A 144,179-nucleotide genomic window follows, 5' to 3' on the forward strand; every position below is an offset into this window, starting at 1 on the left:
CTTCTTTTTCACTCCAAAAACATATTATTTCTTTCACAAGTGCAATCAGAGCATTGACAGATAATATAGCTATTTATGAACTGTGGACAAAAATGAAAGCATACAGCACAATCATATTAGGATTCCAGCTATGCTTATCTCATTATCTCAGTCAGAGCTGAAGAGATTTTAAGATGTTTATGTACAGAGAATGTTAACTGTTTTTAAAAGATCATTTTTAAATATTTCAAAATGGGGACTTAATAGTGCATGCACTTAGAATACAGGTGCAATTCTGGCAAAAGACTCAGTACTTTCCCAAACATTTTCATGAATATCTCTAATCTAATTCTTTTTTCTTTATGTTTCTCAATTGCTGATTTTGTTTTAAATCTACCTTTTCTGATCATCTTCTAGAAAGTAATAGGTAAAATTTGCCAGGAAAAAAAAATGTGGCTTCTGAAAGTGTCAAATCCTAAAAAGAATAATTTTGAAAATAGAAAATATTTATTTGGTTATTTTGATTACAGATATCTGAATAGCTTTATTTATACTGAGTTTATTTGCTGCTTCTGGATTTTGGGTTTGCTTGTTTTGTTTTCAACAAGGCTAGCTCTCAATCAAGGCCACCTTTCTTGTAATTAAAATAAGATCCTTTTGAAAGAGCTATTTAGTTAAAGGAGAGGGTGAGATCAAACACAGAAATGGCAAAATTCATATTTCCTCCTTGCCCTCCCAGGAAAGGGCAGAATTTATTTTTTTTTAAATAGAGGAAATATGGTAAATCTGCTAAAAGAATGTGAAAATAGTTAAGTAAATTATGAAATATATGATCCAAATTATCCCATGCTAAAATTATAAATCATAAATCTTATGAAATTTCTATTACCATGTATGGGTGCTTTGATTGTCCAACCAGTATTAGTCATGACACACCTCTGTATATTTCATGTGCCAAAAAAAGACATCTGTGCAAAGAAAAACAATAATTATAATCAGTGCAAAATTATTTAGATATGTTAAAATATCCATATTTTAAAAGTATCCTTAAAAAAGCCTGGTGAAAATTTGAGGGAGACATGACACAACAAGGTATCCAAAGGTGGTCTTGGTACAGGCTTAAAGTCCTAATGTCTCAGGCCAATAGAACAACAATAATGTAGTCCTACATCCTGGGCTGTACTTGATATTATCAATGGAATTAGCAGGTAAGGATTTTAAAGGAGCTATTGTAATTATGCTGAAGAATGTAAAGAAAGATACATAGTTTAGTTATGGTTAAAGGAATAGCAGGAAAATGGAGAAGCTAGAGAAGGGGATTTGGGTCATAGATAACATCCTGCAAGTAAGGACTGATTGGCAACTCTTGTTGCACTAACATGGTGTGATATCTTACGGTGCTAATCAATGAAGCAAAAATGATCTAACATGCAGTTAAACTGACATTTATTTTTTACCTTGTAAACCCATACATCACCTATTCCACTCCCTGAAAGTTCTGTAACACATTTTTCCTTAACTAGATGGCAATTCTATGATGCAAAAACTGATGTGGTACGTATTTATGAGTCATAATCTGAAACATGATGTCAGTAAGGTTTTCTCTACCATGTCCTCACTTCCTCTGAGTCTTCACCAGCAGAATGGTTAACATTCTTATGTCTGCTCACCTGTTCAAGGCTGTCTCGGCCTTGTTCTTTAATATTCATAGCCTTTGCTCACTGCCCGACTTCAAAGCTACCTCCACATTTTCAGGTATTTGGTATAGGAGCATTCCACTTTGAAGTTCGGAAATCTGCGGTGGTTTTCTAAGACTGCTGTAATAAGTTCCAAAAATTTAGTGGCTTAAAAGAAAACTAATTATTTTATAGATTTGAGGTCACAAGTCCAAAATAGGTCTCACTGAGCTAAAATCAAGAGCTGTATTCACTACACGAAGTTCTACAGGAAATTTCATGTTCTCCTCCTTTTCAGCTTCTAGTAGTTATACACTTTCCCGGCTCACCGGCCCTTCCCATGTTCAAAGCCAGCACCAGATGGTTGAGTCCCTCTTAGACCACATCACCCTGGGTCTTCTGCCTCCCTCTTCCACATCTAAGGACCATTGTGATTACATTGGGTCCACTTGGATAATCCAGTATAATCTCCCTAATTTAACATCAGCTGCTTAGCAACCTTAATTGTATCTGCCACCTTAATTCTCCTCTGCCACATAACAGAACATATTTACAGGCTCCAGGCATTAGGATATGAGCGTTTTGGGGTGGCCATTATTTTTTCTACCATTCATGTCAATATTGTGGACAAAATAATGCAAAAAATCTCAAATACATGAATTTATAAATACGTTCTCACTCTTATCAACTTCCTAGAAAATACTCTGAGTAGTCAGCATATACTAAATCTTATTCTAAAAGCTATCAATCTGTAAATCACATGTCATAAGTGGCGGATCTTAGATGCAAAACCAGGCAATTAGGCTCTTTGTTCTCAATTACAATGTTAGACTGTTGTATTATACCCCGTATTCACACACATGCATATATATATCTATACACATTTTATATAAACTATGTAATATAAATATTCATATAAATATGACTTACTTTCGTTTACTCCAGAAACATATGGAAAGTGTTTGAGGCTGAATTGTACCCCTTCAAAATTCATATGTTGTAGTCCTAACTGGGTATGGCCTGATCCAATCAATTAAAGTCCATAATACTCTTTCAAGGAAGAGGGAATTTTGCCAGCAGACTGCCTTGGTGTGGAGCTGCCACATCAGCTTTTCCGTGGGTCTCCAGTTTGCATCCTCCACAGTCAGATAAGCCAATTCCTTAAAAACTCTCCAGACAGATAGATGTTATATATGTAAATATTTACCTTTCTTTTTCTCCTTCTGCTTCTCAGAAGAACCCTAAAACAGAAAGTATAACAGATTAAAGGGAAAAAATATGTAAAACATCTCATTAAGAATAAATGCATGATAAAAGTCAGCATCTACTCAATTGTAAAATGCCTTTGTATATTAGGAATGGAAGTTAATTTTATTCCTCAAATGATACAATTTAAAGAATAAGGAGGGAAATTTATAAACTAAGACAAAGAAATTATAACACTTCTAATTGACAAAGGAATACTATCCAGGATATATAACTTCTGTATACAAAAAATTTAAGGTTCAAATTAATATAAAGTGATCAAGAGATACAAAGATGAATTTAATAGAAGAAATAAATATAGCCCCAAAACATTAGAAAGGATGTTCTATCTCATAATAATCAGGGGAGCAGAAAACCACAGTGAGATATTATTTTAAGATCTACCAGATAGATAAAAATGAAGGCATAGATAGATTTGAAGAACATAATACTTAAACCTTTGGGCACTGTTGGTGTTAATTGAAATTGATATAAGAACTTTGGAAGACAATTTACCTTTTTTGTTTGAGATTTGTCTATCCTCTTGAGCCATCAATTCTATTTCAAGGTATATAACTAGCAAAATTCTGTACATGCATGTCTGCAAACATGTATAAATACATACAGATGAGCACTGAACATTTTACTATTTGTTTATGGTAAAACACTGAACAGAATCCTCGTATACACTGACAAGTAAATGTACCTTGTGGTATAGGGGAGTCCTACAGTTGCCTTAATGAGCATGGATGAATATTAGAATAATTGTTGAACATAAATTATGAGGCACAGAAAATTACACACAGCAAAATGTAAGACTATAAAGAAAATAAGAAAAAGTTAATATATTATCTAAGGATATTACATATTTCATGAAAGCATAACTGAAAAGATAGCAATAAACACAAAATCAGAATTTTATATAACTTTTTCTTTTCTTTTCTTTTCTTTTTTAAGATTTTATTTATTTGACAGAGATCACAAGCAGGCAGAGAGGCAGGCAGAGAGAGGAAGGGATGCAGGCTCCCTGATGAGCAGAGAGCCCGATGCGGGGCTCGATCCCAGGACCCTGGGACCGTGACCTGAGCCGAAGGCAGAGGCTTTAACCCACAGAGCCACCCAGGCATCCCTATTATAACTTTTTCTAACAAAAATTTCTAAGCATGGACACTCTGTCATACAACAAAAATTCTTCATTGTTCCACCTAAAGATTTTAATAACAAATTTATAATTAATATTTCATGTAGTATTAGAATAACCTATAGTTGATTTAAAGTTTTCATAATGTTCTTAGTATATTATTAAAAGCCAAATTAATATTGTATAATACTGACTCAGTTAAAACTGAAATTGGTTAGATTCTGTGGATTTAATGTAAATTGTTCTGTTAATATATTTGGACAAAAACAATCTAAATAATGAGTGTGAATATAGCATTTAGAATCAGAACTATGAAAAGTTTATAAAGAATAATTTATTCTTTTTCAAATAAACAGTAATTAAAATATAGTAAGCCACTTCAGGTAGAAAGATTAAAATGGCTGTGTGAGTGAAAATCATGAATGGCTATTAGATATTTTTGAGAGTTTTTTTTAAAGATAAAAATATATATATTATTGTAAGAAAAAAGATATATATATTTCTTGGAGTTTACAAAACCATGTATTGAACTTAACACATTTTAAACAGTATTGAAGAGAATAGATTCTTATAAAATATCTTATACAAAAAACATGGTTACAAAACAAATAACATAGACTGATTTGAACAGTTTTGTTGAGACATGTATTTTGTACAATAGAGTATAATAATACAGTACAGAAAATTATTAAGGTATTTTGCTTACCTGTAAAGGATTTGTACAAAATCAATGAATTTTAAGTTATTTTTAGCCATGGGTTTCATTCTTTTTTTTTTTTTTTTTTAGGATTTTATTCATTTATTTGACAGGCAGAGATTACAAGCAGGCAGAGAGGCAGGCAGAGAGTAAGGAAGGGAAGCAGGCTCCCCGCCAAGCAGAGCGCCCGATTCAGGGCTCGATCCCAGGACCCTGGGATCATGACCTGAGCCCAAGGCAGAGGCTTTAACTGACTGAGCCACCCAGGCGCCCCTCCATGGGTTTCATTCTTAAAGTGAAATCTAATGTAAGAATGAAATACATGTATTATATAAAATTGGAGATTAACTGAGTGCTTTGTGGATGGAGATGAGAGAGCCATTCCAGACCCACTAACCATCTTACATTCCCAACTGCATCATCAAATCACCTTGGAGGAAAAATTTCAACATCACTAGACCATAGTGATCGCCTAGTTGTCTCCTAATCAAAGAATCTACGACTTACATAAAATAGAATCTCTTTAAATTTTGAAAATTAAGTTATTCATAGTATCCTCATCTCCCCATTCAATTAAGGAAATGGTTATAAAATGCAATTTAATAATTCTATGCATCGGGTATTATTATTATGTCCAAATTTTTTCCAAAGAAAATTGAGGCTCAAAAATATAAAGTAAGCTTCCCCTATTCCTCCAATGAATGAGTTTGAAGTCAGAGTTAGAAATAAACTATATTTCTAAAACTTAGTCTCTTTTCATCATACTCCATAGGAGGCAATAAATCAAGGACACAACAAAGATTCTCTTGACCCTGAGTCTTTTTTTTTTTTTTTTTTTTTAATAAGCAGTTACTGAAGGGTGAATTTCTAACACTACAATTTTAAATTTTTGGCTTATAACATTGTCCCTTTGATAAAAATCAAATATCTCCAGAAAGACAATACATTGTTACCATGATTCATCTTTCCTTAGGGTGAGTTAGTTAATAAAAGTACTTTTGAAAGTTAGTTTTGGGTGAACCTTACAGGAAAGTGAAATATCTGGATCCAGGAGATAGAGAAATGTAAGCACACAGAATTTTACTGGAGTAATTTCCAGCTGTGCTTAAAGCCTTTGGCTTCAAGTCATATAGGTATATGTTTCTTTTCTTGATAACATCACTTACTGCACAACTTTAGGAAAGTCACTTAAACGTTCCAGACTGTATTATCTATAAAAAGGGGTAAATAATTGTACCTATTCCACTGGCCGTTTTAAAGATGAAAAATAGAAAAAGCACTAAGCACAATTCATATAGCATAAATTCATAGAGATTAAACATTTAAGTCTAGTAACTATTAATACTATGGAGTCATAATGCAAGGAAAGAAAGAATGAAGTTAGAGAAGAAAACAGAAATGCAAACCTAATTAACTCCAAGTCAGGAGACATGATAGGTAGTTCCATCAGCAGATCTCGGAACCATTGGGTAGATAATTTTAAACTTTTAACATCTTGTTTTTAGAATGAAGGAGAAATATAGTGAGTGGATAATAATTTCTAAATGTCCTTTCATTTCAAATGTTCAGTGATTTTCATAATAGTGCCCTGTACTAGCCTTAACTAAAACAACCTGGAAACAACTTTTCTACACAGTGGATTTCAATGCCTAGGAAGTAGGAATTACCTTTCTCTGGAAGGTATTTTAATATTAAAATGGTTGACAGGCTAAGTGATGGGATATAGAACAAGAAGGTCTTATAGAGTGTAGATTATGAAATATCACACAAGTACACTGAAGAAAATCAAGATTGTTATGGCTACATTTACTTTTTAATTCTTATGTTAGCAAACTTCAAAACACATTCATAAGGAGAAAAACTTACTTTAGGAACATTTTGTAGTGGTGGAATCAGATAAGGCAATAATTTCTCACTCAGTCTGATTGGTGGAAGTAGTTGCAATAAAGGAAAAATAAATGAAGAAGAAAGAAAAAAAAAAAACCACCCTTCCTGGAGGTTTCCACTGCCTTAAAATTACAGCACAATCTCATTAAGCAGTAATAGAAATGGAAATTAGTTGCTCTTGTAGTTCTGATTGTATTCCTGTTAGGTCATTTGCATAGTGTTCAGTGATTGGATTACTGGTGAGGCTGAGAGGTCTCCGAACGCGTTCCTATGCATTTCATCTAATTGTACTGCTGTGACTTTGAGGAGAAATCATTTCCTGAACTTAATAATATGATCCTCGTGGAAGCATACAAGCCTTCTTTAGATTTTAGATGAGTATGAGAAGTGTAAACTCTTCTGATGTTGGCCCAAAGCAGCAAATTTTAAAAAGCTTCAAATATACTTCCCCATGTTATGTCATAGAATGTTAATAACTTTCTTAATAGTTCCAAATGTAATGAGCCAATACTTACTTTCACAACAGTGGCTGGTATGGAATGAACTAAGTGAAAATCAGAAATAGCAGAACAATTTCTGGTTAACACATACCACTTTTTTGTTCTCTGCTTTCTCTTCTTTTGTGTAATACGAGGATACATAATTCTCTCCCACTGCAAGTCCCCATGAAAGAGAAAAGAGTGTTTTATTTTTTTCTCACCTCCAGGAATTAACCTCTCATAAGTCACTTCGTACATAGCAAGCCCTAAACAAATTAATATATATTTCTAAGAATTTCTTTCCTATTTCTTCAAATAGATCCACAAAGGTGTAAAGTTAAAAAAAAATAAAAACATAATAGAAATTAATTTGTACAAAAAATATTCCTGTCCAAGTCTTCTCAGCAGTTTTAAACAATTATCTACGCTATTTACTTCATTGGACATACTTCTTTTACCTCTACTAAGGAAATATGAATGATAGTCTCACAAAAATATCAGGAATAAACTAAATACTTTAAATAAGATCAGACATTGTTGTTGGTAAGTGTTGATAGCTCAGTTCCATTTGTCAGCACTATCTTCAAGAGCACATCTAAGGAATGAGCTTTTTGAGAGACCCGTACCTAAAAACCATTGAAATTCATAAAGTGAACATGGATATTGATTTTTAAATGAAGCACTAATGTCATTTGTTGGTTCTCCAGAAAGGTCCAGCCTTAGCAGAATGCTTCAATGGTAGGGGGAAAAAAATGTGTGTTTTCAAAATGTTCTAAGCAATTTTCCTTAGTTTAGGTTTATTGATGCCATTTCTTCCTTTTACCAATTCAATCTTATGTTTTTTTTTTTTTTTAAGGAATTTTGAAACTTGGATCATTTGGAATCATAATAATGTTAGCAGAGACATATGTAACATTGTATCTATCAATTTAGGGCTGATATTTTATTGAGCTGTCAGAGGCCCAGCCTCTTGAGAAGTAGCACTGTACTAATATGTAGGTCTGAATTCTTAGGATGTAGGACAGTGCCAAGTAGGAAATGAAAATGAACAAAGATGTTCTAATAAATTATTAGATAATGAAAATGAAGACATTATCACAAAATGAGACTAGGTACAGACCCTCATAAATGACATTTAACACCAAGTTAAGGACACGTAGTTAATTGAAAGGAAATTTAAATTTAGTGCATAGTAAAAGAAGATGAGGCCTAAATTCAGTGACCCAGGCTTATGTCTCAGTGCAAACATATATTCTCAGAATAATTTTAAATAGTTTAATCTCTGATTCTCCACATCCTCATTAGTTAAAAACAAACACACACACACATTGCCTATGACTTACATGGTTCATATAAAAATTAGATGTGTCCTATAAAATTCTGGATAATCGTACAATTAGTATGTTATTCTATAATATTCTTCACATTGTTTTTATATTATTTAAAAAGGTCTTATTAAAAAAATAAAGAACTTAAAATGCACAGAGTTAAAAATTCAAGTTCACTTTTATCCATAGCACTGTTTTCCTGCTGAGAAGAAGCTACAGTTTAACAGTTTGATTTTTAAAATTGTATCCACTGACTGACAAAACATACATATATAAACAAACATGAAAATGGAATAGTAATTTTACTACAGGAAAAGCTACACTTCTGTAATGAGAAGATCCCAAAATACACTGCAGGTCAATGTACATGGTCACCTCTGGTACATTAGCTCTTTCGTGACCAGTTTCCCTCCGTCATGTTGCTCTGTCACTCCCTCCACGTTGTCCGTATGTTTATGGGTAAAGCTGGCGTAGCTCTACATAGGATTTGCAAAACATTAATAAGTGTGAAATATTTTACATATATTAACTTATTTAATATTAATATCAACATATGAGAGCTTCCTCTCATTAATATTTATATTAACTCATCTTTCAGAAAAGAAAACTGGGATTTAAACAGGTTAAGTGCTTGTTCAAGTTTACATAGCTAGTAATTGGCAGAAATTAGTATGTATTAAATCATTCTTCCTGAAAGTACACTTATCTTGGGTATATTTTTTTCTGTTAGTATGAGCAACAAATGTTTCTTTTCTTTTCTTTTCTATTTTCTTTTCTTTCTTTCTTTTCTTTCTTTCTTTTCTTTCTTTCCTTCTTTCTTTTTAAGCAACAGCTATTTCTTTTGCTTTGTCTTTTTTTTTTTTTTTGAGACTTTATTTATCTGACAGAGCTAGTGAGGGCACAAGCAGGGGGAGCAGCAGAGGGAGAGGGAGAAGCAGGCTCTCCGCTGAGCAGGGAGCCTGATGCAGGGCTGGATCCCAGCACCCTGGGATCAGGACTTGAGCTGAAGGCAGATGCTTACCTCACGGAGCCACCCAGGCATCTGCAACAACTATTTCTATTGGACACATTCCTAGAAGTAGAAGAGCTGGAAGAAAATAAGTACAGCTTTTAATTCTGACAGAATCTGACATCATTTTCCAAATAGCATCCTCCAAATTATACTCTAATGGGGTATGAGAATAGAAGTCTTCTGACATCCTCACTCACACTGGGTATTATAAATCTTAAAACATATGAGAACAATAAACAACACTACATCCAGTTGTCTTATTTTGAACTATCCTATTTACTTCTGCAGATCAATGTTTTATATATATATTAGTGTACTTTCATTTTTTGGCCTATGACCCCTCCTACCTCAATTCTCTATCAAGTTACATTTCTTAAGAACACGAGGATTAAAAATTTTAGGTAAAATTTCTGTCTGCCTCGGGGCTAACATTTTTTTTTTTACATAGAAGATATTAAAAAAATAAACTCAGGATGCCTGGGTAGCTTAGTCATGTAAGTGTCTGCCTTTGGCTCAGGTCATGATCCCAAAGTCCTGGGATCCAGTCCTGCATCAGGCTCCCTGCTCAGGAGGGAGCCTGCTTCTCCCTCTGCCTGCCTCTTCCTCTGCTTGTGAGCTCGCTCTCTCTCTCTCTCTCTGTCTGACACACACACACACACACACACACAAAAAAAAAAAAAAACCCACAAATGAATAAATAAAATAAAAAATGAACTCAAAACTATAAATTTCTAAGAATCTATTTATATTCACAAAAAGTAAGTAAAGATAATGAGTGTACCTTTTAAAGAAATGAAAATACTTAGTGAATTTATGCAGCTATCCCTCCTTTATCCCCTCATTTTTGTAATATAGTGGTAATGTTTTTTCCAAATTATTACCCATTTATTTCATATTCCCCTATGTCATCATACAGAAATTCGGAATTGTTTAATACATTGAAGCTTGAATCTTTTTATGTTCATTGACTTAAGAACTTTGATCCTTTCTTAGATAAACTTTTTCTACTTCATACATTTTATACCTTTCATAATTATTTAATATTTTGTCTTGTTCTTCATCTGAGTTTATATTGTTTTGTGTACTCTTCTAGTTCAGTTGTACTTTATTATAATTAAACCCTTTAATCAATCTGTAATAAGACTTCTTTCTCTTTTTCTCTGTACTTTCTGGACTTTTTATTCTTTTTCTTTTCCTTGTTTCATTACCAGACTTTTTTTTTTTCATTAATTTATTTAGACATGGTTTTTTTTTATTTTCTAAGATTGAATATAGTTGACACATACTGTTATATTAGCTTCACATGTACAAATTAGTAATTTGACAAGTTTTTTAATGCTGTGTTCACAAGTGTAGCTACAATTTTTATCCCATTACATTGTTAATACAATATCACTGACTGTATTTCTTATATCCTGCTTTGTATTCCCATGACTTATGTATGGGAATAAAGTGGAGGTCTATATCTCCCTCTACCTTTTAATGCATTTTATCCAAACCCCTGCCCCTTCCCTTCTGGCAAAAATCAATCCTGTTTTATAGTTCTGATTCATTCATCCATCCTTCCTTCCTTCCTTCCTTCCTTCCTTCCTTCCTTCCTTCGTTCCTTCTTTCTTCTTTGGATTCCACTTATGAGTAGAATCATAAGGCATTTGTCTTTCCCTTTCTGACTTTTTTTTCTTAACACTGTCTAGGTCCATCCATGTTGTATCAGATGACACAATCTCATCCTTTTATTTGGTTGTATAATATTCCTCTGTGTGTCTGTGTATACATTTTCTTTATCCATTCATCTCTCAGTGGACACTTTAGGTTGCTTCCATTTCTTGGCCTGTAAACAATACTACAATGAACATAGGGGTGAATATATCTTTTTAAATTAGTGTTTTTGTTTTCCCTTAGTAAATACTCAATAGTGGGATTATGGGAACATATATTTTTAGTTGTAGTTTTTTGAGGAACCTCCAAACTGTTTCCTACTGTATCTCTTTATATTCCTGTCAACAGTGCACAAGGGTTTCTTTTTCTCTACAGGATCTTCACCAATACTTGTTGTTTCTTGTGTTTTTTTATTTGTCATTCCAACAGGTGTGGGGTGATATCCATTGTAGTTTTTATTTGAATTTCCTTGATGCTCAGTGATGTTGAGCATCTTTTCATGTGTCTGTTTGCCATCTGTATGTATATTGGAAAAATGTCTGTTCAGGGTCCTCTGCCCATTTTTAAATCAGATTGTTTGGGATTTTTGGTGATGAGTTTTATATATAAAGTTCTTTATATATTTTGGAGATTAACCTTTTATTGGCTATATCATTTGTAGATATCTTCTCCCATTCAGTAGATTGTCTTTTTGTTCTGTTGTTTACTTTGTCATGCAAACATTTTATTTTGATATAGTCACAGTAATTTTTTTAAAACTTTTATTTCCCTTGACTTAGGAGACATTCTAGAAAAACTTTGCTGTGGCCAATGTCAGGGAATTGCCTGTGCTCTCTTTTAGGACTTTTATGGTTTCAGGTCTCATATTTAGGTCTTCAATCCATTTTGAGTTTATTCTTGTGTATGGTATTAGAAAGTATTCCAATTTCATTCTTTTACATGTAGCTGTCCTGTTTTCCCAGCACTGTTTATTGAAAAGATACTCTTTTCCTCCTCTATAAAAGATTGACCATATGCCAGGTTCTTTTAATTCATTTTTATATCCATATATCAAATACTCTTTTTTTCCCCAAAAATATCTTTTGTACATGATAACCTTTAGGTTTATTTTGTCTAGCTTGTAACAAAATAAAAACTTTCATTTTTTTACATGAAAACTATGCACTTCACAGGTTTCACTCTGATATACTTAAAATGATTTTTATGTAAACTTAGAATTTAAGTATATGTAATTTTACTGTAAAAAATTAATAGGAAAGTATGAAGATTTTTGTTGTGGTATCTTTTTGTTTATCTTCACTATATGGATGATCACCTTTTTAAAAATTGAGCTAAAACATTCATTTGTTTTAAAGCTTCAAAAATTCAAAATTATAAAAACCTTCCTGCTATTGAGCCTTTAGAGGTCAAGACTAAAGGCCTATAGGATGGAGAGGAAGTGGAGTGAGACCAGGCCATTTGACCATGAAGTAGCCCTTCCTGTCCCCCCATCTAAAGATGGCCAAAGCCAGGACAGGGCAGGAACAGGAGGAAAAGGGACCTTGGAGGTGTTAGGTCCTCCTCACTTTCATTTCAGGGCTTAGTAGTCAAACAGGATGGTATCCCTGGGTTTGAGGGAGGGAATCCAAGGAGACCCAAGTCCTGTTGAGGAGTGTGGCCCTCCTCAGCTGCACACCATTTCAACTGGAGGTTCTGAAAGCTGCTCACAAAGCTGTAAAAGCAAACTGCCCACCCCCACTAAGCAGCAGTGATGAAAAGGGCATTAAAGGTGTACCGCACCTGGGCCATGACCCCATCATTCTGATGCCAACGTTCAGCATTTAATCAATTCTCCTTATATGCTTTTTAAAACTTTATTGAGATACACTTAATACAATATAAATTTCACCATTTAAAGTTCAGTTGTTTTTAATATATTCATGACCATGACCACAATTTTAGGACATTTTCACCCCAGAAAAAAACCCATAAGCATTCATTCTCTCTCCATCCTTTGCCCATCCACTCCCAGCCCCAGATAAAACCAGTGTATTTTTTGTTGCCTATAGACTTGCCAATTCTGGAATTTCATATCCTTTTTATGTACTTTTATTTTTTAGTTATATTAATATGTGTATGGTGACCAGTGACCATAAATTCAAAGATTCTATAAACTTGTATCATTAAATGGTGGGGTTTAAACATATATTTGAGCCTTTATAAAATATCGATATTTTTTATTTACAAAAAAGATTTTGTCACCTGCTGTTAATTATAGTAAAAGGCTAAATACTAAATAAGGTTACAGATAACATATCAGGTATTTATGGATTTCCCAGGGCTTTATTCATGGAGAATGTGTAATACTGTACTCTCTTTCATTAACTCCTAAGTGTTCGTGGAATATGTCTTTTTATTAGTCTGTGTGTGCTAGCATATGCAAAAGAGCTTTAAGGTTAGGCAAAGGAAAATATAATTACAAATATAAATCTTCCTCCAAAGAACTCAACACACCCTACACACAGACATGCTTTGATTTCTCTAAAAGTCGTATCAATTAAAACCGTCACTCTTAAGCATATTCACTGTTATTCCAGCAATAAAGGCTGAGCCTATTTACTTCACAATGTTTAAATGAGTTTTGCTTCTGAAGCAGCCAGGAGAGACATGTCAAGTGAGAAAAATAGAAATTGTGCTCTTAGTTGTGATTTGTAGATCTGGAGAAAAGTTCCCTTCTCCAACATCTTCCGCAGTGTCCCTTCTTTAACTGTGGTTCTTTAGATGGTCCCTAAGATGATATACAAGGTATTTATTCACTCCTTCAGTATTATCAGAAGGTCAACAATGGCATGTTGGCTGATTTTTTTTTATTGTGTAACTCTGTCCTGCGCACTGCGAAACAGCTAGCGTCACTGGCTTCAAGTCAGTAAATGCCCTTTGATCTCTTCCCTTCATGGTAATAGCCAAAAACATGGTTTTACTTATTTCAACATTTTTCATTACACTTGCCCCTGCCACCTTAGTTGAGAATCAGTGCTAGAGTGAAACTTCAGTAACATTCTTACTAGTTACTGTTTCGGTTCAAATTCCCTTATTACATGCACTAAACAGATAATTAGTAGGGCTGGACCTCTATTATTTTTTTTTAATCTGAAGTACAGTTGACATGCAGTGTTACATTAGTTTCAGGTAGAGGACATAGTGACTTGACAAGTCCCTGCATCATGCTATGTATGCTCACCACAAGTGTAGCTACCATCTGTCGTCATACAACACAATTAAATACTGTTGACGATATTCCTTTTGCTGTAAATTTTATCCCATGGTTTATTTATTCCATAACCAAAAGCCTGTATCTCCCACTCCCCTTTACCCAATTTGTCCATCTCCCCTCCCCCCTGGCAACCATTAGTTTGTTCTCTGAATTAATGGGTCTATTTCTGCTTTTTGTTTATTTGTACATTTGTCATCTAGATTCCACATATAAGTGAAATAATACAGTATTTTTTTAAAGATTTTATTTATTTATTTGACAGACAGAGATCACAAGTAGGCAGAGAGGCAGGCAGAGAGAGAGGAGGAAGCAGGCTCCCCACTGAGCAGAGAGCCCGATGCTGGGCTCGATCCCAGGATCCTGGGATCATGACCTGAGCCAAAGACAGAGGCTTTAAACCGCTGAGCCACCCAGGCACCCCCAGTATTTGTCTTTGTCTGACTTATTTTATTTAGCATGATACCTTCTAGGTCTATGTGTGTAGTTGCAAATGGCAAGATTTCATCTATTTTACGACTAATATTCCATTATGTTTACATATCATATCTTATTTATCCATTCATTTGTCAGTGGACACTTGGGTTGCTTGCATATCTTGGCTATTTTGAATAATGTTGCAATAAACATAAGGATGTATACAACTTATTGAATTAGTGTTTTTGTTTTCTTTGGGTGAATACCCAGTAGTGGAGTTACAGAATCGAATGGTATTTCTATTTTTAATTTTTTGAGGAAACTCCATTCTGTTTTCCAAATTGGTTGAAACATTTTACACTCCCAATAGTGCATGTGAGTTCCTTTTGTTCTCTACATCCTTGCCAACATTTGTTATTTCTTGTCTTTCTCATTTTAGTCATTCTGACAGGTGTAAGGTGATATCCTATTGCGATTTTGATTTACATTTCCTGATGATTAGTGATGTAAAACATCCTTCATGTGCCTATTTGCTACCCATATATCTTTGGAAAATTGTCTATTTGGGTCTTTTGCCCATTTTTAATTTTTTTTTTTTTGGTGTTGAGTTATATAAGTACTTTCTATATTATGGATATTAACCCCTTCTGAGATGTATCTTTGGGAATATCTTCTCCCATTCAGTAAGTTACTTTTTCATTTTATTGATGGTTTCCTTCACTGTGCAAAAGTCTGGACTTTTATTCTTCTTTTATTAAGACTTTATTTATTCATTTTAGAGAGAGTGAGAGAGAGCATAAGAGGGAAGAAGGTCAGAGGGAGAAGCAGACTCCCTGTGGAGCCAGGAGCCCTACGCGGGACTGGATCCTGGGACTCGGGGATCATGACCTGAGCCGAAAGCAGTCGCTTAACCAACTGAGCCACCCAGGCACCCTGGACTTTTTTCCCTAACACTCAAGTTTTATTTCTCATTGTGTGCCCTTGGCGTATGCCGCTTTTCACTAAAATTTGTTGAGAATTTTTCTAGCCCATATCCTGTCTACTTCATAACACTGGCTGAAGTGTAACACTAGCAATACCTAATAATCATTGTCTCAGTGTCCATCCATTTGCAGTTTCTATACAATTGCTTCCTTCTATTGTTTGTTGATATCTTCTTACTCTTTTCCACCCCCCCCCACCTGCCTCCTGCCATGGCTAGAAGCTATACTCTGTCAAAAGGCAGCTGTTTTCATTTTAGCTAAAAACAGACCCCCTACCCATTAAATGCAAAAGTGATTAATGGAAAACTCTATCTCCTAGAAGCTTCTGTGTTCTTACCATTCTAGTTCTCAGATAAATTGAATGAATGAACGGCGTATTAAAACTGAGATCTGTACAAACTAAGGGGTGTCGATTGCCATTGTCAAAAGCTTTGTTAATAATTCTTATAGTCATGGGTGAACTCCAAAAGGAATTTATAGCCTATTTCTGTATGAGCTGGTCAACATATGGCCTATGTGTCTGTCTTGACTCTGTTCTTTTACAGATTGATGTGACTAATTACTATAAAGGTTTAATGTAGCATATCCAGGTTGGTATATACCAGATATACCCAATAGGTACAAGTGGCTTTTCCCATAAATAAACCACAGAGATCTCTGCATGAGCTTAAATCAAGAGACCTGCTTTACTGGAGACAATACCAACTGGTTTGAACCTTGGTGGAAAGGAGCTTATCAAGTACTATTAAATACTGACAAAGCAGTTAAGAAACAAGGCATAGATCCCTGGATGCATATTTCCACAGTCGGTCAATACATCATGTATTTACTCTTTGGGGATCTAAAACTGAAGTTTTCTCAGGATTCTTAGAAGCAGACATCATCATAAAGGAAAGAAAATCAGATCAAGAAATAGGCTTTCTGAACTGATAGTACCCCCCTAAGATTCCTAGACAAAGATCCACAAATGCTACTAACCACTAAAGGTCCCATGATTTTGTCTTTGAACTCCTATTTACTGAGGCCTAATTTACATACAGTAAAATTCACGGTTCTAATATATAGTTCTAAGCATTTTGACAAACACAGTTTTCTAACTGCTGCCATAGTCAAAATATAGAAGATTCCCATTACCCCCCCAAATTATACCTCTTTATAGTCAAACCCTCTCCTCCTATACGGCCACTAGCATATCGGCTCTCTGTTCTTACAGATTTTCCTTTTACAGAATGTCGCACAAATAGAACCATGTAGTATCTAATCTTTTGAGTCTGACTTCTTTAATTTTGTATAATAGATATGAGATTATCAGCATCTTTAATTGTTGGACAGTATTTTATAGCACGAGTTTAACATCATTTATTCATTTTATTTACCAGTTGAAGGATGTTTTGTTTGCAGGTAGGCACAACTCTGAGTAATGCTGCTATGAATATTTGCCTACATGTTTTTAGAAACAGAAGTTTAAAAACAGTTCCCTTGGGCAAACTCTTAAGAGTGAGATTAATATACTATATGGTAAATGTAGGCTTAACATTATAACTGTCAAAACAGTTTCCTGAAGTTGTTGCCAATGTTATTTCGCATTCTCACTTCAGTGTTTGAGGACACAGGCATTGCTGTGTGTACCTCCTAACACTTGACACAGCCAGGTTTGTTGTGTTTGCTTTTCTAATAGGTGTGTATTACAATCATGCTATGTTTTTTTTTTTTCTTCTTTGAACTTCATGGACCTGAATATATAGTTTGATGTCTCTCATAATTTTTGGAATATTCTTGGCAGTTATATCCTCAAATACTTTTTTTGCACAGTTTTCCATTTCTTCTGTTTCTAAACTTCTAATTGTTCATATTTCATAGTGTTTAATATTGTGTACAACTCCTGGATGCTTTTCAGTTTGGTTAATGTCTATCAATTCCAAGTTCACGGGTTCTTTTCTTGGCTCTGTCAACTCTACTGTCAAACTTGTAAACAACATTCATTTCAGGTGCAGTGTTTTTTATTTTTTGCATTTCTATTTGATTCTTCTTGTAATCTTCATCTTTCTGCTGATTAGGCAAACTGTCCACTTGCTCTATTAGACCCTTTAACATAGAAATCATAATCATTTAAAGTTTTTTGCCTGGAAAAATAAATAAATAAATAAAGACAAGATCAAAGTATCTGCCTGTGAGTTCCAACACCTGAATCATCTGAGTCTGGTTCTATTAATTACATTTAATTTGGAAAGCAGTTGAGGGGTACTTGGGTGGCTCAGTGGGTTACACACCAACTCTGGATTTTCAGGTCAGGTCAGGATCTCAGGGTCATGGGATTGAACCCCACATCAAGCTCTTTGCTAGGGATGAGTCCGCTAGAGATTCTCTCTCTCCCTTTGCCCCTCCCCCTCAAATAAATAAATTAATCTTTAAAAAAAAGGCAAGAAAAGCAATTGATTTTTTGGTGCCTCTTAATTTTTCACTGAAAGCTGGACAACATGTTTAGGATAGTAGTGACTAAGGTAAACATTGTGTAAATAGGTATGCCTCTTACTCTGCTAAGTCATTAATGTACTGGGGGGTAGTTGCGCTGTTCGAGTAGTTGTCATCATGGTTACCTTCTTCACACTGCCAGCTTTAAATTCCTCTAGAATTACCTCTCCTTCAGACGGAGCAAGTTTGCTGACGGATTTTTCTCAGTGTTTGAGCTCATTCTTCAGCTTTAAGCCTCACCTGTATCCCTTTCCCCAGAGACTCTCTCTTCATATTTTGCCCCTCCTTCAGTTGGGAACAGTTTTCATACATGGGACTCAGTTCTTGCTAGCCTCTTTCTGTAGGGAAGAGGGGACGAGTTCCCTTTTGTTCATTTTCTAATGGGCTCGGCGTCACTGTGTCTCAGGAATTGCATTTTCTCAGTGGTACCTCCTCTTGTCCATTGCTAAGAGATCTCTAATAATACTGAAACGGGATCTGAACCCAGGACGACTTTTTTTAATATCCCTTCTCTTGGGCTGAAGGCTTTTCTTGCGTCCTTCTTTTAGCTTCCGTTGGTCTTCACCTGTGTCCTGGAGGGTCATAAGGGTGGTTACCATTCCTCTGGTGCTTAAATGCTTTCATTCCTTAGAGAAGTATCTGAGTGAGACTTGATTCCTCATTTCTATTGGCAGCTGCTTTCCTCTGCTTTTTCTGATCTCCTGTTCTGTCCCAGACTTTCTTACAAGCTCTTGTTGAAGACATGTTTGCCCTTGCCTTGTATCAGGGTTCTCAGGATTTTATATTTCCACTCAGCCTTTAGTAATTCATTAAATAGGTTATCTAAATTTGTCTTCATGTCATGTGTTTCTTCCCTCCATGCTCTTTCTCTGATGAGCCAGTACTTATATCCTGTGTCTCTTTGGAGGCACACGTCTTTCCTTCGGTAGCAGTTTAGTTGTTTGCCCTGTGGCTTCAACTCTTTGATGTGGCTTCAACTCTTTGATGGGTTCCATAAAATGCATGCTTTTTGTGATTATCCATCTTGTTATTAAAGTGAGTTTGGCTGTCTATATCCTAAGTGGGAGCCAGATTTTTTTTTTTTTCTTTTCACAGCTATTTTTTTTCCCTCTTAATTTTCAAATTCTAGGTTCTTAATTATCAGGGATTAAATCTACAAGGTTTTTCTCTTCAATTCTTTATTTTTGGCTTCCAAAGGCTAACCCTTAGTATTTTCACAGTTCTTCAAAGAAAAGATAAAGAGAGGGACAGAAAAGATGAGAAACTTGGAGACCTGACTGTTGTTCCACTTTCCAGGTTATTCTAGAGCTGTTCTCTAGTCTCATATTGAAATGTGTGAATACGTTTTTGAACTAACATAACAGTTTTTGTTGTTGGTTTCTTTTTTTCCGAAGTTTGAGGTCCATATTGTCCGTGTTAATTTTTCAAACTACTTGGTATGTAAATTATTTTATTTAGGCTTAAAAGTCTTTATTGACCACCTACATTTTGGGTTAATAAATATAAAGAATATGTTAGATAATGTGCCAAATGTTGGCATTTTAAAGACAATATTTAAGAGCATTCCAGGAATTTAAAGTCTGGTGTTTCTGGGCTTTTTATGATCTCCTATATCATATTTATCTCAGCTTGGGGACATATAGTTTTAGTAAACTTTCAAACCTCTAAGCTCAGAGTGTGCATTTCAAAAACCAGCTTTATAACACAATACCCTGGATAAATTACATTTCTTTTTTTTTAATTAACATATAATGCATTATTAGCCCCAGGGGTACAGGTCTGTGAATCGCCAGGTTTACACACTTCACAGCACTCACCATGACACATACCCTCCCCAATGTCCATAACCCCACCACCCTCTCCCTACCCCCTCCCCCTGGCAACCCTCAGTTTGTTTTGTTAGATTAAGAGTCTCTTATGGTTTGTCCCCCTCCTGATCCCATCTTGCTTCATTTATTCTTTCCTACCCCCCCAAACCCGCCACATTGCTTCTTGACTTCCTCATATCAGGGAGATCATATGATAGTTGTCTTTCTCTGATTGACTTATTTCGCTAAGCATAATACCCTCTAGTTCCATCCACGTCATCGCAAATGGCAAGATTTCATTTCTTTTGATGGCTGCATAGTATTCCATTGTATATACATATACCACATCTTCTTTATCCATTCGTCTGTTGATGGACATCTAGGTTCTTTCCATAGTTTGGCTATTGTGGACATTGCTGCTATAAGCATTCAGGTGTACATGCCCCTTTGGATCACTACAATACATTACATTTCTAAACACAATTCTCAGTACAAATTCTGGATAACTGTTGTACTTGGTATATAAGACCGTTAGTAGTATTAAATGAGATAATGCAAATTAAATTCTTTGCCAATAATGGAAACACAAAAGTGTTAAATAAACATTAAATTCTGAAATAAGATACTGCCATTTATACTACCATCTCTTAAAATTCCATAAAAATTGAGCTGTAGTACTTTTATGCACTCATGGTATTCTCACCTTCAGGGAGATGCAATGTAACATATAATAATTAGCATAATAGGAAACATCCAGTAGCTTCATATTAATTTTTCTTAACTGCAGTGAATACATATTTTAAGGATATAGCTGTTAGGCAGTATTACCAAGACAGCATTAATTAATGAGAAGAGAGAAGATGTAGAAAAATATTATGGTAAAGTTCTTGAGAAATTGTGATGAGGCTGGTTTAAATACCTCTAAAGAAATGGGGGATAGAGAGAATAGCAAAAGGAAAGATTTCTGTTTAATATAACAAGTTTTGGGGCACCTGGGTAGCTCCATTGTTAAATGTCTACCTTTAGCTTAGGTAATGATCCCAGAGTCCCAGGATTGAGTCCCAAGTCTGGTTCCCTGCTCAGTGGGGAGTCTGCTTCTCCCTCTGGTCTTAACCTGCACTCTCATCCTCTCCCTCACTCTCTCTCAAATAAATAAAATCTTAAAAAAATACATATATGACAAATTTGCCTAGAGCCCATTCTAGAAGCAAAGGCAACCACCAAAATATATTTTGCTTTAATTAAAATTCAGTACACAAATTAGCCTATGTAGTATATTTGTGTTTCTATGTATGGGCATTATTGTTTATAATCATGGCTTTATCTTCCAAATCTCTCTCAAGCTGTTTTTGATACTAGTAAAGACTTTAGTCTAATGGTTATATATATGTTTTGTATGTACTGTTCAATCATAAACTCTTTTTAGAATATAGTGTGTATTTATAAATTTAAGAAATTTCTTTTTTAAGTAAACTCTTTCATGTAATTTTCAAATAATGTAAAATATAATTATATTCTAGATTTGACTTGATTATTACACAGCAATCTTCTGTGCATCCTATGATTCCCCCAACTCCAAAATACTTACCTTATATTTTCTATTCATATATATCTTTGTATAATTTGGATTGTATCAATCTTCTTACTTAAATTTCTATTGGATTTATATATTCTTCATGAATTTATTTTGTTTATATCAAAATTTTACCCCTATTGATTGAAATTTTGAAATTTATATTTTTGAAATTTCATTACCCATAGATTGAAATTTTGAAAAATTGAAATTTGAAATTTTGAAATTCCAAATTTTACCACATATATGATCACATATATGTAATCATTTCATATATCAAAATTTTACCCATATTAGTCATTTCATAGATCATGTGATATATGATCATTTCACATATATTTTCATATATGTGAAAATAAGAAAATAACATATTTCTTATTTTCACTAAAGTCATTTAGGTATTCAACTGTTATATTAAATATACAACTTTTTCACTGTCTTTTTGTAAAATGTTAATTTGGCATTCTATTATCATACATTTATAGTGTTCTTGTTATCTTTATGCTTGGCTTGTTGGTTCCCTTATAATCTTAGCAAAATATTGTTTACTAGTTAAATCATTTTATTTGTCATATCAGAATTTTTTAAAGGTGAATTTCATAAGAGTATCTTCTTTAGGAGGACATATTGGATATCTCTGGGTCTTCAGCACCAAAAACAATTATGTTTCTTTTGTGTAATTGTTTCCTTTATTTTGGTATACTAATTTATGTATGTGACCATGTTTGTTTTTATATTGGTGGTAGGAAGGGCATTATAGGACAAGATTTTCGACCTGTCTGGTTAATATAGTTGACTTTTAAAGATGTATATATGATATTCCTATGAAAATCTGACTATATGAGACATGATCCTGTTTTTTTATTTATCAACTTTTGACATAAACTTTCAAATTACTGACTAGAGAAAGCTATATTTTCTCTTTTGACTAATTTTGTTAAGAAATTGATGAGATTAAAAAAGAAATTGATGGGCTTTTTAATATTTGCTTAGTACCTAATACAATAATCAAAAGCAGTATATGTTTCATTTTATACTTGTAGTATCAGAATATTTAAAAATCCCTCCACTAAGTTTTTAATTATAAAATGTTTATAAATCTTAATCATTTAGAGTAGGATAAATTCCAGAAAGAATAAATTTCATTTCTTCATAAACAAGGCACAGTTTAAGACTGTATAGATATATTATCAATGTTTAATAAAACAATACCTGGGATGTCTAGTTGTCAAATATAAATGAATAACCCTCATTTGTCCTAATATATGAAATTAAATTACATAACAGGAAATAAGTTTATTTTGCTTTTCTTATATAGACACTAGTTTTTTCCTCAATTTCATTTTAGTATACTTAAAATTTTTTTTTAAATAATTTTTTATTACCGACCTTCAATCACCTAGGGTTAAACTGACGAAATTGATTTTTGCATAATTAATTAAGCTTTTCCGTTTTGTCATTTATTGCATATGCATTTTGACTTTGAAATTATGATCTTAAATCTAGAAACTGTTGTGTTGACATCATCGCCTCAGTGCCTAGCATAATGTGGCCGTGGCAGTTATTCAATCAATATTTAATTAATGAACACATGGTAACACACACTTCCGAGGTAGAAAACAATTCAAAATTGGTCTAGATTGATATTCTATCAGATGCTGATTTTTGTCTATTTATTATTATTTAGGCTCAATTCTGCCTTAGGCTTATTCCACTGATTTGCCAAGCTAAGATCAGGAACCATCTGAGGATCTCTAAGTTAATACTATGGGAATTCATGATCCCAATCTGTTGTTGTTGTGCTTTCTATTAATATTAACATATAGCCTGCTTAGTCCATAAAATTACACCAGTTTGAATAAGTAGTTAAATTTTGGTAACCAATTATATTTTTTTATTTAGATGTTCTCAAGAGTAATTTCTACTTTCTGTTCTAAAATCACTTAACATACTAAAACAACTTAACATACTAAAACAAACAAACAAATGGACCCATTTCAATGTTGTTTTAGATGTAATAAAGTCTGGACAAATCAGTTCTTCTATGTCTTCAATGTCCCTAGGTGACTTTTTTCCCCCCCCCCAGGGTGAACTTACCTTTCAATTAATAACAAATGTGTTTCTTACCCTAAGATCTTCAGCCTAGCTGTTTCTGTGGCTATATTCACTATTAGATAGTGTCTCACATTGGAAGACCTATTCAGGGACACTCCGAAAAACTGGATTTCTAGGCTGTAAATATCTAGAGTTTATTTCTTTTATTGATATAATCAAGAAATGTCCTGGAAGTTATAAATCCCTTTCACATTGCTTACTTTTTCATCTGGGAGTTTAAGAGACTTGCTCAGGCAGTAAGGGAAAACAACACATTATATTAAAAGGGCATGAAGAATATGATTTGATTATATGATTATTCTATGATTTTTCTTCTCTAAAATAACCATCCTTTTTTCCCAATCACATAATTTTTATAGTACATAATCATAGCTGCATAATTTTTAAGGCTTTTTACTGTTGTTTTATAGCAACTTTGGTTTAGTGTAGGGAAAAAAAATAGTTTTGAAAAGAGTTTTATAAATAACTCATCCCAATGAGTAACATTTATACTTTAAGTTCTTCTTTGATACTAATGTTATGTGATAAACTGCTCTTTCTAAAAACTTGAAGAAATTCATAAAAAAAACACTTTTTAGGAGAAAGAAAAATCACTCCTAAAACTGAATTCTATGATCTTGTGGTTTCAAACCCTTAAATGTAAGGTCTAAAAAATTCTCTGACCTAATTTTATTGACAGACCAATTTTGTTTGGTGCTACACAGTGTTTTCTCTCATACACTTGGAATTTTATGCCTTAATGACATTTGCCTATTCCCCATGATTGCCTAGTATCATGTGCCTCCATTCTTTCTTCATTTATGTTAATGGTTCTGCCTTTTTCTATTTAAATGTAAACCTCTATTCTAAGTTGGAACATGAATTAGGGTATATATGAGCAAGAATACTTTTAATGAATGCTCAAGTAAAATTTGATGCAAATATAGCCTAATGATTCCATGAGTTATCCTTTCTAAATTTATCATTAGGAATATAGAAAAATATGATACACATGTGTTTTAAAAAACCCACCTCCCGGTGGAAAAAAAATCTGTAAAGTATTAAAATCTGGGGTCCCAATTTTTTATTATTTTCATTTATCATAATATCTTCATTCATTATTTGTCATTTATTACTCTAAAAACAATGCTTAAGAACTTTTTACCAAGGAAATAAACTAAACACAACAAATAGCAAAATCCAATAACAGAACCCACAACAATTTTTCACATGTTTTATATAAGAAAGTATAATGGCAAATTAACATTCAAAAACCTGTCATCAAAACAGAAAATTTATGATAGACAGATATGGCAAATTTATATCTCAAAAAAGAACTCTTGTTGAGTATGGTACTATGGAGTTTATGAGGAAAATGTGTTTTATGTGAGAATTAAATATTTAATGACATAAAAGTAAGCATTAGACAACATAGCTACATAGAATTCTAAATGCAATTAAAAATTTATTCTTTTATATACAAAATTTCTCCAAATGACAGTAGTGCAGAAGATTTCCATATGGGCATTATATATTATTTAAATCAGATTTTTATTCTTTTCACTAGAGCTATAGATAATGGTGTTATTAGAGTTCTTATAATTTTGTTTTTGATCCGAGCCTAGTATTATAATCTGAATGCTATGAAATTATCTTAATGAATATTGCCCAGATAAACATCACAAATATAATTCAAAGAGATCAAAGAGGTTATACACCTATGAACCAATGGAGTTGAAATTATAGAAATTATAGTCCATTGTATGGTATAGAATTTTCAGATTTAATTTGGGGTTAATAGGTAGTTAAATGTCCCTGTCAAAATTTAATTAATGAATATTGCCAAGGCAAATTAAGACATTTCATAGGATAAATGTTGTAATACTAGGTTCATACTAAAGACAAAATTATAAGGGCTCTGACAGCAAGGACATGTTTTAGACCTATTAGTAATACCTCTATAAAATGTGATTTTTGATAACTCAGTTCATTCAGAAAAAAGTTAGAGTGATCTTCAAAAAAGTAGTTAAATGAATCATGCTTTCTTTTTTACATGTATTTGTAATCCCATAAAGGATCACATTCATGAAATGGGATTTTTTTAATGTTCGAATAATCATATATTACAAGGTTGTGTAATCCTAATTAATATACCTTTTAAAAATTAATTTTATTTTTTTGTGTGTGTGTTCCAACATTCATTGTTTATGTATCACACCCAGTGTTCCATGCAATATGTGCCCTCCTTAATACCCACCACCAGACTCAACAAAACTCTTACCCCCTACCCTCCGAAACACTCAGTTTGTTTTTCAGAGTCCACAGTCTCTCATGGTATATATTTTTTGGTGAAATCTCCCTCTCCCTTTTCCATAAAAGAGATCATTTTGATCTCTTTCCCTTAATTTCAAATTAGGTAAAATCTCCATCACAAAGTTGTCCACAGATCTATCCCATTTGCTCCATCCTCCCTGCAATTATGTGCCTACGACCTCATTCTTGCATGAATTATTGACCCAGACTGTTTGTTTCAGTCTGTTCTCTACCTTGCCGTGAAAGTGATCTATTTAAAACACATTTGATTATGTAACTCTCTGCTGCAAAGCTTGTTGTGGCTGAATATTTGTTATAGTTCCTAGTTTAAGGTTCTTAGCATGGTATTAAAAATTCTGGGTCATCTTGCCATTATTTCTCACTCCCATCATTTGCCAGATAACTTCTTCTGTCCATGTTATATCAACCTGAAATGTTCTTTCACTTCATCCAGCATATTTCTCTCGATCCTTCAAAAATCTTCTCTGACCCATCTCTTTAGAAATCTTTTCTTGATTTTAACACTTAGTCTGTGTTATATAGCTCTCTTCTATGTTTCAGTTGTGATTTTGTTAGCCTGCCAAATATAACTTATTTAAAACCCTCTATTAATATTTTGTGTATCATTAAATGTAGGTATTATGTATAAATCCTAAAAATCAGCATGATGCCTATAATATGGGAAGTGAATCAAAACTGTTAAAATTTAAATGAGTTTTTCTTTTGGTGCATAATACCACAATAGCACAGACATAATTAGGAAAGGGAAACAATTACATAATCAAATCTGGACCGATGTGATGATTTTTATGAGTTTTATCCTTTTACTTTTGAAGAATGTGAATTGTAGTATATGACAATAAACTACAGCTGTGAATTTCAACTCCATTGGTTCCTGGATGCATGATCCATCTGAATGACAAGTTCTTCATCTGTAAAAATGATTTTTCAAAAGTACTTATTATAGAGGTTTATTATAGTAGGGATTAATTTAATGTACATGAGATGCCTGGCAGAGATTTTAACACATAATGAAGATATACTAAATATGTTTTAAAAAATGGGTATTGGAGTGTGACTTTGAATTTAGATCGATTAACCTTTAACCAATCTGGTAAATTACTTAATCTCTAAAGTCTCAGATTCACCAATGGCAAAAGGATAAGACTATTGTGAATATTAAATAAACCCATCCATTCAGTGTCCCTGGAACATTGCAAATAACATTTAGTACTTGTTAATTATTGTTATTAGAATAGATACTTAGCGAAAGATTGTTCTTTGAGTCCTTCTTCCTACTCGTGCCTCAGCTTAAGCATTAAAAAAATAGGTATTTTGACAATGGCTGCAATAACAAACTATTAAGAATTTTAGTATGCGAATTTTAGGACAAAGAAACCATTAAAAACATTTTTAAATACTGAAGATAAAGATAAAATTTTTTCATCCTTCATGGGACTTTTTTCCTTTGCATCACTTATTCTTTTCCAGCTTTATTGAGATATGATTATATTACATTATATACATTACATTATAATTATATATACAACTGTTTAATTATATATAGCATTGTGAAAGTATAAGGTTATACAAAGTGATGATTTGGTATAGGGATATATTGAGGAATGTCTACCACAATAAGGTTAGTTAATATAGCCTTTAACTCACATAATTATGATTTTTATTGTTGCTATAATGAAAACATTTAAGCCCTACTCACTAGGGATCTTTGAAGGATACAAAACAGTATTGTTAACTATAGTCTTCATGTTGTATTTTAAATTTCCAGAAGTTATCATCTTTTAATTGGTAGTTTGTACCATTTGAACATCTATCTCATTTACCCCTCTCTCCCCAATTTCTGGTAACCACCAGCTTTTTTAGATTCTACATGTATGTGAAATCATACAGTATTTCTTATTCTGACTTATATTATCATTTGGTATAATGCCCTACAGTTTCATCTATGTTGTCACAAGTGGCAAGATTTCCTTCTTTTTTTGGCTGCATAATACATTGTTAAATGTATTTACTACATTTTCTCTATCCATTCATCCATCAATGGACAGATTGTTTCCATATGCTGACTGTGTGAATAATACTGTAGTAACCATGGAAGTACAGCTATCTCTTGGAGAAACTGATTTTATTTCATTTGGATACATAACCAGAAGTGACCCTACTGGATCATATGGTAGTTCTGTTTTTTTTTTTTTCTCCCATGAAATCTCCATACTCTTTTTAATGACTTATCAATTTACATTTTAACAGTGTACAAAGTTTCCCTTTTCTCAGCATTCTCACTAACACTAATCTTTGGACTTTTTGATAATAGCTATCCTAATATGAAATGGTACTTCTTCTTTGATTTGTATTTCCTTGATAGAGGTGTTGAATATCTACTCATAGACCCTTTTTTTATTGGCCATTTGTATGTCTTTGAGGATGTGTATTCATGTCATTTGCCCATTTTAAAATCATTTTTTCTGTTGAGTTATATGAGTTATATGAGATTTTGGTTATGAACCCTTTATCAAATATATGGTTTGCAAATATTTTCTCCCATTCCATAGGTTAGCTTTTTATTTTGTTGATGGTTTTCTTTGCTGTGAAGAAGCTTTAGTTTGAGATAGTCCCATTTATTTATTTTTGCTTTTGTTACCTGTATTTTTGGCAACATATTTAAAAAAAGACATCATCCAGTCCAATGTTAGGGAGTTTTTACATAGGTCTTCTTTTAAAAGTTTTATAGTTTCAGGTCTTACATTTAAGTCTTTAATCCATTTCACAACATAGGTCTTCTTTTAAAAGTTTTATAGTTTCAGGTCTTACATTTAAGTCTTTAATCCATTTCACAACTGGTATTTGTTGTTGGGAATAATGTAAGATAGGGCTCCAGCTTAATTTTTTTCATGTATATCCAGATTCTCAACAGTATTTATTGAAGAGACTATCCCTTCTTCATTACAGGCTCTTGGCACCCTGTCAGACTAGTTGAGTGTATATGTGTGGATTTATTTCTTGTCTTTCTATTCTGTCCTTGGTCTCTGTGCCTGTTTTTGTGCCAGAACAGTTTTATAATGTTCTGATTACAGTAGTTTTGCAATATGTTAGAAATCAGTAAGCATAGTGTCTCTAGCTTTCCTTTTCTTACTCAATATCACTTTGGCTATTTGGGATCTTTTGTGGTTTCAGATGAAGTTTAGAATGTTTTTCTATTTCTGTGAAAAATGCCATTGGAATTTTAATAGGGTTTGCATTAAATATATAGATCACTTTGTGTCATAAAGACTTTAAAAATATTTCTTCCTGTCTAAGGCATGGGATATCTTTCCATTTACTTGTGTCCTCAATATTTTTTTAATCAAAATATTGTATTCAATGTACATATATTTAACCTCCTTGCTTAATTAATTCCTAAATTTTCTATTGTTCTTGATCCTATTGAGTGGTTCTCTTGATTCCTCTTTCAGATAGCTCACTGTTATTGTATAGAATACAATATGTACATATAAAACCTTACAGAATCCACAAAAAATGTTAAACAAATTCAGTAAGGTTTTAGGATACAAAAATCAATATACCAAAATAAGCTGTATTCTATACAATAACAGTGAGCTATCTGATATATATATATATAGAGAGAGAGAGAGTCATAAATCATGTCATTTATAAACAAATAATTTTCTCTCTGACTTGGATGCCACTTTTTTTCTTTTTTTCTGACTCATAGCTCTGCCTAAAACTATGCTTAGTAAAAGTGGTGTAAGTGGGCATCCTTGTCTTGTTCCTGATCTTTGAGGAAAATCTTTTAGCTATGGGCTTGTCATATACAGCCTTTAGCATGTTGTGATACGTTCTACGTTATATGTTGCAAAGTTTTATCATGAAAGAATGTTGAACTTTGTCAAATGCTTATTTTGCATCTATTGAAGTGATAAGATTTTTCTGCATTTGGTTAATGTGGCATATCACATTTGCTGTTTTGTATATATTGAATCTTCCTTTTATCCCAGTGATGAATCCCATTTGATCAGGGCACATGATCCTTGTAATGTGCTCTAGGATTCAGTTGGCTAGTATTTTGTTGAATATATATATACCTAAGATAATTAAGAATATTGGTCTGTAATTTTCTTAAACTGTCTTTTACTGGCTTTTATATGAGGGCAATACTAGCCTTATAAATCAATTTAGAAAAGAGTGTGTTCTTCTCAACTTTTTGAGACAGTTTTCTAAAGATTGGTATTAATTCTTCCTTAAATGTTGCTAGAATTCACCAGTAAAGCCATCTTGTTCTGGGTTCCATGTTATCAAATTTTTGGCATATAGATATTCATAGTCTTTTGATACTACTTGTGTTTCTGTGGTATCTGTTGTAATGTCTTCTCTTTCATTTCTAATTTTTTTTTAAGATTTATGTTAGAGAAAGAGCAAGCAAGTAGGGAGAGGGGCAGAGGGGAGGGAGAGGGACAAGCTCACTCTGTGCAGAATGCAAAGCCCAACAGAGGGCTCAATCTCAGGACCCTGAGATCATGACCTGAGTCAAAATCAAGAATCAAATGCCCAGTGAACTGAGCCATCTGGGCACCCCTAATTTCTGATTTTATTGGACTCTTCACTACTTTTTCTTCATCTAGCTGAGGGCTTGTCAATTTTATTTTAAAAAAAACTACTTTTAATTTCATTGATCTTTTCTGTTGTCTTTCTTATCTCTTATTTATGCTCTAGTCTTTATTGACTTCCTTATTTTTTTTCCCTTCCTTATTCTTAAATTTGGATTAGTTTGTTCACCTTCTTAGAATTCCTTGTATATGAAGTTAGATCATTTGTGATTTTTTTTTTTTTTATGTATAACCAACATGCAGTGTGATATTAGTTTCAGGGTACAGCATAATGATTCAACAATTCTATGCTAATGTAAGTATTTATTACCATGGATTTTCCACTGAAAACTGTCCTTGGTTCATCCCATAGGTTTTATTAGGTTGTGTGTCTATTTCTTTGTGTTAAGATATATTTTAGATTTCTCTTTTGATTTACTCTTTGATCCACTGGTTATTTAGAAATGGCTTTAATTTCCACATATTTAATTTTTCATCTTTTCTAATGTTACTGAGATTTCTCATTTTATACCATTGTGATCAAATAAGACACTTGATATGATTTCAGCTTTGAATTTGGTAAGACTTGTTTTTGTGATAACATATGATCTCTCCTGGAGAACATTTTCTGTACACATGACAAAAATAAGTATTTTGGTGCTATAGGATATTCTATATATGTCTGTCAGCTCCATTTGGTCTAATATATAGTTTGATTCCATTATTTTTTTACTGATTTCATCTCTACATCATCTCTGCAATGTTGAAAGGGGCGTGTTGAAGTCTCTTGCTATCTATTTCTGTCTTTGGGTCTGTTAATTGCTTACTATATTTAGATGTTCCAATGTTGGGCATATATACATATTTATAATGGTTATATTCTCTTAATGAATCGACCCCATTTTCCTGATATAATGGCCTCCTTTATTTCTTGTTATAGGTTTTGATTCAGTCTGTATTCTCTGATTTAAATATAACTACTCTTGCTCTTTTATTGTTATTTGAAGGGAATATCTTTCATTATTCTTTCATTTTCACTGAGTGTCCTTTACATGAGTTCCTTATAGACAGCATACCATTGGATCTTTTTTTTTTCTTTAAATTTATTCAGCCATTCTGTGTCTTTTCACTGGATAATTTAATCCATTTACATTTGGAGTAATTTTTGATGGATAAAGACTTATACCAATTTAATTTTTTTCAGATTGTACTGTAGTTACTTTGTATCTTTTTCTGTCAATGTGAAGTGATTTTTTTTATAGTGGTATGCTTTTTTTTTTTGTCTTTTGTGTAACTACTATAGGTTTTGCTCTGTAATTTTCATAAGGCTTAAAGACATAACAGTTCATTTCAAGCTGAAAATCATATATAAAAGCTCTATACATTTATTTGCCTCCGTTTTGTTTTGTTTTGTTTTTTAAGATTTATTTATTTATTTTGAAAGGGAGAGGGAGAGAGAATTTCCAGCAGATTCCCTGCTGAGCACAGAGCCTGATGCAAGGCTCCATCTCACAACCCTGAGATCATGACCTGAACTGAAACCAAGAGCCAGATGCTTAACCAACTGAGCCACCCAGGCACCCCATCCTGTTTCATTTTTCATGTCATAACTTAGATCTTTTTTTCATTATTGAAATATATTGATTTAGAACACCACATTAGGTTCAGGTATACAAAATTATAATTTAAAAAAAACTCTATATATTATGCTGTATTTAACACAAGTATAGCTACAATCACCCTACAAAATTATTACATGATTGACTTCTCTATTCTGTCCCTTTCATCCTCATAACTTGTAACTAAAAGCCTGTACCTTCCACTCCTATTCACCATTTTTTACATATCCACCAACTTCCCTCCCATCTGGCAATGAATATTTTTTCTGTATTTATGGGGCTGTCTCTGCCTTTTTTTTGTTTGTTCATTTGTTTTATTTTTTAAATTCCACATATAAATGAAATCATATGGTCTTTGTCTTTTTTTGTCTGACTTATTTTACTTAACATGATACCCTGTAGGTCCATCCACCTTGTTGCAAATGACAAGATCTCATTTTTTTTTTTAAACAACTGAGTAATATTCCATTTGTGTGTGTGTGTATACCTATCAATGGACACTTGATTGCTTCCATATCTTGGCTATTGTAGATAATTCTGTAATAAACATAAGGGTGCATATATCTTTTTGAATTAGTATTTTTGTTTCTTTGTGTAAATAACCAGTAGTAAAGGACAACTTTGCTGGATAAACTATTCTTAGTTGGCAGTTTATTTTTCTTTCATCACTCTGAATACATTATCCTATTCTCTCCTGTGCTGGCAAGGTTTCTGCTGAGAAATCCTCTGGTAGCCTTATTGGTATTTCCTTGTATGTGATTTATTTTTGCCCTTCCTGCTTTCAAAATACTTTCTTGAGTTTTGATATTAAAAGGTTTGATTGTAAGGTACCTTGGTGAAAATCTCTGGTTCAGCCTGGGGATTTTTGAGTTTCATGAACTTGGATGTCCATAATTCTCCTCAGAATTAACAAGTTTTTAGCCATTATTTTTTTGAACTGGATTTCTGCCCTTTGTTTTTTCTCCTCTTTCTTTATACTCCCATAATGTGTGTATATGCATTCCTGGTAGTGTTCCACAGATCCCCTAAGTGTTAATTTTTTTTTTTCATTATTTCATTAACTTCTAGTTAATTTTAGGAGATTTGTTTTCAAGTTTGCAGATTCTTATTTCTGCTTCATGAAATATGTTGTTAAAGCTCTTTAACACAACAAATGAAATGAAAAGATGTAGTATTCTTCTCTAAAGTTTCCTTTTGGTTCTATTTTATGATTCCCAACTCTTTGTTGGACTTCTCATTTTGTTCATGTATCGTTTTACTGAGTTCATTGAGTTGTCTATATTCTCCTGAATCTCTCTGAGCTTCCTTAAAATTGTTTTGAATTCTTTTTCATGTAAACTTGTATCTTTTTTATTCTTTGAGGTCAGTTTTCTAAAAATTATTTTATTTCTTTGGTAGTGTCATATTTTTTCATGTTCCCAGTGGCTTAGAGTTGATATGGCTGATACTGAGGAAGTAGTCCCATCTTCTACCCTTTTTGAACTTGTAGATTGATTTTCACCTACAGAGGCACTGTCTGGATGGGATGTACATCATGGGGAAGGTAAATGGTGTAGTCACTCAGTTCCTTCATTTGTGGTCACTACTGGTGTTCTTGGTGACCAAGGATGCAGGTGTCTGTAGTAGTATGATGGCATGGCCTTTTGGGGATCATTGTTGGTAAAGGCTGCTTGGGTCCATCGAGTCTCTATTTTGCCTGGGGAGGGGTTTTCTTGCTCAGAGGATTCCTCTAGATGTGTGGTTGGTGCACTAGTATTCAGCAATAGCAGAACCAGGATCCTGGGATCAGGACTATGCAGAACTTCTAAGGCACCAGGGGCACAGGCACAGTTGCTGAATCAGTGGTGTAAGTGTCTCAGGAGTAGGCATGAGCAGATAGCCCATGGAAACAAGGTCTATGTCTTTCAGGTCCCCTGCTGTGACTTGGGCCCAGATAGTGTAGAGGCAGCAAAAATGATACAGTAGAATGAGTCCAGAAGAACAGGGTGTAGCAAAGTCCTGTTCTCATATTACTGTCTAATTGTATGATTGTTGTGGCCAAGTTAAGTTTTAATATACAGGCCTTCTTTATTTGAAGAACAAAGAATGCTATAATTTTAATATGCCTACAATGACACACCACATTAAACATTAAATAGTGGAAATTAAAACTATCTTCAGTAAAACATTACTGTCATAGCCCCACTGTTTTTGTTTTAACCTAAACTTTCTATTTATCCTAAAATAGTTGAAACTTCAGAGCAATTATAGTGAAGATTTTTAAAAATTCCTTTAAGATAGTCTCTATATTTCTGGGAAATGTAAGGGTGTGATCAAGGGTGCCTTCAGTGGCAGAGGCAAATTGATGAATCTTATTTCAATCATGAATAAAGGAACAAAGTAATAACAATCTAAAGAAATACTCTCTTTGGAGAAGTGGTAAAGTACTTCAAAATTCTAAAATCAAGTTTTACCTTACCACTAACAGACTTAAGATCTTATAAACACTTTCTTCTCTAGCTTTTGTGCTATCTTTGTTGCAGCTTTAGACTATCCAAACTCTTTCATTACTTGTGATTCCAATACAGTAGAAATTGTAACAGTTTCTGTGGAAACCATATTTTAAAACCAATAAGCAATAATATACTTTAACCATACATAAGAAAAGTAGTAAATTTTTTATTAGTAAATCTTTTTGAACTCTCATAATTTACTTCTTCCTGCTGGTTCTTAGTTGTGTGTGTGTTTTTTTTTTTTTTTTTTTTTTTTTTTTTTTTTTTTTTACTTTGGCATAAAAAACTTGTTTCCCTCTTTTTATATTGCCCTTTAACTTTCAGTGAATAATATTCTCTTAGCTTTATTATCTACTCCTAGATCTCCCCTCTGATTTAGCTCCAATATCTAACATTTATTCTGTTAAATGGCTCTAAACTACCTAAGTGAGGGAACACAGTAGTTCTTTGGGTCCATAACACATCTTTTATGCTAAAATGGGGCTAAACCCTTTACCCAGATAGCGTTACAACTTGGTTTTAAAAGCACTTAAATCTGGTCCCTTTCAAACACTTTTTAAGAAATTCTGCCTTGGATTATGTGCTTATAACAAAGAGGCATGATTTCAAGTGCACCCTGTGGAAAGATGCTTAGCTCAAAACTGTTTAATCATTGAGCTTTCAGTAAGTTTTTGTTTGTTTTGTTTTGCTACTGAAGGGCACTGTCTCCTTGTGGGTGGCTGCTGACTGATCAGGGTGTTAGTTGCTGAAGGTGCTGGGGTGGCTGTTCAATTTCCTAAAATAAGACAGCGATGAAGTTAGCCACATCAATTGATTCTTTCATGAATGTTTTCTCTGTAGTGTGTGATGTTATTTGATAGCATTTTAGCCACATTAGAACTTCTTCCAAAATTGGAGTCCATCCTCTCAAACCCTGCTGCTGCTTTGTCAACTAAGTTTATGTAATATTCAACAATCTTCACAGTATCTTCACCATGAATAGATTTCCTCTCAAAAAAACCCACTTTGCTCATCTGGAAGAAGCAACTCCTCATCTGTTAAAGTTTTATCCTGAGATTGTAGGAACTCAGTCACATTTTTAGGATCCACTTCTAATTCTACTTCTCTTGTTATTTCCACATCTATAGTTACTTCCCCCACTGGAGTCTTGAACCCCTCAACATCATCCATGAAGGTTAAAATTAACCTTCTCCTAGGTCCTGTTTATATTCATATTTTGACTACTTTCCATGAATCATGAATGCTCTTAATGGCATCCAGAATAGTGACTCTTTTCCAGAAGACTTACAATTTATTTTTCTCAGATCCATCAGAGGAATCATTCTCTATGGAAGCTATAGCCTTATGAAATGTACTCCTTAAACAGACTTGAAAGTCAAAATTACTCTTTGATCCATGGGCTGCGGCTGGATGTTCTTTTAGCAGACATGAAAACATTAATCTCATTGGTCATCTCAATCAGAGCTCTTGGCGACCAGGTGCATTGTCAATGAGCGCAAGTATTTTGAAAGGAATCTTATTCTCATGAGCAATAGGACTCAACATTGGGCTTAAAATAGTCAGTCATGTTGTAAACATATGTATTGCCATCCAGGTTTTGTTTTTCTACTTGTAGGACACAGAGTAGATTTAACACAATTCTTAAGGGCTCTGGGATTTTCAAGGTGGTACATGAGCATTAGCTTCAACTTAGAGTCACCAGCTATTTAGACCCTAACAAGAGAGTCAGCCTGTCCTTTGAAGCCAGGCATTCACTTCTCTCTAGCTAAGGTCCTAGATGACATCATTTTTCAATATATGGTGGTTTCATGTACATTGAAAGTTTGTCTAGCCTTGCCACCTTCATTAATCTTAGCTAGATGATCTTCTCAACAACTTGCTGCAGCACCTTGAACTATTATGTTATGGAGACAGTTTTTTATTTTTTATTATTTTATTATTTTTTTGACAGAGCATAAGCAGGGACAACAGCAGGCAGAGGGAGAAGCAGGCTCCCCTCAAACAGGGAGCCCAGTGCAGAACTCGATCCAAGGACTCTGGACTCATGACCTGAGCTGAGGGCAGATGCTTAACTGACTGAGCCACCCAGGCACCCTTCTTTCCTTAACCCTCATGAACTCAACTTTACTTCTGCAGTTTTCTCACCTTTCTCAACCTGCATAGAACTGAAGAGAGTTAGGGCCTTGCTAAGGATGAATTTGGCTTAAGGGAATGTTGTGCCTAGTTTGATCTTCTATTCAGACCACTTCAACTTTTTCTATACTAGCCATAAGGTTGCATTATTTTCTCATCATTTGTTTGTTCACTGGAGTAGCACTTTTAATTCCCCTCAAGAACTTTTCCTTTTGCAACTTGGCAAACTGGGGCAAGAGGCCTACCTTTCAGCCTATCTCAGCTTTTGACAAACCTTCTTCACCAAATTTAATCATTGTAGCTTTTGTTTTAAATTAGAGAGGGGTGCCTTGGTGGCTCAGTCAGTGTCTTTGGCTCAGGTCATGATCCGAAGGTCATGGGATAGAGCCCTGAGATGGGGCTCCTGCTCAGTGGGGAGCCCCTGCTTATTATTTAAGATAAATAAAATCTCAGATAAAGTGAGATATGTCTGACTTTTGTTTACTTGAACACTGAGAGCCCATTATAGAGTTATTAATTAATATTATTGTGTCTCCGAGAATAGGGAGAACTGAGGGGTGAGAGAGAGAAGCAGGAAAATGGCAAGTCAGTGGAGGAATTAGAACACACACATTTTTTAGTTCACCATCTTATATGGGCATGCTTGGTGGTACCCTAAAATAATCACAACAGTAACATCACTGGCCACAGTTCATCATGACAAATAGAATGATGAAAAAGTGTTAAATATTCCAAGAATTACCAAAATGTGACAAAGTGAGGAAAATGGTATCAGTAGACTTGCTTGATAGAGGATTGCCACAAATTTCTGATTTGTATAAAAAAATGCAGTATCTACAAAGCTCAATGAAGTGAGATATGTCTATCTTTTCCTAAATATCACCTCTTCTGTCAAATGTTTCTTACATCTCAAGACACCTGAGGTCTCTGGATGAAACTTCATAGCCATTAGTACCTTTCTTATAGGACTTAGAATGAACTCTCATTGAAGAGAGTAATTTCATTTAACTATTCAAGCCCAAGAATCTATTGCTAAAAAAACTGGAAAATTGCTTGCTAAAATGAATTAAAATTATTAAAGTCAATGCTTGCTTTCAGTTATAGCTTGCAAATGATACTAAAATTAACATATGAGTTATTCTAAGTTTATAATCAGTCTCAAGCTGATAGAAGATCTGGGAAAAAATTTTAAATAGAATCCTTGCTCTAAACATACAGAAGTGCTTCCAGGATACTAGAAAAAGCATGTTGAAATATACATGACCAGTTTTGCTGTTTTTGCCTCATGTAATCAACTACCACAGGTGTTTCCTTGTGCTGTATGAATTGCTTAACTTAAACACATAACAATGACAGTTATTCTTGTGCTTTGTGATATATTTATAAAAAGGTATAAAGTACAGTCAGAATATTAAAATTATACTTTCTAATGGATTTTGTTAGCCTGGATTGCAAATGTCATAGCATTCAACAAAAATGTAATGTATATACCACATAACTTAGTTGTTTTATATGTGCAATGCCATTAACTAGTTTCGATCCATTTTTTCATGACCTTGATGTGTCAGCTGAAGAGGTGAGCTCATCTCAAACATCTTATCAAGGAGATACTGACTAGTTAGCTTAAAGAACTGCACATTCCTGACAGCCTATTGATGATTTCAAGGGCCACCCCTAATGTCCCTGTTAGCTTTCTGCCTGATTGCTTTCAACAAAACCAAGAAAATTAATATTTCCAACTTATCAAAAGGCGTAATATATACCCACTTTCTTCATGGTTTTCCATCTGAAATGATGCCCTTCCCTGGCAATCCCAGCCAATGATTAAGCATATCAGGGATACTAGAACTCTCCGTCTACCATGCAGCTTCTTTACCAGTTAATCTTCAATTTAAAGCTCTCCAATAGGGTTGTCCAGGACTTATTTGTATTGTTATCCTAGGTTCTCCCTAACCAATTCCACTTTATCCTCCCTTTGTGTTTCACAGGCATAATCCTGCAGTAGACCTCTTGCATTCATAATTGTGTCAGCATTTACTGTTGTGGAGGATAGAACACAACAGTCTCAGAAGTGGGATTTGAGGACCGCATCACTTACCACTTTGCCGACAAAACCCTCATTACAGGGAGTTTGTGAGACACGGGTAATCCTTAGCACAAAGTGGTGCCTCAGTTGCTTTAATTCTCACTGATGGTGACTTAGCAACTTGAGAGAATGTTTTGGTAAAGGGTAGTACCCTGGTCATTGCAGCGTTTTAGTAATTTGAGAGATTTAAGGGAAATCATACATGCTAAGACAATGAAATTGACTAGTTATTAATAGTGTGGATGCCTGATGAAGTGGTAATGAAAAGCAGAGGGAAATTTTTTTTTAAGATTTTTATTTATTTATTTAACAGAGAGAGATCACAAGGAGGCAGAGAGACAGGCAGAGAGACATTGGAAGAAGCAGGCTCCCCACTGAGCAGAGAGCCCGATGCGGGGCTCAATCCCAGAACCCTGGGATCATGACCTGAGCCGAAGGCAGAGGCTTTAACCCACTGAGCTACCCAGGTGCCCCAGAGGGAAATATTTAAAGAATGGAAAACTAAGAGTAAAGACTCCCTAGCAACTTATAAAGTAGCCATTATTAATTCCCAAAGAAGAGTGGACAAACCAAAGACAATTACATGCTCAACTGAGGCAAATCTGCTCTATCAATATTTTTTGGAAAAACTGACTCTAAAGCATGGGGCAGGGAATCTAGTGCACATCCCTTAGGATTTAGGCTCCCCAGACTCTTCTGAAACTTCAGAGTCTGAACAGCTGACCTCCCTTTTAAAAGATAGCATTCTCCTGAGCCTAAGAAAACATCACAACTCAAGGGACACTCCAGAAGCCTCTCCCCTGAAAGTCAGTAGGAGACCCATCAGGACTTGCCTTATCACCTCTCTGGCTGCCAGACAGATAACAAAGTTAAGTGCCAGTATAATTCAAGCAACAACACCCGGATCTGATTAAGAAGGTAGCTATGTACCTCAGAAATTGAGACTAGTTTTTGAGGGTGCTTAACCAAAAAAGCTGGAACATAGGACCAGATAAGGAAGAGATTATTCACATGAGCTCACATACTTAACACAAAGCTCAACATCCCGACAAGTGTCTTAGAGCATGACTCAGACTCTCTAATAGAGTGGCTTCTAGAAACCTGGAGAAAGTGTGGCTCATTTTGAGTGGAGCTGAAAGGTCAGATTTGCCAACACAAATGGTAGAGAAAGAGATTAGAATGCTCAGAGAATTGGACATGCTGGGATGGATGTATTTTATAAGGCCAGAGATGTCACCAGAGGATCATGTTACCTAAGATAGAGATAACATACTCTTCACAGAGACTATCCACAGAGGTGGATACTGATGAGAGGAACACCGAGAAGTTCCATGGTGGCTTTCCTCTGCAAGCCGGGCTCATAGTAGGAAAGACTGTTAATGAGTTTGGCTCACTGGTAACAATGGGGATGATAGGGCCCCAAAGCAATGTTTGTTTGGTAGGTGGAAACAAACGCCAGAAGCCAAGAGCTCTTCATGTCAAAATGGCAGCAAAAAGGGCTTGACATATAGATCCTACCTAGTAGGCCTATCCAGGAACTTACATAAACCAAGTATCTGATCAGGAAGCCCACTTTATAACAAAGAAACCATAGGAGTAGGCCCATGACCGTGGAATCCACTGGTTTTACTACATATCATACTATCCAGAAGCAACTGACCTGAGAAAGCTGTGGATGGCTTAGTGCATGTGCAGCTGTTGCAGTACCTTATTAGGGACAGTATCTTCCAAGATGAGGTGTCCACACTGAATACAGAACTCAATAAGGCCTTGTGTCCTTAGTAGGAAGATGCATGTGTCTGAGACCAAGATGTGGAAAAATGAGTGTCCTGGTTATTTTCTGTGACCCACTGGAACGTTTAGGCTTCCCATCCTCATGCCTCTGAGATTACAAGGGTAGTGGTCCTACTTCCAAAATTGAATGAACCTTCTCTAGCCAAGCAATGTACAAAGATTCATTGAGTGTTAAGATACAGGTGTTTCCTGGGCATTTTTTTCTTTCTAGGTATCTAGAGACATGAGGAGTCACCATGTAAGTAGGGATGATTCACCCTGATCTGCAGAAGGAGCAATTGTTTACTTGCTCTTAAACAATGGAGGTAAGAAGGATTATGTGTGGAACTCAAGCAGCCCCCTGGGAACCTATTGTTATCTTTCTTTCTCACCTGTGTATACCAAGTGTAAGTGCAGAAACTCCAGTGTGACAAGAGAATAATTTCTAGGAGCCCAGATCCCCTTAGGAATGGGGATTTGAATTACTTCACCAGGGAAGCCACTGAAACAGTATGAATGACCACCTAAGGGAAAAGGAAATTTAGAATGTTAGTGAAGGGGAGGTCTGGTTAGAAGTACTTGTGACAGCCCAGGCTTCCCTGCAGTGGTGTTAGAGCTTATCCCACTACCTACCTTCATAAATTCCCCCTCAGGAATTTGGAGTAGTTGCTGTCAAAACAGGTTACCAGGGAAGGGTTTTGCTAAGCATGGAGGTATGCTGGTGCAGATATCATCAGTTGCTGGACAGATCAGCTAGTTACTTAGCCTGTTAGATATACTGGAGTCTGGACACTTTGCCTAATGCAGGGCTCCTCTACTAGGCGATCTTTGCTCTGAAACTCCCATTAAGTCACTGAGAATATGTCATGTCTGCATCATGATCTTTGCCTCAATAGACATGTTACACTTCTAACTCCATCTCAGTGTCTATTTCCCAGAGGACCCAGTGAACACAATTGCTGTGTTAATGATAGTCTCAATAGATTTTAATTTTATAAATTCCCAGGACCTTTCATAAACTTGTCTCACACACAGTCCTCACTTAGTATCTAGAGCTAATATAGATATAATTACTTTATCCACCTCCACTACATCTTGTCAGGAAGGAGATTTAATAGATACCTAATTTTGATAAACCTTACATCTCTGTGGTCTTGAACTTATAAGACTAAAATTCTCTTTTTTAGTCAGTGTGCTACAAAAACAAGTAGCTTTTATGCTTCACAGAACACACAATTTATTCCAACGTATTATTCAGTAAGACTATGAAATGTAATTCTTCACCACCATTCATAACTAGTATTAATGACTACAGAACAATGTTAGTGAAAAGCAGGAGTAGGCGTTTCAAGGATATGGGAATATGATTTATATAAAAAGTGCTTTAAAAACTGGCTGAATACAATTTCTTATTCTGGGTAATTAAAGTGGGTGATTTTTCTTTCTAATCCTTCTATTGTATTGCTTCATTTTGTTAATTCAGAAAAGACTCATTATTTTTGTTGAACTAAGGAAAAAAATAAACCCCTTGAACCCCCTTCCCTCCAACAAAACAAAACAAAACAAAACACAGTTCTTGGAATCCTTTGAGGTCAGTTAATATGTGATCCTAAGAGTTATATTTAGCCATTATATACATACACACATGCAGCCTTAAAATTATAAAATATACTCTTCCTTAAAGATAAATTAAAAAAAATTGGCAGGGTAGAAATTGGCTACTGAGAGAAAAGATGCTGTAGGTTGTTAAATGCAATAGAGTGATGAAAGCTCATATGAACAAATTCGAATGTATAAGTTAAAGAAGTTACTGTTAAAAAAAAGCTACTGTTAAAAAAAAAATGGTTAAAATACCTACTTACATATGAGTTTCCTAAAATAAAATATTGAATCTTTGTCAGAATTTATTGTAGAAATTGGAATACAATATGTGTTTAAAATACATTGTAGGTTTAAGGAAAAGATTACCTCTACTTGAATGCAATGTAGGCACTAAACAGTATAAACTGCTTCTTAAATAATAGGATTGAATTAACTACTGTAATAACACTGTTTTGCCCACAAACATATATGGACTGAGGGTTTTGGAGGAGAATGCCATGACTATGGAAAGAGGAGAAAATAAGTTTAAAAAAAATCAAATATTCTAAGAAAAGTAGAAATCAGAGGTATGCATATTAATGTGAATATAGAGAAATCAATTCAATTCAACATACAATTAGAATATCAGCAAAAGTACTCTACTGAATCTGTTCTAGAAATACTCATTAGAAAGAAAAAATCAAGAATAGCTTCTTCTGGGGTTCCTGGGTGGCTCAGTGGATTAAAGACTCTGCCTTCAGCTCAGGTCATGATCCTGGGGTCCTGGGATCGAGCCCCACATCGGGCTCTCTGCTCAACAGGGAGCCTGCTTCCTCCTCCTCTCTCTCTCTGCCTGCCTCTCTGCCTACTTGTGATCTCTGTCAAATAAATAAATAAAATCTTTAAAAAAAAAAAAAAAAGAATAGCTTCTTCTGAAAGAAATACAACATCAGACCTCTTTGCCCTGAGGTATCTGCCTTTAATTATTTCCTCGGTACATTCTTCTAGTTTAACTTTAGTATTTATTTTCTTTCATTTTTCTTCCCATTTCAAATACATTTCTTCTTACTTATTATGTAATATATAGTCTTATATTTTCATATCCTTTCAGACAAACTTTCTCTGTCACTAGATTCTTGTCAATAGGTACTTTGAAGTTTGAGTGGCTCTGTTCATTGAGTGGGTCTGTTATTGTGGTTTCTTAAAAAGGTCATTCCAAGTTCACCAGAATTACATTTTTGGCATTTACAATTTTTCTTGGCATGAACGTGAGGATGACTAAAAAGTCAATATTAGAACTTAATATTTTTAAAAAGCTGAGCATTTTAGTACATATATTCAGATGTCCATCTTAATCCTGAAAATAATGTCTTATGATCATGCTATTGAGTTAGAGAAACTTAAAAGGTTAAGATTTAATATATTTTCCAAAAGCATATAGATGGTATAATAGCAAAATTTTGTTTTAAATTGATGACTTTTTTATTGAAAATGTTAAATTTTCTACTATGAAACATAACATAACAACAACAAAAATATATACTCCCAAACCTGCAAATCAGTTGGGCAAATCAGCATAGATATTTACTCTATAGGTAGACAAAATATAAATCTCTTGTTCTATAAATCCAACTATCTTTGTATTACGTTTTATTTCATTGATTCTGCCTGTTACAGTGTCATTATATTAAAAAAAGTGTTTAGATTTTTGCACCTAAATCCCAAAACAATTTTGTGTATATATGTACTTGTCGCTAAAGGCAAAATTATTTCTATAACAAATATGTGTGCTCCGTTTAGGACATTGTGTACATAGATTGTTTTATAGCACAAGGATCAAATATATGTTGTTTTCTGTGTAATCATGTCTTAATTTTCTTTTTTTTATTTGCTCTCTGTCTCCTTCTCAGAAATCAATACTGAGATGGAAAGGTATAAAATATTCACAAAGGTGTCAGAATTTGAATCGGATGAAATAATTCTTTTCACTATTATATAGGATTTTTCATTTATTTTTCAAAATGAAAAGAATTTTACTCTTTGCCTGATTTTAAAAACAAAATATATTCCTTGAAAGAATCTACAAAAAAATTGAAAATAAGATTCAAAACAAAAACCAACAATAGAACCATGCAAATATAATATGTAGAGAAAAACTTAGAATTTTGAAAGATAACCTTTAGCATAGCTATATTTCCCTTTTACTCTGACATGTTTATTTCAGTGAAAGAAAGAAAACTTTCAACCTTTCCATTTTTGTACTTCTTGGTGTCTGAAATTCATTTTTTTTTTAAGGGTTTCCTTTCTCCTTACAGATATTCCTGTAGCTATTTTTTTAGGGTAAGTTAGGTGAAGACCAATTCTCTTAGTTTTCAGAGACATTTTCAGGTGAAAATGTCTTTTTTCAGCTTCATTTCTTTCTTCTTCTTCTTCTTCTTTTTTTTTTTTTAAGATTTTATTTATTCATTTGACAGACAGAGATCACAAGTAGGCAGAGAGGCAGGCAGAGAGAGAGGAAGGGAAGTAGGATCCCCGCCAAGCAGAGAGTCCAATGCTGGGCTCAATTCCAGGACCCTGGGATCATGACCTGAGGGGAAGGCAAAGGCTTTAACCCACTGAGCCACCCAGGCACCCCTTCACCTTCATTTCTTAAGGATATGACATGACAGATCTTTTCTTTTAGGGCTTAAAAAGTATTCTGTCACCATTTTCTGGCCTCTATGGTTTCTGATGAGAAATCTGATGTCATTAAAATTGTTTTTCCTCATAGGTGAAATTTCTCTCTCACTGCTTTCAAGTTTTTTTTTTCCTTTTTCTTTCATTTTTGGAACTTTAATTATCATGTGTCTTACTGGGATTTTGGGGGGTTCATTTTGTTGTTTGCTTTAATATTTGAATCTCTAGATTTCTAGTTTGACAAATACAAAAATTTCCAGCTATTATTTATCAGAATACCTTTTTTTTTTTTTTAAAGCTTTGTCATCTGTATTCTCTACTGGGATGCTAATGACATAAATGTTAGAAATGTTAAATAATTTTTCAGATCCCTGAAGCTTTAATTTTTTTTAAGGATTTTCTTGCTGTTGTTTAGTTCATTTCTATTGTTCAGTTTTACAGTACCCAAATCCTTTCCTCAGTCCCCTTCATATGCTGCTGTGGAGTCCTTTCATTCAAGTTTTTATTCAGGTGCTATATTTTTCATTTCTAACATGTCCATTTTGTTCTTTATGATCTTCTAGTGTTAAACCTAAAACAATTATTTCCAAGACCAAAATCAAGGAGCTTACCTGGTATGTTTTTTTCTAGATGTTTTACAGTTTCAGGGCTTACGTTAAAGTCTTCAATCCATTTTGAGTTGATTTTTGAATATAGGGTTAGCTGGGAGTACAGTTTCATTATTGGGCACATGGCTATCTAGTCTTCCCAGCACCATTTATTGAAGAGACTGTCTTTTCCCTGTTGTATACCCTTGGCTTCTTTACTGTAAATTGATTGGCCATAGGTGTGGTTTTACTTCTGAGCTCTGTTCTATTGATCTATGTGTCTGTTTTTACCCAACATCATATTTTTATTACTATAGCTTTGTAAAACAGTTTGAAATAAGGTCTCTAGCTTTGTTTTTTTCTCAAAATTATTTTGAATATTCAGATTTTGTTTGTTTCATATAAATTTCAGGATTTTTCTATTTTCTGTGAAAAATGCCATTGTAATTTCAATTAGGGATTGCATGGATTTATATGTTACTGTGGATATAATGGACATTTTAACAATATTCTTCCAATCTATAAACATAAGATGTCTCTCCATTTATGTCTTATTTTCAGTGTACAGGTTTTTTTACCTCCTTGGTTCTTTTTTCTATGTGTTCCGTTGTTTTGATGCTATTTTATTTTAAAGATTTATTTGGGAGAGCTAGAACAGAAGCAGGCGGTGAGGCAGAAAGAGAGGGAGAGGCAGATGCCCCTCCCATTGGGCAGGGATCCCAATGCTGGACTCAGTCCCAGGACCCTGAGCTCATGACCTGGGTTGAAGGCAGATGCTTAACCAACTATGCCACTTAGGTGGTCCTTGATGCTATTTTAAATGGGATTGTTACCTTAATTTTTCTTCCTGATAATTAGTTGTATATAGACAAGTGATTTTTGTACAAATATTGGAACTAATAAATTCTGGCTTTAAGGTGTTTATATATATATATATATATATATATCATTTGCAAAGAGAGCTTTTATTTTGTCTTTTGAATTTCAATGTATTTCCTGATTAATTGCTTTGGCTAGGATTTCCATTAATATTTTGAATAAAACTAGGGAGAATGGGCATCCTTATCTGTTCCTTATTTTATTATATTTTTTAAAGATTTTATTTATTTATTTGACAGAGATCACAAGTAGGCAGAGAGGCAGGCAGAGAGAGAGGAGGAAGCAGGCTCCCTGCAGAGCAGAGAGCCCGATGTGGGGCTCGATCCCAGGACCCTAGGATCATGACCTGAGCCAAAGGCAGAGGCTTTAACCCACTGAGCCACCCAGGTGCTCCGGTTCCTTATTTTAGATGAAAAAATTTTAGTGTAACACCTTTGAGTGTTATGTTAGTTGTAGGCTTCTCATAAATTTCCTTAATTATGTTCACATATATAACCAGTTCGTTGTATGTTATTATGAAATGCTGTTGAATTTTGTCAAATTCTTTTTCTGCACCTATTGAGATGCTGATATATATTTTATTCTTTATTTTGTAAATAGCATATCAAATTGATTTGCATATGCTGAACTATCCTTCTTGGAATAAATCCCTCTGGATCATGATGAATGATCCATTAAGGTATTCAACTCGATCTGCTAATATTTGAAGATTTTTGAACTTATATTCATCAGGTTTATTAGCCTACATATATATTTTTTTCTTTCAGTGTCCTTGTCTGGCTTTGATATCAAGGTAATTCTGGCTTCATAAAGTGACCGTGGAACTGATCATTCTTCTACTTTTTGGAGGAGTTTCAATAGAATTGGTTTTAGTTCTTTAAATGTGTAATAGAATTCATAATTGAAATCATCTAATTCTGGACTTTTCTTTTTTGTGAGGATTTTGATTATTGATTCAAACTCCTTACTAGTAATGGATCTATTGAGATTTTCTAATTCTTTATTCAGTCTTGGCTCATTGAATATTTTAAGAACTTTATTGATTTCTTCCAGGTTGTCCAATTTGTTGGTGTATCATTTTTTTATAGTAGTCTTCTATAATCCCTTATATTTTTGTGATATACATTATAATGTCTCTTTATTTTATGTATTTGAGCCTTAACAACTTAGCAGTTTTATCTTTTTAAAAATCAGCTTTCAGTTTCACTGATGCTTCCTACCGTTTTTTTAGCATCTATTTAGTTTTTTTCCACTCTGATTTTACCGGCTTTAATTCCATGTATATATAAAAGCTTTAGTTTTCCACTCCCACCTTCCACATTTTATATATTTGATATAATAATTTAAATCTTTTCACATTGTATTTCCATTAATGAATTGTAGTTGTAGTTATTTTTACTATTTTTCATCTAATAATCTTCATACAAAAGCTGTGAATTATTTACCCCCATAATTACATTAAAGAATGTTGAATTTAACTATATATTTAGCTTTACCAGTGAATTTTATAATTTCCTATCTTTTCCTGTTACTCATTACATCCTTTTGTTTTAGGTTCAAGAACTCTCTTTAAATATTTTTTTTTTTTATCAAGATGGTCTGGTAGTAATGAATTCCTACATCTTTCATCTGGAAAATATTTTAACTCTCCATTAATTCTGAAGGATAACCTTGCTAGTTAGAGTATTTTAGATTGGATTTTTTTTTTTCCCTCCACATGTAGAATAACTCATTCCAATCCCGGCCTACAAAGCTTGTTGGAAAATCTGCCAGTTAGCTAAAGGGGTTCCCTTGTATATAGCAAGTTCCTTTTATCTTGGTATATTAAGATGCTTTACTTCCCTTACTTTTTTGAGTTCTTTCTTTCTTTCTTTCTTTCTTTCTTTCTTTCTGGAAATGCTCCTTCATTTGTTTGATTTTGTTCAATTAACATATAATGCATTATTAGTTTCAGACATAGTAAACTTTTGAAAATTTTATATATGTCATTTCAGTGAGGGTATCTTTGGATTCATCTTATTTGTTTTGAGCTGCCTGAATGTTGATTTCTTTATTCCATTAGGAATGTTTTTAGCCATTATTTCTTTGAATAAGTTTTCTGTCCATTTTTTCTCTCTCATCCCTTCCTGGAACTCCTATAATGCTTATATTTGTAAGTCCCTAGGCTGTCTTTACTCTTTTTTCATTCTTACCTTTAAGAGAAGTTAGATGATTTCCACTGCCCTGACTTTATGTTTGTTGATCCTTTCCTCTTGGTCTAGACTGTTGAATTTTTCAGTTCTATTGTATCCTTCAGCTCTGTGATTTGTTTGGTACTTTGTTATATATTCCATATTTTTTTTTAATTCGCACTTTTTAATGTTCTCTTCTACCTCAGTGAGCATCTTTATGACCATTATTTTGAACTCTTACATTAAGATCTGCTTTTGTCCCCATTTAAAAAAAAAAAAAAAAGATCTGCTTTTGAAGACTTGTTTTTTTAAACATATTCCTTTGTGTCTTTATTTTCCTTGTTTTATGTGTTAGAAAAATCAGCCTCATCTTCCAATCTTTACAGAATAGTCTCTTGTAGAAGATGAATTTCATCAGTCAGCCTAGTTCATAGTTTTATGTTTTTTTTTTTACAAACTTTTGTGACTACCCAAGATGCCTCCAATGTCGTCTATTAGTGAATCTCAGTAGTAAACAGGGTGTGCCAAAATGTGTCAGTGTCTGTAACAGTGGGGAAAACATATAATTAGCCCCTCCTAGGAAGAAACTAGGAGATGGGTATTTTTTCTGTGTCCTCTCTGCTGTGTCTGGGTATATGTATGGCTGTAAGGGGATGCTCCTATGCCATTTAGATTTGCATATTTGATTACTATAATTCTGCAGGACTTGTGACTGAAGTTCTCATTGTTTATGAGAAGAAGACCCCTGGTTTCCAGTGTTGCACATGTGCCTGCAGCTAGACCTCATCCCTGCTACATAAGCACACTCACCACTGGCTGTAAAGACACAATAATGATTATAACAGCTATGTGTCCCTGCTGAAGTCTCACAGCTTTCTCTTCCAAGGACAATGCAGTTGTCTGTGTTACAGACCCCAGCTGCCTGAGTCACTATGCCCACCACAAATCTGGATCTAGAGCCAGTACACATCCACACAACCTTGTACCATTAGGCACAGTACTACAGTGTGCCTTTATGTTCTTATCCTTAGTCAGTAGCACTGTGGCTCCATATTAAGATCTTCCCTTGCTGATACCACTCTCTAAAGTCTGAAAGAGGTGACTGCTTCTTCAAAAGAACAGAGACCAATGAAAGGCTAGAACACAAAAATCAGGAACAATTATGCCAGTAAACAAAAAGGAAAGGAAAAAGAAAAGCCTTTCAATAATCAACCACAAATAAATTGTAATCTACAATTTGTCAAATAATTCAAAAGTAATTACAAAGAAGCTCAGCAAGCTACAAGAAAATGCAGATAATTTTTTCAAAATAAGGAAGTCAATACAAGAACAAAATGAACATTTCAACACCATAAACAAAAAACCAAACAAACTCTGAAAGAGAACAATACAATGACTGAACTAAATGATGCAGTAGAGAGGTTAAGTAACAAACTTAATTAAGCAGAAAACCAATCAATGCTCTTTTACATTTTTTGTCATTCTTCTCAGGTGACCTAAGAAATATATAGAATACTTTAAAATAAATTATACATGCATTGTGAGCATTCCAGAAGGTAAAGTGAGAGAAAGGGGCTAAAAGCTTTTTTAAATAAGTAACTTAAAACTACCCAAATTTTGGGAGAGAAATAGATCTAGTCTCAAGAGACATAGAAGTTGCTATAAAGGTTGAACCTAAACTGTTTTGGTGTAAACCTCTTTAATTATCAAAAGTTGAAAGGAGCAGGAGAAAAACAACTCATCATGCACACACACACACACACACACACACACACAATTATCAATGTATTAGTTTTTTTAAAAAAATTATTTATTTATTTGACAGAGAGTGAGATAGCAAGATAGGGAGTGGGGGTGTGGGTGAGAGAGGGATAAGCAGGCTTCCTGCTGAGCAGGGAGTGCAATATGGGTTTCTATCCCAGGACCATTGGGATCATGACCTGAGCTGAAGGCAGACGCTTAACGACTGAGCCACCCAAGCACTCCTATCAATGGATTTATTAACATTAAGCTTGCAAGCCAGCAGAGAGAGGAATGATATATTTAAATAAGTGAAAGAAACATCTCCCAACTAAAAATACTATAGCCTGCAGTACTGTCTTTAGAAATGAATGCTTTTCCCAAACAAAATCTGAGCAAATTTGTTACTACTAGATCTGCATTAAAAGAAATAATTGAGGGAGTTCTTCAAATGGAAACTATACAGCAATGCAAATGTATATGAAAATATAAATCTCAATGGTAACATTAAATATAGAACAAAATAGAGTATAATAAAACTGCAATGGTGGTGCACGAATTACCTATAACCTTAAAAGTGAAAGGTAAAAAAAAAAAAAAGAAACCATAACAAAATTTTGGGGACACCTGTGTGGCTCAGTGGGTTAAGCCTCTGCCTTCGGCTCAAGTCATGGTCTCAGGGTCATGAGCCCCGAGTTGGGCTCTTTACTCAGTGGGGAGCCTGCTTCCCCCTCTCTCTCTGCCTGCCTCTCTGCTTACTTGTGATCTCTGTCGAATAAATAAATGAAATTTTGGTTATGGATTCACAGTACAAAAATAAGTAAACACTGACTTTTAGAAAACAAAGTGAATGTGTAGAGTTAGTGAGCAAAGTGTTAAGTTTTTCTATGCAATTAAACTTGTTATTATCAAATTAAAATAGATAGTCATAACACAAATTTATGCAAGTCTCATTTTAACCACAAAGGAAAAATCTCTTATGGATAAAGAAAAGATAAAGAAATGAAACCAGGGGCGCCTGGGTGGCTCAGTGGGTTAAGCCGCTGCCTTCGGCTCAGGTCATGATCTCAGGGTCCTGGGATCGAGTCCCGCATCGGGCTCTCTGCTCAGCAGGGAGCCTGTTCCCTCTCTCTCTCTCTCTGCCTGCCTCTCCATCTACTTGTGATTTCTCTCTGTCAAATAAATAAATAAAATCTTTAAAAAAAAAAAGAAATGAAACCAAATCTCAATCAAAAAACATCAAATAATAAAACAAAAATGTAAGAGGAATCAAAAGAGATGCAAAACAGAAGATATTGTAAGACTTTACTTATCACTGTCTTAAATGTAAATTGATTATATCCCCCAAAAGATAGTAACTGCATAAATAAGAAAAGTTCTAAGACTATCTTGTCTACAGGAGATTAACTTTAGATATAAAGACATGCATAGGCCAGAAGTGAAGGGATAGAAAAATAGATTCTTTGCAATTGGCAATCAAAAGAGCAGAGATGGCTATGCTTTTATCAGAAAACATAAACTTGTTTTTATTTTATTTTTTTAAATATTTTATTTATTTATTTGACAGGCAGAGATCACAAGTAGGTGGAGAGGCAAGTGGGGTTGGGGGGGGAATCAGGCTCCCCACTGAGCAGAGAACCCCACGTGGGACTCGATCCCAGGAACCTGGGACCATGACCCAAGCCAAGACAGAGGCTTTAACCCACTGAGCCACCCAGGCACCCCCATAAACTTGTTTTTAAAGATTTTATTTATTTGAGAGAGAGAGAGAGTGTGTGTGTGAGAGTATGAGCAGGGGAATGGGGGCAGAGGGAGAAACAGACTCCCTGATTAGCAGGGAGCCCAACACAGGGCTTGATCCCAGAGCCTTAAGATCATGACCTGAGCCCAAGGCAGATCCTTAACCAACTGAGCCGCCCAGATGCCCCAGAAAAAAATAAACTTAAAAAAAACTATGACTAGAGACAAAAGAAGGCTGTTAAGTAATAGTAAATTTTCAGTTTAACAAGAGGATATAACAATTGTAAATATATATGTATCCATCTTTAGAGAACCCAAAAAATTAAAACAAATGTTGACAGATCTGAAGGGAGAAATTAATAGTAATTCAGTTATGGTAGGATATTTTAATACTGTACTTTAAATTATGGATAGAACATCCAGGCAGAAAATCAGTAAGAAATGAGCTCACTTAGACAACACTATAAATAAAATAGACCTTACAGACATATACAGAATTTCCCATCTAACATCTGCAGAATACATTTTCTTCTCAAGCACACAGGATGCTTTATGAGAGAGATGATATGTTAGATCACAAAATAAGTCTTAACAAATTTAAGAAGATTGAAATAGTGCTGAGTATCTTATCAGACCACAGTGGAATGAAACTAGAAATCAACAACAGAAAACAGGCAAATTCACAAAAATACAGAAGTTTAACAACACATGCTTAATCACTGGGTAAAAGGAGAAATAAAGAATTTTAAAATACCCAAGACAACGTCAAACGTGAAAATCCAACGTGAAAATCCAACGTGAAAATCCAACTTCCCAAAACTTGTGGAATGCAGCAAGAGGATTACTAAGGAAGTTAGTAGGGAAGTTTATTGTGTTACAGACCTACATTTGAAATAAAGATCTCAAACAGCTTAAATTTCTTTCCTTTTCAAATTTGATTTAAATTTTAGTTAGTTATCATATTATAATATTGGTTTTAGGTTGATCCCAGACCCTGGTATCATGACCTGAGCCGAAGGCAGTGACTTAATCCACTGAGCCACCCAGGTGCCCCTCATCTGTTTTGTTTCTTAAATCCACATCTGAGTAAAATCAAAGAGCCTCACTTTAGATCTAAGGAACTAGAAAAACAACAAATAAAATGTCCTGACTACCCAAAGTGATCCATAGATTCAATGCCATATCAAAATCTCAAATGCATTATTTATAGAAATAGTAAAAACACCTGAAATTTATTTGGAATCCTAAAATACTCCAAATAACCAAAGCAATAGGACTAGAGGCATCCTACTCCTTGGTTTAAGATATTATAAAGCTATAATAATCAAAAGAGTAAAATACTCTGATAAAACAGTCATATGGTCAAGTGGAACAGAATGAGGAACCCAGAAAACTTCAAGCTTCTTTGGCCAACTGATTAACAAGCTTGCCAAGAACACAAATGGAGAAAAGATTACCTCTTCAACAAATGGTGTTAAGAAAACTTTTTAACCACATGCAGAAAAATGAAACTGGACCTGTATCTTCCACTAATTACAACAATCAACAAAATGTCAAACAAATTACTGAAGGAAATAAAAAGTTCATGGACATTGGTCTAGACTATAATTTTTTGTATATGACAGAAAAAGGAAAACTAGACAAGTAGAATTCTATCAAATTAAAAAGCCTTTGCATGTCAAAGGAAACAAGATGAAAATACAGCCTACCAGAGAAAATACTTGCAATATATATATCTGATAAAGAATTAATATCCAAAATACATGAGAAACTCAAAAAATTCTAGAGCAAATAAATAAATAAATAAATAAAAATCTAAAAATGACCAAGGGTCTCTGAATACACATTTCTACAAAGAAAATATATAAGTGGCCAACAGTTAAATGAAAAGGTATTCGACATTTTGATTCCCAAACCCTATCAGATCACCTCCTGCATGAAGCACCCCAGGACACCTCTTCCTTCATCCAACTCAACCTCATGCACCCCACCAGAGTGCCCCTTGAACTCAGGAAACACAGCTTGCACTCACTTCAGACATCCTGTCAGGGCACCCTTCAACCAGAAATGAAGAATACAATAACTGACATCAAAAATGCACTAGAGAGTGGGTGTGTGTGTTGGGAGTTGCCTGGGTGGCTCAATTAGATAAGCATTAGACTCTTGGTTTGTGGCTGGGTCATGATCTCAAGGTTGAGATAAAACCCCCACATAAGGTTCTGTGCTCAGCATGGAGTCTCCTTTGGATTCTCTCTCTTCTTCTGTCCCTCCCCCTGCTTGCATCCCACTCTTTCTCTCAAAAAAAATCTTAAAAAAAAATGCACTAGAGAGAATTAACAGACTAGAGGATGCAGGAAAAAAATGCATCAGTGATCTGAAAGGGTAATGTAAAATGCCCTACCTGAGCAGTAAAAATAAAAATAAATAAATAGGGGAGAGGAGTCAAGATGGCGGAGAAGTGGCAGGCTGAGATGACATCAGGTAGCAGGAGATCAGCTAGATAGCTTATCAAACCATTGCAAACACCTACAAATCCAACGGGAAATCGAAGAGAAGAAGAGCAACAATTCTAGAAACAGAAAATCGATCACTTTCTGAAAGGTAGGACCTGCGGAGAATTGAATCCAAAGTGACGGGAAGATAGACCGCAGGGGTAGGGGCCAGCTCCGGGCAAGTGGTGGAGCAACAGAGCACAAAATCAGGACTTTTAAAAGTCTGCTCCACGGAGGGACATCACTCCAGAGGCTAAACTGGGGGAAGTCCACGTGGAGTCAGCATAACCCCAGGCCCTGCAGGGTCACAGAAGGACCAGGGTTGTCTGCATGTCACAGAGCTCATAGGTATTAGAGAGGGGAAGCTGGCTACAGTGAAAAAGTCACAGGCTGGGTGAGCTCGGAGCGTGGCTGGAGGCCATGGAGAAGGAAGTGACTGGGTGCTTTTCTCCAAGTGCAAGCAATTGAGCGCTTTCCTCCAAGTGAGACCAGAGGCCAGGGAGACGGGGGCGGTTGGGCGCTTTTCTCTGAGGGTGCACAGGGACCCCAAGCTCTCGGCTCCTCTGGGCTGGAGACTGGGAGGCTGCCATCTTAATTCCTGTCCTCCAGAACTCTATGGAAAGTGCTCAGGAAACAAAAGCTCCCAAAAGCAAACCTGCGTAGATTACTTAGCCCAGCCCCTGGTAAGGGCGGTGCAATTCCGCCTGGGGCAAATACACTTGAGAATCACTACAACAGGCCCCTCCCCCAGAAGATCAACAAGAAACCCAGCCAGAACAAACTTCACTCACCAAGGAGAGCAGCGGAATTCCAGAAGAGGAGGAAGCAAATCTTATCTGGACAAAATGACAAGGCGGAAAAACTCACCCCCCAAAAAAAAGAACAAGACGCAGTACCAAAGACTGGGGACCTAATCAATACAGACATTGATATTATTACAGATCTAGAGTTTAGAATGACGATTCTCAAGGCTCTAGCTTGAAAAAGGCATAGAAGATATTAGAGAAACCCTCTCCGGAGAGATAAAAGCCCTTTCTGGAGAAATAAAAGAACTAAAATCTAACCAAGTTTAAGTAAAAAATGCTATTAATGAGGTGCAATAAAAAATGGAAGCTCTTACTGCTAGGATAAATGAGGCAGAAGAATTAGTGACATAGAAGACCAAATGACAAAGAATAAAGAAGCTGAGCAAAAGAGAGACAAATACTGGACCATGAGGAGAGAATTTGAGAGATAAGTGACACCAAGACAACACAACATTAGAATATTTCAGAAAAAGAAGAAGGAGAGAGGGGAGCAGAAGGTATATTGGAGAGAATTATTGTGGAGAATTTCCTTAATATGGCAAAGGGAACAAACATCAAAATCCAGGAGATGCTAAGAACGCCTCTCAAAATCAATAAAAATAGGTCCACACGTCGTCACCTGATAGTAAAATTTACAAGTCTTAGTGACAAAGAGAAAATCCTGAAAGCAGCCTGGGAAAAGAAGTCTCTAACATACAAAGGTAAAAGCATTAGATTGGCAGCAGACCTATCCATGGAGACCTGGCAAGCCAGAAAGAACTGGCATGATATATTCAGAGCACTAAACGGGAAAAACATGCAGCCAAGAATACTATATCCAGCTAAGCTATCATTGAAAATAGAAGGAGAGCTAAAAAGCTTCCAGGATAAACAAAAACTGAAAGAATTTGAAAACACCAAACCAGCTCTATAGAAAAAATTGAAAGGGGTCCTCTAAGCAAAGAGAGATGCTAAAAGTAGTAGATCGGAAAGAAACAGAGACAATATAAAGTAACAGTCACCTTACAGGCAATACAATGGCACTAAATTCACATCTTTCAATAGTTACCCTGAATGTTAATGGACTAAATGCCCCAATCAAAAGACACAGGGTATCAGAATGGATTAAAAAAAAAATCAATATGTTGCTTACAATAAACTCACTTTAGACCCAAAGACACCTCCAGATTTAAAGTGAGGGGGTGGAAAACAATGTACCATGCTAATGGACATCAGGAGAAAGCTGGGGTGGCAAGCCTCGTATCAGATCAATTAGATTTTAAGCCAAAGACTATAATAAGAGATGAAGAAAGACACTATATCATACTCAAAGGGTCTGTCCAACAAGAAGACCTAACAATTTTAAATATCTATGCCCCTAACATGGGAGCAGCCAACTATATAAACCAATTAATAACAAAATAGAAAAATACATCAACAATAATACAATAATAGTAGGGGACTTTAACACTCCCCTCACTGAAATGCACAGATCATCTAAGCAAAAGATCAACAAAAAAATAAAGGCCTTAAATGACACACTGGACCAGATAGATATCTCAGATATATTCAGAACATTCCATCCCAAAGCAACATAATATACATTCTTCTCTAGTGCACATGGAACATTCTCCAGAATAGACCACATCCTGGGTCATAAATTAGGTCTTAACCAGTATCAAAAGATTGGAATCATTCCTGCATATTTTCAGAACACAATGCTCTGAAACTAGAACTCAATCACAAGAGGAAATGTGGAAAGAACCCAAATACATGGAGACTAAACAGCATCCTTCTAAAAAATGAATGGGTCAACCAGGAAATCAAAGAAGAATTGAAAAAATTCATGGAAACAAATGATAATGAAAACACAACGGTTCAAAATCTGTGGGACACAACAAAGGCAGTACTGAATGGAAAATATATAGCAGTACAAGACTTTCTTAAGAACAAGAAAGGTCTCAAATTCACAATCTAACCCTACACCTAAAGGAGCTGGAGAAAGAACAACAAAGAAAGCCTAAACCCAGCAGGAGAAGAGAAATCATAAAGATCAGAGCAGAAATCAATGAAATAGAAACAAAAAAACATAATAGAACAAATCAACGAAACTAGGAGCTTGTTCTTTGAAAGAATTAATAAGATTGATAAACCCCTGGCCAGACTTATCAAAAAGGAAAAAGAAAGGACCCAAATAAATAAAATCATGAATGAAAGAGGAAAGATCACAACTAACACCAAAGAAATATAGATAATTATAAGAACATACTATGAGCAACTCTACACCAATAAATCGACAATCTGGAAAAAGTGGATACATTTCTAGAGACATATAAACTACCACAACGGAACCAGGAAGAAATAGAAAACCTGAACAGACCCATAACCAGTAAGGAGATTGAAACAGTCATCAAAAATCTCCAAACAAACAAAAGTCCAGGACCAGATGGCTTCCCAGGGGAATTCTACCAAACATTTAAAGAAAAATTAATTCCTATTTTCCTGAAACTGTTCCAAAAAAATAGAAATGGAAGGAAAACTTCCAAACTCATTTTATGAAACCAGCATCACCTTGATCCCAAAACCAGTCAAGGATCCCATCAAAAAAGAGAACTACAGACCAATATCCTTGATGAACACAGACGCGAAAATTCTCACCAAAATACTGGCCAATAGGATCCAACAGTACATTAAAAGGATTATTCACCATGACCAAGTGGGATTTATTCCAGGGCTGCAAGGTTGGTTCAACATCCACAAATCAATCAATGTGATAAAATACATTAATAAAAGAAAGAATAAGAACCATATGATACTCTCAATAGATGCTGAAAATGCATTTGACAAAGTGCAGCATTCCTTCTTGGTTAAAACTCTTCAAAGTGTAGGGATAGAGGGCACATACCTCAATATTATCAAAGCCATCTATGAAAAATCCACCGCAAATATCATTCTCAGTAGAGAAAAACTGAAATATTTTCCGCTAAGATCAGGAACACAGCAAGGATGTCCGTTATCACCACTGCTGTTCAACATAGGACTAGAAGTCCTAGCCTCAGCTATCAGACAACAAAAAGAAATTAAAGGCAACCAAATTGGCAAAGAAGAAATCAAACTATCACTCTTTGCAGATAATATGATACTATATGTGGAAAACCCAAAAGGCTCCACTCCAAAACTGCTAGAACTTGTACAGGAATTCAGTAAAGTGTCAGGATATAAAGTCAATGCGGAGAAATCAGTTGCATTTCTTTACACCATTTCTTTACAACAAAACAGAAAAAACAGAAATTAAGCAGTCAGTCCCACTTAAAATTGCACCCAAAACCATAAGAAACCTAGGAATAAACCTAACCAACAAGGCAAAGAATCTATACTCAGAAAACTATAAAGTACTCATGAAAGAAACTGAGGAAGACACAAAGAAATGGAAAAAATGTTCCATGCTCATGGATTGAAAGAACAAATATTTTGAAAATGTCTATTCTACCTACACATTTAATGCAATCCCTATCAAAATCCCATACATTTTTTCAAAGAAATATAACAAACAATCCTAAAATATATGGAACCAGAAAAGACCTCGAATAACCAAAGGAATATTGAAAAAGAAAGCCAAAGTTGGTGGCATCACAATTCCAGATTTCAGGTTCTATTACAAAGCTGTCATCAAGACAGTATGTTACTGGCACAAAAACAGACACATAGATCAATGGAACAGAATAGAGAGCCCAGAAATAGACCCTCATCTCTATGGTCAACTAATCTTCGACAAAGCAGGAAGGAATGTCCAATGGAAAAAAGACAGCCTCTTCAACAAATGGTGCTGGGAAAATTGGACAGCCACATGCAGAAAAATGAAATTGGACCATTTCCTTACACCACACACGAAAATAGACTCAAAACAGATGAAGGACCTCAATGTAGAGATAGGAATCCATCAAAATCCTGAGGAGAACACAGGCAGCAACCTCTTTGACCTCAACCGCAAAAACTTCTTCCTAGGAACATCGCCAAAGGCAAGGGAAGCAAGGGCAAAAATGAACTATTGGGATTTCATCAAGATCAAAAGCTTTTTCACAGCAAAGGAAACAGTTAACAAAACCCAAAGACAACTAACAGAATGGGAGAAGATATTTGCAAATGATATGTCAGATAAAGGGCTAGTATCCAAAATCTATAAAGAGCTTAGCAAACTCAACACCCAAAGAACAAATAATCCAATCAAGAAATGGGCAGAAGACATGAACAGACATTTCTGCAAAGAAGACATCCAGATGGCCAACAGACACATGAAAAAATGCTCCACATCACTTGGCATCAGGGAAATCCAAATCAAAACCACAATGAGATACCACCTCCTACAGTCAGAATGGTTAAATTAACAAGTCAAAAAATGACAGATGCTGGTGAGGATGCAGAGAGAGGGGAACCCTCAGTGTGGAGGTTCCTCAAAAAACTGAAAATAGAGCTACACTATGACCCAGTGATTGCACTACTGGGTATATATCCTAAATATACAAACATGGTGCTCCGAAGGGGCATATGCACCCGAATTGTTTATATAAGCAATGTCCACAATAACCAAACTATGGAAAAAACCATTCATCAATAGATGAATGGATAAAGAAGATGTGGTATATGTACACAATGGAATACTATGCAGCCATCAAAAGAAATGAAATCTTGCCATTTGTGACGATGTGGATGGAACTGGAGGGTATTATTCTTAGCAAAGTAAGTCAATTGATGAAAGACAACTATCATATGATCTCCCTGATATGAGGAAGTGGAGATGCAATGTGGGGAGTTTGGGGGGCAGGAAAAGAAAAAGAAGATGGGATTGGGAGGGAGACAAACCATAAAAAATCAATCTCAAAAAACAGACTGAGGGTTGCTGGGGGGAGGGGGGACTGGAGAGGGTGGTGGGGATATGGACATTGGGGAGGGTATGTGCTATGATGAGTGCTGTGTAAACCTGGCTATTCACAGACCTGTACTTCTGGGGATAAAAATACATTATATGTTTATTTTAAAAAATCTAAATAAATAAATAAAGGTAGGTTAAAGGATTTCTTGGACAGCATCAAGTGAACATACATTTGCATTACAGTGGTATCAGAAGAAGAGAGAGAGCAAAAAAGGCAGAAAACTTGTTTGAAGAAATAATAGCTAAAAAACTTTCCCAACCTAGGGAAAGACAGAGATATCTAGGTTCAGGAAGCGCAGAGTTCCAAATACGATAAATCAAAGGAGGTCCACACAATGACCTATATAATTAAAATGTCAGAAATTAAAGAGAAACAACTAGTAAAGTACAAAAAAATAAAAAAGAAAGAAGAAAGAAAGAAAGAAAGAAAAGAAAGAAAGACTTCATAAGGATATCAACTGATTTTTCAGCAGACTAATAGGGAGTAGCATGATATATCATAGTGCTGAAAGGAAAAAGCCTACAACCAAAAAGAATACTCCTCCCAGGAAGGCTATCATTCAGAATTGAAGGAGATAAAGGAGGTCCTTTAAAATTTCTTGTAAGGCTGACTTAGTGTGATGAACTCCTTTAACTTATGTTTATCTTAGAAACTCTTTAAGTGGTTAAGAAAAGGCCATAATTAGAAGGAATTATAAAAGAAAAAAAATCATGAGTAAAAGCAAACATACAGTAAATGTAGTAATCACTTTAAAGTCAGTATGAAAGGTAAAAGACAAAGGTAGAAAAATTATATTTAAAAAATAAAAAGGGTCTGTAAATGAAAATATAAATGAAATGAAAATGTAAAATATGTCATCATATACATAGCATGGATAAGGGTAAAAATGTAATTCTTTAAGAATATGTTCAAACTTAAGTGATGGGCAACTTAATATAGACTGCTATATACTTAAGTTGTTATATATGAACCACAAATAGAACAAGAGAATAAGGAACAAAGAAGAACTTCAAAAACAACCAGAAAACAATTAACAATGTAAATGGTCTAAATGTTCCAAAAGACATAGGGTGAAAGAATGGATTAAAATTAAGACCCATCTATATATCTATACGCTGCCTACAAGAGACTCATCTAAGACCTAAGGATACAGCCAGACTGAAAATGAAGAGATAGAAAAAGGTATTCCATGCAAATGTAAGCAAAACAAACACAAAATGTTGGTGTGATGATACTTATCTCACAAAATAGATTTTAAAACAGAAACCATAGCAAAAGACAACAGCATTACGTAATAGAGGGATTAATCCAACAAAAGAATGTAATAATTGTAAATATCTCTGTACCCAACATTGTAGCATCTAAGTACATAGAGCAAATATTGAAAGACAGAAAAGAAGAAATTAACAGTAATATATTTTGTGAACCAGAAGAATGCCATCTTGGACAAATCTACCATGATAATTGCTTTGTGACCTAAAGCTTTTTTGAGCACAGTCCTCTCTCCTGATATTATTTCCTTTTGTTAAGCATAACCTTAGGTACACTCTTAGGGAATATTCTCCTTAACCTGATCCGAGATGACTGACACACAACTATTCTCAAATAGTCTTTTCCTGGATGGCCTCCCAATACCTACTCCTCAGCTTCTAGGGCTATAAAAGCAAGTCTTTTGGGATATGGGCTTATGCTCAAGGCCACCCAAGACATACTTCTGGAGAAAGTCCTCTTAATAAACCATTTCTTAACAAGCTGGACTTGCTGGCCTTTATTTTCAGTGTTACAATAACTTCATCCTTTAGATGTAGTTTTGCCTATACCTCCATTTCACAGAATATACATTAATAGTTGGGGATTTTAACACCTCACATACATTAATGGATAGATCATCCAGGCAGAAAGTCAACAAGGAAACAGTTGCTTTGAATGATGCATCAAGCCAGGTGGACTTAAAAAATATATATAATTTCATCCATAAAACCCAGAATATTCACTTTTTAAGTGCACATGGAATATTCTCCAGTGTACACTACATATTGGGCTACAAAATAAGTCTCAATGTATTTAATAAGATTGAAATCATATCAAGCAACTTTTCCGACCACAATGGTATGAACTAGAAATCAATTACAAGAAAACAACTGGAGAGAACACAAATACATGGAAGTTAAACAACATGCTACTAAACCAGTGAATCAACAAAGAAATCACAGAGGAAATTAGAAAAACAAAAACAGAAACATGGAAACTGAAAGTCAAAACACAAAGGTCTAAAACCTTTGGAATGCAATGAAAACAATTTTTTAGAGGAAAATTTATATCAACACAGGCCTACCTCTGAACAAAAAATCTCAAATAATCTAATCTTATACCTAAACAAACTAGAAAAAGAACAAATCCTGCAGTAGAAGGTAGAAAATAATAAAGATCAGAGCAGAAAATAAATGACAGAGACTAAAAGAAAACAATAGAAAAGATCAATGAAACAAGAGGTGTTTTTTTGAAAAGACAAATGTTCTCAAACCTTTAGCAGACTCATCAATAATACAAAAAAAAAAAAAAATCCAAAAACCTTCAAAGTCAAAAATGGAAAAGGAAAAGTAACAACTGACATCACTGAGATTACTACAAAAAAATTATAGGATAAAAAGTAGGACAACCTAGAAGAAATGGATAAATTCCTAGAAACATGTTCTTCTGAAGTTCAAGCAAAAAGAAACAGAAAATTTGAAATCACTAATAATAAAATTGAATTGGTATTTTAAAACAAAGAAATAAACAAACAAAAACTCCCAACAATGAGAAGTCCAGGACTGGATGGATTCATGGGTAAAGTCTATAAAACATTTAAAAAAGAGCTAATGCCTAGTTTCCTCAAACTATTCCAAAAAATGGAAGAGGAAGAAAAAAGGTTCTAAATACATTCTATGAAGTCAACATTACCCTGATACAAAAACTAGAGAGATACTATGAAAAAAGAAACTACCAGCCAGTATCCCTGATGAACATAGATGCAAAAATCCTCAACAAAATATTAGCAAACTGCATTCAACAATAACACTAAAAGGATCATTCACCATAATCAAAAGGGATTTATTCTAAGGATGTAAGACTGCTTCAATATTTACAAATCAATCAACATGATTCACTACATTAACAAAGTAAAGAATAAAAATACGATGATCTCAATACAGACAGAAAAAACATTTGACAAAATTCAACATCTGCTCATAATAATAAAAAAAAACTTCTCAAATGGGTTTCAAGGGAATATATTTCAACATAATAGAGACCATATCTGACACACCTATAGCTAACATCATAATGTTGAAAAACAAAACTTTCCCTTTAAGATCAGGAACAAGCAAGATAACAAAAAGAAATAAAAGGCATCCAAATTGGTAAGGAAGAAGTAAAACTGTCCCTATTTATAGATGACATGGTACTCTACATAGAAAATCCTAAAGACTCCACCAAAAAACTTAGAAGTAGTAAATGAATTTAGTAAATTATGGGATACAAAATATACAGAAATCTGTTGAGTTTCTACACATTAATAATACAAAAAAAGAAAGTAAAAGCATTTTATAACTGTACCAGAAAACCCCAAAATACTAGGAATAAACTTAACCAAGGAGGTGAAAGACCTCTATTCTGAAAACTATAAAACACTGATGAAAGAAATTGTAGATAACAAAAACAGATATCCCATCTTCATGCATTGGAAGAATTAATATTGTTAAAATGTCCATACCACCCAAAGCAATCTACAGATTTAATGCAATCCCTATCAAAATACCAACAGCATTTTTCACAGAATTAACACAAATAACCCTAAAATTTGTATGGAACCAGAAAACACTCTGAATAATAAAAGCAATCTGAGAAACAAAAAGCTGGAGGTATCATAATCCCACATTTTAAGATAAATTACAGAGCAATAGTAATCAACACAGTATGGTATCAGCATAAAAATAGACCTATAGATCAATGGAACAGATTAGAGAGCCCATAAATGAATCTACCCTTATAGGATCAATTAATCAATGACAGAGGTAAAAATATACTATGGATAAAAGCAGTCTCTTCAATAAATGATGCTGGGAAAACTGGATAGCTACAACCAAAAAAATGAAACTTGTCACTTTCTTACACCATACACAAAAATAAACTCAAAATGGATTGGAGACCTAAATGTGAGACCTGAAACCACAAGTATCCTAAAAGAAAATACAAGCAGTAATTTCTTTTATATAAGCCTTAACAAAATGTTTATGGATATCAACAAAGGTAAGGGAAACAAAAGCAAAAATAAACTTTTGGGACTACATCAAAATAAAAAGCTTTTGCACAGTGATGGAAACAATCAAATGACAAAAGGACAACCTACTGAATGGGAAAAGATTTGTAAATGATGTATCTAATATGTTAATATCTAAAATATGTAAAGGAATTGTACAACTAAAAAAATCCAATTAAAAAATTGGCAGAGGATATGAATAGACATTTTTCCAAAGAAGGCATACAGATGGCCTACAGATACATGAAAAGATGATCAACATCACTACCCGTCAGGAGATGCAAATTAAAAGCACACTGAAATATCATCTACACCTGTTAAAGTGGCCAAAATTAAAAAGACAAGAAATAATCAGCATTGGCTAGAATGTGGAGAAATTAGAAAACTTGTACAATGCTGGTGGGAATATAATTTGGTGAAGCCACTGTGGAAAACAGTATGGAAGTCCCTCAAAAGGATAGAAATACCGTATGATTCAGTAATTCCATTACAAGGTATATAGCCAAAGAAAACAAAAATAATTGATTTAAAAAGATATATGCACCCCTATGTTTATTCCAGAATTATTTACAATAGCCAAAATATGGAAGGAATCTAAGTGTGCATTGATTGATGAATGGATAAAGATATACTCACACACACAATGGAATAGTATTTAGCTATTAGATCAGATCTTGCAGTTTACAACATGAATGGACCTAGGTCTTATATTAAGTAAACTAAGAAAGACAAATGCTGTATGATTTCACTTATATGTAGAAGCTAAAAAGGAAAACAAATGAACAAAGAAACAGATCTATAAATATAGGAGAATAAACGGGTAGTTGCCAGAGGGGAGGTGGATGAGGGTTAGACAAAATAGGTGAAGGGGAATGGGAGATACAGGATTCTAATTATGGAATGAATAAGTCATGGGGATGAAAGGTATTATGTACCTATATTATGCAAAATGTCAACACATTCTGCTCTTCAACTATTAAAACAGTTGACTATAAAATACTGCTGAACTCATACCATGACATTCCTCTGCTCAAAATACTTGTATCAGCTACCAAGTGTTTCATGGTTTCTGGAGGCTGGCATCCCAACCAATTTTCTATAAACAGCTGGCAAACCCCATTTAAAGCCATCTGGCACCAAACAGCCTTAATATTCCTGATAGATGAGAGTGCTTTCCTCACTGTCTCATGAGAAAGGAAAGTAACAGAAAAGAGAAATCCCATAAAAGAAGAACATTTTCATACTAAGGACTCAGAAAACCCCACTGCTAGAATACTTCATGGTTGGGGTGGTGGTGGTGGTGGGTAATGAGAAGATCTGGGCATTTATTTCTTGTCTTCTGTTGTTGGCCTGGGTACATTTGTTGTCTCTTTAACAATATCTATTCATAACCTATACACAATGAGTTCTTGTAGAATTGATCCATAATCTTGGAACATAACAGGTGAATCAACTCACATGATAGAACATCACCCTCATGATTGGGACATACAAATTGATCAATAAATATAATTATGGTTAATATTTATTGAATGCTTCATAGAATTTTTATGTAGTACCTCATCTGATTCTTATATTCTTATAACAGTCTTTTGAATTTGGTGCTACTATTTTCATCCTGCTTTATAGCTCTATAGTCAATAAAATTTATAGTCAATTTAGTCAGTAAATCTCATATGTAATTATTTGTATGTGTATATGTACATTAGCCACATAAAAGTTAGACACATTTAAATCAGATAGTCTGTATTTGGATGGCTTTCTATTTGAAGTTAATACCATGAAGCTTTCTGCATTACTGTTATTTAGAAATGTGGCTGGGGGAAAAGCTGAAAAGATAGTTACAAGAGAGACCCTAGCTTTTTTTGTAGGTAATGAAGAGGTAATTGTAGATTTGGGAAAATGAATAAAATATTTATTTTGGAAATCTCAGGAAAACTGACTGGATTTGAAAGTAACAAAGTTAATCAGACTACCAATGACAAAGCTGTAACAAAATTATGTGTTAAAGAAATGATGTTTAAAAAAAATATCTAGAAAGTAAAATTGCCAAGATTTTACATGTGATTACACTAATTTTAAGTTAGAAGGAAGAGTCAAAATGACTCTGAGGTGTCAGTGGTAGTTGGAAACAGTATCTATGATGAAGGAGAAGCATTCTTCTTAGGGAAATGATTGCTATTTCAAATGTATGCAGGTGGCATCTAAGATACTCTTATGACAAAAGCAAGTGGCAAGTAGTAACTAGGTTTGGATCTACATGTTCTCTGCTAAGATAAAAAATGAGTTCATCAGGCCTACTAGGTGGGCCCAAATCAAATACAGTAGACTTTCAGGCTAAAAGCCTATCAAATAAAATTGTGTAACTCTATGTGTAGATATTCATCAAATTCATAAAAAATCTATTATGCATAACTCCTTTCCATCCATCTCTTTTTTAGGAGCAGTCACACTAATAGGATGACCATATATGAATCCAGTCGCTATGACAGCTTCCTCTAGAACATTACTTGGACCAGCACTGTGAAAATCAGATAATTATTTTGGTATGTGTTTTGTGGTGAAACAGCATCTCCTCCACCCCACCTTACCAGAGGCAACTTTAAAGTTTTGGTCATTTTGGTCACTTTTCTTGGTTGAAATTGTTTTTCACTCCCTATAATACTTAGGCATATTTAAATTCAGATTTTTTTAAAGATTTTATTTATTTATTTGACAGAGAGAGAGAGAGATCACAAGTAGGCAGAGAGAGAGAGGAAGGGAAGCAGGCTCCCTGCTGAGTAGAGAGCCCGATGCGGGGCTTGATCCCAGGACACTGAGATCATGATCTGAGCCGAAGGCAGCAGCTTAACCCCCTGAGCCACCCAGGCGCCCCTAAATTCAGATTTTTTATGTATTTATTTTACAAGGTCATTCTCAGAAAGCAATTTCCTTCCCATCTTTTCTTTCTTTTTTTTTTTTTTTTTTTTTTTTTTGCAAGGTTCTTGAATGATGTGTGTGAGGTTGGGAGAGGATATTTAAATGCAGTATTCAACTACTAAGACCAGTGTTAACAAATTATTGCTTCAGAGACAACTAGATATAGTAATTTAGCACACAGAATAAAGCTTTGAGATAGGAATGAGAATTTTTAAATATATGAACGCTAGACAGGTGATATCAGTAAAACAGAGGACTAGAAGGTCCGGATACTCATCTCTCCCACCAAATAAAAGAAACTATATAAACTAAAGTAGAAAGCTTTGGAATACAGGGTCCATGGTGGCTTATTCAGTTAAGCCCCTGCCTTTGGCTTAGGTCATGATCTCAGTATCCTGGAACAGAGCCCCACATCAGGCTCCCTCAGTGGGGAGTCTGCTTCTCCCTGTGCCCCTCCTCTTTCCCCTACTCAGTGCCCTGTCTCAGGAGCAGCTTGGCATCAGGTGATACCCCTCAGAGGAATTTTCACTCTATAATGAAAAGGAGAGAAAAATCCCAACAAGGCTTACTACTGTGAGTGTTTGCAGCCCCTGTTAGAGAGTCTTCCATTAAGGCTGATATCAATTTATGTAGCTGCGTCAGAGTACCTTTCAATGCATCTGCTCCTCAGGGTTGGAGTTGTTACTGCAGTAAGAAGCCCCGGTAACAGCTGTGTCACACTGTCTGGGATAAAAATGCCATAACACCTTGCCTTGAATCTCAGGTGATAGTTCTGACCTGTCACTGCAGGGGCCAAACTGCCACTACCCTGAGTCCCACAGCCTGATCCCAGGTCATCGTACTGAATCATCATTGCCGAGGCTCTGCTAAAGCCATGACTTCTACCACAGGCATCCCACATCATGGCTCTAGTCCTCACTGTTGTGGCCATTAGCCATGCCACCCCTGCTCTGACGCCAGTTCCCAAGGTTCTGATAGTTTTAATAGACCACCATTAGAGTCACCCTCTGACTGCTTTCATGGGTCAGAGTTAAAACAAGCTGTGCTTTTACTATACCCTGGGCGCAAGCCACTCCTGCACTTTCTTATCATAGGACCCAAATAATTGTTTCTCCATCATTCCCCTGAAGCTACTGTGGCAAGCCTGAGGCCCAGGTCCTAGTTCCATGAAAAATCTACATACCCCCACATCTTAGACCCCAGTGCAACAGTTGCAGTGACCCAGGACCCAGGAGATGGGGTAGTTACATATGTATTTAATCCAAGACCAAGGTTTTACTACTAGGTCAATGTCAGCAAGTCGGATCAACTGCTAAAAAGGATCTCCTTGGCTAGAATTTTCTTTCTTGGGCTAAAAAGGAGATCAGGAAGACCCTAGCTCTTTCTCCAAGGATCTCAAAGCCCTACCTTCCAATATTACCCATAAGACCTCTGCAATCTCAGCCATAAAAGTCCCAACAGGGTACCCCAATACTGATATCAGAGAACAGAGCACCACAGAAACTATGCTACTGTGTCTTCCCAGAAACCCAACACATTGTATCACACCCAACCAGTGGACTTGCAATCACTGTCAGGTGAAAGTCCCACTGAATCTAGTCTGAATGACTGAAAGAAGAGACTTCCCTCAAATGAGTAGGCATTAATTCAAAACTGTTAGATACATGAAAAAAAAAAAAACAAATAAAACAGCAACAAAGATTTTCTAGTAACTAAATCCAACTAACTAATTTTCTAGTAACTAAATCCAAAGAAATAGATATTTGTGGATTACCTGAAACAGAATTCAAGATAATTATTTTAAGGAAGCTAGATTCAAGAGAATACAGATAGCTCAGAGAACTCAGAAAAATACACAGACAAACCAAGAAGCTTAACAAAGAAATCATAAAATAGAATCAAACGGGAATTCTAGAGCTGAAATTCTATAAGGAATGAAATGAAAACTCCAACAGAACATTTCAATAGCAGGCTTAATCAGAAGAATAATCAGTGAATTTTGACTACAGATCTTGTGGTATTATCTAGTCAGAGGAGAAAAAAGAAAATGAAAAAGTGAAAAAGTCTGTGTGAATTATGGGACACCATTAAGTAAAACAATATCACATTTGAGAGTGTCAGGGGAAAGGAGAGAAAGACAGAAAGTTTAAAGAAATAATGGATGAAAACTTCCCAAATCTGGGGAGAGTGATGGCTATTTATGTACACAGACCTCAAATATGTCTAAACAGATTCAGCCCAAATGAAACAATGTGTCAGTCTCAAGACATAGCACAAAAGCATAGTTGGAAAAGCATGTGGAGTGTAAGTGAAGGAGACTTATTTCCTCATCGCAGATCTGTGTAATACTTCATAGTCTTGAAAGTTGTGGCCTGGTGTAGAAAAGGACTTATGGTGCTCTGTAGCACAATTCTCCCTGTCACCAGAACCACGTACTCCAGGGTTGTCTTCTGTGTGGGCTGCATGCACACTACTATTGTGGTGGAGCCACATTTGCCTGTAGCTCAGTTGGCCATAGTCATCTACTTTGCCTGTAGTGGGTGCACTGGGTAAATTTTGGTTTAGAGGCCTGTCTGGGGACACTATGAGTTCATAGGTGGGTAGGATTGGCAGTGAAGCCAGCTTTCTGCAGTTAGCCTCTCTGCCACAGCTGCAGGTGTACAGATTCAGAGAGAGCTTCTCAGAAGATTAACCTAAGGAGAGCTAAACCAAGACAAATAATAATTAAAATGGCAAAAAAAAAAATAATGATAGAGAATTTTAAAAGCAGCAAAAGAAAACTTACATACAAGGGAAACCACATAAGGCTATCAGCTAATTTTTCAGCAGAAAACTTGCAGCCCAGGAGGGAGTAGAATGATATATTCAAAGTGCTGTAAGTGAAAACCGGTTACCAAAAATACTATAAAACATATCCAAAATAGGAGAGATAAAGACTTTTCTGGACAAATGTTAAAGGAGTTCTCTACCTTTAAAAAGCCAGCTTAAAAAAAATGTTCAAGGGAATTATTATAGCAGACAGAAAAGGCCATAAGTAGAAGAAAATTATGAAAGGAAAATAAATTCACAAGTAAAAGTAAAAAAAATATAGTAAGGTAGTAGATTACTTATCTATAAAGCCAGTATGAAGGTTACAAGGAAAAATAGTAAAATCAATTATATCTACAAAAATCAGTTAAGGGATACACAAAATAAAAATGATGTAAAATATGAGATTATATTCATAAAACATGGAGGGAAAAGTAAACATTTAGTGCTTTTAGAATGTATTGGAATTTAAATGACCCATCAAATTAATATAGACTTTTATACACGTAAGGTGGTATATATGAACCTAATGATAATCACAAACCAAAAATCTATTATAGATTCACAAAAAATAAAGAGAAAGGAATCTAAACATAACACTAAAGAATGCCATCAAATCACAAGGGAAGAGAGCAAGAGAAGAAAGGAACAGAGAACTATAAAAATAATAAGAAAAAAAGTTAACAAAATAGCATTAAGTATATATCTACCAAAAATTACTTTAAATTTGAATGGACTAAATGCTCCAAAAAATAAACAAACAGAGGTTTACTGACTGTATTTTTTTTAATTTTTATTTATTTATTTGACAGACAGAGCATAAGTAGGCAGAGACGCAGGCAGAGAGAGAAGAGGAAGCAGGCTCCCCACTGAGCAGAGAGCCTGATGCGGGGCTCGATCCCAGGACTCTGGGATCATGACCTGAGCCGAAGGCAGAGGCTTTAACCCACTAAGCCACCCAAGTGCCCCTTACTGACTGTATTTAAAAAAAAAAATTAAAAAGCCTATTGAAATGGCTACCTTGAAGAAATTCACTTCAGACCTAAAGACACACACACAGAGACTGGAAGTGAATTGCTGGAAAAAGATATTCCATGCAAATAGAAGCAAAAAAGACAAAATTCACTTTAAATAAAAGAATGTAGGAAGGCACAAAGAAGGGTACTACAAATGGTAATAGGATCAATCCAACAAGAGGTTGTATTAATTGTAAATACTTATACACCCAAGATAACCTAAATAAAGAGAGTAAATATGAATATACATAAAGAGGGAAATAGAAAGTAATACTATTATAGTAGGGGAATTTAAACCCCATTTACATCAATAAATCATTTAGGCAGAAAATGAACAAGGAAACAGGGCTTTGAATGACACATTAGACCAGACTGACCTAACATATATACAAAATATTTCATCCAAAAAGCAGAATATACTTTCTTTCAGGTGCATGTGGAACACTCTCTAGGATGTTGTTAGGACACAAAGCAAGTCTCAATAAATTTAAGAAAACTGGAATCATATCAAGCACCTTTTTCCAGCTACATTCTATTTTTAAATATAAAGCTAGACATCAACTACCAGAAATATCTGGAAAGAAGACAAATACATGGAGGCTAAACAACATGATACTAAACAGTGAATGGGTAAACCAAGATATCAGAATAAAAAATACATAGAGACAACTGAAAATTAAAAACAAAAAATGATGATCCAGTATTTTGGGGACTTGGTAAAAGCAGTTCTGAGAGGGAAATTTATATCAACACAGGCCTACCTCAAGAAATAAGAAAAATATCAAATATTTGACCTAACCTTACAGCTAAAAGAACAACAACAACAAAACACAAAGCTAGTAAAAGGAAATAAATAATAAAGACTAGGAAAAAAGACTAGGAAATATAGACTTAAAAAAAAAAAAAACCAATAGAAAATATCAAGAAAACCAGGAGCTGATTCTTTAAAGATAAAATTGATAAGCCCTTATAGGGTCCCAATACCGTAAATATTAGGTCCTGACTCCATAACCAGTGGATTTGATCATAACAGGGAGCTTGAGACCTCAGCAAGCTGAGGTTCATAATGTACACATCAGCCCCAGACACACTAAAACGCAGAAAAAAAAAAAAAAAGCCACAGTTTAAAAAGGCCAGGAAGTTGGAAATGTTTTGATGCGGAGTTCAACATTTCCTTAGTTGTGTGTAACACCTAGTGCTTATCACCACACTTGCCCTTTTTTTTTTTTTTTTAACTAGGGTAGTTTTATTTTATTTTATTATTTATTTATTTATTTATTTATTTAATTTTTTATTTTTTATAAACATATATTTTTATCCCCAGGGGGTACAGGTCTGTGTATCAGATGTATGGAGGGTTAAGGGGGTAGGAGAAGAATGAATGAAACAAGATGGGATTGGGAGGGAGACAAACCATAAGTGACTCTTAATCTCACAAAACAAACTGAGGGTTGCTGGGGGGAGGGGGTTTGGGAGAGGGGGGTGGGGTTATGGACATTGGGGAGGGTATGTGCTATGGTGAGTGCTGTGAAGTGTGTAAACCTGGCGATTCACAGACCTGTACCCCTGGGGATAAAAATACATTATATGTTTATATAAAAAAATATATAAATAAATAAAATATTTTTAAAAAACTAAAAAAAAAAAAAGAACTTGGAAATGTGCTTTCCCCCTCTACCTTAAAAACCCAGACTGGAGCAAGATCTGGCTCTTGGTGAGCTTATGACCTCAAGGAACCAGGGGCCACAAGCCTGCATTAACCACACTGTGGAGCTATAGCTCAGAAAACAAGCCGTGATTTTGTATGTGTGTGTGTGTGTGTGTGTGTGTGTGTGTGTGTTTTAATGTGTTTATTTGCTTTTTAAAATTTGTATTGTATTAAAAATCTGTCTTTTCTTTTCCTTCTCTTTTTGATTTTGTTCTTTTCATCCTTATTCTTCTTTCTTCTTTCCCGCCTTTTCAATTTTTTTAGCATTTTCTTATTTTGTCATTATTTTTCCTTTATCTCTCTAAAAAAAGTCACACTTAAATGAGTAACTAACATACATAGCCACAGCTCCACCCAGCCATCTAGCAAAAGTCACCAGGTACACACAGTCTGCATAAAGTTCACCATACACAAGCCACACCTTCAACTTTAGAAGTAGCCATTTTGCCTAATCCATAGAAACAAACACAAAAAATCATGCAAAATGGGGAGACAGAGGAATATACTCCAAATGAAAGCAAAAGAAAAAAGGTCTCAGTAAAAAAATTTAACGGAGATAAGCAACATGCCTGATTAAAAAAAAAAAATTGTAATAATGATTGTAAAGATACTCAATGGACTGGAGAAAAGGATGGAGGAATTCAGTGAGACTTTCAATAGAGGGATAGAAAATATTAAAAAGAACCAATTAGAGCTGAAGAATACAAAAACACACACTGCAGGAAATCAGTAGATTAGAGGATGCAGTAGAACATATCAATTATCTGGAAGACAGGCTATTGGAAAGAAGATAAGGTGAATAGCAAAGGGAGAAAAGAATTTTTTTAAATGAGGATAAAGTAAAAAAATCTCTTGGACAACATCAAACAAATATTCCCATTATATGGGTCCCAGAAGAAGAGAGAGAGAAAGGTGTAGAGAACTTCTTTGAAAAAATTATAATTGAAAACTTCCCTCGCCTAAGTAAGGAAATAGATATCCATGTCCAAGAAGCCCAGAGAGTTCCAAACAAGAACCAAGGAAGTCTACATCACAGTATATAATAATTAAAATGTTAAATTTTAAATATAAAATTTAAATATAAAAGGAGAATCCTAAAAGCAGCATGAGAAAAACAAATAGTTATTTATGGGGACAAGGTGGGGGGGTACCTGTGAGACTTTAGCTGGTTTTTCAGAAAAACTTTATAAACCAGAAGGCCTTTGATATCCAAAGTGCTGAAAGGTAAAAGTTAACAACCAAGAATACCCCCACCAAGCAAGGTTATCGTTCATATACGAATTAACATAGTCTTCGGGGGGGGATATAAAGGAGTTTATCACCATAAAACCAACCTTACAAAACATGTTGAAGGGATTTTTTTAAATGGAAAAGAAATAGCCACAGACATAAGAAAACAGAAGAATAAAAAGGTATAAAATAGAACAACATACACATACAATATGGAGAAGGGAGAAGGGGAAAAACAAAAAGATTTTTTTTCCTGTTTTTAGAATATATTTGAACTGATATAACCATCAAATTAATGTGGACTTTTACTTAGGATGATATGTATGAACCTTACAGTAACCAGAAACCCAAAACTTAGGATACACAAAAAATAAAGGAAATAAAGCCAAATAAAGCACTATAGATACTCATTGATCACATAGAGAGCAAGAGAAGAAGGAAGAAAAAAGAACGATAAAAGCAACCAGAAAGCACAATTTTAAAGTGGCAATAACTTCATACCTATCAATAATTACTGTAGTCATGATCTCAGGGTCATGAGATTGAACCCTGCATTGGGCTTAGTGCTCAGCAAGAAGTCTGTTTGACATTCTCTCTCTCTGTCTCTCTCTGCCCTTCTCTTACTACCCCCCCATCTTGAAAATAAAATAAAATCTTTAAAAGAAATAGTTACCTTAAATGTAAATGACTTAAATACTCTAATTAAAAAACAGAGTGATGGAATGGATTAAAAAAAAAAAAAAAGACCCATCTGTGTTCTGCCTACCAGAGACTCACTTAAGACCTAAAGATGCATAGAGACTGAAAGGGATGAGAAGAGAAAACATTCACCATGCAAATGGAACCAAAACAAAAACAAACCAAGGAAAAAACTGGAGTAGCAGTACTTATATCAGATAAAATAGATTTTAAGACAAAGTTTGTAACCAGAGACAAAAAAGGGCACTACATATTGAAAAAGGGATCAGTCCAACAAAAGGTTATAACAACTGGAAATACTTATGCACCCAATACTGGAGTACCTAACACATAGAGTAAATCTTAATAGACATAAAGAGAAATTGATGGCAATACAATAAACTAGGGGACTTTAACACTCCACTTACATCAGTGGCTAGATCATCCAGACAGAAAATCAATAAGGAAACAATGTCTTTGAATGACACATTGGACCAGGTGGACATAATAGATAGAACATTTCATCCAAAAACAATATATTTGCAATTCTTTTCAAGTGCACATAGAACATTCTGAGAATAGGTCACATATCAGGCCATAAAACAAACCTAAATAAATTTAAGAAGATTGAAATTATACCATGCATCTTTTCTGACCACAATAATATGAAACTAGAACTAAATCACAAGAAGAAAACTGGGAAAGAACACAAACACAAGGAGCCTAAACAACCAATCAGTCATCAAAACTATCAAAGAAATTTAAAAAAAATGCATAGGGACTAATGAAAATGAAAATACAATAGTCTCTGAGACACAGTGCAAGTAGTTCTAAGAGAGAAGTATAGACAATACAGGCCTACCTCCGGAAACAAGAAAAAAAAAAAAAATGAAAGAATCTAACCTTACACCTAAAGGAACTAGGAAAAGAAGAACAAAGACCAAAGTGAGTAGAAGACATGAAATAATAAAGATTAGTGTCCAAACAAATGACATAGACACTAAAAAATACAATTAAAAAACCCCCAAAACCTTTATCAAGACTCACCAAGAAGGAGAAAGGACTGAAAATCAGAAATGAGACAAAAGTAACAATGAATACCATAGAAATAAAAGAAATAAAGACTATGAAAAATTATATGCCAATAAGCTATAGAACCAATAAGAAATGGATAAATTCCTGGAAATATACTATCTTCCAAAACTGAGCCAGAAAGAAATTGAAAATATGAATAGACTGGTTATAAGGAATGCATTGGAATCAGTAATTAAAAAACCACAAAAAGGGGCACCTGAGTGGCACAGTTGATTAAGCATCCAACTGTTGGTTTCAGTTCAGGTCCCAATCTCAGGTTCACGAGATCAAGCCTCACATTGGTCTCCAGTCTCAGCATTGGAGTCTGCTTGAGATTCTTTCCCTCTCCATCTCCCACTCTTGTGCTCCCTCCCTCCCTAATAAATAAATCTTTTTTAAAAAATCCCCCAAAATAGAAGTTCAGACCAGATGGATTCACCAGGTGAATTCTGTCAGACATTTAAAGAAGAGTTAATATCCACTCTCCTCAAACTAGTCCAAAAATTAGAAGAGGAAGGAAATCTTCCAAATACATTCTAAGAAGCCAGCATTACCCTGAAACCCAAGCTAGACAAAGATATCACACAAAAAAGAAAACTACAAGCCAATGTTCCTGATGAACATAGATGCAAAAATCTTCAAAAAGTACAAGCAAACTACATACAGCACTATATTAAAAAAAAAATCACCAATATCAGGTGGGATTTATTTCTGGGATGCAAGATTGGTTCAATATTTGCATATCAAGCAATGTCATAAACCATTATCAACAAAATAAAAAGGATAAAAATCATATGATCATCTCATTAGATGCAGAAAAAGCATTTGACAAGATTCAACATGAATTCATGACAAAAATTCTCAATAAAATGGGATTAGAGGAAATGTACCTAAACATAGTAAAGGTCATAAATGAAAAGCCCACAGCTGACATTATACTCAATGGTGAAAAACTAAGTTTTATCTCTAAGGTTAGGAACAAGACAAGGTTGCACCCCCTGCATTTTTAAAAATTCCAAAATAGTTAACATGCAGTGTTATATTAGTTCCAGGTGTACAATATAGTAGTTCAACAATTCCATATATTTCCCAGTGCACATTAAGAAAGTACACTCTTTGGGGCACGTGGGTAGCCAGATGGGTTAAGAAATTATACTCCTTAATTCCCATTACCTATTTCACTCATTCCCCTCCACCCAGCCCACCAAACTTTATTCTGCTAACCATCAGTTTGTTCTCTACAGTTAAGAGTGTATTTCTCGGTTTGTTGCTCTCTCTCTCTCTCTCTCTCTCTCACACACACACTCTCTCACTGTTGTGCTGGGTTTTTGCTCATTTGTTTTGTTTCTTAAATTCCAGATGAGTAAAAGCATTTATATCTGACTGAACCTATTTTGCTTAGCTTTATACTTTTTAACTCCATCCATGCTACTGCAAATGGTAAGATCTCATTCTTTAAGGATGTCCTCTCTTCACACTTTTATTCAACATTGTACTAGAAATCCAAGCCATAGTACTTATGTAAGAAAAAGAAATAAAAAGGATCCAAATTGGTAAAGAAGTTGAACTGTCACTAATATCAGATGACTTACTACTACACATAGAGCATTCTTAAGATTCCACTAAATATGACTAGAAGTGATAAATGAATTTAGTATGGAGGCAGGATAAAAAATTAATACCCAGAAATTGTTAGTATTTATATACACTAACAATGAAGTTGCAGAAAAGAACAAAAAACACCATTTACAACTTCGCCAAAAATTTTTTTTAATACCTAAAAATAAACTTAATCAAAGAGGTAAAAGGCCGGGGCTCCTGAGTGGCTCAGTGGGTTGGGCCGCTGCCTTCGGCTCAGGTTATGATCCCAGGGTCCTGGGATTGAGCCCTGCATAGGGCTCTCTGCTCAGCAGGGAGCCTGCTTCCTCCTCTCTCTCTCTCTGCCTGCCTCTCTGCCTGCTTGTGATCTCTGTCTGTCAAATAAATAAATAAAATCTTTAAAAAAAAAAGGAGGTTAAAGGCCTCTATCTGAAAACTAACTGTACTCTGAGCACTTTTGTTCACAAAACTGGAACAAATAATACAAAATTTGTATGGAACCATAGTAGACCTAGAATAGCCAAAACAAACTTAAAAAGACCAAAACTGTAGTATCACAATGCCAGATTTCAAGATACACTACAAAGTTCTAGTAATCAAAGCAGTATAATGCTGCCACAAAAATAGACACAAAGATCAATAGAAAAGGATAAATCTCCTGATGTGAACCTATGAATATATGGTCAATTAATTATGACAAAGGAGGCAAAAATATACAATGAGGAAAATGCAGTCTTTGCAATAAGTGGTGTTAGGAAAACTGGATATCTATATGCAAAAGAAAGAAACTAGGTTATTTTCTAACACCATACACAAAAAGAAAATCAAAATTCATTAAAGACCTAAATATGGGACCTGAAACCGTAAGATCCTACAAGAGAACATAGTAATGTCTCTGATACCAGCCATAGCAACATTTTTCTAGATACGTCTCCTCAGGCAAGGGAAATGAAAGCAAAACTATAGGTACTACATCAAATCAAAGCTTTTGCACAGCAAAGGAAACCATCAACAAAACAAAAAGACTATCTATTAAATGGAAGAAGGTATTACCAAATGATATATATGATAAAGGGCTAATGTCCAAAATACATAAGGAATTTATACAGCTCAATACCAGGAAGCCCCACAAATAATCTGGCAATGTCCACAATAGCCAAATTATGGAAAGAACCTAGGTGTCCATCAACAGATGAATAAAGAAGATGGATGAGGAAGATATATATATATATAGATAGATAGATATGTAGATATATATATGTATATAGATATATATATGATATAGATATCCATATGGATATATGGATACATATAATGGATAAAGAAGATATATATAATGGAATACTATGTATTCAATGTAGTGTTCAATGATTTTTTTTACTCAGATGGCTTTATGGTATTGAGTTGTGTAAGTTCTTTATGTATATAGATACTAACCTCTTACCAGATAGAACCTTGTAAATATCTTCTCCCATTCATCAGGCTGCCCTATGTAATGTTGATGGTTTCCTTTGCTGTGCAAAAGCTTTTTATTTTGATGTAGTTCCAAAAGTTAATTTTCACTTTTTTTTTCTTGCCCAAAGAGATAAATCTAGAAAAAAATGATAATTTTTAAATCACTGATAATAATTATCATTAAATATCATTAAATATCATTAATTAAATTTTTTATCATTGATAATTAATGATAATTAGCTAAGTTCTATATAAAAGAGATTACTGTCTGTTTTCTTCTAGGATTTTTATGGTTTCAGGTCTCACATTAAGGTTCTTAATCCATTTTGAGTTTTTGTGTATGGTCATCCAGTTTCATTTTTTGCATGTATCTGTCTAGTTTTTTCATCAACATTTATTTGAAGATAGATCTTTTCCCCACCATATGCTATTATTTCCCTTGTCATAGATTAATTGACCATGTAAGTATAGGTTTATTTCTGGGCTCTCTATTCTATTCTATTGATCTCTGTGTCTGTTTTTGTTAGTTTGTTCTGTGTGTGTGTGTGTGTGTGTGTGTGTGTACCAATTGCATAGTATTTTGAATACTAGAACTTTGTAGTAGCTCTTAAGTTTAGAGATTGTGATACCTCCACTGTTTTCTACTTTCTCGAGATTGTTTTGGCTATGTATAATTTTCTGTGGTTCAATAAAAATTTAATATTTTTTCTAGCTCTGTTAAAAATGTTATTGGTATTTTTATAGGGATTGCATTAAATCTGCAGTTTGTTTTGAGTAGTATGGATATTTAAAAATAATATTAATACTTCCTTTCACCCATTTTGCCTACCACCTTGTCCTCTGACAGCCATCAGTTTGTTACCTGTATTTATAGTTGATTTTATTTTTTGTTTACTCATTTTTTTAGATTCCCTTTACGAGTGCCATATATGGCATTTGTCTTTCTCAGATATATTTATTCTTATTTCACTTAGCTTAAAACCCTCTAGGTACATCCATGTTATCTCAAATGGCACAATCTGATCCTTTTTTATGCGTGGGAAATATTCCATTTTTTGTGTGTGTGTATGTGTGTGTTTGTGTGTGTATGTGTGTTTATGTCACATTTTCCTTATCCAGTCTTCTGATGGACACAGACACTTAAGTTGCTTCTCTGTCTTGGCTAGTATACATAAAGCTGCAATGAACATAGGGGTGCATAGGTCATTTTGAGTTAGTGTTTGTTTTCTCTAGGTAAATACCCAGTAGTGGAATTACTGGATCATGAGGTATTTCTATTTTAAAAATTTTTAAAAGATTTTGTTTATTTATTTGAGTGATAGCTAGAGAGAGTGAGCCAGTATGAGCAAAGGTGGGGGGATGGAGTGAGAGGGAGAAGCAGACTCCCTGCTGACCAGGAAGCCCTATGTGGAAGTCTTCCCCAGGACCCTGGGATCTTGACCTGAGCTGAAAGCAGATGCTTAACCATCTGAGCCACCCAGGAACTTCTAATCTTAATGTTTTGAGGTGGTTGCACCAATTTACATTTCTAGCAACACTACATAGGTTTTCTCTTTTTTTTCTTTTCTTTTCTTTTCTTTTCTTTTCTTTTCTTTTCTTTTCTTTTCTTTCTTTCTTTCTTTTTTTTTTCACATCCTCACCAACACTTGTTATTCCTTGTCATTATGATTTTGGCCATTCTAACAGGCAAAAATATACCTATGTAAATAGAAACCAAAAGACAGCAGAGATAGCAAAACATATAAAAAAGAATAAATCTAAGTAAAAAACTTAAAAAAAAAGACAAAGAACATCATTAGTTAATGACATTATAACTATTATCACAGAAATAGAGAAAATCATTAAAGATTATGGTAACAATGACATGCCAACAAACTAGGTGACCTAAAAGAAATGGATATCCAAAAAAATACAACCCACCAGGACTGAATCAGGAAGTAACAGAAAATCTAAGACCAATAATGAATAAGGAAATTGAATCAGTAATCAAAACTTCCTAACACAGAAAAAACCCAGAACCAGATGGTTTCAAAAGTGCATTCTACCAAACATTTAACAAATAATTAATGCTGATCCTTCTCAAACTCTAAAAAAATGGAGGAAGAGAGAATACTCCTACACTCATTTTATAAGACTAGCATTACCATGATACTAAAGCCAGATGAGAACATACAAAAAAATTACATACCAATATTTCTGATAAATATAGATATAAAAATTCACAACAAAATATTAGGTAACAGAATTCAGTGGCACATTAAAACATCATTCACAATGATCAAGTGGCATTTATCCTTGGGATGAAAGGTTGGATAAATGTATGCAAGTATAATACATCACATCAATAGATGAAAGATAAAAATCATATGATCATCTCAACAGATGCAGAGAAAGCACTTGACAAAATAGAAATATCCTTCTATGATAAAAATGCTCAACACATTGGGTGTAGAAGGATTGTTCTCAGCATAATAAAGGTCTTGTATAACAAGGTCACACCTAACACCTTACTCAATGAGATGTTCAAAGTGTTTCCTTTAAGATCAAGAACAAGGTAAGGATGCTTACTCCTACCATTTCTATTCCACATCTCTTACCCAGCAACAGCAATTAGGTAAGAAAAATAAATAAAAGGCATTCATTTGGGGAAGGAAGAAGTAAATTACGTCTGTCTATAATTGACATGATCTTTATATAGAAGCCCTAAAGATTCCACCAAAAGAACCTGCTAGAATAAATAAAATTAAAGTTGCAGGATACAACATCTACATACAGAAATCACTAGCATTTGTGCACACTAACAACAAACTATCTGAAAGCAAAACTAAGAAAACAATCATACTTAGGATAGCATTGAAAACATTAAAATACTTAGGAATAAATTAACTAAGGAGGTGATGTACACTGAAAATTATAAAACTGATCAAAAAGATTAAAGAATATACATATAAATGTAAAGATAACAAGTTCTTGGATTGGAAAACTTAATAATGTGAACATGTATGCATTTTTGCAAAGCAAGCTTGACATTCAGTGCAGTACCTAAGTAAAATTCTAGTGGCATTTTTCACAGAGATAGAGAAAAAACAAAAAAACAAAAAAACAAAACCTATTCTAAAATTTGTTTGGAATCACAAAGAACTCCTAAATGTCAAAGCAATTCTGAGAAAGAAAAACAAACCTGGAGTCAACACCCCATCACTCACCCAGCCAATTCCAAAGCTGTATGGTATCAAAATGTTATACTGGTATAAAAACAGGCACAAGACCAGTATAAATAGAGAGCTCAGACACAAACCCACACATACACTCTCAATTTTTACAACATGGTGCCAAGAACATACAATGGGGAAAGGACAGTCTCTTCAACAAATGGTGCTGGGAAAATCAGATACTTAACATGCAAAGGAATGAAACTAGACCTCTATCTCAACAACACTCACAAAAATTAACTAAAAATGTATCAAAGACTTCACTATAAGTCCTGAAGTCACAAAACTAAAAGAAAACTTAGAGAAAGAGATTCTTGAATTGGTCTTAATAATAATTACTTGTAAAAGACTTCAAAAACAGAGACAAGAAAAACTAAAACAAGTGGAACTAAAGGGCTTCTGCAAAGACATCAATAAATTGAAAAGGCAACCTACAGAATGGAAAAAAATAGTTATAAACCATGTATTTATTAGAGGTTTAGTATCTAAACTTGGTAAAGAATTCATATACAACTTTATTTTTCAATGTTTGACCTCTTGAAATTTCCAAAATGTTATAATCCTTTATTTTAATATGGTCATAGAGTGGTAGTTGGTTCATTGAAATAAGGAGAAAATTTTAATAAAGAACAAAGGCTAGATTATATTTTCTATTGTTGTCAAGATAATATAGTAAAAGCCATAATATAATATCTAAAAATAATTATAAGTAATCCACTAAATTATTGCTGTGAATATAAATATTCCTTAAAACAATACTTTCCTGAACAATTCTTTTTCATTCAGATCAACAGCCTTGAACTATATTCATTAGTACATTAATGAGGTATTTTTTCTTTGTGAGGTGCTGACTTGGGGTTTTACATATTACCTTCAATAGTCTGCTAATGTGGTTACTCAAGTATTGAGTTACTTGACAGTGAGTGCCATACTTTGATTTTTCTACCTCAAAGATTTTAATGCTAAATAATTTTCAGCACATTTTTAAGTCCATAAATTATAGATCTACATATATCTATATTAAGACTAACTGATTTCTTAAACTATACCAACTGATGTGATTGTTATAAACCCTAACCTCTCAAGGTTAACTGTTTACAAAATTTGAAAACAAATATCGATTTATCTATACTCATGAGTCATTAAAAGATACAAATGTCATGAGTCCTCAAAAGAAAAAAAAAACATGTCACATTTTGGGGAGCATAGGGTCAATCGGGATCAGGAAAATATCATAAAAGAATATGACTAAAGGAGTAAGTTAGTGTTTTTTCCCTTGAAGACTGGATAGGATTTCAGGAGACAACTTCTTTGGAGAAGTTATTGCAAGCTGAAGAGCAGGTGCAAAGGAGAGAAGGTGGCAAAGCGTGAAACTTGTTCAGGAACAATTAGTTGTGCTGTTGAACAACGGTGATGTTATATAAGTGTGCAGAAGTGGGTAACAGGCTGGAAAGTTCCATTGAGGCCATTTTGTGGAATTATTTGAAAATCAGGCAGATGGACTTGTGTTTAATTTAATTGATACTTGGATGTCATTTAAGGTGGTTGAGCAGGATAAGAATTAAATCAGTGTTGCACTTCAGGAACATTGATCAGCCATTGGAGGAGTTAGACTGTGGGTGAGCCAGAGACAGGAAGACCAATTAAGTAAAAGGCAACAGGCAGTAGGCTCATGAGAGGATTAAGGGATCTCATTAAAATTGGAATGAGAGTAATTAGGATGGAGAGGAGACTGGATTTGAGAGAGGATACAGACAGAGCAAACACAGTTGCTGTTAAAGGATACTCTGTATTTACTCCAATGCAGAAATTTAGACAAAACATAGAATAAAGATGTGAAAATTAGAACAAATGGGAATTCACCTTGACAGTTTTACGACTGGCATTTTTTTCCAGCTTTACTGATATAATTGGCATATAGCATTGTATTGTTTATAATGCAAAATAGTTATTTTTGAAGCAAAATGAAGCAAATACAAATTTGCTACAGGCTTTCTTTAAAGAAACAAAACATTACAGATTTAATTGAATTGCCTTATGTTGTTCTCCTCTATGATATTAGATAGTTATTATCATAAATTCAGTGTACTGCTTATGATTTTTAAAATATCCTACATATATCTGCATACAGAAGAAAAAATATGTAATATTTTTAACTTTTTAATTTTAATTTTTATATCATTCTGTAATTTGCTTTCCAAAATTATATGTCTTGAGATCTATCTGTATCAATATATATAAATCTGGTGAATTCATTGTTAACTTTTGTATAGTCTGAATATAACAGTGTATTTATGTGTTGTTGTTTTTTTTAAATTTCCTTACAAATAAATGTTTAATGCTGGTAGAAGAATTTGGGAGAGGAGTCACTCCAGCTAAGACTCCTCCGGACCAGAGAGTCCCCGTTTACCCCACAGGTGATCTGGCAACTGATCACAGATGTATGAGTGAGCTTAGCTGAGATTAACAACATTTGGCCCAGATCAACAGAACCATCTCAATGGCACACAGACTCATATAATAAATGAAAGATCGTTGTTTGAAACCATTTATCTTTCAGTAGGGTTTTGTGATTATTTTTAAGACGACAATAGCTAAATAATTCATTAATTGATAACAGTCATTGTTTATATAAAGGCAATGAAAATTAGGTTATATGTTACTTATATGTAGAACTCTTTGATAGCAATAAATGAATCCTCAGTAAAATGCCTAACAAAATATTTCACTGGAAGGTGTTAATCTAAGTTGCAATTACTATGTTAAAATATTTTATCAATTTTTTGAAAATGTTACACCCAGTTACGGTTATGATTACCCATAATACCACAATGTTCTTAATATTGCATTTTATAATCATCTAATTTGTAAGTCTATTTTGAGTTTATAAAATATTTTAAGTTATTGGGGTACCTGAGTGGCTCAGTTGGTTTAGCAACAGACTCTTGATTTTAGCTCAGGTAGTGATCTCAGGATTGTGAGATCCAGCCTTCTGATGGGCTCTGCACTCAGCACAGAATCTCCTTAAGAATTTCTTCCTCTCCCTCTCCCTCTGTCCCTTCTACCCAGCTTGCTTATGCACACTCTCTCTCTGTCAAATTAATGAAATTAAACATTTTATTTCATCATTTATTTATTTATTTATTTATTTATTTATTTATTTTTAAATTAATTTTTTATTTTTTATAAACATATATTATTTTATGCATCAAAATCAATGACAAAATAAATGACATAAAAATTCTCTATTTTAATAGCAAAACCTGATTTTAAAAATGACTTCTGGGGATGCCTGGGTTGCTCAGTTAAGCAGCTATCTTCAGCTCAGGTCGTGATACCAGGGTTCTGGGATCAAGTCCCACCTCGTGCTTCCTACTCATTGGGAAACCTGTTTTTCCCCTCTGCCTGCTCTGCCTGCTGCTGTCCCTACTTTTGCTCTCTGAGACAAATAAATAAATAAAATCTCAAAAATTTTAAATGAAATTAAGGTGGCTTCTGTCATAGTCAAATACATAAAACCAGAGTAGAATGGTGGCTGCTGGGGGGTAGGGGGATGCAGAAATGAGGAATTCCTATTCAACAGGTAGCTATAAAGCTTCAATCATATAAGATAATTATGTTCTAGAGATAAGCTATACTATATTATTATGCTTGTAATTAATAATAGTGTATTGTATACTCAAAAATTTATTGAAGGCAGATTGCATATTAAGTGTTTTTACTACTCAACAACAACAAAAAATTGCAAAACAAGCTTAATATCAATGAATAAGGCAGGGTGAAAATTCTGCACCTTTAAATCACTTGAAATTCAGTTTATAGAAATGAACAGTAGTAATTGCAAATTAGAGGATGTTCCTTAATTTATATTTATTAGCAAGTGTAATATTTATATGTGACCACTAGATAGAGCTAGTATAATAATATCCTGAGTAAATAAAAATATATGAAACACTATCTTATATATGTATATTTTGCTTTCTTTATATTGAATTCTATATAATCCCTTGTACCTCTAAAACTGTTATCTTTAAACAGATACAACTCAGCTCAGCTCTATTTTCACTGAAATACCAATCACTGAAATACCACTGAAATCACCAAGTTTGTTTCCCAATAGTGATGTGCATATAATACATTATAAAATTATAAAATTATAATAGTCATAGTTCTTAAATCATATTATAACATTTTAGGATGTCTCAGCATAAAAATTATCCTAAAACCTCTAAAATACTTTTTGATGAAATTTTAATATATTTTGTGATTTTTGATATTGTACACAATATAGTGTTTATCACACATGGGGCAAATTATACTTGTTACTTTCAGATAAAGATTTAGTATAAAATAAAGAATCTACAAAAATAAACTTTCAGACTAATGAGTAGATTTTTAAAGCAGAATACGTTAAACAAAACATGGTTCTCCCCTCTTTTTAATTAACAGAAGGCTTCCATTATGGAGCCAACAATGAAAACCACAATTTGTAGGAAACTTGAAGGTAGAGATCACGTTTTAAACTTATTTCCTAGATCCTATAAATGGCCATCACTATCATCATCATCATAAAATAAGAACATGTCTTTGGAGGCTCATTTATTTGCTAGCTATATTAGTACACTATTTATAAATATCCATAAACTAAATTGACCATTACGCAGTGCAATATATGTAGCTTACTATACTTTCAAATTAATGAAATCTTTAAAACTCAGTTTCTTAATCTGTAAAAATGGTTTTAATGTGATGTGATGTAAGAATTAAATTAGGAGCAATTGACTTTGCTAGTCATTAAAGTAATACTTGTCGTATTTTGGTGAAAATCAGAATCATCTAGGAGCATGTTAAAATGAACATCCTAGACCCCATCCCCAGAGAGTCTGACCTAACTGGACTATGGTTGCTAGAAATGTGCATTTTATCAAGTGTCTCTGATAGTTCTGATGCAAAAGTTTATATACTGTAATTTCAGGAGTATAGTAAATAAGAACATAGGCTCTAAATTGAGACAGACCTGAAATGCAAGCTTCAGTTTTTAATCAATAAAATGGAACAATAACACCTAACACAAGTCGTTGCAAGGATCAATACAGACAAAATGTAAATAATGCTTGATACATGGTAATAAGCCTATAAATAGTATGTATTATATTCCTTTCCCCAATTATGTCTACACGGTGTGGCTATTCTCCAACAAGATATCAAGGAAGTACACAGTGATGATAGGTTTTTTTTCTTGGTTATGCATTTGTGATTTAATTTTTCCTTGCCATTTATATTATGCAGTTCCTGCTAATCACATACTTACCTGCAGTGCAATGTCACTTTATCTATTGGTAATTACGTAGAGTCCTGTTTGTGACTTTTTTTAAACTATGTTTAGGAGATTACATCGCTACAAGGTATGTCTGCCTTGTTCAGCACAAATGTAAGTTGTCAAGAAAAATATACAACATGCCTTTTCTCACAAAGAGCTCTCAAACAGGAACTTCAGAACTCCCTCCTGAAGAAAATAATTCAATTGAGTGTTGTCATCTAATATTTTAAATCCTTTTCTTGTCATAGGGTTGCTCATAAAATTGTTAATGCATGACCCTCAGTGAGTCCATTGAACTAAGCTGCTTTTATAGTCTTGCATTTACATAATCCTGCTCGCTGGTATCCTATTATCTGAAGAAAAATATGTGATGTGTATAAAATACACTGAACCTTCTCAGCAATTATCTTTTCTTTTTAAAGTGATCACTTTGAAAAAACGTGCATTGATATAATGTATTTATATGGCTTTTGAATAAAAGAACTGTTCACTGACATATTGAAAAATATTCCAAATTAAATAAACAGTAAGTTAGGCTACATAATAATGTACTTGTTCAAATATTAAGCTGTATATTTAGAAGGTATATTGTTTCAAATGTTTTCATCATGCAGTTTTTTCTCTTTATTCATAATCAAACTTAAGGGAGCTAGAAAAACTATTAGTTAACATTTATTGAACACTTATTAATTTCTGGACATTCTCATAAGTACCCCATATTTAATACCTCAGTAATCCTCACAAACTGATAAGGTGAATAATATTATTTCCCTGCTTTTATGGGGAAAAAATAGACAAAAGTAATGGGCCAAAGAGAATTCAGTGTGGGATTCAGGATTTAAACCCAGGCAGGCTAATTCCCAGGAGCCTAGGGCCTGACCTCATATCAGAATTTCCTTTCCCGTGCTCACTTCGGCAGCACATATACTAGAACTTCCTTTCCCTTTTTATTTCCACAGTCCCATCTCCAGTTGAGGGGCTTATTTCCTCCAGGAGAATGTGGGGGTTTACCACACAAACCAAAGTTTGGTTTCAGTCTACTTCTCTACTTTGCAGTAATTCAGTTTTTCATCACTTCCTTTTTGGCTATTTATGGGATCTTGAACTTGCCACTTTTTGAATTATTGTTTAACCCATCTGAATGCACTGCTTTTTTTTAGAAGATACCGATATCATAATGATTATTCTGCATCCCACTCAAATTCTTCATTCTTTGTAATGTTTTGTTCAGATCTCTCTGATGCAAAATAATTCCTTCTTTTTCTGATCTTGGTACAAGAACCTTGAAAATTGAATCTTAGAAAATCTTAAATCCATGTGACTAAACTCCAAAGTCCTCTCTGCTCCAATATACATTTATTTCCCAGAAATAACCTTATGCTTTGGGATACTTTCTACCCACTAGGTGAGATCCCCTTTATGGCATGCCCTGCATTTAGGAGACTTAGAGGTGACCCACATTATGATTTATAACGCTTGGCATAGCGTTTCAGGAGAATAAATCATTAGCTCTATGAGTCTAGTGATGTGTTTAAAGAAAAAATCTGGATCCCATAAGACCTAGCTTGATAAAACTCTAGCCACGAAGGTACAAATGAAGGTGCAGTGGGTATAATGTTTGGGTTTTCACTTTGAAACTCCTACTATATCATTATTAAACATTATCAGTGGTCCTACATTTTTTGTTAAGATAAAATTATTCACAGATCCCATTAGCTGTTTTAAAGTAAAAGCTATGTGTCCAGTAATACCTATAAAATCATTAAATTTTGTTAATATCGGTAGCACCTATTATCACATAAAAATATGAGATAATTTTTTGTTCAGTCAGAAGATAAAGCGTAGGACCTGGGAATCTGAGGATTTCCTGTAGTAAATCCGATGCCTGACATGGCCTGAAAACTAGAAGTTGAAAACCTCTTACTAGGACACTTTATTTGGACACTTTGTTTTTCCCTTTATTGCATTGTGATATTATTCTAATGCCTCCTCTTCTCTCCTTTTTTCTTCTCTTCCTTCTCCTCTTTCCCTTCTCGCCTTTTATTCTTCATGATGTTAGCGTCTAACTAAACTAACTAACTAACTAACTAACTAACTAACTAACTAACTAAAGCCATATCAAAACCCTAAGGGACCCAACATGTTGAGAGTGGGAAAGGAAATTGATGGAAGGAAACTGGATCCTGGAGAGATGCTCTCTATTGTACAGGCAGCCTTCATATATTTTACTATGTGACCTCATTGTTTAAGCATTATTAAGGTTTCAATCACTTGCAGGAAAATCATCCCATTACATGCTTATTTTAGTAATCCTAATTTCTCAGAAATTTTGTTCCAGAGAAAAATATGATGGTCTACTCTAATTGTACTGACATTACATAAAACATCTTCTGCTACATTAAAATAATCTGCAAGCTATCTGGAGAATTCTGGAGATAGCATACTATAAACTTACCTAAAATTAGGACAAAAGGAAAGCTGTTATAATTATCAGGATGTTAATTTCTCTGAGATTTTTAAGCACCCATAATAATTAAAAGTAATGTTATAGGATTGGCTGATATATACACAAAATTCTACTTTTGTGTTAACTTTTGGGAAATATGTTTATGTTATTTTGAGGACATCATAGCTTTTTTGTGGGACTTTATAGTTTATTAATGCTACTTGTGGCAATATGATTTTCTTAAATTTTCAACTCAAATTAAGCTTTACTACAATAATTTATTTCTAATACTTTATAAAACTTACTTGTAATACATGTATGATAATTGTCTGGTCCTGACTCTATTTTGGAAGTCTCCTAATAATGATTAATATCAATATAAATTTTAAAGTTTACAATACTTTTTATCATATAACATTATAATTACAAAGTAATTATATTAGATTTGTCTTTTATAATTTTTATTTTGTTTTTATTATTTTATTTTTTAAAATTATTTATTTTTCTAATAGAGAAAACTAACTTCAGAAACCTCACATCAGTTACTCAATATCATAAGACCAAAGAGACAAAAGAGTAGACAAACATGTCTATTATATATAATATATTATATATTATTTATATGTATATTATAATATAATTTATTATATTATTATATATAATAATTCTATGTGTGAGTTAGTACAAAATTTGTTAGGAGTTCCCTGGTTATTTGATGAAATACAGTTAAGTATAATTATAAAGTATGGTTAAGGAGACAAGGATCATTCAGCGATCTAAAAAGAAGCATAAACAAAAACTACCTGGATAGTTTATGGTTCTGAAATCAGGAACTTGATAATTTTTCTTAACAAGATTGGCAGAGTCGGGGCGCCTGGGTGGCTCAGTGGGTTGGGTCTCTGCCTTCGGCTCGGGTCATGATCTCAGGGTACTGGGATCGAGCCCCGCATGGGATTCTCTGCTCAGCGGGGAGACTGCTTTCCTTCCTCTCTCTCTAACTGTCTCTCTGCCTACTTGTGATCTCTCTCTGCCAAATAAAAAAAATAAATAAATAAAAGATTGGCAGAGTCACAGAGTTGAGAAATAACATATTCTAAAAACTTGAGGCAGTTCAGTATTACTAAAGTTGGTCAAATGCCATGAAAATGCTGATTTTTAACCATTTTGAATGATAGAAATGGCAATTTCATCAAGCTCAAAAAAAAAAAAAAAAAGACAGGTACACCTGGGAATTAAAAATGGACAGATGAGGGCATCTGGGTGGCTCAGTCTGAGTATCTACATTTGGCTCAGGTCATGATCCTAGGGTCCTGGGATTGAGCTTCCACATCAGGCTCCCTGCTCAGTGGGGAGCCTGTCTCTCCATCTCTTCCCCACTCCTGTTCTCTGCCACTTTCTCTGTCTCTCTCAAATAAATAAATAAATAAATAAATAAAATCTTTTAAATAAAAATAGATACAAATGGAGACATGAGTAAGATTAGAGAGGTACCAGGTCACGTAAGGTACAGTGAAAGATAACAAGCTTATGCTCTAAATTATTCAAAAGCATTGAAAACCTTTTAAGTATAGAAATAATATAATATTTTAACTTAAAACAGACCGTTCTGGATGTATAGAAATACCTGATTTAAGGTCAGGGTCATGCAGATTATATGACCACAGGACAAGAAGTTAATTACATTACAGTTAGTTGCAATCACTCAAGTAATAAGGAACCCAGATCCTGGCATTAGTGAAACAAAAGGTTAAATGAAAAAATATTTATGTGATAAAATTGGTAGGTATTATCAAATTATCAAAGCTGGTGTTGATAAAGATGGAAAATGGTAGATTACTCTCGAGTTTCTTACTTGTATGACTAAGTGGCAAAACTATGGCCAGGTGGAAGAAATACAGAGAGAAAAGAAAAAAAAAGAAAAAAATATATATGTAAAGGGCAGAGGACAGTGTACAAATCCAACTCAAAGTCAAAGCAAGAAAAATGGGGCATACTTTAGGCTAAAGAATAGTTAAGTTTATTAGGAAGGAAATCAGGGGAAGAATGATTCAGAAGGCAAGAGGGAATAAAGGCTTAGAAGAAATACCATATTTTGTAATAAATAGGGACAGCAAGAAAATTGAAGACTATAAAACACGCATTGTGTTTAGCAATTTTTAAGTTATCCTCTAAGAGAAACAGATCACTAAATTCTTGACAGTCATCATATTATATGGGGAAAAAAATCTTTTATGGGCTTATCATAGTGATCTTCATACTTTCATTTTTAAAAATCATGTGTTTTTAATATTTTGTTGTTCTATTTACCTGAACTGGTAAATATGACCTTAATACATGAGGTCTTTGAGAAGAGGGAGACTAACATGTTAATATGGTTATATTAGGAAGAGCTGCTCCCATCACCCCACCCTTGGTATGCCACTGCTATAGAGAGAAATTTTGGCTAAAAGTTTGGGGATTAACAGAGTAAGTTTTGACCATCTTCAGTTTGAGGTTTATTTTGGACAGGCTTATTTGAAGTGTATGGGTGGGCAATTGGATGTACACTCTGGCACTAAGAAGAGGTCCATGTTGGAGTTAGTTTCTAAATTACAAGCTAATAGATAGTATGTGACATAAAGGGAGAGTGTAGGACAGGTTTAAACAAAAAAAAAAAAAAAAAAAAAAAAGAAGTGGTGATAAATCCCTGGAGCACAGAGATCCTGTGAATAAAAAGCCCAAGAAAAACCTGTGTGAAGAGTGGTAATTAAGGGAGAAAATGATTCCTATAACGATTAAAACAACAACAAAAAAATGCTTCAAGGAAGAAAAGAGGTTTAATCTTGATAAATATTGCTGATACTCTGTATAAGATATGAAGGTTTTCATTAACTTCATCCTCCCAAAGACAAAGACTTTGGGAGAATGAAGTTAATGAACACCTTTGGTTAACACAGTTTTACTGAATGTGAACTAACTGGTCTGTTCTCTGGATTGAGGAGACAAGTGTTGATCTAGAGGTTGAGTGAATAAAACTATTACACAATGTTGCTGCGTAGAGTTGAAAAACGGGTAAATACTGGTAGTAGGAGGTTATATTGCAGGATTTTTAATAGGGGATACAAAAGTTTTTGATCAAATCAGATTCTCAATGAAACTTCAGCAGATTTTCATTTTTCTAGAGTAAGTACTTACAAATGGCATGGCTGGATCATCTGAAAGGTATATATTTAACTTTTTAAGAAATGGCTTGTTTTCCAGGCACCTGGGTGGCTTAGTCTGTTAAGTGTCTGTCTGCCTTCTGCTCAGGTCATGATCCCAGTGTCCTGGGATTGAGTCTCGCATGGAGCCTGCTTCTCCCTCTGCCTCTAGCCTCTGTCTTTCTGTATCTCATGAATAAATAAATTAAACCTTAAAAAAAAAAAAGAAATGGCTAGTTTTCCAAAAAGCCTATGCCATGTTACATTTGCACCAGCTGTGTATGAGCATTCCACTTGTACTTTTTCCATGCCAACACGATATCATCAGTATCATTGGATTATTCCAATGAATGCACAGTTGATTTACGTTTTTCTGATGGCTAGCATTAGTATTTTGTATTTATTAGCTATTAATACATTTTTGTTTATGAAGTACCTGTATAAATTATCTGCCCATTTTAAAATTTATCTTATGAGATTGAAATATTTATATTCTGGACATAAGATACTTTTCAGACACATGAATCAGGACAGTTTTCACTGTGTGGCTTACCTTTGAGAGTACTTGAAAAAATCACTTTTATTAAAATAAAGTCCAACTTTCAAATTTGTTTTTATGGTTCATGTTTTTCTGTATATACTATTTAATAAATCTTTGGCAAATTCTAAGTCATAAGTATTTACCTCTTCTGGAGGTATTATAATTTTAGTTTTAATACTTCAGGTCTGTGATCCATTTTGAGATAATTTTATGTGCATTGTGAAGTTTTATTTTATGTGCATTGTGAAGTTTTATTTTAATTTTTTCCATATAGGAATATCAAGTTCCCAGCACCGGTTGTTGAAAATCCTATGCTTTCCTCACTGAATTGGTGGATATCTTCCTCAAAATCCATTGTTTAATTCTGGGCTCTTATTATGTTTCATTAATCTATATTTGTCCTTTGACCAATATTTTATTTTACTGATTTCTGAAGCTGTTTTTTTTTTTAACTGAACATACACTGAAATATTAGTTCCAGGCATACAATATAATGATTCCAAAAAAGTTGAATCTAAGGTTTTTAAATCAGGGAGTATACAGGGTTCTCCTGCCTTTGTGAGGTTGGGTATGGTTAGAAGTTTACAGCATCTTTTTAAATACTCAAACAGTTCCTTATGTATCTTAAAAATTGATTGCAATCTAGTCAAGTTTTCAGGTGTAATAATACTCTGTTGTATATAGATATAAAACAAATATATATATATATATATATATATATATATAGATACCAGGTTTTGTTCATTCTATTCATTTGTTGATGGAAGTGTGGCAGTTTTCACTTTATAGCTATTATAAATAATGCTGCAATGAACACTGGTGTACAAGTAAGTCTCTGTTTGAGTCCCTGTTTTAAATTCTTTTTGGTGTGTCCTAAGAGTAATACTACTGGGTCATATGATAGTCATATGATAATTCATGTTTAACTTTTTGAGGAGTCACCATATTACTTTGCACAGCAACTGTGCCATTTGCATTCCCTTTATCTATGCGTGTGTTCCAGTGTGTCTACCTATTCAACAATAATTGCTTTTTTTTTTTTTTTTTTTTTTTTAATAAGAGCCACTCTAGTCGGTATGATGGTGGTATCTTTATGGTTCTATTTGCACTTTGTCATTATTGATTTGCATTTCCCTAATGACTAACAGTATTGAAGATCTTTTCATACACTTACTGATCATACTTGTAGATACTGACCATACTCGTAAATCTTCTTTGGACAAAAAATGTCTATTCAAGTCCTTTGCCCATTTTTTAATTGGGTGGTCTTTTTGTTGTTAAGAAGTTCTTTCTATATTCTGGATATTAAACTTTTGACAGATATACCTTCTCTCATTCTGTAGGTTGTCTTTTCACTTTCTTGTTCTTTAGTGCAAACATATTCTTAATTTTGATTAAGCCAAATTTATGTATTTTATCTTCATAAGCAACAAGCTTGTGTTTTTGGTGTCCTAAGAATCTATTACCAAACACAAAGTCATGAAAATTTAGCCTTAAGAATGCTTCTAAGCATTTTATAATTTTAGCTTTCATATTTGTTCTTCCTTTTGAATTTTTGTATATGGTGTGATATAGGATCCAACTTCAATTTTTTACATGTGGAAATCCACATGTCCATCCCAGCACCATTTGTGGAAAAGATTTTTATCTCCTCCCCGCCCCCTGTTTTTTTTTTGTTTGTTTGTTTTGTTTTGTTTTTTTGTTTGTTTTTGTTTTTGAGAGAGAGAGTGAGAGAGAAAACAAACAGGAAGGAGGGTGAGAGAGAAAGGGAGAGAAGCAGACTCTTTGCTGAGCAGGGAACGTGATGTGGGGATCGATCCCAGGACCCTGAGATCACCACCAGAGCTGAAGGCAGATGCTTAACAGACTGAGACACCCAGGTGCCCTGAGACATTTTTTTCCCTTCTTGAATGGACTTGGCACCCCGTCACAAATCAACTGCCCATAGATGCAGAGACCAATGAAACAGAATTGGGAATTGAGAAATAAACTATTCAGCTATCCTTATGCCAGTACTATCCTGTTTTGATTATTATAGCTTTGTAGTCAGTTTTGAAAGTGTGAGTCTTCCAACTTTGTTCTTTTTTTTCAAGATTATTTTATCCACTGGAGATCATTGGTAATCACATATAAATCTGGGGATCAGTTTTTCCATTTCTGTAATAAAGGCTGTTAGAATTTTGATAGAGATTATATATTTAATCTGTAGATTACATTAGATCGTTTTTTTTAAAGATTTTATTTATTTATTTGACAGGCAGAGATCACAAGTAGGCAGAGAGGCAGGCAGAGAGGAGGAAGCAGGCTCCCTGCTGAGCAGAGAGCCCGATGCGGGGCTCGATTCCAGGACCCTGGGATCATGACCTGAGCCGAAGGCAGAGGCTTTAACCCACTGAGCCACCCAGGCGCCCCTACGTTAGATAGTTTTGACAGTATATTTATACATCTGTCTGTTGAAGGCAGTAAATGGCTTTTTCTTAAAAAATGAATCTTTTGTAATTTACCTATTGGAGAAATATGAAGCGTTATGTTCCATTATTTGGATCCAGAAAGAGATTTTAATGTGTTAAAACTAAGAAAAAAATATACTGAACAAAGCTATTTATGGGAAAAATACATTTTTTATAAATTTATTTGCATCATCATAGTTTAGCAATGTTAGACTTATACTTTTAGTTGCTATTTTAAAAATGAAACATAGCTAACAGAGCTATTTTATGAGGATAATTTTGTGGTTTATGTAGAAGGGCCTTAACATTTGATTTTTAGTCTGACACAACAATTTTGAACTACTATAAAGGATAAGTGTATCTATATAAGGAGAGAAGACTGGTTAAAATTGGTGAGTTTTACATACAAGGTAACTCCTAACATTTGGGTGATATAGACGCAGTATATTGTAGTGGTGAAAACATAGGCTTGAGAGTCAAATTTTCTATGTTTTCCTCCCAGCTTTACTATTCACAGGCTATATAACATTGGGCAATTTCCTTAGGATATATCTGCTTCAGTAGTCTCACCTATAAAATGGGAATACTTACATCAAAGGGTTAATGAAAACTATTTTATATTTGCACATAGTAAGTGTTCCCTAAAAGTTAATTATATGCAATAGTTTATATCTTTATTTACTTTACTATTTGCACAATTTTTTTAAACATTCTTAACCTTCTTTTTTTTAAAAAAGATTTTATATATTTGACAGAAAGAGATCACAAGTAGGCAGAGAGGCAGGCAGAGAGAGAGAGAGGGAAGCAGGCCCCCTGTGAGCAGAGAGCCCAATGCAGGACTTGATCCCAGTTCCCTGAGATCATTACCTGACCTGAAGACAGAGGCTTAACCCACTGAGCCACCCAGGTGCCCTCTTAACCTTCTTTTACCTAATCCCCTCTGAAATAGGAGATATTATTAGCCTCATTTAATGATGAAACTAAAAGTCACTGTGATACATTAAGGGCATATTAAAGATCAAAACAGAAAATTTAGGTATGCAAGATGAATAAGTTCTAGAGATCTGCTATACAACATTATGCTTACAGTTAAGCTTGTAGTTTAAATTTTTTAAAAGGATAGATTTCATGTTATCTGTTCTTACTACAGCTTAAATCAAAACCTATAAAATCAGATCTTATTAAAACCAAATAATTGTTTGTCAAACTTGTATCCTTTCCACCAGAACAAATTGCTTCTACTTTCTATTTTAAGTGAACAGTAAGGATAATATAAAAGTGAAATTATGTAATGTTATAACAGAAGACAAATTGAAATAATGAATTTTTATAGCAATATACAGAGAGTTAATTTCCTTTTCCTATGGTTCATATTTGTTTCTTCTGGTTTTTGGGAGAGAGAAAGTATATTACTCCTTGTAAAATTCATATACTGGTTGGCAGTTGGCTGAATATGGGATCATATTTAATATTTGTACTGTTTGGATTTTATTATAAATAGTCACAATTTATCCTAAGTCTTGTAGCTCTGGATGCAATCACATCAACAATGAGATATGCCTGCATATTTGCTTTCTATTTAAATAGATCTTTATTATTGACTCATAGTTGAAGAAAATCTATCTTGTTCGTTTTTGCAACCTCATAAATATAAGTAAAAATGAAACATTAACAGACATTTTTAAGATTCAACAGTACAATTTAGAAGATAAAATTCTTTACTAAACCTATTTTAACTTAGTGAAACAATTATCTAGTTAGTAAATATTTGTCTATGTATGAATTTTACTATTATCATCCCCTACTAAAATCAGAGGCATTTAAAACATTTCAATTGAAGTTATGGCTTTGAATTGGATGAATAAGAGATAATAGAGTTTTGGAAAGTGATTTCCAGTGTCTTCAAACAGATGTCATTTGAAAGAAATCAGCACAAGTACTATGTTAATTGGAATAACAAACATTGATGCATATAACACACGCACACAGAACTCAAAGCTTAATAAGAAACATCTTTTGTGATATGGCATTAAGTGTAATCTTACTTATGGGTAATATTTACATAGTTGTACCAGAATTAAACATGATACTGGAGATTTTAGCTATTGTGAAAAAAAGAATTTGCTGATTTTCCTCAGTTCTAATTAGTTAACATAATGATGTTTAGATTGGTCATTAGTCACTTAAGAGGTAGTAAATGCAGTTCAGTTAAACTATGATTCATAAATTCAGGAGTTTAATACCTATGGAATGCTCATTCCACCACTAAATATTGAAAATGCAAATACTTAGAATAAGACCTTAGAATGATATCTTGAGACCAATATTAAACTCAATAAGTACAACTGAAAAGAATAATGAAGTTAGTTTGGTATAACTTGTTCTAGGAAAATCATCCTGGTTACTAATGATCATTTCATTTTTGGAAATTCAGCTAAAATTATCAATAAGCTTTAATAGACTTCATTTTTTAGAGGAGTTTTAGGGTGACAGTAATATTGAGCAGAAGATACAGAGAACTGTAAAAGGTTTTAGTCTATATTGTAAACTGCTTTATTTTCATGTTTTGAAAGTCATTTATCTGAAGAATTTAAATATTCTCTTGTGCTACAAAATTATTCTTTCAACTGAAGCTAAATTAACTCCTAGTTTCAGTGAAGTTATCAGATGACTTGTTATTTTAATAAGTAATTAATGTTAGGGGAGGGTCAAGATGGTAGAGAAGTAGGAGACCCTGTTTCAAACAGTCCCCTGAATTGAGCTAAATATCTACCAAAACAATCTGAACACCCTTGAAAACAGCCTGAGATGTAAGATTATACACTTCTCGATCTCTGTGGGAGCAGGAGATTATCAGTGGCGAGGTAAAGCAGGGTGGGAGCACTCAGACTGATATGGAAGGATAAACAGAAGGGGAAAGGAGCCACCAGAAGTGACCCATTGGAAAGTAACAGCCCAATATGAAAGTGCCCTGTGATTGAGGACCAGCATTAACTTGGGAGTCTGGTTAAAAACACTCAAAAAAAGCAAAAGATCTTCAAGGACAACTGGTGGAATCAGGCAGTTAATAGGCATGGGCCTAAGCCCACAATCCTAGGACAGCCACTGCCAGTGACCACCAGGGCCAGAGAGACTGAAGTGGAGCCCCCAGGGTTGCTCGGCTTGTACCACAGTTTAACTGGGCACACTCCTGCCCCCGCCATGAGGGAGTCTGGTGACGCCGGCCCGCACTTCCTAGAACTTTTGCATACTGCACAACTGGGGTGTGAACTACTCCCTGCCTGTGTCTGATCTCTGCAGGCACTAGCCCACAGTCTCTAGGACTGGCCAATGGTCTGGACTCTCCCAGCCCCCACCTGAAGGGATTTAGTGCTATCTCTTGTTGCAATCCCCTGGTGGCAACCTGAGGTCTGGACCCCAGACAACAGTCCCGGCAGAGGCAACCACTGGAAGTGGGTTCCCTGGACCAATATTGCTCGTGGTTTTAGTAACACAGGGGTGCAGAGACAAGCAGGCACTTTGGGCGACCCCTGAGACGGTGGCTGGGGACTTACTCTGCTTGTGGGAGGTTGTGCGGCTCAATGGAGTTTGCAGAGGGGGAGCCTGTGTGTTATGGACCACCCAGAGGGTTGCAGACCAGAGTCTTCTCTCTGATGCAGAGGTCTGGGTGCAGTTTGCTTTCCACTAAACCTCTGAAAAGCCACCAAAGAACAAAAACCTCCAGAGAACAAAAGCCTGAAAAACCAGTTTCCCAGAGCCCAGCCCCTTGATAGGGGACAAGAGGACTCAACCCAAGCAAGACTGACTGAAAAACACAGCAGGCCACTCCCCCTTAAAGCCAGCCAATAGAATGAGATGGTAACTACCACAGGTTTCCCATAAAACTGTAAAACCCCAATGTCAGGGGAAAACAATGTATTAAGCACCTGGTATTGCCTTAAAACCTGTGTATTTCATAGATAAAACTTTTATTTTTAATTTGTTCTCACTATTCTTCTTTTTAATTATTTTTAACCTACTTACCATTACAACTAGAGGTTTAATACAACACATTCCATAATAACTTTCAACTTGAATTTTTTTTCATACATATGCCTGTGTTTCTTTTTCTTTTCTATTTTTTTAATATACATATAGATATAAGCTTCAAGGTAATCCTCTTTCCCTAATCAATACTACCCTTATATATAAGTCAGTTTTAATCTCTTTTTATTTCTAGAAAGTTTAGTACTTTAACAAGATATCAAGATACAGCCAGGAAGAATCAAAATAAACTTTCTCACCCACATTGGTTTATAACCACCCTCCCATCTTTTTCTTCTGTCAGTGTTTCTGTGTATTTGCTTTTGTTCTGGTATTATATCAGTCTTATCCATGGGGTTCATTTTGGCTGGGTTCTTTGTTCTTTCTTGCCATTTACTTTTGTCAATCTTTTAGTTTGTCCATTTTTGTTTGTTTACCTTATAAATCTTACCTTGGGGCCCACTGTGGCCCACTGTAGCTGGGTCTTCTTTCTTCTTTCTTGCTTGCTTGCTTGCTTGCTTGCTTTCTCCTTTTTCTTTAATTTTGGTGGTGACTTCTGATTGCTCATAAATGTTCTGGGTTGTACCTTGCCTGGATTGTGGTTGATATAACCACCTCTCACCAGAATGACTAGGAGGAAGAACACCCAAAAGAGGAAAAACTCAGAGACTGTGCCCTCTCTATCAGAACTATTGGATATGAACATGAAGGAATTCAGGGTAACAGTTATCCAGGCAATTTCTAGGTTGGAGAGGACCATTAGTGGCAACATAGACTCTCTATAGGAAGAAGTGAGAGTTGGTCTGGCAGAAATTAAAAATGCTATCATATCAATGAGATCCAACCTATTCTAAGTACTCTAACAGCTAGGGTAAATGAGACAGAAGATAAAATAAGTGATCTAGAGGACAGACTTATAGAGAAAAAGGATCAGGAGGAGTCATGAAAGAAACAGCTTAGAAGCCATGAAAACAGAATTAGGGAAATAAATGATGCCATTAAATGTCCTGACATCAGAATTATTGGGATCCCTGAGAGGGTAGAGAGAGAGAGAAGACTAGAAGATATAGTTGAACAAATTTTGGATTAAAATTCTCCCAATCTGGGGAATGGAACCAGTGTTTATGTCCTAGAGGTAGAAAGAATACCCCCCAAGATCAACAAATCTAGAAAGACCTCAAGGCACTTGATTGTGAACTGGTGAATCATAATTTTAGACAAAAGCTTTTGAGAGGGGGAAGAGATTCCTTACATACAGAGGAAGGACCATCAGAATAACGTCAGACCTGTGCACAGACACCTGGCAAGCCAGAAAGGGCTGGACAGACACAATCAGGGCACTAAATGAGAAGACTATGTAGCCAAGAATACTTTATTTAGCAAGGCTGACATTCAAAATGGATGGAGAGATAAAGAGCTTCCAAGACCATCAAGGTTTAAAAGAGTATTTGAGGGGCGCCTGGGTAGCTCAGTGGGTTAAAGCCGCTGCCTTCGGCTCAGGTCATGGTCTCAGGGTCCTGGGATCGAGTCCTACATCGGGCTCTCTGCTCAGCAGGGAGCCTGCTTCTCTCTCTCTCTCTCTCTCTCTGCCTGCCTCTCCATCTACTTGTGATCTCTCTCTGTCAAATAAATAAATAAAATCTTTAAAAAAATAAATAAATAAATAAAAGAGTATTTGACCACCAAGCCAGCACTACAAGAAGAAAGAACCCAAGAGTGACACAGAACAGAAATTTACAGAGACAATCCATAGAAACAAGGACTTCACAGGCAACATGATGTCAATAAAAACGTATCTTTCAATAATCACTCTCAACCTGAATGGCCTAAATGATCCCATAAAATGGCACAGGGTTGCAGATTGGATAAAATGACAGGAACCGTCCATATGTTGTCCACAAGAGACCCATTTGGACCCTAGGATACATCCAGACTGAAAGTGAAGGGATGGAGAAGCATCTTTTCATGCCAATGGGCCTCAAAAGAAAGCTGCGGTAGCGATTCTCATATAAGATAAATTAGATTTTAAACTTAAGACTGTAGTCAGAGATAAAGAAAGACACTACATAATTCTTAAAGGTCTATCTACCAAGAAGATCTAACAATTATTAATATTTATGCCCCCAATGTGGGAGCAGCCAACTACATAAGACTACTGTTAATCAAGATAAAGAGTCATATTTTTATGAATACATTAATAGTAGGGGATCTTAACATGCCACTCTCAGTAATAGATCATCCAAGCAGAAAAGTCAATAAACAGGAGCACTGAATGACACATTGGACCAGATGGACCTCATAGATATATACAGAACATTTCACCCTATAAGAATAGAATACTTATTCCTATCGAGTGCACATGGAACTTTCTCCAGAACAGACCACATACTGGGTCACAAATCAGGGCTCAACTGATACCAAAAGACTGAGATTACTCCATGGATATTCTCAGACCACAATGCTTTGAAACTGGAACTCAACCACAAGAAAAAGTTTGGAAGTTAAAGACGACCCTGCTTAAGAATGTTTGGATCAACCAGGAAATCAAAGAACTTAAACAATTCCTGGAAACCAATGAGAATGAAGACACTTCGGTCCAAAGTCTATAGGATACTGCAAAGGTGGTCCTAAAGGGGAAATACATAATCATCCAAGTCTCCCTAAAAAATAAAAAAAATAAAAAAAAATAAAAATCCAGAATACACCAACTCTCTTTACACCTTAAAGAACTGGAGAATCAACAAAAATTAAGCCAACACCACTCACAAAAAGGGAAATAATCAAGGTTAGAGCAGAGATCAACAAGTTAGAAACTAGAGATATAGTAGAACACATCAATGAAACTACAAGCTGGTTTTTTGAAAGAAGCAATAAGATTGATAAACCACTGGCCAAACTAATCCACAAGAAAAGAGAGAGAGAACCCAAAATAATAAAATTATGAATGAAAAAGGATAGATCACAACTAACACCAAAGAAATAGAAATAATCATCAGAAATTATTACCAACAGTTCTATGCAAATAAGTTAAGCAACCTAGATGAAATGGATTCATTCCTGGAAACCTATAAACTTCCAAACTGAATCAGAAGAATAGACCAATATCTAGTAACAAGATTGAAGCAGTAATCAAAAACCTCTAAAACACACACACACAGAACCCACACAAGAGCCCAGAACCTGACAGACTCCCTGGAGAATTCTATCAAACATTCAAAGAAGAAATAATACCTATTCTCCTGAAGCTGTTTCAAAAGATAGAAACAGAAGGAAACTTCCAGACTCTTTTTTATGAAGCCAGCATTACCCTAATCCCCAAACCAGGCAAAGACCACTTCAAAAAGGAAAATTTCAGACCAATATCTCTGATGAACATGGATGCCAAGATTCTCAAGAAGATCCTAGCTAACATGATTCAACAGTACATTAAAAAGATTATCCACCATGACTAGGTGGGGATTTATCCCTGGGATGTAAGGGTGGTTCAACATTTACAAATCAATCAATGTGATAGAACAAATCAATGAGAAAAGAGAAGAACCACATGATTCTCTCAGCTGATGCAGAAGAAAACTTTTGACAAGATACAGCATCCATTCCTGATTAAAATTATTCAAAGTATAGGGATAGAGGGAACATTCCTCAACTTCATAAAATCTACCTATGAAAAACCCACAGTGAATATCATCCTCAATGGGGAAAAGCTGACAGCCTTCTCTTTGAGACCAGGAACACGACAAGGACATCCACTCTCGCCACTGTTGTTCAACATAGTACTAGAAGTCCTAGCAACAGCAATCAGACAATGAAAAGAAATAAAAGGTATTCAAATTGGCAAAGAGGAAGTCAAACTCTCTCTCTTTGCAGATGACATGATACTTTATATGGTAAAGGACTCCACCCCCAAACTACTAGAACATATACAGCAATTCAGTAATGTGGCAGGATACAAAACTGATGTACAGAATCAGTTGCTTTCTTATATATTAACAATAAAAATATAGAAAGGGAAAAGAGAGAATTGATTCCATTTACTATAGCACCAAGAACCATAAGATACCTGGGAATAAACCTAACCAAAGAGTTAAAAGATCTGTACTCAAGGAACTATGGAATACTCATGAAAGAAATTGAAGAAGACACAAAAAGATGGAAGAGCATTCCATGCTCTTGGATCAGAAGAATAAACATTGTTAAAATGTCTATACTACTTAGAGCAATCTATACTTTCAATGCCATCTTGATCAAAATTTCACCAGCATTTTTCAAAGAGCTGGAATAAACAATCCTATAATTTGTATGGAACCAGAAGAGATCCCAAATTGCTAAGGAAATGTTGAAAAAGAAAAACAAAATGAGGGGCATCACGTGGCCTGATTTCAAGCTTTCTACAAAGCCATGATCAGCAAGACAGCATGGCACTGGCATGCACAGACACAGAGACCTGTGGACAGAGTAGAGAGCCCAGATATGGACCCTTAACTCTATGGTCAACTAATCTTTGACAAAGCAGGAAAAGAAAAAGAAAAAAAAGTATCTTCAATAAATGGTGCAGGGAAAGTTAGAGAGCTATGTATAGAAGAATGAAACGAGACCATTCTCTTACACCATACCCAAGATAAACTTGAAATGGATGAAAGACCTCAATGTGAGACAGGAATCAAATCCTAGAGGAGAACTTAAGCAGTAACCTCTTCAACATTGGCCACAATGGCTATAATCGCCAAACTGTGGAAAGAGCCAAGATGCCCTTCAACTGACAAATGGATAAAGAAGAAATGGTCCATATATACAATGGAACATTATGCAGCCAGCAGAAAGGATGAATACCCAACTTTTGTATCAACATGGACAGGACTGGAGGAGATTATGCTGAGTGAAATAAGTCAAGCAGAAAAAGTCAATTATCATATTTTTTCACTTACTTGTAGAGCATAGGAATAACATGGAGGACATTAGCAGAAGGAAAGGAAAAGTGAATTTGGGGAAATCGGCAGGGGAGAAGAACCACGAGAGACTGTGGACTCTGAGAAACAAACTGAGGGTTTTAGAGGAGACAGGGTTGGGGGCATGGGTGAGGCTGGTGGTGGGAATTAAGGAGGGCACATATTGCATGGACACTGGGTGTGGTGCATAAACAATGAATCTTGGAACACTGAAAAAAATAAAATTGTAAAAAAGTAATTAATGTTAATATTTTACTATTTTTTCCAGTGGGTAAATGGTATACAATTTCAAAAACATTCTCACAATTACATAATGATGAGGATGGGAAAATAAAGTTAAATTCATAAATATAGTTGCACCAAACAAGTTCCTAACTGATGAAAGATTTATAAGAACAAAACTATAAAAATATGAGAAGTAAAATACGGTAGGATACAAAAATAATCTAGGGGTGGGGATTTATTCCTGGACAAGATACAAAATCCAAAAGTGATAAAAGAAAATGTATTTGTTATACAGTATTTGAGAATTATATAGGTCTAAAGATGCCCTGAACAAAATTGTATATTTTGAGTACAACAAAAGACTAAATAGAAATCATAATTCTCTTTAGCAAGTAGGGATCTTTTAAACAAGATGAAAAAGGAGGAAGACCTATAGAGACCATAGACTAAACTGTTTAAAGGATAATTCAACAAATATACAGAAATCCAACAAATGAAAAGAACCCAACAAATCAACTTGCACAAATAAAAAATATAATGACAGAATTGAGACACATAGAAAACAAGAATAGAAGTGATAAAGTGTCAATTTATATAATATGAAAAGTTCTCCCAAGGTGAAAATAAAAAGTAATAAATATAACAGAAAAGACATAGGTATGGAAAACAAAATTTTTAGGCAGGTTAGTTCGTTCCTAAGGATGAAAGAAACATCTGAAAAGATGCACTAGCCAGATTAAATTGAAAATAACTTAAAAAATAAAAAGTCTCAGTGTTCAGATAAAAATTTCACCATAGGGATTCTAGGGAAAAGAGAATGACTCATTTCACAGAGGTCATCAATTATTAAAATCCTACTCTGCTGAAGTTGCTCTTTGGTGAGCATTCATGTGAAATACTAATATCTTCACACACTGCACCCTTCCGAAGAAGTCTATCTGCATACTTCTTCCTCAGACCTTTTGTTCTCAAGTTTGGAAACATGGAAATAAAGACCAACAAAAGAAAAAAGCAAAGGCTTTTCTTGACCTTGCTATATAGCAAGGGAGTCAGCCACCATGACTACATTTTATCAATCTCAAAGACAGGCATAAGAGTGAGAAAGCTGCATAGTGATAAAAAGGGAAGGCTTCAAGTATGGACTGAGTGGAAGTGGTTGGTATAGAGAAGCTGTAGACAGCATGCCCCACTTCTAGTTAGCCCAAGTGATTGATTAGGGATGCATATTTGGATTTTTCTGGTTGGTACAAAGTTGGAAGCAGGGACAAACAATAGGAAAGCTGTCAATTATTAATCAAGTCCTGTCCATGTTGGTTCAATTGTTACAGAAATTATTGTTTAACTGTCTGGATTGTTACCAAAGATAACAATCCGCCTCCCTATAAATCTGATTTATAGCAGGCTGGTTTCCTGAGCTGTTTATTGTGGAGAACAGGACTGGCTTCCTAGGAAGATTTCTTCTGATTGTACATCAGAGTCCTATTTTTATCCATGGTCTGACCATTCTCCATTTATAGATTCAGTTTCTCAGTACTGTTTGTCCCAAGTCCTGGAACATTATGCCAAGCCACTGACCACTATTACTGGGTTAGTGAAGATCCTATCTCTGGCCATAACTACTTCCAGGCAAAATATGTACTCAAAACTACTCAAAATGAGTTTCCCCATTTACTTCAGTTCTTCAAAATCACCCGAGAGAAGCTATAGTAGTACTGGCTTAATCCAATTTGGGGAATTGCCAGCATAACACGCAAAAGTATCTTTAAAAACACACTTATCTTTATTTCTTCTTAAGTCAGTTGGTCATAGGGAATTCATCATGAGACCACAAAGGGTGTTATGAGAAAAAACAAAAGACGAAAAACAAAACAAAACAAAAACAATTTGACAAGAATAGGCATTTAGGCCACTAATGTAATTTATCTGTGCTATCTGGGATTGTTTGAGCCTAATCTTGAATATACCACTCCCATTTGACATTGGAATGCTGCTGTGCACCCCAACCCTATGTCTTAGGTGTGTCAGAAAATACCCAATTCATTATGGTCAAGGTTTATTCTCTAGTAGCCTTAGTAGCAAGCTAGAAGTCTATTGTATTTCAAAAGGAGAAAAGTTACCTGGAAAGGATGGCCTGGCCTTGCCTCAAAATCTCAAAGATCTGTGATAAGATTCACCTTTAGAAGTTTGCTAGAAACTCCATGTAGCATTCTTAACTGCCACAGATATTCCAAGCACCACCAGATTTGTTGATCTTTTGGCCCAATGATTAAATGGTTTGTATGGGAGTTTGTATTTGTTGCAATCTTTTCTTACTCTGAGTCTCACTCAAAACAGGAAACACTGTATTATTTGGTAATTGGTTTGGAGTAGCACACTCAAATGAGGAAGTATGTTGCTTCCAAAATCCAAAGAGATCCATCAAGCATTGTTACTGCTTTTTTCATAGTAGGGAGGCAGATGCAGCAAATTGTCCTACCCCTGAAATGGCTAACTCAACCTTCCCAAGATAACTGAACACCTACAAATTTCACTAAGGTTTTAGATTCTAAATTTTTGGGATTTCCTTCTTTCTGGTATGCATTTTTTCTTAATTCATCTAAAGTAGTCCCAACTTTCTAGTCTTCAACTACAACTAATATGTTATCATCAGGGTAATGGGCTGGCATGAGACCCCGTAGAGTAGAGATGGTCAAGATCCCTGTGTACTACGTAAGGACTTAGAACTGGTGCATTGGTATGGCTTTAAAGTAATAGGGTGGATGTTGTTTGCTGTCCCTGCTGAAAGGAATCTGTTCTCCATGTTTGTTTGTTTTTTTTTTTTAAACAGGCATAAAGAAAAAATTGTTCATGAGTTTAATAACTGCATAACTGCATAACAGGTATGCAGTGGTGTGCTGATTTGCTTCAGTAATGAAACCACATTTGAAACAAAAACTGCAATTGTATCAACAACTGAACAAGTTTATGATAATCCAGGATCTTTCTCCAAGGACCACGTTTCCCCATCAGAGGTCAAACAAATGAGGTGAAGAGATATGGTGGGAGTCAACATTCTTTCATCATTTTTGTTAACACCGATCTCGTGCATTTTGAAATGCAGCATGGAATTTGATTGGTTGTTTTGATAGAAGCGGTGCTGATAGCTTCCACTTGGTTTTTCTTGTCATTATAATCTATATTCCATGGGTCAGGGAACCAATGTAGGAATTTCTTAAGTATTGAATATGTTTATTCAAACTACACATTCTAGAATTAAGGGAATAACCTCATGCTGAGTTCAAGAACTTCTATGAAATAAACCTGGCAAAAATTCTATTTCTTATGCTTCATATTTTTCATCTAAAAAAAAGTGGAGTGTGACAATAACCTCTACTTTAAGTTGTTGAGATATGAATGGACTATAAAGGACATGCTTATCAGGGCATTTACTAAACCTTAAAAATATTAGTGTTTTTTTTTTTTTAATTTAAGGTCCATAAAATATTTTTACTGTGGTGATAATTATCAGCAGTACAATCTTAAGTAGAAAAATTAAGTTTAAGAAATCAACCCAACAGGGGCACCTGGGTGGATCAGTGGGTTAAGCCTCTGCCTTTGGCCCAGGTCATGATCTCAGGGTTCTGGAATTGAACCCTGCATCAGGCTCTCTGCTCAGCAGGGAGCCTGCTTCCCCCTCTCTCTCTCTGACTGTCTCTTTGCCTGCTTTTGATCCTCTGTGTCAAATAAATAAATAAAATATTTTTTAAAAAAGAAAGAAAATCAAGTCAACAGCTATTTTTCATTATACAAATCTGAACTTAGAAATTAATCTTCAGCATAATTTCAGATTTTAAGTTTTTAAAATATAAACAATTAAAAATAAAATGTATTATAACAATTATAAAATATATATAGCAATATTTGGGGAGAAAATACAACATAAAATTTATCAGTGTATCAAAATATAATATAAATTTTTATCATGGACTGAAAGTAATTTATTTTGTCCAAGAAGGACAATTAGAGCTGAAGCAAATCTAGTCTCTGAGGCTCGTCAGTGAAGAGGAAGGAGAGAGATTAAAACAACACATGAAGAACTACTATCAACACTTGGATACATGTGAAGAATTAAAGGAGACCAGTTAGAACCAAAAATCCAGCATAAGAATGGAAGTGAGTATAGGAGGAAAGACTATCTGGAGGATGAGGGTAAAAGCAGAAGGCAACAAAAGAGTTCCCTTCATATTTTATATTCAGCCAGTCTGCTTGTCCTGTAGGACTCTTCAGAAATATTCCTTTTGGATTATTCTCTTCTCCATTTCCACTGTTAGCCTTGGTAACAGCTTCCTCTGTATTATTCAGAAGAGGATAGACTTTGATGAAATAGGAAGAATAGCAATTTAGGGGCTGACCACATTAAACATAATTTCTCCCCCATGCCATGGCATGCTGAGGGTAGAGCCAACAAGTCAGACACAGAGCCTCAGATCACTATGGTATCATCCATCCAGAAGACTTGGAAAGGAGTAATGGGAGAGTGATAGCACAGATGCTATGTTACCGCTCCTAGAAGGGGTAACCATTTCCTTCCACTCACTTGGTTTGGCCTGTACTAATCACATGGTGGACATAAACGCTATGTACGTGGGGAACTACAGAGAGGCCCATGAACAGTAGGTTCACTAACAGTTTCTTCCACTCCATCTTTACTAATTTCTACCTAACTAAAATAGCTTTGTTTTAATCTTCATGACCATTTTCTCCTCTAATTCTAATCTACATTTTTTCTTTAAAATTATCATTTTTTTTAAAAAGTGCGTTCATTAACAAACTATTACTGCTAACTAGGGTGAAACAAAACTACATATACTGATTTATAAAAATCTCCACATTCTGGTTCCACTTTGAAAACTGGGCCAAATGATAACACAAGGCATCTACTCTGTGACTTCTGCCCATGTCAATCTACTTTACATTCTTACCCATGCCATCCTATTCACTGTGATGATTCTTTATGTAGTTCGGAGGAAGACTATAAGCATTAGGAATTCTATCTGGATACTAAGATGAATTTACATCTAAGGAGATCTGTCCTACTTCTATTCTTGCCTTCAATCCTACCAGCAACCAGCTTTCCTGAGCTTTGTTAAGGCTGGTAAGAACATGGCATATGGAAACATAACACAAAAATAACAGACTCTGCAAGATCCTGGAGAGAGAGAACTGATGAAAAAAAAAAAAATTTCCTCCTATGAAGTAAAGGCCAGACAGGAAAAACCCTAAAATAATGGTCAGAATAACATGACTTCTGTAGACAAAGCTTGGATGAGAAATACCAGTGCTCATCTTGAAGCATGTTCATGAAAGGATTTTCTGGTGTCCTGGACCCCTAGATAGTGCTTCTGGGAAGCACTAGTGGTGTAGTCTAGGTTATCTCTACTACTGAGGCAGAAGTAGCACCAGACTGCAGATGAAAAGCCCAGAGAATAGAAAGACTGTACCCAGGAGCATCAAAGGGGTACAGTGAACATCATGAATGCCAACCCACAGGACAGACTTTTGGTCCCTCTCATTACCCAGGAGACTGTCACCTATTAAGGGTCTACAGGTTTTTCTATACCAAGAGTTGTATGTAAGTAGGCAATATAACCTGAGAGCCCAGCAAACAGAAAGAAGAAGAAGAAGAAGGAGGAGGAGGAGGAGGAGGAGGAGGAGGAGGAGGAGGAGGAGGAGGAGGAGGAGGAGGAGGAGGGGAGGGGGGGGGAGGAAGAGGAGGAGGAGGAGGGGGAGGAGGGGGAGGGGGAGGGGGAGGGGGGGAGGGGGAGGGGGAGGGGGGGAGGGGGAGGGGGAGGGGGAGGGGGAGGAGAAGAAACCACTCACAGTATAGTGAGCTGGAATTGCTATGAGAGAGAATAATGTGAAGCAAAATAAATCAAAGCACTTGGGTTGATTCAATTATAGTACAACATGTTTCCTAGAATATATAGGTAGGTAGGTGAGGCCGTGAGATTAGCTAAGTATATGAGCTATATTATATTTGAATTAAGCCAGAAAAATGGTCACTGAATTAAATTATGAAATGAGGCTCAATTAGGAATTCATTTAAATTAAAAAAAAATTTCAAAGCACACATCAAATAGAATTACCAGAAGAGCAAAAAAAAAACAACAGATAGAAGAGACAAGAATTAAATAAATAGGAGAAAACATCATTGGGCTGGAATAGGATCAGATTCTATAGATTAAAAGGGTTCACTGAATTCCAAACAGGATAAATGAATAAAAAGAAAACACTTAGGTATATTGGGATATAATTCTTTAACTCTAGAAGTAAAGAAAGGAAATTGTGTACTTCAGGAATAAATAACTACTTAGATATAAAGTAAAAAGAATCAGTTACATGAGACCTTTCAATGCTAACACTACAAGTTAGAAAATAGAACAATACAGTCAACAAGTCTCATGCACATGGTATAAAAATATACTTGTAAATATGGAAGAATTTGAGAAATAGAATGAAAGAACATGAAGAGAAATATAATCCCATCTGATATCTCCTTCTAAGTAGGAATCCAGTATTTCTTTTGGTCAAATTTCTAAAACATGTTCTTTAATTTCTGGGGTTCCAATAGTATTTCTTTCTCATTTCTTAATTCCACATGGAGGTAGAGAATATTAAGATTTTCTTACCCAATCAGAACATATCTCTGCACCCATTTTTTTTAATGCCCACCCAAAATACATAAAGCAAATGGAGAGAGTGTGCTTTCCCAAAAGAAGTTTGTACTGTTAGGTGGAATAAAAATTAGGTCTTCATGTTCATGAAGACTCAAAGTTACCAAGATGTCAATTCTTCCCAACTTAAGCTATATATTTAATGGAATCTCAAATAAAAATCCAAGTCATTTTATGGATATATTAAAACACATGCAGACACAGACGAGTTGAGACATAGACTTTGTACTCTTAAAAAAAATGAATTCAAAGTGGATCATAGATCTAAATGTAAAAAACAAAACTATGAAACTAATTTTTTCTATGTTATCTTTTATGAACTTTAGTTTTATATTTTACATATGACTAGGGGCTGACTAGAATACTCCAGAGACTGGGGAGACTGGCGGGCACCACCATCTTTATAAGGTCCTTCTGCTTAATTTTAGGTCAATAGTATTTCCTAGGAAGAAATTTGTATACATATCTGCTGTCCCATTTTTTGTGACTGCCACACAGAGGACACCATTTGATTGCCAGGCTCTGGTGGCTGGTGGGGCTTATATTTTAGACTCCCCGCAAAAAGTTAACTAGCTATCCACTCGGGTGCAGGGCAGTTGCAACAGTCTTCCAGGAAAGAAAATAAAACAGTTCATAAAATGACAAGAGTTCATACTTCTCAATAAGTACTTTAAACATAAATGGACTAAGTTCTCCAACTAAAAGACATAAAAAGCTGAATGGATTTAAAAGAAAAAGACCCACTCTAATGCTGTCTATAAGAGACTCACTTCAGCTTTAAGAAGGCACAAAGCCTGAAAATGAAATGATAGAAAAAGACTCCATGTAAATGGAAACCTAAAGAAAGCTAGAGTAACTATACTTTTCAGAAAAAAAAAAAAAACTAAGATAACGAATGTCATTAGACAAAAAGAATGTTATTATATAATGATAAAGTGATTAATCAAACTAGAGAATATAAAGATTTGTAAATGTTTATGTATCCACCATCGGAGTACCTAAGTATATAAAGTAAACATTGACAAAGGGACAAATACAAAACAATAAAATACTAGGGGACTTTAGTACCCACTTTCACTGATGGATAGGTCATCCAGACATAAAATCAGTATGGAAATATCGGACTTAACACATTGGATCAGGTAGAATTAAGCATTTACAGAACATTGAATCTAAAAGCAGAAGCAGACACAATATTCCAGAGCTTACATGGAACACTCTCCAGGCTGAATTTTAGGGTAGACCATAGAAAAAAAAAAATCAATAAACTTAAGAAGAATGAACTATATTAACTATCTTTTCTGCCCACCATGGTAGGAAACTAGAAATCAGTTACAAGAATGCAGGAAAATTCTCATAATGTGGAGATTAAACAAATTATTATTGAACCAATGAGTCAAAGAAGATATACAAATAGACATTTTTTTAAAACTTCCAACAAATGAAAATGGAAATACAGCATATTAAAACTTATGGAATACAGGGAAAGTAGTTCTAAAAGGCATTTCACAGTGATAAACACCTACATTAAGAAAGAAGAAATCTCAAACAACCTAACTTGACACCTCCAGCAAGCAAAAAAAGAACAAAAGACCAAAGTTGGAAGGAAGGAAATGGAAAAGATCAGATGGAAATAAAGTAAATAGAGGCTAAAATAGACAAAAGATCAATGAAACTAGATTTTTTTTTCCTGAAAAGAAACAAAATAGACAAATTTTGAAACTCACAAGGATTAAAAAAAAAGAGGGTTTAACTAAAATCAGAAATGAAAGAATATTAATACACAAAAATACAAAGAATCACAAGAGACTGCTATAAACAATTATACACCAACAAATTGGACAATGTATAAGAAATGGATAAATTCCTAGAAACACAGAATCTGCCAAGACTGAATCATGAAAAAAAAGAAATTCTGAACAGACCAATTACTAGTAAAAAATTGAATGAATAATCAAAAACCTCCCAATAAACCCAGGCTCAGATGGTTTCAATGGTAAATTCTACCAAAAATTCAAAGAATTAATATCAATTCTTCTCAAACTCTCTAAAAAATAAGAGGAGGGCACACTTTTGAATTCATTTTACAAAGACAACATCACCCTGTTATCAAAACCAGAAGAAGTTATAGGAAAAAAATTTACAGACTAATATCCCTGATGAACATAGATATAAAATCCAAAAAATATTAATAAACAGAGTTCAATAATACATTGAAAGGATCATACAACATGGCCAGATGGAATTTATCCAGGGATGCAAAGATAGTTCAACATCTGAAAATCTATGTAATGCATCACATGAAGAAAAGAAAGAACAGAAATCATGTGATCATATCAGTAGATGCAGAAAAAACATTTGACAAAATGTAACTAATTTATGATTTTAAAAACTCTCAATAAAATGGTATAGAAGGAAAGTATCTCAGCATGATAAAGGCTATAACTCACAACCCTACAGCTAGTATTATATGCAATGATGAAAAGCTGAAAGTTTTTCTTCTAAGATTAGGAACAAGACAAGGATTTCCATTCTTACCACTTTTATTCAACATAGCATTGGGAGTCCTGACTAGAGGAATTACACAAGAAAAATAAACTATATCCAGGTTGGAAAAGAAGAAATAAACTATCTTCATTTATAGATGGCTTGATATTATACATAGAATACCCTAAAGACTCCATTCAAAAACTCTTCGAAAAAACAAATTCAATAAAGGTACAAGATAAAAAATATCAATAGATAAAAATCAATTGCATTCCTATATAATAACTATGAGAAATTAAGAAAAAATTTAATTTACAAATTAAACTATGAGAACTATGAGAAATTAAGAAAAAAATCTAATTTACAAATTCATCAAAAAGAAAGTACCTAAGCACAAATTTAACTAAAAATGTGAACCACCCGGACATTGAAAACTGTAAGATATTGCAAGAAATTGAAAAAGGCTCAAATATGGATTGAAAGAACAGTATTAAAATATCCATACTACCAAAGCAATCTACAGATTGAATGCAACTCCTATCAAAATTCCAATGGCATTTTTCACAGAAATGGAACAAAAAAAATCCTAAAATTTGTATGGAACCATAAAAGACATGAATTATCCAAAGTAATTTTGAGATATAAGAACAAAGCTGGAGACATTACATTTCTTGATTTCAAACTATATTGCAAACCTACAGTAATCATGTCAGCATGGTGCTGGCAAAAAAACAGATACATAAAACAATGAAATAGAATAGAGAGTCCAGACACAAACCCACACACACATATGATCAATTAATTTGCAACAAAGAAGCCAAGGATATATAATAACTAAATGTATGATGTTGGTAAAATTAGATAGCCACTTGCAAAGGATGAAACTGGGCCCATCTTACAACTCACACAAGAATAAACTCTAAATGAATTTAAATCTTAATGTAAGACCTATATCCACAAAATTCATCAAATAAAATGGAGCAGTAGGGACTAACATAATAAAAAACAAACAAATAAACAAAAAGCCATAGAGAGTAAGCTCCTAGATGGTCTTAGCAATTATTATTATTTTTTTAGATTTTATACCAAAACCAAAAGCAATGAAAAAACAAATACAAAGAGGTGGGACTTTATTAAACTAAGAAACTTCTATAGCAAAGGAATCCAGCAACAAAATTAAAGGTCACTTACAGAATTGGAGAAAATATTTCTAAATCATGTACCTTTCAAAGTATTAGTACCCAAAATATATAATGATCTCGCATAACTCAATAGAAAAAAATCCAACGAAAGACAAGAAACTCTAAATAGACATTTTTCTAAAAAAGACATACAAATGGCCAATAGGTAAAGTACTGAACACTACTAATCAGGGAATTGCAAATAAAAAGCACAATGAAATATCACCTCACACCTTTTAAAATGGTTACCACCAAAAAGACAGCAACTAACAAATGTTGGTGAGACTGTCTACTTGTGCACTACTGGTGAGAAGGTAAATTGGCAGAGCCACTGTGGAAAACAGTATGAAGATTCCTCAAAAATGAAAAATAGAACTACCATATGATTCAGCATTTATACTTTGGGGATTTGCAGGAAGCAAAACCATTGTCTTGAAAATATATGTGTCCCCATGTTCATTTCAGCATTATTTATAGGAATGAAACCACAGAAACAAACTAAGTGTCCATCAACAGGTGAATGGATAAAGAAAATGTGAGATATGTATTATATATATGCATATGTACAATGGAATACTATATGTATTATTATACTGTAACATTAAGATATATAATGGACTATTACATAGCAATAAAAAGAAGGAAATTCTGCCATTTGTCACAATGTAGAAGGATTTTGAGGGCAGTATGCTAAGTGAAATAAGTCACACAGGGAGAGATAAGTACTGTAGGATCTCTCTTATATGTAAAAGAGCTCAAATACATAGAGTAGATTTGTGGTTGCAAGAGGTGGGGGCTGGTGGGTGGGCAAAATGTGTGAAGGTGGTCAAAGGTACAAACTTCAAGTTCTAGGATAAACATGTAATGTAATGGGATGTAATGTACAACGTGGTGACTGTAGTTAACAATACTGCATTACATATTTTAAAGTGGTTAAGAATAGTTCTTCAATTCTCATGATAAGAAAAAAGATTTGTATGTGTAATGATGGATATTAGTTAATTTTTGTGGTAATCATTCTGCACCACATTACCTATTGAATTGGTAAGTTATACACACAAAACTAATATGTTATATGTCAATTATCTCAATAAAAAAGATTATGTGTATTTTCAACATACATATGTGTACATGTACATACATATGCATGTGTGTGTGTGTGTGTGTGTGTGTGTGTGTATAAACACTCTGGGGTTTTTTGTGTACACACACACACACCCCAACAGTGAGGTATTGCTATACACGTATTGGAATGGCCAAAATCCAGAACACTGACCCCAAACCCTATCAAGGATATGGAGCAACAGCCCAGGGGCACATTGATGTGATTCACTGGTGTTGGGAATGCAAAATGACACAGTGTAGCAATTACTTACGAAACTATATTTTTACCATACAATCCACCAATCATGCTTCTTAGTATTTACCCAAGGGAAATGAAAATTTACGTTTACACCAAAACTTTAACACAGATGTTTATAGCATATTTATAATTTCCAGAACTTGGAATCAACCAAGATGTACTTCAGTAAGTGAATGGATCAATTGTGGTACATCCAAACAGTGGAACATTATTCAGGGCTAAAAAGAAATGAGTTATCAAGCCATGGAAAACATGGAGAAAACGTAAATGAGTATCGCTAAGTGAAAGAAGCTAGTCTGTAAAGACTACAAACTGTACTATTCTGTGTGACACTCTGGAAAAGATAAAAGTATGTAGACAAAAAACCCAGTAGTTGCCAAGGGTTGAGGCAGTGGGGGGTGAATAGGTAGAACATAGATGGTTTTAGAGAAGTCAAAACACTCTTTGTGATACAATAATAATGGGTGCACATCACTACGTGTTTGTTCAAACCCATGGAAGGTACAATACCAAGAGTTCATAGTAATGGGAAGTATGGACCACTGGGTGATTATGATGTGTCAATATTATCTATTGGAACAAATCTACCATTCTGATAGGAGACTGATAATGGGAGAGGTTTGTCATGGGAAAGTGAAGGGAGACTATGAGAAGTCTCTATTCCTTTATCTCAAAATTGCTGTGAACTTAAAGCTTCTTTAAAAAAATTGTCCAACTAAAAAATTTAGTAAATAAAAACTAGGTCTATTACTTGTCAAACACTGTTAACAGCCTAAAAGGGTGTTTTCTAAGACTTAAAGATTCTTTGGATGGTGGGACACGATACACTTGGCAGTTGAATACCCGGAAAGGACAGCTCCTTGTTACAGCTTCAGGAAAGAGTATGCTGCATGGAGGCTCCCACAGTGGTTTGCACCCTGAGACAGGCTAACAGCAAACTAGAGCTGTAGGGCATGGTTTATGTATGCCAAGCAGGATGGGATTAGCAGGTTGTGCTGGCAGGCTTCCTGTGGATTATTTAATTGGAATAATTTCACAGGCACAGGGTTTAGGGGCTGTCCCTGGTCATTTGACACCTGTCTTGGGGTAATTAGAACAGGTTTGTAGTGTGTCTTACACTAGAGTGTGAAAGCCTGATAAGGAAAGTGGTTGCCATAGTATCCAACCAACAGTTCAAATAGGGGAACTGACCTGCCTGAAGCCAGGGTCTTGAAACTGGATTAGGAGAGCATTTTAGAAATATCAAACTCCATTTAAAAATGCAAACCAGATTTAACAGAAAAAATTCACAAACATATCTGATAAAGGACTCCCATCCAGTGTATAGAATGCTTTTCAACTCAACAAGAAGAAGAACAAAACATCAATGAAAAAAAATCTGCAAACATTTGAATAGACACTTGTACAAAGAAGATCTAAGATTTAGAAATAAGCACATTAAAGGATGTCCATTAGTCATTAGGGAAACACTATGTAAAACCACAATGAACCATCTTCGTTGATATTTAGTAGTATCTAACACCAACATCAAGTATCAGCGATGATCTAATAAAAGAAGAATTCACATTTTGCTAGTGAGAATTCAAAATAGCTTAGACACTTTGCAGAACACTTTATAACAGCTTCTTATAAGATTGTTGAAAATCCTTTCCTAAAAACTACTCAAGGTAAATGAAAAATTTTTTTTCCCACAAAGATTTGTTTCTAATATTCCTAACAGCTTCTGCATAATATCCTGATGCTGGAAACAAACCTCATGCCCATCAATTTATGAAAAAATGAAGAAATTGTGGTCAATCCTTATAATGCAAATGTACACAGAAACAAAAGCAATTGAGCCCTGATTAACTACTGATACCCCTAACAACATGGATCAAACTTAAAGAATGATGCTTAGTGAAAGCAGTCAGATGTAACTCTATGGTTAATTTACGTGGTATTTTGGAAAAGGTAAAATTTCAGCATCAGAAAGCAGAGCAGTGGCAACCAGGAGCCTGTGGTGGGGAATAGAATGGTTTGACTGCAAAGGGACATGATGCGACATTGAGCAGCAGTGGAAATATTTTCTATCATGCTTTTCAAGCTCAGAGTGGTAGCATTTTAAAAAACTGGTATTTCTACATGCACATTATACATTGAAAAATGCTGATTAAAAAAATAAGCCAATCACAACTTTTTTTTTCTGCAATGATCACATCCAATTCCTTTACAGAATAACAAAATTTACTATTTAATTTCTAGTCCTAACTTATAGCATAACTCAGATTTGGCATCTAAAGATGTAACTGTAAGTCATTTAATAACTGTCCAGACCAAATCCCTATTCCCTCTTTTGTAACTCTTCGTTTCCTTCCATTTGTAAGAAAGTCAGTTTTGCACATATATTCCTGTATCTCACTAGATTTTAGACTTTTTGAAAGAATACATAAAAGGTTTTGTAAACTACAGAACATTATAAAAATTAGTCACCATTATTTATTATCCTTTAATATAGGAATTTTTCCTACTCCATTGTTGTATGACAGTAGCGGTGCATACAGCATGGTTTTTTGCTCAATAAATATATGTCGAATGTACTTAAAGAGGTGATTAAGATTCTTATTTTTATATTTGAACTTTTACCAAGTTGCAACATTTAATTTAGACACAACATGATAGCATTATCTTAGGGACAAAAGCCGAATAGTTACTAACAGTGAGATCCTGTTTTCCTATCGGTTTTAGTCATCATCACATTTCCTCCAAGTGAACTATTTATTGAGTTTCAGCAGCACTGAGTGCCAAAGGACAATTAAATTGATCCTCAACAAATTACTAAGAAACACTTCCTTGATTTTAGTGTTTCCCCTTAATTGTGAAGCCATGGCAGCTCCACAAATAAATGGGTAGCTTAGACTCGATGGCTAATAATGTGAAAAGCTCACATTACCTAATGTTGCTTCCAACATCTCTATTACCACTTTGGATGGAGCCAAAAATAGACGGATAAAGACAAGAATAGTTGCTATATTCTTCACCATAAAGTACACTTAATCCTTTGTAAATATACACACACATTAAAATATTAAACCTATGCTTTTAAAAAGTTCTGTCCTGTTCAATCACTTTGACAGGAAGGATTTAGTCCTCATAAGCAATTTGGAAAGTAGATGAGAAAATTTCATTTTATAGATAAGAAAACTAAGGCTCAAAGAAAATGTGTGTGTGTGTATAAAATTTTCCTTGGGGGGTGGGGCCCACAATTCAGCTTTGATTTCAACACAAAACTAATTACTGAAAAATAATGACTTGGTTTTCCAAAATCTAAGGATGAGCTGTATGGAAGTAGCTCCATATATAAAATTTCCAGCATTTTATCAGCAATGCCAACCACGTTTCTTAATTCATAACACTGAAAATAAATTAAGTAATAATTACTCATCCTGAAAGCCTATGTTCCAAAAAGCATGTTAAGCAGTTTATATATTCAGTCTCATTAATTCTTACACCAGCTTTGTACAATAGGTACCATTACTCCCCAGTTACCTTCTACTCCATGAGCTCCTTCATTCCATGATAAATAAATTCTATGTGTTAGCTTTCTAAAGCTGTTATGACCAAGTACCACAAACTTAGCAGCTTAAAAGAATACAAATTCATTATCTTACAGTTTCTGAAGGTCAGAAGTCCCACTATTAGGGTGTTGGCCATCCTTCTACCTTCTCTAAGGAAGAATCTATTTCTTCGTGTTTTCTCTCTGACAGTCTTCCCTAGTCACGTCTCTTGACCACAAGCCAGAAAGTATTTTTTGCCTTTAAGGATTCATAATTAGATAGTCTATCCACCTGGATAGTCCAAGCTGCTCTTTTCCCATCTGTAGACATTTAATCTAACGACATCTTCCAAGTCCCTTTCCCTGTGTAAGGCAACCTATTTACAGGTTCTAAGGATTAAGTTGTGGACATCATTTGGAGTCATTATTCTTCTGTCACACCTGCATCATCAATTTTTGGGACCACTCCTTAGGTTCTAGCTAAACTGAAACCTAGCTTTTTTCTGAAGGCGTTACTTTTCACGAGTAAAATCTTCACAAGGAAAAGCTTCTTCTACTTCTCATACTCTAAAAAAAACCAGAAGTAGAACCTGTGTCCTCTTGGTTCCACACTGGTAATCCCTGACCATTATTTAAAGTATCTATTCTTGGGGTGCCTGAGTGGATCAGTCTGTTAAGCACCCGACTCTTGGTTTTGGCTCAGGTAATGATCTCTGAGTCCTAGATTGAACCCCACATCAGGCTCCGCACTGGGCCTGGAGCCTACTCAATACTCTATCTGACCCTCTCCCTCTGCTCCTTCTTTCTTTCTCTCTCCCTCTTTCTCTTAAAAAAAAAAATTAATAATAATAAAATGAAGAAAACATCCTTATGAGTTTCTCACCATCCAGATATAAAATTACTAGCCCTTTTTGTAATTTTCTCTCCCAGTTATTAGGTTTACTCACCCACAGTAAACTTCTTTTTTCCTTTTTATTTATTACCATGGCCTCATCCTCAACCCTGCATGTCAATCTCCGTTGTACTACTGACATGCTGATTCTTTATTTTTCCTTCTTTCCTCTTTGTTTTTGCCCTTTTGTCTGCATTAAAGAGAAAGTATGAGTTTCATGGTTATGAGCACCAGTGAGCAGAAAGAATTGGAACATTTTTTCCAATTGCTATTATGTCTTTTCTGATTCCCAAAGACTACAGTCAGGGAAGAATTTATACAATTATCGATGGACACATTCTAAAAAGCAGATAACGACAAATGAGAGAAAATGACAAAAATGAAAAAAATTGACAAAATATTTCCATCAGAGTTCAAGGAAAGTATCTTTGAAGTTAGTCTTCTCCAACTATTTCCAGGTGAGTGTCACCACTTCTCCTTCCCTGCAGGACCTACCTCTTTCTTTGTCAATGGCTGGGTTCCTATTTTCCAGGTGAATCTTTCAATAAATCTTGCCTTAGAAATCTCCAGCACCTCCAAGGGAAAGCCACTCACATATATACGAGTGGATCTTGTTGCCTAAATCCATTTCCTCCTTTCCCATCCATTTACACAATTTGAGTATGAATGTTTTTGACTTAGCTTTCCAAGTAATGACGCCCTTTGTTACTAAAGTCCTGTCGGTTAGCATCAGGTGGAGAATAGGGCTTAGGGTGGTAGTGGAGGAGAAGGTAGTGATAGTGGTGGAATGAATTCTGGGACACTACCACTGAAATAGCTATAAATCTATATTCATTGTTATTCTCACCTGTAAGAGCTTAAATCAGATTTCATTGATTAGTGCCCCCGTTAGCTCAAGCATACACAAGGACAGAAACTCAGGTGAAAGGAGACAAGATTTCATACACATGCATATGGAAGTAGGAAAAGTTTCCTAGTTTGAAAAGTTGTCTACAATTCCCTGTGAAGAGAGTAATTCCCATCGCTGTGTAATATATTGTTCGGTTTGCTTTCATCCCTATGAAGTCTCTTATCAGAGCAGTGAATGTAATAAATTACCTCTTATTAGGTTTCTCCTTGGTTACCACAGGAAAGGTCCTGCTATTTTCATTCTAATAAGGACAAGAGAACATATGTTACTATACTCAGTTTTCCTTTGGATGCTGAGGACAGTACAGAGAAAGGACAGTCATATGATCCATATATATGTTAGATTCTAACTTTTCTGCCTAATATTTACATACCATTATGCTGCAAATTGTTAGGGATCTACAGTTTTTCAGTGCATCTTTCATCTGCAATTTGAACAACTTCACTGAGTTTTCCACTGATGTGTATGTTTGCTCAGTATATTTTACATGAAAATGATTAAAGAAAATCACTAGGGTGCCTGAGTGGCTTAGTCAGTTGAACGTCAGACTCTCGATTTCCACTAGGGTCATGATCTCAGGGTCATGAGATCCAGCCCATATTAAACTTGGTGCTCGACGAGGAGTTGGCTTCTCTCTCTCCGCTCCTCCCACCAACTGGGCATGCATGAGAGTGCTTTCTCTCTCTCCAATAAATAAATAAATCTTAAAGAAAAGAAAAAGAATCATGGACGAACTTCCCTTACTGAAACTACCCCACAGTTGTTTTTTTCTGATTCTTAACTACAATTAGAGCCAAAATCATTGGCAAAGTTGCCCAAACTTTCCACACTGCTTTGCTTACTGATTATTTACTCCGTATGACACTGAAATTGGGCTTATGTCCCCATGATGTACCAAAACATTCTTCCCCAAATCACCATTGGTCTCCATGTTTTAAAACCAGTAGACATCTCAGCAGCTTTAAACTTCCCTTTAAAATATTATTTTCTTGGAGTACCTGGGTGGCTCAGTGGGTTAAAGCTTCTGCCTTCGACTCAGGTCATGATCTCAGGGTCCTGGGATCGAGCTCTGCATCGGGCTCTCTGCTTGGCAGTGAGCCTGCTTCCCTTCCTCTCTCTCTCTGCCTACTTGTAATCTCTGTCTGTCAAATAAATAATAAATAAAATCTTTAAAAAAGAATATTATTTTCTTTACATGTCTTAACCCTTTCTCCTTATTGACCTTTCCCCTGGTGATTCCTTCTCAGGGTCTTTTTCAGATTTACTCTCTCCTACCAGTCCTTTAAGTGTTAGTGTTGTACTGCAGGCATGTTCTCTCCTCAGTCTACAACTCTTGTAGGATGACTATACCATGTAGATGGCTTCAGTTGCTCTCACTGCTCTAATGATTCCCAATTCATAGTCTTCTATTCAGACTTCTTGTTAAACTTAATTCTTATATCCAATTCCTTCTGGCTAACATTTACATAGGACCCTCTCAGGAATCTCATTCCTAGCAAGTCAAAAATAACTTTTTATTTCTGTTTCACACCTAAAGCCTACTTGAAAAACAAAACAAAACAGTGTATTCTATATAAAAAGTGATCCAAACTAACAGTAGGCATTATAATATTTTTGGACATATTTTGAATGTTTAAAGTTGCTAATTGTTTTATTTCTCACAAAAACATACTCTTGAAGTGATTGTCAGTTTGTTAGGGAAACTTCCAACAATAGTATATTTGTAATGCACACATTATTAAAGGAAACTTACAGTTCATGGAGAAAATTGAACAAAATGAAAGATTCTGAATGCAGATATTTCTATTAAGTGTAACACAGTGTTGCAAATTAGGTGAATGCATTATCACAGCTATTACTCTGCAGGATTTGTGACTTCTTTAAGGAAACGTATATTTTCCAGTACATAGATTTATTCCACACTATGTATTTTATTTCAACCTGTCTGAAAATGCTGAGGACTTTGGTAAAGTATCCTGGACTTTGGAGACACACAGCCTTGAGTTCAGCCCTATTTCTATTACCTGCTAGTCTGTAATCATTAGAATTGTACTTAATTCTTCTTAGCGAGATTCCTCATCCATAAAATGAGGGCACTGATATTTAACTACAAGCTTGATATAAAGATCATGTCACCTTATTAATCTTGCCATGTATACAGCTAAGTGCATATATATGAAACAAAAAAAAAAAAAAAAAAAAAAAAGGAGACTGGGGTTGCCTGGGTGGCTCAGTCTGTTAGGTCTCTGACTTTAGCTCAGTTCATGATCCCAGGGTCCTGGGATCAAGCCCTACATCGGGCTCGCTGTGCAGCCAGAAGTCTGCTTGAGTCTGCCTCTACCTCTCTCTCTGCTCCTCCCCCACCCTGTCCCTGCATTTATGCTCTCGCTCTCTCAAATAAATAAATAAAATCTTTTTTAAAAATGGAAACTGTTATAAGGTTAGTATTAACAATTTTGTTTTACTTGATTTTTCATGCATATATTGGTATAAGGAGAGAAGAAATAAACAGCAAATATAAAATCTGATTCCAAAGTTTTATTTATAGTTTTAATTCTATACAAATATATTTGTGATCATTTGTATCTTTTGAGTTTGTATAGTGTCTAATAGATATTCCTGATTACTCAATACAGGATCTACTAAAAAAAAGAAAAGAAAAGAAAAGAAAAATTTAGTATAGAAACTTACAGAAATGAACCCCAAATCAAATCAGTATATTATCCCTGAGGAATGTAGATTGATGACATTGAGCTATTATCCTGATTGTACTTGACTAAGCACCATCAACTTTTTCTCTAATGGTGGTATCTCTTCTTTCCCATTGTAACTACTCTTTCTGAGAGTTACATTGTGTGTGGTATATTTGTTACACAATGATTTTCTGCAGTCAATTGTAGCAAACATTTTGAGTTACTCTTTTGCCTTTTATTCTTTAATTTTTGTTTTCTTTTTTTCTTACCCTAATTAAGAAAAAGTAAAGACATGTCTGATATTTACTTAAAATAGCAATGAAGTTGGCTGGATAAATAATAAAAATCATATTCTTAAAAAGACTCTTGATGGTTTTCTATTATAATTGTCTAATTTTCTTTTAATTTTATAAGTATTATTTTAGAGATCTATCCTTGAATATATTTAATAGTGTAACACCGTACTAGAGAGGTAATTTCTCAGAAGGATTTTTATATAACTATACCAAATAAAATATGTATAAAATACTTGTAATCATTTAAACATAATTACTAATGATTATCAATTTCATGACAGATAATTTGGCATATTTGATCCTGACAAAATAAAAATTCCAGACATCAATTCACTTTAAGTAATAATTGAACTAATTATTTTAATTAGCAAGATATGTTGACCATCAAGTCAGTTTTATTGGAATTCATTCACAGATTATTTTATCTTCACATTATTCTGTATGGACATAAATTCTATAATTGTTATTTTAAAATAGTCTATGCTACTCATTTCATGTAGCTTAAAAATTATGAGAACATATCCACTTCTCTGGACAGTATCATCACAACAGTTACATTAATTAGCATTTGGTAATCAGCTTTTCTATACTGAAAGTTAATTTAAATAATTTTTTTCTCAGATTCTTATTTGTTTAAAATGAAGCTGATTAATTTGTGTTAGCATTTATAGGATTAGAAATCATTTAACAGAGTAATTTATCATTTTGCTCCTCTATTTTTTTCAAAACTAGTTGTCAGGATAGTTTTATTAGTACTCACAGTTATAGCAGCATCTTTTCATAAAATATGAGAAGATATATTAAAAGGATGAAAATCAATGTAATTATTTATAATGGTGATAAAGGTATTATATTAAAAGCATTTTCAATAATAAAAATAATCTAGCTAAATATTTTAAAATTAAAAATTCTAAAGAAACATGACTATTTTTATTAATTTGTTCAATTTAAAACTTGTTTAAAAAACAAGTCTTCATTCTGTCACTAATATATTCAATAAATGTTTTAAATTCTATTTGTCAGGCATTATGCTAGACAAATAGTAGGAGCAATTGAAAGCCAAATCCCCTCCCTCAAAGAGATGACAGCTCTTTTTATCATCAAAGATTTTTTTCATCAGAGAAGTTATTGATTAGGATTCATGTAAGTCAAACATTTTTTCCATTTTGATGTTCATGGTGTCCTTTACATAATTGTTAACTTAAATTGTAACATGAACTATCCATGATAAAATGTAAATAATAATCAAAAAATATGTTTAGTTTCTTGCTGTCAACCCGTGTAACCAAACTTTCGAACAAATCCAAAATAAGATTGTTAAATAAGGAGTGATGACTGATTTTGATAATACATTATAGCCAAACAAATTATATTACGCTGGCTGAGTTTTTTAATACCTATATATAACAGTCTGCACTGGAGATGAGGAAAAAAAAAAAAAAAGAAAAGAAAAAGAAAAAAGAAAAAAAAAATTCTGTTAGAGTTTTGGCCTCAAAAGCTGACCTACCATTGCTTATGCTTGCAGAACTTAAACAACCAACTTCTCCACTTCTAAGTTGATATTCCCATTTAAACAGGGAGAATAGTGTGTTTTCAAATTGAGGTACTGAAAATTCTTTGTATTCTAAAGACTCTTCCTTCATCTTAATGGGGTATGCACACACATACTTGTCTACAAATCTTGAAAGCCCTTTTTCTTATGTATTTCCTGGTTGAGAAAGGGGCTCAGAAAGTCTGATAATCATTTGAAATGGCATTCCTTGTATGATTCCTCATTTACTAATATGCATTATTTTATTTGAAGTCTAAGGTCTAATACCCTGATTGTTTTTTTCCTATATCAAAAACACTGTTTATAATTTTATGGTATCCTTACTTGGTAATGCATATTATTTCATCCTGAGTCTCTCATCTTCTTTCTCCAGGTGCTATTCCTGATTTGCATAAAGATACCCCACTATGTTTATCATGATTTTAGTTTATTACTCCAAGAAATGAGCAGAGGCTGAAAACTAGAATTGCTTCGACTCCTCACTATATTTACAATAATCTACAGTGGTGATCATACTGTGTCTGCTTAGACTTCCACTAACTGGGATCCATCTACTCTATTAAGGGCAGTTCTGAGATGAGGAATGTTCTTCTTATACACAGCCAAAGCCTACTTCCTTATGATACCAATGATTCATTTATTTATTTATCCAGTACATAATGAGCACCTTATTATGCCCTGGACTCTATGAATAAAACAAAACAAGATACATATCTGCCTTGAAAGCAATTTATTTATCACCTAATGGGAAAAGGCTAGAATAGGATCTTGCTCTAATGAGGTAGTTGTGTAACCACACCTTCTTTCCTTGTGGTTCTTTCCAATTAATCCTTTGAATCTCTCATTAAACATCACTGCATGACTCCTGAACCTAGGAGCAGTCCTTTGTTATGCCCAGGTGAAAATTCATGTGCTGTTATTTTTGAGCCCATATCTCAGTGTTATAATTGTAGCTATATAATTTATCTCTCTACTTTGTTACACTCTAAGCCTCATGAGATTAGAGACTGGACTGTATACATTTTTGCTTAGTGCTACTTTTTCACCACATTGTAACATATTATTGGTTTATTTTATTTTAGAGAGAAAGAGAGAGAGAGAGCAGCAGAGAAGGACAGAGGGAGAGAGAAAGAGAAAATCTTAAGCAGGCTCTATGCCCGGCATGGTGTTGGACAAGGGGATCAATCTCATGACCTGGAGATCATGACCTGGTCCAAAATCAAGAGTTGGATGCTTAACTGACAACCACCCAGGTGCCCCAACTATATTATTTATTGTTGCATAACAAATTACTGCAAAATTAGAGGTTTAAACACCCTATATTTATCTCACAGTTTACATGGATCAGGAGTCTGGACATGACTTAGCTGGGGTATAATCATTTTGGAACTCATCTGCAAGCAAGGTGTCAACCAGGTCTCCAATTTCATGTAAGGCTTGATGTCATCTTTTGAGTCAGAATCTAGTTCCTTGTAGTTTGTAGCTTCTAGAGGTTGCCCGCCATTCTCCGTCGTATGACCCCTTCAACTGCCTTGGCAGTTAGTTTCTTCAAGGCCAAAAGGAAAGTGTCATCTCTGGTACTTCTTTTGACCTCTAGATTCTCTTTTAAAGGGTTGTCCAGAGCTTAGCTAAGCTACTTCATTGTATTGCTGCTTTGGGACCTATTTTGTTTGGCCAAGTAGCCTGCAGTGACCTCACATAGACACTAGTCTCTTCAGCAAGCAAAAATAAGTTCTTAATATAACTTCCCCAACAGCTCCTGTGAACAACAGTACCTCTTGCTTCCCACTGCCTTCCACTTATGTGTCCTTAGATAAGAACTTTGTGTGACTTACCAAAACATAACTCTTTTGATTTGCATTTAATGAAACCAACCTTAGCTTAGGAACCTCAAAGCACTCCATCCATTGACCCTAAAAAGGAATGCATCCCAGGTCCTGTTTCTCTCTGCCTGTACTCTTCCTTGACCTCTCCATGTGGCCCCTTGAGGCTTATTGGGTATTTCAACTAGGACCTGAGAGTAATAAACTCTTTTATTTCAGTCCCTTGCTTGGTCTGTTTTTGAACCAAAGCTCATCATTCGGCACCTTGTGCTCCACTGAATAAGTGTTAACTTGACAAATTCATAATAAGTGCTCAACTTATTCAGTTAGGCCCATCCAATTTCCTTTTTGATTAACTTAAAAACAACTTATTAGTAATCCTAATTATATCTATAGTCACTTCACCTTTGTGGATAATCTCATATAACAATATGGAAACTGTATTTCTATGTATAGAGCAAATTTTACATTATTTTTATAAATTATACCATAACATAGGCTTAGAATAAACCAAAGTCTTGAATCCCATTCCTGGAAATTTCTTCAAGCTCGGTTTTTGTGTTTATATTTGAGTAATTGGAATTCGTGAATTATATATAAGAAATTTTATTATTTTCTTAAAAATCTCTTTTCATGTGTGTTTTTAGTTTGTATGCTATCCCTTTAAAATATTCTATCAGTTAAAACCGACTTCAGTATTTTCTGAAGGCACAGATTTTATTTTTCCTCACTATTTCTGTGTTTCTTTATTTGGGGAGTTGTGACTTGCATAAGGTTAAGATCAATTTCTTTTTAAAAGTCACATTAAAATGTTTTGGGAGAAATATTAAGAAAACAGAACTATATTAAGCCCTTAGGAACTTCCCTCCATGTGAACAAGGAGTCATAATACTGCGTGTCCTTATACCACAAGTAAACAAGTTTTTCTACCTCTTTTCTAGTGCAACATGACAATATTACCAAATTCTTTGTTGGGTGAATGTGTATTTCTTTTTTTTTTTAAGATTTTATTTATTTATTTGACAGATAGATCACAAGTAGGCAAAGAGGCAGGCAGAGAGAGAGGAGGAAGCAGGCTCCCTGCTGAGCAGAGAGCCCCAATGCAGGACTTGATCCCAGGACCTTGGGATCATGACCTGATCTGAAGGCAGAGACTTTAACCCACTGAGCCACCCAGGCACCCCTGAATGTGTATTTCTAAGGTATTACCTAGAGCTAAAAACTTTCATCAGGACTTTAATGTAATTAGTTTAACATGATTTTTTCTAAGTAGTGTTGCCCAAATTATTCTCCACAACAAAAAATGGAGTGCAGAGAGATCACGAAACATATTTCTAGAATACCTATTCAAGAAAATAGTCAAGAAAATACCTATTCAAGAAAACTGCTTTATCACTGATAATTTTTTAAAACAAGTTTCCATGCCCAATGTTGAGCCTAACATGGGGCTTTAACTCACAACCCTAAGATCAAGACCTGAGCTCAGATCGAGAGTCAGACTCTCAAAGGATAGAACCACCCAGACACCCCTATCAGTGATGGCTTTAATCATGCTAGAAGGAATTCTTATGATTCTATACAGTTTACAGAGGATTAAGAGAATTAAAGTAATGGGAAAGGGAGTAAAGTAGTCAAGTAAACAAAATAACATTAAAAAAAAAAAAAAGGTTTCATGTTCATTGTGAGCCCTCTTCTTTTGCTTGTAGCTTTTTCTGCATTTGAGCAGTGAAATAAACATAAGAGTGGTTTATAAAGGAGAGTTTACTTCATATACCTAACAGAAGACAGACCCAAGGTTGGTTTAGCAACATCATAATTCCCTTAAGGACTCAGACTGTCTCTTCACTTCACTCTCCCTAAAGACTCACCTTTAGAAGTAGTGCAAGTCATCAGAAAGGGAGAAAAACCATGAGAGACTTTTAACTCTAGGAAACAAACTAAGGGTTGCTGGAGGGGAGGTGGGTGGAGAGAAGGGGTGATTGGGTGATGGGCATTAAGGGGGACCTGTGATGTGATGAGCACTGAGTTTTATACCGAACTGATGAATTATTGAACACTACATCTGAAACTAATGATGTACAATACATAGGCTCACTGTATCTAAATTGAAAAAAAAATTCCTGGAAGTATCAGAAAAAAAAAAAAGAAGTAATGCAAGATGGAGTGTCTTTTAACTTACCTAAATTACAGTAGACATTGATAATGGTTATTTACATTATAGTCTATCCCTTCCAACACAATGTGATTTTATTCTTATTATATAACTGGAATTGTACCATGTGTCACATCTTCCAGATTCATTTTTCTATTTTTCTACTGGATTCCTATCCACCACATGAAATACCAATATCTTAATAATTCTCTCATTTTTAGACATAAAAACTATTCCAAATTTTTTAGTTATTAGTACACTATTATTACATTACCACTTTCAACTTATTGTATATTGCTTCTCTGATAATACTAGAGATATTGGGTAGAGCCCTATAGGTAGGTATATTGATACATTTAAAAATGTTGGTAATTTTAAGAATCCTTCCTGTTCTTATTTTGTTTATATGTACAGAAACTTTTTTCCTTCTATATGTAAACCTTAATAATTTTTATAAGCACTATACCCTGTCTCAAGCCTACTTTTTTTTTAAATTATTTTTTTTTGTAAAGGTTTTATTTGACAGAGAGAGACAGTGAGAGAGAGAACACAAGCAGGGGAAGCAGGAGAGGGAAAAGCAGACTCCCCACTGAGCAAGGAGCCTGATGTGGAGCTCGATCCCAAGACCCTGGGATAATGACCTGAGCTGAAGGCAGCTACTTAACCAACTGAGCCACGCAGGTGCCCCTGGAGTCTGCTTTTATAAAACAACTTTGATTTATCTTTGATATTTAAAAATTATGTTTAAGGTGTACAACTTGATGCTATGATTATATGTACACATTGTGAAAAGATGACCACAATCAAGCTAAATAACTTATACATCACCTCTACATACCTACCATTGTGTGTTTATATATATGCTGAGAGATTTAATTCACAATCTATCTTCTTGGCAAATTTCAGCCATATATTACAGCATTATTAACTACTGTCACCATACTGTATATTAGACCTCCAGAACTCATCCATCTCACATAACTGAATTTTTGTATCCTTTGAGCAACATGTCTCAATTTCCCTCTCCCTCAGGTCCATGTCAACCACCATTCTACTCTCCACTTCTATGAATCCGACTATGTTAGATTCCACATATAACTGAGATCATGCAGTATTTGTCTTTCTGTGTCTGGCTTATTTAGTTAGCATAATGTGCTCTAGGTTTAACCATGTGGTTGAAAATGGCAGAATTTCTATCTTAGAACTGAATAACATTTCTTTATTCATTTGTCCACCACATGTTCTTTACCCATTTATCTATCAAGGAATACTTAAGTTGTTTCCATATTTGACTATTGTGAATAAAGATGCAGTGAACACAGAAGTGCAGATATCTATTTGAGATCCAGATTTTATTTCCTTTGTATATATACCCAGAAGTAGGATTGCTGGATCATACAGTAGTTCTATTTTTAATTTCTTGTGGAACTGCCATACTGTTTTTCCATAGTGGCTGAGACAGTTTTCATTCCCACCAACACTATAGAAGGGTTCCTTTTCTCCATATCCTTTTTTATTTCTTGTCTTTGTGTAATATTTTATGTCTTGTCTTTGGGTAATAGTACTCCTGACATGTGTGAGGTAATATTTTACTATGATTTTGACTTACATTTCCCTGATTAGTGGTGTTGAGCACTCTTTCATGTACCTGCTTGCCATTTGTATGTTTTTTTTGTGTGTGTTTTTTGAGAAATATCCATTCAGAAATTTTGTACTTTTTTAAAAAAAAATCAGTTTATTTGTTGTTGTTGTTGTTTTGCTATTGAGTTGTACAAATTTCTTATATATTTTGGATATTAACCCCTTATCAGATAGAGTTTACAGATTTTCTTCCTTTCTGTGGGTTACTTTTCTGGTCAAGTTATGGGAGAAGTAGATGGAATGTACATATATTCATTTAAAAATTACATATTACATATATGAAGATGTAGAACACATGAAACTCTAATACATTGTTGGTGGGAATAATGCAAAATAGCACAGACATTTCAGAAAACCTTTTGCCAGTGTCTAATTAAGTTAGACATAAATTTACCAAAAAACCTAGCAATCCCACTTCTAAATATTCATCCAAGAGAACTATTCAGATAAATATCTGTACAAGAATATTTATAGCAGCCTTATTCACAGTCCCATGGAACTATAAAAATCCCCAAAGTCCACTAACTGGTGAATATGTAGAAAAATTATGGTATAACCATCAATAAGATACTATATGGTAACAGAAAGGAAAAACTACTTATAATTGCAAAACCATGTGTGAATTTTATAAGAATTGGCCCTAATAAAAGAAGCCAGATCACATGAGACTTACTCTATGTTTCATTTACATGATGTTCTAAGACTAGTCATAACAACAGAAATCAGATCAGTGGTTGTCAAGAAGTAGGCATAAAGAAAGAGATTGTATCCAAAGGGATACTAAGAAATTTGGGGGAATGATGGAAATATTTTATAATTTGATTGTTTTAGTGACTATATACATTAGCCAAACTCTTGGAACTACATGTAATTTGGTGAATTTCACTACATGTAAATTATAACTCAATGAATCTGATCCCCAAAATTTAAAAGAAGTGTTTTAACTTATATTCAATAAGCATTTACTTAAAATATCAAGCTGATACAATCTAAACAATATGATCACAATATGCACAAAACTGTTTTCTGATGCTTACCATGAAAGCTATGTAGAAAGACCATGGAGTTTAAAAGCGACAATTCATTCACCAATCTGTTTGCAAATTAAAAAGCAGAGCATTCTTTTGAAGATGACAGAGCACTCTTTTGTCTCACTCAATATTATCAAAGTTAATTAACATAATTACATTACCTTGAGTCATATAAAAGTGAGATGTAAGTACATAACATATTTTTGCAACCATGAAAAGTGACAAACTAAAATTAGAATGTATGTACTTTAAAGTTCCAATGAGATTTAGAAAATTAATGTTGTCCTCTTTGTGTGAATAGATGAAGTTATAAGGAAGAATTGAAGTTTATTTAAAATTTTGTCAAGAATTATATATTATTGATGAGAGTCTTATATTTAAACATGGAGTACCTATTTCAATAGTTTATTTTCTTTTCATTTGTTTTCAATCTAAAAATTTTTAATCTTGCAGTTGAAGAGTCTGACAAGACCTCCAAGAATTTTTTTTTTCTTGAACAGGTCAACATGTTAAAGAAAATATAAAACTTGTTTATAACATAATATTATAATTTGAAGAAGCAACTAAAATATTAACAGATGACTTAAGTAGGTAATTTTATTGTAGTATTTTGAGCTACATATACATATATATTATGTACATATAAAAAAATTCATATGAGTGATATTTGGAAGAGAAACAATAGGAAGATGTCAGTTTCATTCATGGAAAGCAGAATAGTGAATAACATCTAAAGAGGAAATATCAAATGCTTGATAAAGAGAAGAGAATTTGGAAGAGAAATCATAGAATTTTAAAATATTGCAATATCCCTGAGGGTAGAATTTAATTCAATGATGAGTTAGATTTTTGCTCAACATAAAGAATAACTTTCTACCTGACTAGAAATATATGGATCATTCTATTGGTGGAAAATTTCCAACAGGCAGTAGAACATAATCACGTGCAAATAATAAGGAGACATCCTGCAATTGCTGAGATGACTCCTTCCAATCATAAGGATTTCTTTTTTTTTCTTCCGCATGCATACATGATGCAATGTAAACAATGCACATATTTTTTCCACTGTAAAAACATGGTAGAGAAAAATCCTATTATAAATGATAGATATTCAAAGATTTGGTTACATTGATATTTAAATCATATTCTCTAATTTCACAGGAGAGTAAAAGTTGGTCAAGTCCCGCTCATATTTATTCAGTTAAAGTAATAACTAACGGCTTATTATCTCTAGCTCAAATCCAAATTTTACTTTTATTATTTCAAGAGAAGTGCAGAGATTCTTACTATATTATGGATTTCCTCTTGACTTTCAATAATAGTGAAGAGCACTTATTTCATTAAAAAGTAATGGCCAGCTGCCAAAGCATTCTGTTGACAATTTATAAAGAAAGACCAAATTTATCTGGAAAAAAGTGTTGTCTGGAGTCTTTTCCAAAGAATATATCACATGAATGTGGCAGAACTCCCGGTAAATAACACTAAACAAAGGAAGCTTTCATTGGCTCTTACTCTCAGATTGAATTGGGATGTTACGTGTACAACAACCAAAGTAAACATGTAACAAATATTCAGCACATTAAGCAGGAAGAAGACATCCACTTCTAATAGAGATCCCGAAATCCACATGCACCAAATTCAGAGAACCAGGAAAGAAAATCATTTTTAAAGATATAAAGAAAAAGGATATGGAAGAGTAGAAGGTGGCAATGGGTATTGTAATACTTTTGAAGTTGTAATACTAAGATCATACTCCTGGGATACCAGGAGCCATGATTCAAGATTGCAAATGATAATTCAAATATTACCCCCACTGCCAAGGACCAACCTATTTTAGCATTTATTTTTAAAGGATGGAGTTCAATATACGTTTTTATTTTTCCACTTGTAATGTTTTTTCCAATCTGTATCTTCTTACATGCTTCATTCTGTTCTGTTAAAAAAATCCCCTTCTCACTTAACCATGAGTGATTGAAACGAACTCTGGGATTTAGTCTTTTTTGTTCAATGTTGTTATCATTTCATGGGCCACAGCAAAGACACATTTTCCTGTACTGTCTGTATCACTCAGAATCCTGGCAGGAAACAGCTTATTTTGGGAAACATGAAGAAAGTTTATTTAATGGATTAATTCCTAAACTGTAAGGAGGGTATTATAATGTGGTTCTCATTCTAGAAGAAGGTGATTACAAGAATAAGCACACCTAGGTCTGTAGAAGCAAGGGAAAAGAGCAACTCTTAGAACCCAAAAGATAGTTACATGCAAAAGGTGACCTAGTCAGGAGTTTAGATTGAGGGATTTAGTCAATACAGGGGAAACTTCGCATATCCATTCTCTTGCTGGGTTTCTCCATCAGCTATTATCAAACCTGAAGGCAGAGAACAAGGGAATTTTCTTGATGTAAGTGCCACAGGTCAGACACATGGGGACTCAGAGCATGGTGAAGAAGGATAGAAAATGTAGAACCTAGATATAATAAGATAAATGGTACACATCTTCGAAATACTTGGAGAACCTAGATATAATAGGATAAATGGTACACATCTTCGAAATACTTGGAATATTATAGATGGTAATCCTTATTGATGGGTTTGAGTAATTAAGGGTATTATAATATAGACAGGAAAATGAGATTATATGTAAATGTGATTGCTTCCAAGTTCTTGGTGAAAGCCTTAGAAAAACCCCTTCAACAAGGGTTTCCTTTTGTCAGTGCCCCCAACCTTTTTTTTATAAATAAAGGTTATTTACCTATTCATGGCTTCACTCATATCTAAGAATATATATTTTCTAACATACTCCTTGAACTCACAGAATTTGTTCTTATCATATGATTCATCTTCTGTTCCCACAATTATATCTCTCAGTCAGAATGAATATTCCTGAAATAGCACAGAGAAGACTATAGTAGAATTGTGCATAAGGCATGCAGGCACTCAAGTAGAGACCACATAGAGGTCTTCCCACCAGATATACTTCTGTATTAATCCACTTGTCCATAGGTAACTATAGCATACATCACACATACACATGGGCAAATATGCACCTTCACCCAGTACACACACATACATACAAATACCCACAAGAAGAAAACAATTATTTATCTATTTTCCTCCACAAGGAGGAAAGTAAGCATTTTTTTCACCTGGGATATTTTCAGAGTCCATAATTATTAAAGTTAGTTCTCTTACAATGGAATTAATGTTTTATGTTAGTAATCAGAGCTGCTTTTGAAGAGTCAGACCTGTCTATAATTTTTAAATAATTGCTTTATACTTAGATTAGGTAGTTAGATGACTTGCTGACTTTCTGTGGTCTCTGTGAAGAGCGAAAAAAATTCTTTTTTTTTAAACAAAAAATAAATACATAGAGGAGATGGAACACAAGCCATATATGGAGGTTCATTTATTTGTTGAAAAGCTTAATTTACCTACATTGAGGTCTAGTACTTAAATCAATTATCACTTTTCTTTTCTCTGGGTAATAAAAAGCAATAATGGCTGAGAAGGAAAAAAATATATGAACATGAGCATTACATGTTGAATCTATCACATGTTAATCATATTCTATTGGAAAACTATTTAAGTTCTCTGAGATTCAGTAACAATCATTTATTAACAAACGTGGAAGATATAGCAGTGTTCAGGATTTAATTTTTTAGGGAAGGAGATATTATGCAATTAATTATAAACTTAGTAATTTAATTAAAATTAAATTAAGTGCTGTGAAAAGCAGGTATTGGATAGTAAGAGGGCATACAATGAAAGAACCCTATTTAGAGAATTTGAGTATGGTGTCCATAAAGAGGTAACTTTTAAGCTATCTTTGAAGATAGTGTAGGATGGACTTTTACAAAAGGTTTCTTGTTGGAGAACATCTAAAGTCACCTAAAAGTCAAGCAATTTTATATGCATAGGTCCTAAAGTGAGGAGAAAGAAAATCTGTTGAATGCATGAAAAGAAATCTAGAGACAAAAGTGCAACAAAAATTAACTAAAACATTGTAGCTTAGCACTGTCTCATTTTTTCCTCTGAAATCAATGTAAAAAGCACAAATTTTAAGTGTTTATCATGTATAGTTTCATGATTACTTCCTTTTTTCTCCAAGCTTAAATGCATTATTTAAAAATAAATTAATAAAATAGAAAGCTTTTATTACAGTACCACTCTGTTTTAATTACACTTGGTATTTCTTATTTTTTCTTATTTTATCACACTGGTAAAATAAGATGATGAGATCATTTTCAAAATTATTCAAAATCAGTATAAGAGATAGAATATTTAACTGATAATAGAATATATTTTAATTTTAGGACTCAGCTTCTGTTTTTCATAAAAAAAAAGCATAAATTGAAATGTACTGTAGAAATAGCAGCCTCCATTTTTTGTGATAGTGTGTTATTCTATTTGATATTGAAAGAATTTAAATATTAAAGTATCCACAAAGGAAGTTTTACATCAGGTTTTCTTTATAATAACCAATTGAAAATGCTGGTCTGATTTTAAAAGGGTGAGAACTAACTGTTGTCTTTTTGTTCCATACTCATAACTACAGAGTGACTGGGACTTCCTAGAAGGCCTAATACATTTCAGATCATAAGAATAAGAGGATTTGAGTTAAATGAGGTGTGGATTAGTCTATTATTATATAGATAATAAATATCTAATAAATAAAAGAAGAAGAAATTAGATATAGAGTGATGTTATAATTAATATGCCATTCTTCTCTCCCTGATAATTACACACGTGAAGTGTCTTTAATCCTGTAAAACTTGTTTGCTACTGACATCCTTTCAAAATTTACGCCCAGTGTCCTAAAATGATCTGTTGCTTTGTAGGTTAAGAATTTTTTTTATTTATGATGGTTTACCCTGCCATATGATTTACAAATTTTATAGACTAACACCAAGTGTTTGATTTAAGAAAAGTTCTCTCAGGATTACTAGCAGAATGCCTGGCACATTAATTGATGGATTAATAAATGTTATAGAAGAATTTCTATTATACCAGGAGAGTTTATTTCCATCCCCATGTGTTAGAAATTGGGCTCAGAAAGACATGCTTCTCCAAGGTAGGGAGAGAAAATTTAAGAGACTCATAACTCAAACAAGTGAGAGCAAAAGAGCCTGCCTCCCTGCCTGCCTTCTTTCCTTCCTTCCTTCCCCCATCTCTCCCTCCCCCCGCCTTCGTCTTCCCTTGCTCCTACCTTTGGTTTCTCTTTTAATCTTATCCTTTAATTAACTAAGCAATTTTATCTTTTATTCATATATCTATTCAGTGTTCATTTAGCAGAGAATCAGATGTTACTCTTGTCCCATCCAGAGTGAGAATATAGGATTGTCTTTTTCCTATACATCCTAAAAGTTATAAGGAATAGGTACCTTTGTGAAAAGGGAAAATGAAATATTTTTGGTGGTTTTTTGGTTTGTTTGTTTGCTTCTATTTTTCCAATTCATTTTTAAGAGCAAATGCAGTGATTAGAACTACATGAGTGAAAATCTTTCATATTTTTAAACATTTCAAAGCTAGAGGCTGAAACAGAGTGCTGGATCTCTCATGAGATAATGCATTCTCACATGTTTCCTAGCCTTATTTCTTCATCAAAGAAAGTTCAGAAGAGGAAAAGAAACTCAACCTCCCAAAGCTTTGTGATTCACCTATCACTAATTTAAAACAGCATTACTCATTCTGTTTTATAGGCTACACCAAGGAGATGTTTTACTGCATGTCTTTTAATCAGTGAATGTGAGGTGAGGCCCTCCCAAGAGGTCAGAAGTGAATGCAGAGAAAAAGAATATATGATTTTTCAGATTCATGAGTCCTCATATTTGTTAGAAGCTTAACTTCTCATTACAAAGGATTATCCCAAATTTAACTTCCTATGGTTTTTATTGGCGAAAGTAACTCTTCGCAAATCCTAAATGTATATTTTATTGCACTCCTGAAAGCAAGTTGTTTTCATACAAGTGATTCATTCAGGTTGCATACTTTAAGAGAGACATTTTCCCAAAATATTCTTGGTGCTTAATTTAGTTTAAGAAAATTATTTCCTTATTTGGGAAACCTGAAAAAACGAGGGAACTTTCTTGGATAGAGAGTCCATGCTAAGGTGATAGTTAGTACCAAGCTTTTGAAGTAAGGTTGGAGATGAAGTAAAGATTTATGGAAGAAACTTCTTGCCTACTTTTGAGTTATGCCACTCGCACTATATTAATTTGGAATCTAACTAAATTAAATACAATGATGTATGCAACCTAAACTCATAAAGTTATTTATTTTCATACCTGTATATTTTAATTAATTTTTTAATTCTTCACGATTGGATTATCTTAATCTTTAATGGCAATGATTCAAAAATCTTCCCAGAGTATTTTCTTGAAAAACAGTCTCTTACTTTGCCTTTGCTCATTATTCTTTTCCTCTGGTTCTCAACAATAAACTTGTTTTAAATCTCTTCACCTACACCTATTCTAACTGCTCCTTTACTTTTGTTCATCTATAATGAGGATAGCTATTGTTTTATTCCATTTTATCTCTTCCAACTGGAGAGGAAAGCCCAAAGACTCTAAAGTCACATTAACTTGAATTTAAATTCTGTTTCTACACCTTAGGAGTCATATAGAAGTGAATAAGTCATTAACCTTGGTGAAATATAGCTTCTTCATCTAGAAAAGGGAGATATAAATATCTACCTCAAAAAAAGAAAAATGAATATTTCTTACTAGAGTGCTCCATATGTATCTTTTACTTTGGTGCAGATTTATATGGCACACATTATTTACAATGAGGGAACTGACATTTAAATAGATTGATTATAGTTGTGGAGCTGTATAAAGCCAACCTCTTTGACCTTAAGTTTAATTTCTTTTCTACTTATCATTATGATGATATATCTGAAGAGACCTTAAGTTTAGTTTCTTTTCTACTTATCACTATGATACTATATAGGAAGAGATAACTTCATTATAAATTGATTTATAACACAGAAATATTTGAATGGACAAAAAAATCCTGCAAAAATTCCATTTGCTCTAAACCCACATACTCAGACACTATAAACAGAATGCTTTGATAAATATTCTTGGAGAATCCTTTCTATACTTACTTTTAAAAAAAATAAAACTCCAATAAAGATCTGAGCAGAAATCAATGAAATAGAAACCAAAAACCAAAAACCAAAAACCAAAACACAAAACTCAATAGAACAAATCAATGAAACTAGGAGTTGGTTCTTTGAAAGAATTAATAATATTGATAAACCCCTGGCCAGACTTATCAAAAAAGAAAAAAGAAAGGACCCAAATAAATAAAATCATGAATGAAAGAGGAGAGATCACAACCAACACCAAAGAAATACAAACAATTATAAGAACATACTATGAGCAACTCTACACCATCAAATTTGACAATTGAAGAAATGGATGCATTCCTAGAGACATATAAACTACCACAACTGAACCAGGAAGAAATAGAAAACCTGAACAGACCCATAATCAGTAAGGAGATTGAAACAGTCATCAAAAATCTCCAAACAAACAAAAGCCCAGGATCAGATGGCTTCCCAGGGGATTTCTACCAAACATTTAAAGAATTAATTTCTATTTTCCTGAAACTGTTCCAAAAAATAGAAATGGAAGGAAAACTTACAAACTCATTTTGTGAGGCCAGCATCACCTTGATTCCCAAACAAGAAAAAGGATCCCATCAAAAAAGAGAATTACAGAACAATATCCTTAATAAATACAGATGCAAAAATTCTCACCAAAATACTAGCCAGTAGGATCCAACAGTACATTAAAAGGATTATTCACCACGACCAAGTGGGATTTATTCCAGGTCTGCAAGGCTGGTTCAACATCCACAAATCAATCAATGTGATACAATACATTAATAAAAGAAAAAACAAGAACCATATGATATTCTCAATAGATTCTGAAAAAGCATTTGACAAAGTACAGCATCCCTTCCTGATCAAAACTCTTCAAAGTGTAGGGATAGAGGGCACATACCTCAATCAAAGCTGTCTATGAAAAACCCACCACAAATATCATTCTCAATGGAGAAAAACTGAGAGCTTTTCTGCAAAGGTCAGGAACATGGCAGGGATGTCCATTATCATCACTGCTATTCAACATAGTACTAGAAGTCCTAGCCGCAGCTATCAGACAACAAAACGAAATTAAAGTCATCCAAATCATCAAAGAAGTCAAACTATCACTCTTTGAGGATGATATGATACTATGTGTGGAAAACCCAAAAGACTCCAATCCCAAACTGCTAGAACTTGTACAGGAATTCAGTAAAGTGTCAGGATATAAAATCAATGCACAGAAATCTGTTGCACTTCTTTACACCAACAACAAGACAGAAGAAAGAGAAATTAAGGAGTCAATCCCATTTACAATGGCACCCAAAACCATAAGATACCTAGGAATAAACCTAACCAAAGAGGTAAAGAATCTACACTTAGAAAACTGTGAAGTACTCACAAAAGAAATTGAGGAAGATGCAAAGAAATGGAAAAATATTCCATGCTCATGGATTGGAAGAACAAATATTGTGAAAATGTCTATGCTACCTAAAGCAATCTACACATTTAATGCAATCGCTATCAAAATACCATCCATTTTTTTCAAAGAAATGGGACAAATAATCCTAAAATTTATATGAAACCAGAAAAGACCTCAAATAGCCAAAGGAATATTGAAAAAGAAAGCCACCTTTGGTGGCATCACAATTCCAGATTTCAAGCTCTATTACAAAGCTGTCACCATCAAGACAGTATGGTACTGGCACAAAAACAGACACAGAGATCAATGGAACAGAATAGAGAGCCCAGAAATAGACCCTCAACTCTATGGTCAACTAATCTTCGACAAAGAATGTCCAGTGGAAAAAAGACAGCCTCTTCAACAAATGGTGCTGAGAAAATTTGACAGCCACATGCAGAAAAATGAAATTGGACCATTCCCTTATATCACACATGAAAATAGACTCAGAATGGATGAAGGACCTCAATGTGAGAAAGGAATCCAACAAAACCTTGAGGAGAACACAGGCAGAAACCTCTTTGACCTAAGCTGCAGCAATTTCTTCCTGGAAACATCGCCAAAAGCAAGAGAAGCAAGGGCAAAAATGAACTATTGGGATTTCATCAAGATCAAAAGCTTTTGCACAGCAAAGGAAATAGTTAACAAAGCCAAAAGATGACAGAATGGGAGAAGATATTTGCAAACAACATATCAGATAAAGGGCTAGTATCCAAAATTTTTAAAGAGCTTAGCAAACTCAACACCCAAAGAACAAATAATCCAATCAAGAAATGGGCAGAAGACGCGAAGAGACATTTCTGCAAAGAAGACATCCAGATAGCCAACAGACAAATGAAAAAATGTTCCACATCACTCGGCATCAGGGAAATACAAATAAAAACCACAATGAGATACCACCTCATACAGTCAGAATGGTTAAATTAACAAGTCAGGAAATGACAGATGCTGGCGAGGATGCAGAAAAAGGGGAACCCTCCTACACTGTTGGTGGAAATGCAAGCTGGTGTAACCACTCTGGAAAACAGCATGGAGGTTCCTCAAAAAGTTGAAAATAGAGCTACCCTATGACCCAGCAATTGCACTACGGGGTAATTACTTTAAAGATATAAACATAGTGATCCAAAGGGGCATGTGCACCCGAATGTTTATAGCAGCAATGTCCACAAAGCCAAACTATGGAAAGAACCTAGATGTCCATCAACAGATGAATGGATAAAGAAGATGTGGTATATATACGCACAATGGAATACTATGCAGCCATCAAAAGAAATGAAATCTTGCCATTTGCAATGACATGGATGGAGCTAGAGGGTATTATGCTTAGTGAAATAAGTCAATCAGAGAAAGACAACTATCATATGATCTCCCTGATATGAGGAAGTGGAGATGAAACGTGGGGGGTTTGGGAGGGTAGGAAAAGAATAAATGAAACAAGATAGGATCAGAAGTGAGACAAACCATAAGAGACTTTAACCTCACAAAACAAACTGAGGGTTGCTGGGGGTCAGTAGAGGGTGGTGGGGTTATGGACATTGGGGAGGGTATGTGCTATGGTGAGTGCTGTGAAGTATGTAAACCTGGCGATTCACAGACCTGTACCCCTGGGGCTAATGATCCATTATATGTTTATAAATTTTTTTAAAAATATTTAAAAAATAAAACTCCAAAACCAAACAGTTTGCCTTTTAATATTTTCATCATATGTATGTTGAATATGTGTCTTTCCATGATACATTAGGTATGTTTCTACAAAATCAATTTAATTACATATATATCAATCTGTAATGTGGATAAAACATTTTCAAAGTCCCATAGAACTTTCAAAAATTTCCTGAAAGGGTGCTGTGGCAAAAATTCTTGTAGGTACCAAACACAGATTCCTTAACTTAAGCTCCAAAAGAGTGTTTATGGATAATTTCAGAGGGTTTTT

General features: G+C 34.4%; 1 long non-coding RNA gene across 1 annotated transcript; it reads left to right on the forward strand.

Moving 5' to 3' along the window:
• Window positions 1-1,633: 1,633 nt before the first annotated feature.
• LOC116575185 lies at window positions 1,634-67,190 on the forward strand. The gene is made up of 4 exons (XR_004279641.1): window positions 1,634-1,734; window positions 38,850-39,005; window positions 40,953-41,046; window positions 67,044-67,190. It is a non-coding gene; the product is annotated as an uncharacterized LOC116575185 (long non-coding RNA).
• The last annotated feature ends 76,989 nt before the right edge of the window (window positions 67,191-144,179 follow it).

The sequence above is a fragment of the Mustela erminea genome, chromosome 16 (genome assembly GCF_009829155.1).
Source record: "Mustela erminea isolate mMusErm1 chromosome 16, mMusErm1.Pri, whole genome shotgun sequence".
NCBI classification, from domain to species: Eukaryota; Metazoa; Chordata; class Mammalia; order Carnivora; family Mustelidae; genus Mustela; species Mustela erminea.